The sequence below is a fragment of the Lytechinus variegatus genome, chromosome 17 (assembly GCF_018143015.1).
Source record: "Lytechinus variegatus isolate NC3 chromosome 17, Lvar_3.0, whole genome shotgun sequence".
Classification (NCBI taxonomy): domain Eukaryota; kingdom Metazoa; phylum Echinodermata; class Echinoidea; order Temnopleuroida; family Toxopneustidae; genus Lytechinus; species Lytechinus variegatus.
This window is the reverse complement of record NC_054756.1, coordinates 19,601,361-19,745,539: the sequence shown is the minus strand read 5'-3', so window position 1 is coordinate 19,745,539 and position 144,179 is coordinate 19,601,361. Positions and strand designations below refer to the sequence as shown.

The 144,179-nt window shown below is 36.5% G+C and overlaps 7 protein-coding genes across 11 annotated transcripts in view; 1 reads left to right on the top strand and 6 right to left on the bottom strand.

Moving 5' to 3' along the window:
- LOC121431302 (histone H4-like) overlaps window positions 1-8,068 on the bottom strand; it is an 11,236-nt gene extending 3,168 nt beyond the window's left edge. Inside the window, exon 1 of the mRNA XM_041628812.1 lies at window positions 7,886-8,068. Coding sequence (XP_041484746.1) covers window positions 7,886-8,068 — 183 coding nt within the window. The remainder of the gene's footprint in view (window positions 1-7,885) is intronic.
- A 1,992-nt stretch (window positions 8,069-10,060) lies between these two features.
- Window positions 10,061-24,107, bottom strand: LOC121431011 (5-hydroxytryptamine receptor 1D-like). 3 transcript variants are annotated; one of them, XM_041628468.1, is made up of 2 exons: window positions 23,751-24,107; window positions 10,061-13,005 (listed from the first exon to the last, which is right to left on the bottom strand). In XM_041628468.1, exon 2 carries the CDS (start codon window positions 12,651-12,653, stop codon window positions 11,196-11,198), a length of 1,458 nt encoding a protein of 485 aa, XP_041484402.1. In that variant the 5' UTR covers window positions 12,654-13,005; window positions 23,751-24,107; the 3' UTR covers window positions 10,061-11,195. The 3 variants fall into 3 exon arrangements, with proteins under 3 accessions (XP_041484402.1, XP_041484404.1, XP_041484403.1); XM_041628470.1 differs by lacking the exon at window positions 23,751-24,107 and adding an exon at window positions 22,701-23,716; XM_041628469.1 differs by lacking the exon at window positions 23,751-24,107 and adding an exon at window positions 19,967-20,533.
- Window positions 24,108-30,399: 6,292 nt separating this feature from the next.
- Window positions 30,400-39,627, top strand: LOC121431082 (laminin subunit alpha-2-like). Its single transcript, XM_041628563.1, has 6 exons — window positions 30,400-30,626; window positions 31,586-31,744; window positions 34,883-35,033; window positions 36,517-36,647; window positions 37,496-37,715; window positions 38,912-39,627. The coding sequence occupies exons 1-6, from the start codon at window positions 30,492-30,494 to the stop codon at window positions 39,037-39,039; spliced, it is 924 nt and encodes a 307-aa protein (XP_041484497.1). The 5' UTR covers window positions 30,400-30,491; the 3' UTR covers window positions 39,040-39,627.
- A 22,059-nt stretch (window positions 39,628-61,686) lies between these two features.
- LOC121430927 (retinol dehydrogenase 8-like) lies at window positions 61,687-74,513 on the bottom strand. Its single transcript, XM_041628358.1, has 4 exons — window positions 74,067-74,513; window positions 70,905-71,084; window positions 65,210-65,303; window positions 61,687-64,572 (listed from the first exon to the last, which is right to left on the bottom strand). The coding sequence occupies exons 1-4, from the start codon at window positions 74,329-74,331 to the stop codon at window positions 64,242-64,244; spliced, it is 870 nt and encodes a 289-aa protein (XP_041484292.1). The 5' UTR covers window positions 74,332-74,513; the 3' UTR covers window positions 61,687-64,241.
- Window positions 74,514-80,332: 5,819 nt separating this feature from the next.
- LOC121430928 (retinol dehydrogenase 8-like) lies at window positions 80,333-96,301 on the bottom strand. The gene is made up of 5 exons (XM_041628359.1): window positions 96,205-96,301; window positions 95,577-95,801; window positions 82,087-82,266; window positions 81,703-81,796; window positions 80,333-81,390 (listed from the first exon to the last, which is right to left on the bottom strand). The coding sequence occupies exons 1-5, from the start codon at window positions 96,299-96,301 to the stop codon at window positions 81,036-81,038; spliced, it is 951 nt and encodes a 316-aa protein (XP_041484293.1). The 3' UTR covers window positions 80,333-81,035.
- A 4,528-nt stretch (window positions 96,302-100,829) lies between these two features.
- Window positions 100,830-106,678, bottom strand: LOC121430797 (retinol dehydrogenase 8-like). Its single transcript, XM_041628205.1, has 5 exons — window positions 106,540-106,678; window positions 103,648-103,943; window positions 102,866-103,045; window positions 102,422-102,515; window positions 100,830-102,010 (listed from the first exon to the last, which is right to left on the bottom strand). Exons 2-5 carry the CDS (start codon window positions 103,910-103,912, stop codon window positions 101,683-101,685), a joined length of 867 nt encoding a protein of 288 aa, XP_041484139.1. The 5' UTR covers window positions 103,913-103,943; window positions 106,540-106,678; the 3' UTR covers window positions 100,830-101,682.
- Window positions 106,679-111,385: 4,707 nt separating this feature from the next.
- On the bottom strand, window positions 111,386-142,903 carry LOC121430717 (cell wall integrity and stress response component 4-like). 3 transcript variants are annotated; one of them, XM_041628082.1, is made up of 8 exons: window positions 142,698-142,903; window positions 131,179-131,535; window positions 129,817-130,203; window positions 126,831-126,959; window positions 121,468-121,725; window positions 120,182-120,266; window positions 116,300-116,586; window positions 111,386-114,719 (listed from the first exon to the last, which is right to left on the bottom strand). In XM_041628082.1, exons 1-8 carry the CDS (start codon window positions 142,768-142,770, stop codon window positions 114,703-114,705), a joined length of 1,593 nt encoding a protein of 530 aa, XP_041484016.1. In that variant the 5' UTR covers window positions 142,771-142,903; the 3' UTR covers window positions 111,386-114,702. The 3 variants fall into 3 exon arrangements, with proteins under 3 accessions (XP_041484016.1, XP_041484015.1, XP_041484017.1); XM_041628081.1 differs by lacking the exon at window positions 111,386-114,719 and having other exon boundaries at window positions 115,242-116,586; XM_041628083.1 differs by lacking the exons at window positions 111,386-114,719; window positions 126,831-126,959 and having other exon boundaries at window positions 115,242-116,586.
- Between the last annotated feature and the right edge of the window lie 1,276 nt (window positions 142,904-144,179).

Sequence of the window (144,179 nt, the reverse complement as noted above, 5' to 3'; positions counted from 1 at the left end):
TGATGACTGGATATACATGTCGTCAATACTCATATTGCTCTCATTTGTTGTTTGGAGAACATCTACCAACAGTACTGCAAAAAGAAATAAATGGTATATATTTTTTTCTTTTTGTAAATACTCTTATTTCTCCTTGTTTCTCTGTTATATTTGTATTCCATATCTCTCTACTCAAGCTCCTTTCAATATTTTATTTTACTACTTTCGATGTGGTCAAACTCTCCCAGTATTTAATAAATGTCCTATGTCATATTAGTGATCATAAAATCATGAAGAAATGGATATTGGATAGGCATGTGCTATCTACCCCAGATATGAAATGAGCATGTATATAACTAAAAGAATATTTTCTTTCATTTCATAGATATTTTCCATTTGTGGAAGCGTCGTGGTGTAGCGGTTCTGACTCTCGCCTTGTAATCAGAGGGTCGTGTGTTCAAATCCCACCATGGCCTAGCGTCCTTTGGCAAGGCGTTAATCCACACTTTGCCACTCTCCACCCAGGTGTTAAATGGGTACCCGGTAGGATGTGAAAGCCTAAATGTAGTATGCCTAGCAATTGAGTCTTGGAACTCTTGTTGGAATGCTCCCCAGGGAGTGGAGAAGGTGCATACATTGTATGCGGGCATGAAAGGATCCGATGACCGGGGTAATATGTCTGTAAAGCACTTAGAGACGTTGTTCCGACGTATTAAACGCTATATAAAGGCGGAATATTATTATTATTTGACAGATAATTATAATAGTATAGTCTATATAGTAGCACGACAACTTTGGGCTATTGGAGGTTATGTATTTTCTTGCTGCACCATACCCGGCTATGGCTGAACTGGTATATCAGTGCTATTGCACTGAGGAATGCATACTATTGGTTGCCTATTTACCTTGCCAAGGTTAGTGTGGCACAACATGATTTTCTTGATGAGAGAAATCAAGATCTTGTTTGAAAGAGTGTAGACCTCAGACACCCATGGAATCACTAGAGTCTGAATCACTACCCCAAGAGATTGGAGGGGGAGAGAAAGGGAAAGAAAGAAAAAGAATGAAAGATTCTGTCTTTTCTACTTTGTATTGAGAAGTTGTTTAACCACTGGTATGGGGAGAGAAAGTATGAGGGAGAGAGCTTGAGAGAAAGAGAGTTGTGTGTGACAGAGAGATAGAGAGGGTGTTTGTGTATGTGTGCGAGTGTAAAATATATAGAGAGAGTGTGTGTGTGAGAGAGAGATAGAGTGGGTGTGTGTGTGAGTGAGAAAGATAGAGAGAGAGAGTGTGTGTGTGAGAAAGAGATAGAGTGGGTGTGTGTGTTAGTGAGAAAGATAGAGAGAGAGTGTGTGTGTGAGAAAGATAGAGTGAGTATGTGTGTGTGAGTGAAAGAGATAGAGAGAGTGTGTGTGAAAGAGATAGAGTGTGTGTGTGTGTGAGTGAGAAAGAGAGACATACAGAGACAGACAGATGGAAAGAGAGTTAGAAAGTTGTCCCCTTTTTCTGTTTCAATTGTGAATGAGCTCTTTGCCAATATCAAGCATGTACTTGTAACCATTGTGGTGTTTCAAATTACAGTGTATGGCATCCATTCCTATACAGAACACAACTTTTGTCAAATGCCACCGTGTATATGAAATGTGTATATTTTGTCCCATCCCTTATTGAATTCCATAATCCCGTTTGTCCACTACTATATATAGATAACCATTTTCCTCGTTGATTGGTCAATACTACTACACATCACCTTTGTCTTTAATGTGGTCTGACCTAAAGAGACAAATGGTCACTTAAGATTCAAACAATAAGTGACCAGCAACTGTCCCTTTGCTTACCAGAGGTCAGTGAATTAATCTGATAATGGATACTGGGCTCTGTAATCAGATTTAAATCAGTGCAGAGTGCTTGCTGGACTCTCTGGTCACTGAGATTTCCTTTGAAAGATAATTGTATGTATTGTTGATAGATCAGTTTATGAATACCATTTTTAAAATGATATTGACATACCATTTGAGTTTTTAAAATCTAGTTAATCAGAGCTAAAGACTAAAATTTTAAATGGGGGGGGGGAGGATATGTAATGCAATATTTGAAAATACATATTTAATTAAATTTTGATTAAATTAGTTTTAATTTGTCTAGCTAAGTTCAACTAATATTTTGCTGCTTTTTTGTATAATTGAATATAAATTTGATTGTGATTTTGAAGAATTATATTTATTAATTTTAAGTGGTGCATCATGAAAATGATGTTATTAAAATATTATTGTTATCATTATCATTATTACTACTACTACTATCGTTATGCTTTATATCTTTTTATAATCTAATTATTTTTTTTTAGGTGGGAATAATTTTTCATTTTCAATTAATTAGAATCATTCTCTTTATTTTGGTATCTATTTCTTCTGTTTTGAGGGTTGATCCAATTGATAAAATAAGTATTAAAGAAAGTAATCTTGTATTAGGATTCATTATAATTTGGTAAATATTCTTAAAAAAATGAATAAATAACCTTTTGAAATTTAAAAATATGTTGATGTGTGGGTAGGGTGCTTACTCCGATTTGATACTGGAGTCTTGAAATGGTCTGTATATTTTCTAGTATTTATTTGTTTATTTATTTTTTTTTTTTTTTTTGGGGGGGTTCATTTTATGAAATTCTACTTATCTCTTTCTAAAAAATGACATGTTATATCGACATTTGAAAGGTTGGAGGAGTTACAACCCTTTTCTAAGTGTTGCATTTACCACTTTAAATGGTTTGAACCAACACTTGAAAATATTGGAGTTAGCTTTATGCAAAGTTGGAAAAAACATTTGGAAAATGTTGTTATTCCAAAGTTTAATTCTTGAGAGTGCTCCTGCTCTGGGAGTTCTGAAAATACTGAACCTTTACACATTATTTTTTCTCTATTGTGCAAGAATAATAAGTAAATCTGATAAAATGATAATGATGGAATAAAGTATTGTGATATTCCTATCAAAGTGATGTAATGAGATCACAAGAAGGCCCAGGTGAATCAAAATTTGTTTTGAGGTCAAGGAAATTGATTTAATCTTTCTAATCTGATTGATACATTTTGTTTTCAATTTGGAAGAATTGGAGATTATAACACTTTAAAGAATAAGATTGCATTTTTTTTATAAATGTTTCCTTTTGTATGAATAAATTTTCATTTTCCCCAATGTATTTAGGCTAAAATAGAAATGTAGTTGCTGTTAACCATGGAAAACAAACCAAAATACAAATTTCTCAATTTCTCTCTGAAAGAGTAAAGGGGGAGGAACTTAATATTTTATACAAATATGTCAAATTGAAATAATTTGACTGATCTTGGCAAACTTTAACAAGTTCATTTAGAATTCGCTTAAAGATTGCTCCAGGCTGAATATATTGGCTGAGCCATAAGTGGGGAGCTGACCATGCAAAAAATAGCAATCATATGGTCACTTTTACGTTTTTGTCTCGCCTGCGTAGTGGAGCAAGACATAGGCATCACTATTTCCGGCGTCGGCAGCATCGGCATCGTCGTCAACAATTGTTGTACACCCAATAACTTTCTATAGCTTTGAGATGGGATCACAAAATTCATATCTGAGGTCCATCTCCTGAAGGCACAGGTCAAGTTTGAATATGAGTCGAATTTGAATAAGGTCAAAGGTCAATGAACTTTCCATGACTGGCACTGTGCTGTGTTGTACACACGATAACTTTCTATAGCTTGGAAATGAGATTGCCAAATTCATAACAGAGGCCCATCTCTTGAAGGTGCAGGTCAAGTTCAAATGTGAGCCGAATTTGAATAAGGTCAAAGGTCAATGAACTTTCCATGACTGGCACTGTGCTGTGCTGTACACACAATAACTTTCTATTTTTTCGAGGTAGGATTGCCAAATTCGTACAAGAGGTCGATCTTTTGAAGGTGCAGGTCAAGTTCGAATGTGAGTTGAATTTGATTAAGGTCAAAGGTCAATGAACTTTCCATGACTGGCACTGTGCTGTGCTGTACACACAATAACTTTTTATATCTTCGAGGTAGGATTGCCAAATTCATACAAGAGGTCCATCTTTTGAAGGTGCAGGTCAAGTTCGAATAAGAGTTGAATTTGATTAAGGTCAAAGGTCAATGAACTTTCCATGACTGGCACTGTGCTGTGCTGTACACACAATAACTTTTTATATCTTCGAGGTAGGATTGCCAAATTCATACAAAAGGTGTGTCTCTTGAAGGTGCAGGTCAAGTTTATAATTTTATACTTTTTAACACGAACTCAGTACTCTCTATACCTGAACCAGACTTTGTATTTTACTTGTTTATTCTTTAAAAACTGTTATTTAATGAGCTATAGTTTTTGGCACCATTTATGATATTCACACAAATTTGCCAATGGTACAACAGAAAAGCTGTCAAAGTTTCTTAAATGTTACCCTTCAGATTTGCTGCATGCGCATGTTCTGGTAATACTGTAGACTGTACAAAACAAATTGAGAGAAGTTACCGTAAGTAACGGTGTATTAACCGCACCCGTGTATTAACCGCACCCCCGACTTTGGACTAAAAAAAAAAAAAAATCTTCTCACATTTACATGCATATTTGAGGTACGAAGAAACAATATCTAAGTTTTTTAAGATTTCAAAGTATCCAAAGAGATTACCGGTATGCAGATATATGCTGTTCTTGATCAATTCATCTACAAATGTTAGAAAGAAAGAACGGTCCCGACAATATTGGCAACTTACACACTCGCTCACCTCACAGTCACAGTGTACACACACAGCACTGCCATTACATTGCAAACTACGATACAGTACAAGTCATGCCAGTACATCTTATCAAATTATGATCTGTGTCTTTCCCAGGCCCAGCGTAGGAGGAAGAAACATTCACATTTCTTGCATCACAATCTCACAATCACTTTCAGAAATTTGATGTCTTAGCATGAATTTTGGATACGGGATTATAGGAAGGTTCAAGAAACAAAGAAATTGGCATTTTTTCCATTTGTTTTTTACGGCTTCTTGCCGTCTCTCTCGTGCGTGGTTTACCTGGTATCTTGTGACAATCAAACAGGAAGGAAAAAAAACAAGCTGGCGCGAAACGGGACTTTGAATAGCGCCAGCTTAAGTCGCACTATAACCACATTACAACGCAATCTCTAAGCTCACTCAACTCTCGCTCAGCGGTGACAAAATATTACCGAGTATGCTTGGCGTCTCTTTAAATTCGCCAGGGAACTTCACTACTTTGAACCGAGAATAAAGTCAAAATTAGTGTCATGAAGGTGGGTGCGTTTGTTATGGACAACATTTAATTAATATTGCAATAATCGCTTCCCATTACCCGCGGCTCATACCCCTCTAAACGACATTGCCTGGGCGGCTACGCCCGGCCACTCGATGTGTTGTGAACTGGCAGACATCGTACATGTACGGGAGGGGTTACGGCGGGCTGGCTGAGACCCGTCACCGTGTATAAACCGCACCCCCGACTTTTGCTTCCGCCCCGCCGAGAAAAAGGTGCGGTTAATACACCGTTACTTACGGTATGCCCCTACCATCATCCGACATAATGCTAAAGATTGGCATTTCATTACACCTGAATAATTAATTTAATTTTACAATTTTACTCACATTATTATCAATTACTTTCTTTTTCACTAACATTCATTTCCACTTGCATGGAAATAATTGTAGCTTCATAGTATTAACAGCATTCTTAGTTTTATCTGATTTTCTATGGATAAAGTAGGCTTATACCATTAATGCATATGTAAGCTGTGAGAACCACAATTCACCCCCTAAACTGCTGACAGCCTCAGAAGTCATATAGCATAGTTTTGACATGCAGTCTCTTCATGACTGCAATATACAGGCGAGACAACGCTTGGCGTTTGCCTTGTTGTATATAGTTTTGGGAAAAAAGTGGGGGGCTGACCTAGATTTATGACCTAGATTTATAATTTCCATTTAATATGTATCAGGATTATGTTTGACTTACCCTAATTATTAATTTCAAATGAATTTGTGTAAATGGGTTACTTGGTACAGTAGTATATTGTGCATCTGGAGGTGTCTTATTACATAATATACAGCCTTGTAATTAGGCAAGCATGTAATTTGAAGCTTCACTCCTGGTCCGTAGTCTAGCATTTGATTTACGAGTTTTAATTAACTTAATATGTGTCCAGTAGATGTTGCCAAGAGTGTAACCCTTGCTTATACAAGACATGATTCATTGATGATGGTGTTTGGTTAGTGGTCTATGGTTGGTTCGCTCTGTATGACTGTGTTCTGGAATGCTTGAATATGATGGTTATGTAATATGATTCGTCTGTTCTAAAGGCACTTGTCAGAGATGACTTTGGCCTTTCATAGTGATACAATCATGACAACCAGTGCACCGTCTCCATCATTACCTGTCTTTTGGCTATGATCACCTCTGACATTGAGAGCACTCCTCCAAGCACCCACTTTCCCATCGCTACCTTCACCTCCAAAACGGTTGCGACATAATGGCATCACCACAAATAACAGCATTACCTTGATTAACCTCCATAATGAACACACTGACATCTTAACACATCACCATTAAGAATATCACCGTTTCCAAGCATTGCCCCTATAGTAAGAACCGCTACCACTTGTACCACAGTGACTGTTGCAACACACCATCACTACCATCAAGCCACCAAGGCTAACAATACAGTAATCATATTCATTAAGTCACCACCACCACTACCTTCATTGCCACATCATCACTAAGTACATCATGACCTATATCCCAACAAACCCCACAACACCACCACCATCCTAACACACTGCCACCACCACCACCACCACTGCTAATGCACCAACTCTGCTATCACCATTGCATAGACATACTACCATCAAAAGTGCTTTTAAAATTATTGATTTTTTTTGTGTGTATAACCCACATTCCTGAGGGGTTCACATCTCCTTCAGATCGCATTGTATGCTTCATTGTTTCCTTGTTTTGCGCAGGAATTAACTACAGGTCATTTCAGAAATCTCTAAAAACTTACATCTTTTCTAAGTAGTCATTTTCTTTTGATCTATTTCTTATAATACACTGTCCCATCTGTGTTGGCGATCTTCAGTGTGATCGTATTTCAGCTTAGATTTTATGATTTCACAAAGTTCAGTTTATGTAACTGTACCAGATCTAGATCCACGATGATGTAGTCATACTTAACCTTGGTTTTACAGACTTTCTCAGGAAATTAGTGTTTTACTGCAACTACCATCATTTAGCTTGCAGACCTTTAAATTTTCAATTAATATATTCAAGGCAAGCTTTATACTCCCACTCATGAAATTCTTCATCTATTTTCCATGTTATAAACAAACCTTAAACTGGGGCAGTGACAAGGACAGCTAATTAAACAGCGGTTTCCGATGTAGCCTTAGACAAATCACTTGTAATAGTGCTACACAGCCAACTAATAAAACAACAAGAACAAAAACCACAACAACATTGTTATCTTTCTCCTTCCTCTGAAAAAATAAAGATGAAAAATAGATAGTGAAAATAGGTGGCAACCCCCTCCATATATGAAAAAGATAGATATACACATCTACAAAAATAAACAAAAAGTTAAAAGATAGAAATATAGAAGAAATAATAAAACAAAATAATAAAAAACTGGAAAATATAATCAAAACAATGAAAAAAAATAATGAGATGAAAGTATATAATGAGATAAAGTATAAATAAATGAAGAATAAATAAAAGAATTATAAATAAACACAAAAATAATGATAGAAAATAAATAGTTCGGTGAATAAGAAAAATAAACCCTGAGAAATCCCCCAGACCTATATAGATGAAAAAAAAAACTACACATGTATCGTTAAGTTGTAAGAAAGTGATTTCTTACAACTTTCAGTACACCGCGTGTCTCTTCGTAGATGAGACCAGAGATTCTTTTGACTCCACCTCTTCTTGCTAGACGGCGGATAGCAGGCTTCGTGATACCTTGGATGTTGTCTCGTAGAACCTTGCGATGACGCTTGGCACCACCCTTTCCAAGACCCTTTCCTCCTTTTCCGCGACCAGACATCTTGATGAATGAGAGCTAGTTGTTGTACGATACTGAAGACTGGATGTTACGCTGTATTCATCTTTTATGAAACAACAAAAAATTGAATGATGGAAATTGATATTCTCCAGCAAAATAGGGATAAGGAGGGGGAAAAGTTTGCTCTCTTGGTTCTACTGCTGCTCCTTCCTTTGTAATTCCAAAGTCCAGAAAACAGGCTGGTTTGAACTCTTTTCAATCTCTTGTCACCCCCCCCCCCCTTGTCTTTGGTTTTGGAACAAACTCCCTCCATCTTATTTCCTCTCTTCTCTTAACCTCTTCAAAAAACATCTCAAAACACGCTTATATAACCATTAACCTTAACTTGTCTTATGCAATCAACAGCGCTTCGTATCCTCTGGAAAAAGCGCTATATAAATCAAATTATTATTATTTAAAAATCTTTAGAAAACCAAGAAAAGAAATATTGCATAACATACATTTAAGACACATGTAAAGTTATTCAATTTTTTAGGTAATTACAATTTTATTAGAAAAGCAGGAAAGGTACAGATGTGCATAAACAATACCATGATTAATGTATACTAATTTTTATTAACAGTTTTATATACAAAAAATGTATTTACATCAATAATTTTTTTCATTTAATTATACTCTATTTTCTGCATTTACACTCAGACATTTCCTCTTATAATTTTAAGAAAATGATGTAGTACCTTTTTTCTTGAAATGATATTAACAATATCATTTCTTTTTGGTAGGTAATATGTACATTATCTCAAAACATTAAAAAAATTATCTGCTCTTAAATGCAATTAATTATCTCTCGATATTCATGGCAAGATTTGCAGATAGGCCTGTGGGGGATATGTCTGATTTCGATGCTTTGTGCAATATGCTCTGGTACTGCACAGGCAAAACACATGCAGAACAAACTATGTGTTATCAATAAAGAGCTGCTATGCTTTCCAGAGAATATGTACCATGTATCTACCAAGAAAAACAGATATTGCAGTGATTTAAAGAAAATTTGATTCCAAATCATCAATTGTGAGTTTGTACATGTATTAGAAGAATGCAGATGCTATTACCATGTGTATGTGTGGAAGCACAATTTGCAAATCATCGGCATAAGGGAAAACCAAATAACAGGAACACAAATTATGAAATCAAACCTGTGCAGTTGTTTGTTACTTTAATACCAGGAAACATTATTAAACATAATTTTAAAATGTTGGGCATTCATGCCTTATGTTTACCTGCTCTAAATGCAAATGAGACTTTCCAGTCCTAAATCACTCTCCTCTTGGATTGATAGAAGGGACCAATCCTTTTGGAGTGAACTGACATGTTCCTGACATGTTCACTCAAAAACGAGGTAAAATCCACTCTCAAAAGATGCAAATCTCACCCAAAAAAGGAGTGGGATGCTCTCACTCCGAGAAGAGTGTAATTGGGAATCAGAATACCTCTTTTGCATTTTTAGAGGAAGGTTCTCCCTTTGCAAAGCATTGGGGGGGGGGGGGGGTGGTTTGGTGTTAGTGCTGGTGTTGGTGTCATAAGTACATGTACACATTAGGTTGACTCATCTAGCTACATAACCTAATCTGAGTTAACCAAAAATGATCCAAATCGTCAACATTGAGTGAGATCCAATCCAGGCCCAACTTCACTTCAAACTTGGTGCTGAATCAAGTAAACAGCTGAACTCCATCACCAACACCAAGGGGTCAACACCAAACTTGATATCACTGAACATGACCTATCATAATTGTGAATTCATTGGGATAAGAATCACACTGGTTGATGTAAATGAAGGACCACAACCCTGGGTGATTCAATTACACCTTGGAGATAAAACATAAAGACAAATGGTGATAATGATAATACTGTACCTGTGTAAAAATTAACACCATGTATTTAAAGTAATTGATGTGATCATCATTAGACTAGTTGTGTAATTTCAAAACCTTTGTTTTTTTGTGGTGCAGTTTTCAAAACAGTATGATGTTGACTACATGTAAATATACTATCTTAAGTTGCTTAATTTGTTTACCAATTTAACCTGCCAGCTAACCTCCTCTGTGGCTGGGCCTGGTTCTTATCAATGTTCTATATGATCTTTATAAAACATGATATCATGGTAGGGTGCATCTTCTCATGTTAAATCGGATCTTGATATGAGGGCCATTATTTCTTTGTACAAGGATTAGAAAATATAAGATCAATTTTGTAACTAGGATTTTGAGTAGCCCATACCATTCAGCAAAAAATTGAAATAAGATAAAAAAGATAACACTGTTCTTTTTCTGTAGCATGGTAATAATAAAACTAATAAACATGTATTTCGTAAATGATTATAGGCAAGAAAGTGACATTGTGGAGCATTGTCGCCAAGTGGATTAGCCTCAGGACTTTGTAACAGAGGGTCATGGGTTCAAATCCCAACTATAGCATAATTTCCTTCAGCAAAAAAATTTATCCACATTTTGCTGCACTCAACCCAGGTGAGGTAGATAAGTACCTAGCAGAAATCAATTTGTACGTAGTGTGAATTGAATATTAAATGTTGCTAGGCTCTTCGAAGAATTCTGTCCCCTCCTATACTGAATATAGGGAGTATTTCATTGCATGTCTTTTGAGTGATTTGCACCGACTAAGCTGTCCTCACCTTGTCAGATGCTATAATCCAGAAGCATATATCACGTTTGTAAAAAAAAGTCTCTGACAATTGATATTGTGAAACACTCCCTTGCTCTCATTGGAGGAAACACATATGAGCCTTTAGATTCTTTCAAGGAATGCATGTAGGAATATATCATATAGAAGAGTATATAGCTTAATGATATTTTGGTCACAAGACCTGCTTGTGGAAATCGGTCCATGTTGCTGTTGTTTCAAAAGAGATTCATTCCATTGGCATATTTCCCAATGTCTTGTTCAGGATGTAGTTAATAAGTACGTGCATTGAACTCTCTCCTTTGTTATCTTTTCTGATGATAATGACTGAAAGAACTAACTGCTCATTAGAAAGATGATGAGCATTGTTGGCTAATCCAGAATTCATTCAAGTAATATGATTAAGCAGTACAACACTACAAGTCTTCAGGCAAGATTTGATAAAGAAGATTGGTGATTACCTAGCTGCTTAAGACTTTGATTTGTTCTCTTTACAGTGCAGAAGTTTCTTAAATGCTCTCTGAAAGTCTCTGTTAAACTTGGTGTATATGATAGGGTTAAGCATGGAATTGAAATAACCGAGCCATAGGAAGATGCTTTCCCATAAGCGAGGGAGGTAACACGCATCTTTACAGAGGGGCACGATTAAAGCATTTAAGAAAAACGGTAGCCAGCATGCCAGAAAAGCTCCAGTGACTATTCCAAGAGTCTTGCTGGCACGATGCTCTCTGGCAGTTGCCATGGCACGTCTCTTGCGTTCCCTCTCCTGTATTTGACCACAGAGGCCACCAGGAGATGAAAGGAGACTGCGTTGAGATGAAGGGCTGTCGTTGCCGTTGATCTCGCAGAGGGATACCGAGGTAGTGGTTGTGTTGTGCTGACCTGGTACAGTTAGTGATGTTAATGTAGCTTTCTTTTCTTCCTTGCCCTTGTTCTGTTGGTTTTGAAGGTTTGGGGCTGATGTTGCTAACACACTTGGGGTCATTGATCTATGAAAGTCTACACCTTTATGACCATCAGATGCTGGGTCACATTTGATTATAGGAGTTTCTTTCAGCTCATCTGAACCTCTTTGTGAGTGTGTTGCATCTTGATAGTTTGTTGTTTCACGAAAATTCACTGTACTGGTAAAAGGTTGGCTTCTGCCGTTCATTGCCCGACCGCGGATTCTTTTGCGTGCCTCACAGTATATCCTTGCATAGACGATCATCATAATTGTCATGGGGATGAAAAAGGCACCAAAGGTGGAGAAAATTGTGAAGGGGATATTTTGGCTGATCTGGCATGTGTTTGTGTCAATGCTCTGATTGCCCTGCCAGCCAAAGAACGGTGAGGTAGAAATGATAGTTGATAGGATCCAGACAAAAGCAATGAGTATCAGCATGGTTCTCGCTGTCCGGTACTTTGGATACTTAACGGGTTGTGTGATGGCCCAGAAGCGATCAAGGGATATCATGCAGAGGTTTAGGATGCTGGCAGTGCAGAGGATAACATCCAAGGAGATCCATACATCACAGAGAACGGGACCAAATATCCACACCACCACAATCTCCTTTGTCAAGCTCAGAGGCATGACCAGGATAGCCACCATCAGATCAGCAACGGCCAAAGAAGCTATCAAGTAGTTCTGTGGTGTCTGTAGGGGTCTATGTTTGGAGATTGCTGTGAGCGTCAATGCGTTTCCAAAGATTGTCCCTAAGATGATAATCCCTAGTCCAATACTGAGTAACACTGTGGCTACTGTGATTTCTATTGCCTCCCTCTCAGTTACATTGTTCATGCCAACCCAATCGTTGCTGGTGTTTAGTAAGTCTACATAGTCTACAGTTTCAGTGTATGTCACTGTCTCTTCTGAAGCAAAATTTGCCATGTTGAAGACTGTATTGATCTTTTGACCTTTTAGATGTCGATCACACCACCTGCACATGTACTATGGCAGTGCTCTTAAAATTGTTCAATTCAGTCAAAGTTCTTCAGGCTGATCATGAATGTTAATTTCATTGTACATTTACGCAAGTTTTGAAGACAAGTTATCTTTTCATTTTCCCTATCTCCTCAGAATACTAGTTCATTTTGTGCATTTATATTTAATGTCCTTCGTAAAAGCCAGATGTGGTCTTCTGCATCATCAATGAATATTGTGGACAGAGTCTGCTAGCTGCTAATAGCTGTATCCATAACCAGTGCTACTAGTGTCTCATCCAAGATTTGGTTATGGTTGCTTTCTCAAGAAGAATTAAGGATTGTTTTCTAGCTTGATGTATGTGTACCTCGTATACCTGTGAGTTGTAAGAAAGAACAATGGTGAATACAGAGTCAAAAATAAAATCAATTTGGGGATATTGATTATTGTGTGAAAATAAAAGCTGAGAGTAAAGAGCTTCTTTGTGGAGCAGGCAGAAGCTAATTGTTTAATTTCATTGGTGACCAATGGACAAGTGAACAAGTGAAGACGCTGGCATTACCACTCTCAATGCTTTGATTGACATTTCGAAATATGACATTAGAAAATGGCCAAAGAAGTCAAAACCATTTATTTTATTCATGGTGCACTGAATCTGAATCAAACAAAAACATTGATAACTATTTGAAAAATCCATGATCAGTGAATTATCATCAAACTCCTAGCATGCAGGGAGTTCAGCTTTACTTTGAGAGTCACAGAGCGTTGTGGCCCATTGGATTAGTCTTCAGACTTTAAAACAGAGGGTTGTGGGTTCAACTACCAGCCATGGCATGATTTCCTTCGGAAAATTTATCCTCTTTGTACTACATTTATCCGAAGTGAGGTAATGGGTTCCTTCGAATGCTTTTGCGCTGTAATGCCGCCAGGCCAAAGCCAAGGTATGAATTCCAAGTCCTTTGGAAGTGCATCTAGACATTATGTCATAATGTTATATGTGCGTTACAGGGATTGTTTAGTATTATTATTATTATTTTCATTATTGTTATTATTGTTATTATTATCATTATTAACAGTCAAAGAAATGGTTTTAACTCTAACCTTCAGGAATTAGTATTGTTACCTTTGGATTTTTTTTAGAAAATGAAATGCAGGAAAAAATGGTACAAGGAAATGAGTGAAATATTTTCAATGGAAATGACCCCCAGATAACTAAGAGTAAATATGGTGTCCAACTGCATGAATTCATATTAACAGTTCTGACTTATAAATATATTAGCCCTGTTTAGTACATTCTAGTTTTGATTTTGCAAGTATATCTGCTTTGAGCACAATTCTCCTGCTGTTGGTTTCCATGGTAACGATGGTGGAGTATATCCATAGGGTATAATTGCGTTCAGAAAATTACAGTTAGATTGTTCCATAGCTCAGCCTCCAGATTTCCATCACTGTCGTAGATTCCGTAAATCCTTTGTTTGTTAATGACAGTTCAATGAGTGAATATTTCTATTTATAAATTTTTTGATCACTGCTTCAAGATCGTTACATAATGTGAGTTTTCTGGAATAACCGATAGTCAGAGTTATGCAGATGTATGTTAATTAGTTATAAATATTTCATAATATTTTATAAATCAGGTTTGGGTTGCACAGGGCAGAGTTTCATGGGGATTATTATTCAATTTTCTCTCCGCCAATTAGATGCAAGGTTTTTTAATAGAATATGGTGAAAATCCTGACAAAAATCTAATAGTTTCTACATTATTGTGTGTACCATTCTGTCTGCAATATATCAGCGTCATAAAGACAAGATATTACTTTAGAATCAAAGGAAACTGTGGAGGGAAAATGTTCTATGGTGACCCTGGTATTGTCACCGTAGTGAATGACCATGCAAGGGGTCTAGAATTCAGAAAGAGGTGAAAAAAATGCCTCATTTTCATTTTTATGACTTAGTATTTTAGAAAGTAAGAACAACCACATATTTGAAAAAATAGACCCCATCCTCGTTACAAATTCTAAAACTAGTTTACTGGAAACCGGTTCAGGAAACCAGTTTGGAAGATCACTTTGGTAACGTTTCCATTTGATCACCCACAAGTGGTTTTCAAAATAACTTCACGTAAAGCAATTTGGTCGATATAGGAATGCTCTCATAGGGGTAAATTCGAAACTGCAGATTAGGCATTCTTCACACGATCTTTGCACCCTTCTCCCGGGGGAGGCACTTACATTGACGAGTGGATACCATGCGCGACCAAAAAAACACGTAAAAAGGATGTCTTCTAGATAGGGCATGTTACGTAAGTAACGTGATAAGGGTGTCAAAAACACAAAAATATTGAAAAAAGGGTATCTATTTTGCTCGGAAAAATATATTTGTTTAGGGTCAAATATGCGGGGATAATAAAACAAAATCAAAATGTTTTTATAAAGGATGTCCTTTTTGCCCCAACACTATGTGTTTAGAGTCCGATTTGCGCAAGGTGTGGAAAGGCGGGGCCATACTAAACCAAAATAATGGTGTTTAAGGTAAAACTGACCACCGACGGACGCGTGACATAACAATAAAATATCTCTGTACTTGTTTAGGGGTTCATTTCAGGGAGTAAGTGTATCGTTTTGTTTCCAATACTTGTTAAGGGGTGCATTATCAGAATATGGAAAATGCATCGCTGTACTTGTTTAGGGGCTCAGTTCTGGGAATACTTGCTAATAGTATTTGTTTGCAAAACTTGTTCAGGGTAAGGTTTCACACGCCAATACTTGTTAAGGGGTGCATTTTTAGAATATGGAAAATACCTGTTTAGGGTGCTTTTCAAGACCCCGTGGTCGCGCATGGTATCCACTCGTCAATGGAAGTGCCCCCCTTGGACCCTTCTTCACCCTTCCTCAGCGAGGTGGTTGTATGAACAGGTTTGGCAGATTGCTTCCAAGATCGCTTTGACCGTTCTCATTATACGTTAAACTAGTTTTCACTGAACTAGTTTCCAGTAAAGTAGTTTCAGGAAGTTTAATAGTGAGAACGGTGTCTTAGCTGCTCAGGTGGAGTTGAACAAGCATAATGATTATAGTAGACTATCATTTCCTTAATCAGGCAGACTTGTACTAATTACCACTTGTTAGCTGCTGATATCTGAAATAAACCATAACATGTTTACTAAGCACTCTAGTTCCCATATATTGTGAGGGATACCAGGTGTCCATCTATGAAGGTTTATTGTTAATTCCTTAAAATCATTAATATCGAAAAGAAAAACACATGCTTTCACCCATCTATTTTTAAATAATTAATCAGGCTATATTCTGTGCACTTTGAAGGGTGAACGCCAGGAAATTGCAAGTGTGGGAGATTTTCGCTGAAGACCAATATCCCTGATTGCTCTTCTTTCTTCTTGATTAAATTGTCTCTTGGTCACCAATGGTTTGCTTATCTAGACTCTTTGTGGTAAACGTGATAAATTTTCTCTGTTGGAATCACACCCTCAGATGGATTTAGTTCAGAGTTCAAAGTTTTCTAGTGCTGAGTTATAAACTTGTGAATGAATCATGAAAGAAAGCACCTGGAGGTAGGATATGACGAATGGTGTGTTATAAGCCTCCAATGCGAAGACAGAAGCATTTTCAAACGTTGTTTGAGAATGCCAATCGCAAACATGATTCTGGGAGTGCTGTTTATGCCTAATTTTTCAGGGGGGGGTAATATACAAAGTGTTTAAGAAATGCATAGACATATTGCTCCAATACTCGAGTCTTAAATGTAGCTGTTCCAATCATTGGGTGGAATCTAGAATGTGTATGCACTAAACACATAATGAGGTGGATGATTATGATATGAATAAATTATATTTGTTGAATTTACAATTTGTAAAAAAGAAATTGTTTTATTTGGTGCCCAAAATCCAAATACAATATCTGTTGTGGTTTACTTTTGTATATAAAAGCGCTATTCAAGCACGCCATGGGCCAAAGGCTTCTTGAAATTAGTATTTGTCTGTAGCTCTAAGAAGTGCTCAGAACATATTCTTTTAAAGATGAAACAAGCATTTCCAAAAGAGGATGCCAGACACCTTAATACAATTTCAAATTTTCATAAAGAATCAACCGTCTGATAAAAAGATGCAAAGGTCTCTACACTTATGCAAGAGCATGAGTCACATTATTGGCCCTTTGCCCGAGTTTTGCATAACCTGTATGAAAGGGATATGTATTGGTAGTGATAGCCAATGTGTACAGAAGGCTTAACTATCTTGTAATTACTGCCAAACCAAGTGCTATCGACATCAGTGTTTATGAATTTGGCATTGGCTGGCTATGCCGAAAGCCATGAATTTTATTTCCACCAAACATTGCTCATTACATCCAAGACATGCAAAGGACAGGCCATGATTGTCTGCCCTATGTACTTTCAGATCGAGGAAACAGTAAGCCTTGATCAGAATGAGTGGGAAGAGGGCATAAATCCCACTATGAGGTATAAACATACAACAGATTAAGGGAGGGGAAGGATGGAGGGGAGAAGAGAGAGAGAGGATGGGGAAGATGGGATCAATAGAAGGTACATGTCTTTAAGAGGATGGATGAAAGGATAGAGATAAAGAGGTAATAAGATTGTATGTGTGTGTGTGAGAGAGAGAGAGAAAGTTAGGGTGGGAAGTGATGGAGGGAGGGCTTGAGAATTGAAAGATGGAGAGAGAGAGAGGGAGAGAGAGAGAGAGGGGGGGGATGAGAGACAAAGACAGGTGGAGGGCAGAAGCTGGAAGATGGATGAAGTAAACGGGAGGGGGGTAGGGGGGGAGGTAGAGTTGAGGAGGGGTGTAAAGATGGATAGTTCTTCCTTGCCTTTACCGCCTCCTTGAAACTGCTCTCCATGCATGCAAGGATGATGTTGAAAGCTAATTAGTAGCACATTGAGCTTAAAAATTAAAAGCAATGATCTATGAAGGTAACAAGTGTTGCTCTGTGCATGCTTGCTCGATCATCTTTGATATTTTTTTTCTGTTGACTTCTTAAATTTGGATGTACTCATTTTACAATCATGGAGCTCCTTGGTACAATTAATCCTCTGGCGTTCGTACCCATTTACCGGTCTAACTGACCGGTAAATAAACATACACAAAGTGTTTATTTTTGTAATTTCATAAATAAGTGCACTCAAGATGAATATGCATGGATAATTTATGAAGCAAATCTAACAAATATTTGCAGAAGTAGGTGTAAAAAGGTGTAAAACAGGATTGAAATGTTGAGAATCTCACACAAATCTGAAATACATGATTATTTATAAATACGGGAAGTGTGCTCACGGTTCTATCTTTATAAGACAGCCATGGACGTATTCATCGTTTGTCAAATAGATCAATTGCATTGGCCTCATTAATTTTAGATTGCATACATTGCGTAGGTTCCATTCATTTCCTATTAGTGTATACCATATTTGAATATATCCCTACCCCCACGACTGCTAATATACACTGAGCAGGCACAAAGATAGGAAGCTTATAACAAAAAATAGAAATGCTTTTAGGCATTGAGCTGAATAGGTTGGACAGCTATGCACAGGAATTGTATGAATGTTCAATTGATGTAATAAACACTCATATTCATTCTGAAATTCTTGATGTAGATCACTTTTTTCACAAAACACAGTCATAATTAATCATCATTTCACTGCCGCAAAACTTTGATAAAAAAAATGCTAGTTTGAAGAGATTTGTGGGTTTTCTTAGAGCACAAGTTTCACAATCTGCCTTACGGAGGTTCCACATTTATGTTTGTGCGCATCATGATCTGCACATATTTTACACTCAGCACGCTTATATCACAATGGATTAATTAGCTGTTGGTATGAGCTGATTTTTGTCCTTAATTTGATGAAGCTATAATGGAAATTATTCCATTGACCATGTTTTAAAATTCCTCTACAATTTCAAAATACTTTACTCTGTAGTGCTGCAACGTATGACCCTAAGTTTGGATAAAGGGTAGAGTGGTTTGGAATTTTTCCTCACATAGATACACAGCTTTTGGCGTGTTTTGTTGTGATTTAAAAAGCACATTTGTTCAAATAAAGGTGCCGATAGTTTGAAAATAAGCACATGATCCCATATTTTTTTAATGTTTGCACCCGTTAGGTATACCTTCCTCTACAACTTTGCAATGTTTGGTGAAAACGACATGGGTTTTGAATAAAGTGCAGCATTTCTTGTACTTCTGAAGTTTGTTATTGACATTTTACATTTTTGAGGTTGAGATTTTATTATCTTTCGCGCAATTTCAAAGAACTGAGAGCGCTTTTAGACTTTAAAAAGCAAACAATTAATAGCAATATAGATAGATTAACCATCTTATCGATACAATTATAAATTATATTGCAAAAATTTGATGAGATGTTCATGAATTTTGACTGAGTAATAGAGGTTTAAACTCATTGTTGTGATCTTGTGAGGTCTAAAATGCCAATTTCTTTTGAATTCGCAATTCTTAAGAACATCCATTTGGGTGAACTTTGAAGCTCTATAGCAAAAAAAATCAAGCACATGGACCCATGTTAATTTTTGCATATTTTGACTTTTCAGGTTCTAAAGTATATATGTGTAAAGTATAATGGAAATGACTTTATTTTAATTTGTCAATGTTTTGGAGCAATCTACGGAACCATTCACATGTTAGATGGTTTTATCAGACTCTTGCTTGTTTTTTTTTGGCTGTTTAAAGCCAACTCGCAATACTTTAGACACTGATAATATGAAAACGAGCACATGGACTCCATATTTTTAAATGTTTTAATGTCTTCAGAATATATTCCTCGACAAATCTTGAGAGTTTAATAAAAATAACATGGATTTTTAGTGTTTGGGAGCAGAGCTATGGAACCATTTGCATTTTAGACGGTATCATTAGAATGTTTTTACCCATTTTAGGGGGTTTTCAAGCCAACTCGCAACACTTTGGACACTGATAGTTTAAAAAGAGCACATGGACCCCCTATTATTAAATTCCCTACACCTTTGCAATCCATTGATCTACAGTTTTGCCGAATGTGATGAAAATGACATGGATTTTGAATAAAGTGCATCTCAAACTAAACTTTTTAAATTTTCGAGTAGATTCATGTCTTTTGAAGATTTGTTTTTGAGAAGTTTATTCACCAACAATCTTCTCAAATGAGGATGCTGCTGACTCCAAATGTATATAGTTTTGCCAATAAAAAAGATATTCTTCTTTTTGGTATCTACTTAGTTGAATAAGAAGAAAATACTTCTATATCTGCAATTTATGCTCATAGATTAGGAGGAAAACAGTTCTAAAAATTAGTACGATGAAAATACATCTTACCTTAGATGATACTAAATTAGTCTGCTGGTAATTAGATGTTGATTTTATCAATTTTCACCTCAAAACTTTTATCCATGATCTTGAGTTCTCAGAGTTAAAGCAATCTATCCAAGATGTGCAGATATTTTTTGTTTCTTTTCTTTAAATCAGTATCAAAGAAACAATTCACAAGCCTAAGCCAAGGAGCGCCAATATCTCATAAAGATGTAGACACATTCACAACCTTTTCCTCCAAAACAGACGATATGAACAGAAGAAAATGCAGGAATGGTCGAGTTAAGAGACAAGAGACAAGCAAAGTGGCTTGAAGTGGCAGCAGACACTGTATCGGACGGGCTTTCTGACCACTTTCCCCTTTCCACTTCATTTATATTGATTGAAATCTGCACTGGTTTGGATGCCACCAATTAGTATGCAGTGGCCACAGCTGTACGTGGAGTGGGTGACTGACCGCTGCTCACTCATTGGTCATTTTAACTTGAATAAGTCCTAATGGTCAGTTTGCCTCTCATTGCATATGGCTTCACTCTGACGTTTGGATGGTGAATTACATGAATTTAATACATCTGTGTAACTTTAACTTCACAGGCTTGAAGATGCTTGCAAATCGAAAGACATAAATTTATATAAGTGGTTTAAAGCAGAGGGAGGTACAGCACCCGCTCCTAGATTTGTGTTCAGATAACCACAAATACGTGCACTATGATTATGTAATTCTTTCGATTTTTAAAAGTTAAGTCCTTTGCTAGACCACCTTTGATTAAGAAAATCAGCAGCTTTCTAGTATGGGTGTGAGGAGATCTTGGGTTAAGAGGAAAAGAGGGTGTACTTTCCCCCATAACAAAAAAAAAAAGAAAATTACATTAGCCAGAAAAAACAGAAGAGAAAGAACTCTCTTCACAAGGTCACCTTTTCCAACGCAACCGCATCGGAGGGGTGTGTGCGGTTGCCATGACGATGACGGGCGCTCGTAAAAAGAGTGCGGATTATTTTCGGAGTTTATGAACGCAATTTTTATTGAATTATCCGCATTACTCTTAGGCGGCTAATTGGAGGAATGGTTTATGAAAGGGGTATTAGATTGTGATATGCTTCATAAATTACTCAGTTTTGGTGAATCAATTATTAATCACTATGAAACTGGACAACGCTTTACGATAAGACTCTGTAAATGCAAAAGAGCTAATCTGATCCCTAATCATGCTCCTCTCAAAGTGAGATGAGGGACCACTCATGACGAAGTGAGATTTTGGTCTTTCAAGAGTGAGTTTCCACCTTTTTGAGGAGTAAAAAATTGTGCATTTGTTTTTCACTTTTACTCTTGAAAGATGGAAAGCTCACTCTATCAGCACTGGTACCTCATACTCTGAGAGGAGCTTGATTAGGGACCAGATTTGCTCCTTTGCATTTACATAGTACATTCCAACATATATCTTCTAACACCATATCATTATTACATTTTGAATTCTATCAAAAAGATAAGTCAATAACATTAATTGAAGTTAAACAAATAAATTTCCACAATAAATAGGACAATTAGCATTGAATGACCATAAAACACAAAAGAACAACTACAAACACAAACCTATTTCACTGCTAAGACTATAAAGCGATCACAGATTTGATAATGGCACTCAGCATGCAATCATGTTTTGAAGGCAAATCTGCTTCCTTTATTAAATGGAATATATTTTAAACTGCTCTACATGTATATGTTGTGTTGATGTGATGCATTTGATTACAAGTACTAATATTCCAAGGAAACTTCCGCTCTGTGACATACATGCAATATACATTGTAAGGTGGAATTTGGGGAAACGACAAGTTCATACTAAATAGCGACATTTTCCTATTTCATTAATATATATTTTTCTATTTGTAGACTAAGGTTAAGCTGACTACATCATTGGTAACCTCATGGAGATAATTTTAATGAACCCTCGTCACATTAATGATACAGTGTGTTTGGAGGACTGTATCCAAGGATACGGTTCCTGCCGTCAGTGAGAATCATCAGCGATGAGGGAGGGAGGGAGTGAGAGTTTTTTTTTGGGGGGGGATGAGAGAGCTGTATAATGACAGAGAAAGGAAAATAGTGGTTGCATTGGATGGGAGGGGCAGAGCCTTATGATTGCAATACTAGACATCATTTTCAGAAGTCTTCTGTAATCTTAATGAAAGTTACAAAACCTGAATTGGAAGTACAGTCTTGACCTCCCAGGGTCGACTGAAGCCAGCAATTTTTTTTGTTTTGGGGGGGGAGGGAGGAGAGAGGGGTGGGTCATGTTAATCCCCCTCCCCTTTTGGAGTCTCACAAAGTTGGTTGTTATCCATTTTATCTTTATTCAGCTTTGGATTGTTGTGAAGACCTTCAAAATGGTATAACGTCATTGAATGGTCATTTTGTCCAGAACTCTTTGAAAATTGTCAATCGTCATTTTGATGACGACACAGGAAGCAATTTTCAAACCATAGGGATTTTAATCCGCTTGCTGTCAACCTACCAAGCTCAATTACCTTAGTCAGTAAATATCTCCACTTACCTCAAACATGCGACAGAAAAGAGACAAGCTATGAAATATATTCTTCTTGTGGAAATTCCCAAGCAATCCCTGACTCTTTATTCGAGATAAATTCCTTTCCGTTTATCATGAATTCCTCTTCGTGATGCATTTTGTTACAAATAACTTGTAAAGCACAAAGATATCTCTGTACAAAAATGAATTAATATCACCTTTTCAATGAGTGTATACATATATTTCCTGCATTGGATTGCACGCGAAAGAAGACAAGATTGTTCTGCACAACGCACGACTTTCTGTAGCCTTGAGAATTCACATACATTGCATAAACGTACTATAAAAACAAAAGAACTCTTGTGCCTGTAATTATTTCGATCAAACAGCGAGAATGGCTATGAATATACCGTTGAATGTCTTATAGATTGTCTCTAGATGTAGAACTTGACCAAGGTTGCCGTGGCATTGCAGTGATTGACCTAGTATCACTAAGCAGTCGTGTAATAATTATTCCTTTGGCAGTGATCGTTATGCAATACAGGTTTAGCGGAACAAAGCAAAGTGATTAGATCTGAGCGCAACAGCCCCTAAAGATACAAGACATGCATAAGATGTGAAAAAGGGAGGGAGAGAGAGAGAGATCTTGTGCGATAGAGGATGATGTGTGAAGTCATGGTGAAGTCAGTCAATTATGAAAGTGAATAAAGTAAAGTGTTTGATAGACTGCAAACCTGTAAATGTGTCAGATCGTTATAGATTAAACGATTCACTCTTAGATCTTGCAGGCTTTATACCAGCTAGGCCCGCTTAATTCCATTCGCCAATACTGTCATCTATGAAGATATTCCTCTAGCCTTTCTGATGCAAGCAGGATGATATGACATTTTCAAAGCAAAGCTGATCTACATTCATATTGGCACGGAAGGCATGTGACACATCTTATCATATAAAGATTAAATGTGGTTATTTCTATGTATTCTTTATTTGAGGATTAGTATATAGAGAAAGTAAGGATGCATTTTATCTGATAAAAGTTCCCATTCCACCAAAGAAAAATTAGGCTGTCCCTACACCCCCATTCCATTCATTAATGTAGACCTATTTACATATCCTATAGAGTAATGTACAATGGAATTAGTAGAACAAATATCTTGCAAAGCTGCTCTATAGATCAAAAAGAATGCTCAACAATAATGTTCACTAATTGAAAGTAATGTGGTAAAAAACATTTCAGATTATCCTCCAAATTGTATCAGCCCTCTTACCTTGATACCATATAGCTGCTGCTGTCAACATAACAACCTATTGACATGATTTTATTGCCCCGAAGTCAGACACATGTTATAGTGTGCACACTCATCACACGGTTCTGCATATAACTGCTCTAATGTTAACAATGAATGATACTTTATGTAAGCACCAAGAAGGCACAGGGTTAGCCAAGCAAGACCTGTTGCCTTTGTCTCCTGATGTATCGCTTGGACTGAGCAAGAAAAGCTGATGATTAGATCAATGATTAAGTTTCAGTTAGATGCAGAAATCTAAAGATAGTTTAAATAAGGAAAGGTCAGGATCAATTAAATCTTTGTTGTGGTTTCTTTGGTTAGTTACAGCTTGATGAAAAGTCACTTTTGGTGCGTTCCAGCAACCCTTCTTTAGTCCAGTAACACCGTTTAGAAACGTTTGGTTCAGGAGCTTATATTTGGTTGTTTGGAAAAAAATTGACACTATTCTTGAATGCTCGAAAGAAAGAGGCATTTTGAACCGAGTGGTCTCAACCTAAATCACAATGCCCAGTAGTATACTAGCACTTTCAAGCAAAATAGATCCTTCAAAGTACTCCAGGAAAAAGAGATAGGACCTAATGTTATAGGAACTAATGCTAGTTTTTCTTGGCGTAAATACTCATGTGAACCCAGCACAAGATGGGAGAAGAAAAGAATTTATTCACATCGTTGAGTTCGAAGGATGTCATTTGTTAACATAAGTTAGCACCCTACCGACTGTAATTCTGATAATTGTTTACTTGCTTGTGTTGATATTGCAAACCTTGGGCTTAATTGGATTTATCACTGAACGATAATGACGACTTCAAAACTTGGTTTGTTGTGTTTGATCTCCGATCTACATTTTCTGTGAATTATAATTCAAGATCAATATCCATTGGGATTTTAAAGAGATAGTTGTCATCATGTCATGTAAAGATTTGTTGACATCATGTATTATTCCATGAAACTGGTAGTATTAAACCCTATTTAGATAGATGAATGTTTTTAGGTAAGAATCAGATATCATGGCAACCAAGCCAAATTGTGATGCAATTGACATCAATCAATACATTAAAGTTGAAACAAGAGTTCAAGCTCCATCCATCCCAACCACCAACCTGTTTGAACTGATTACCAGCCAAATGAGCATTGTATTGTACTAATCCCAATCTATTGATTGTATAGTTGTACGTTAGAACTAATGATACAGTGGGACAATTTTATTGATCTTTATTACGTATATATTCTGTCTGCCAACAAAACGAATTATATTATAATGACAGCCTAGACTAATACCATGATATTCTAGTCTTGGGGAAAAGGCCCAATGATATTGGAAATGCCTGATTGACTTCCATAGTGAATCAAATGTATTTTTTTTTAAGTCCACAATTTTTTCGTCTCATATTTGATAAACTTATGGTATATTGAAACATACAAAACTAAAGCCTTTTATGAAAAAAACACAAAAATGCGGCGTCAGTATGACTATTCAAAATGGTCTGAGCGATCAAGACTAGGAAAGAGAGAGAGGTGAGTTGCTACCCTTCTAATAGATATCGACTAATACTGTCACTAGTCATTTATTCTGTGAAAAACCTTTATCCAATTTTGTGACTGACTTTTAATGGAAAAAAAGAAGAAGTGATGTACATGTATAGGTGAAGGACCTGTGTAATACACCATTGTTTCAAATTTTACCAGCCTCCTTGATGTGATTTATGTAAAAATCTTGAAATTCTATACCTCTGGATTAAAAATCATATCTTAAACTTATTTAAATAGAATAAATGCATCAAACTAAATTAGTTTGGTTTGATGTTATTTTGTGTTCCTTTTTCCATTGAACTTCATAAAGTTAGCAACTGCATTTGAGTTGTCATATTGCTAATAGATCATCTATGAAAAGAGGCAAAGATATGAGACTGCTTGTTACATGCTTTGCACAATTTTGAGTTGAAGCAAAGAATGTTTAATTTTTCCCTTTTGTCGTAAAGCAGTCCATTCGGACTTGTTTTACATTGAATTTTTCTTTACATTTAGTTTTTCTTCTACTCTTTGTATTCAATTTGATATGTTAGTAATGTTGTGCCCTATTTCTCCCTTTTTGGAGGAGCCTGCCATTAGAGATGAGATGAAAAACTTGTTTTTTTTTGTGGGGAGGAGGCGAGGGTGGAAAAACAAGTACACATCTACTCTGGATTACCTTGTATCCCAATATCCCATGTCATAGAGCTGTTGTAAGCAAGAATGTAATACCTACCAGGGACATTAAAATCCTACAAAATTACTCATTAATGCCATCTCTGACTATATTGAAAACAAATATAATTTGAATGAAGAGCGTGATTGTGGTAGGGGTGCTGATAATTCTTATACAGTGCGTATCAAAAAAAAGTTTACACTTTGAAAAAATCCTGTAAAATTATACATTTGTAATATCCTGAAGATTTTTCCACATTTTAACATTGGTACAGATCCATTAAAGCAAATGACGATATAACTGTCGAAAAATATTTCCGCTTGAGTGAGCACCACTTACTTTTGAAAAGTTAGTGAAAAATGATTTGCGCAGAACTTTGAAATAGTTATGCGAATAAAAGTAGACCTTAATCATGAAGAACTCATGGAATTCAGCTAGTAAAATTGATTTGAAGATATCTTCTACCTTGTTTGACTTGTTTCCTTGCCCAAAACACTTCGAAGAGTGCATTTCGCCCCACCCCACTCCCCCACACACCGAGGCCATCGTGACGATATTTGCTTTACACTGAGCTGTGATTTACATGGAATGGCTTAAGCTTGATTTTCATTTTGTTAATCATTGCTAAGCTTGGGAAAAGTGTGGAGAAACAAGTATTAAATGAAAAATGAAATGTAAACCCACTTTAAATGATAAAAACTTAGTGAAAAAAATGCTGGAGATGTCTGATATAAACTTTTGTTCAGATTCAGTTATGTCCTCAGATCCTGCTGGCACAAATAGGGTAAAGGTTGTGCTTACTAAGTGTTGAAATTTCAATTTGGGTGGCAAAATCGTTACAAAATGCTTGAATGTATCCGTTTTATTTCAATTGACTAAAAGTGCAAGGGAAATGTATGATAAATCTTTCATAGGGTAAGTTTGATTTCGCCCTTTCCCCTTGACACAGCATGAAAACGAGCATTTCTGCGCAAACAGATTTCTGCGAGCTTTACAGAAATGGACAGTGCTCACTCAAGTGTAACATTCTGACAAAACTTTTACTTTCATTGGATAGGTGAGACCCAAACCCAAGATTATATGTGAAAAAATTACCCATATGTTGTATATTTTGTAATTCCCAGGGCTTTTTCAAAGTGTAAACTTTTTTTGATACGCACTGTAGTGATGACGATAATGAAGAAAATACATTAATGGGTAGGAGAAGACAAATAGAAGAGGAAGAGAAAGGAAGAGGATACTGGAATTGAAGAATATTGGGTAAGGATGAAAGCAATTAACAGAAAAGAAGAACAAATAAGAAAAAGAAAAGTAGAGAAAAGGGGAAAAGGGAAGACATGGAAGGAGGAAAAAGAGTGGAAATGAGGTTGAGAAAGGATGAGAAAGGGGAGAAGGATGATGAAGAAGAAGAGGAGGATGAGAAAGAGGAGAAGTAGAAGGATAAAGTAGAAGATGAAGGGAAGGAGGAGGGGAAGAAAGAAGGATGAGATAGAAGAGGAGGACAGGAGAAGCAGAAGGGGGAGAAAAAGGACAAAAAGGGAAGATGACAAAGATGAGAAGGAAGAATGATGAAGAAGAGAGGAAAAGGAATGAAAGAAAGAGGATAAGGAATAAGGGGAAGAGGAGAAGGGGGAGAAAATAAAGTGAAGGAGAGGGAGGGGAAGAATGAAGTAGAAGAAGGTAAGATTAAGAATGAGGAAGAGAGGGGAAAGAAGAAAGAAAGAGAATAAGGAATAAGAGGAAGATGAGAAGGATGAGGAAAAGATGGAGAGAAAAAGTATAGGGAATAAGAGGAAGAGGAGAAGATGGAGGAAAAGAATAAGAAATGCGGGAAGAGTAATGGCAGACGGAGAAGAAAGGAATGAGGACAGAAAGGGAAGAGGAGAAAATGCAATGTTAATATTTGTTATCTGTATACAGGATTCTCTATAGCATTCATAGGCATGATGTAGATCTACAGTATGTATTAATACCAAGCTACATTAGAAGGGATGATGGCCTTTGAAAACGGGTCATTTGTCGCTGACGATAATTAGAAGAGGCTTGAGCTTATTAATTAATCAATGTTAATTAACTGAAATAACATAGCACAGAAACATACAGACCTGGATTCTCATAATATGGAAATGTCCTTAGAGCTTCTAATAAGCATTGATTTTGTCTGTGTTCATACATGTTTGAGATAATTAACACATACATGATTATTTTTTTTTTGCATTTTGTTACACCATCACCAATACTAGGAAAGATCAATCCATCCAGCAAATTATCGACCCCTGCACCTACCATGTTTCTGAACAGGGCTGACATCAGTGGCGGACCGTGACCCGATGGAGACAAAGCATTGAAGGGGCACTGTATTGTAAGTGAACAATGCTGTGCCTCTCCAATGCTTTGTCTCCTCAGGCTCACAGTCCGCCACTGGCTGACATTAACCCAAGGCCTCCTAAGCAATGGCCTTGGCTGCCCCATTGCCTACTTGACCCCTTTGCCCCATGCATTATCCTTGGTTATCTGTTGCGCCCTTTCCAGATTTTTCCCATTTATACTGTAATATAGTTTAAACTTGCCCAAGAGATAGGTGCCCTTGCCCTAAAACCATTGAAATTTAACCCTTTTGTTACAAAAGGTGCTCGATTCATGGGAATTTGTGAGTGTTGTTCATATGTGTCATATAGTTATTCAATATTGGGGTCACAGCCTGCCCCCCCCCAAAAAAATACATATATCCAAATTACGCCTTTTTGAGCATTACATTCCAACTTATTGGTTTCTGGTTAATGTAATGCCCTTTGATATGTATTAAGGGTTCTTAAAGCAGAACATTTCATTATTCTGAATTCATTTGAATTTACAAGTTCACAAATCTGGCATAATCATGTGTGACTTTTTTCATGTTCAACTGTTTCTTTGTTTAAATGCAAACTTAGAAAGATCATTATTAGTACCTAGAATTTATGCCTAATTTGAATTCATATATACAAATACAATGGATCTTTGAGTGTGCTCTTGTGTGTGATGATTACGATGATAACGTTTCTGGGTGGGTGTATCTGTGTGTGTGTGTGTGCCTTTATCGCTTTTTCCCTCTTTTCCCTCTTCATCTGGTGTGTGTAATATTTTTGTTTCCCTCTTTTTTGTCTCACTTGCATAGCAGAGTGAGACTATAGGCGACGCTTTTCTGACGGCGGCGGCGGCGTCAACATCAAATCTTAACCCAAGGTTAAGTTTTTGAAATGACATCATAACTTAGAAAGACCTAGTTCATGAAACGTGGCCATAAGGTTGATCAGTTATTACTGAACATCCTACTTGAGTTTCATGTCACATGACCAAGGTCAAAGGTCATTTAGGGTCAATGAACTTAGACCATGTTGAGGGAATCAACATAAAAATCTTAACCTAAGGTTAAGTTTTTGAAATGTCATCATAACTTAGAAAATATATGGACCTAGTTCATGAAACTTGGACATAAGGTTAATCAAGTATCACTGAATATCCTGCATGAGTTTCTTTAGGGTTCGATTACATGTACACTTGAATAAACAATCTGAATGCGTCATACTTTGAGTTATATGGCCTCCAAAATTGATAAACCTCTTTTGAACACTAATTGAAAAACATGCAAAAAGGGATATACTGTAAGTTTGATTTGTATGAATTTTCATATCTGACTCGTGTGCTTTGTAACAAATAAAATATACCATACAAATGAGGCTATACACGGGGCGTCCAGTTTTAACGTCTTATTTTCATATATATACCTATAGATGATGCCTGAAGTCATCATTATTGCAGCAATTAATTGACAGATAAGCTTAAGAATCTTCCATTATTCCTGTATGAAATAAATATTTTCAATAATGATTGCAGCATAATATGCAAGAGAAAAAAACATTTTTTTTTCATCTTGAATGGAGTTAAACAAGTGTATTGGAAACCAAAAGTACTATACACTATTCGAAAGCTAAGCAGGAATATGGTACAACAATAATGTGATCATGAATTTTAATCTAATCCCACTGCAATTTTTTTTAATAAAAACACTCAATTTGTGAGCATCATTGCCTATATTGAAAATCTCCCCAGCTTGAAATATATATCATTGTTGTATATAAACACTTTTATATTTATTTGTACAGAAGATCAATTATATTTTTAGCCTAAATGTGCATAATGCGATGATCCTATTTTTTGCTATTTTCTTTCATACACGTAGATTTGAGGTTACCATAGGGTAAGAGCTTTATTGTGCTTTTCATCATCCAGAATTCTATTTGCATTGCCATGTGTCAACAGAGTTGTGATTATATGATTTTTCATTTAGAGAAGATAGAATATGACAATTTCAACCTATAGGGCCTAAATAAAAATCTGTAACTATCCCGATTTCTTTTGCACTTTCCATTCTTATAGATTTGAGGTCTCTGTATAGTTGACTTCATCCTTTTTTCTTCTTTTTAAAAAATTTCTGTTATAGATTTGAGATCACAATAGAATTAAAAACAACCAAGAAGGATAGCCTGATCTTTTACATGTCGGATCCTACTGAGAATTACTATGCTGCGTTACAGCTGATGGAAGGTTTCGTGTTTTTTAACTTCAAAATTGGTAGCTCGCCGGTGTTCATGGACTCGGACTTTGTGATCGATGATGGTTACTGGCATACGGTAAGAGATCATTTCCTGTTATCATTTACCTATAGCGGTGGCTTTCATGATGCTATTGATGACTTCTTATATTTTGTTAACTTCTGATGTGACCAGCCACCCCAAATCCAAGAATAAATCGCCATGGGAAGTTCTTTGTTAATAGCCAAAATAGCATTATAATTTGGTCTTCAAACAACCCCCCCCCCAAAAAAAAAAACAACAACAAAGCCTCTCTGAAAAAATAACTCCTGTTCTTTATTCTGTCAAGTTGTAACGTTGAATTTAACTCAAGATTCAAATTTTTCTTTGACACCACTTTTTAAAAGTTTAACTGAGAATATATAATGTGTACTTCTCATGCTTGAGTACACCTCCAACTTCAAACTTTGTTTTCTTCTTATTATTTTAAATGCTTGCATTCAATCAAGTACTTATTTAGGTTCATCAATTTTGACAAGTTATGTATCGTTTTAAAGCTTAGGATTCACTTTTCAAACTCAATAAAAATCCCAAACTTCATTATGGGAGACTAATTGTTGGTTTGGGGATGGCTGGTTGCTAACAGTATCAAATCACCAATTAGTCGGTCAGTCAGTCGGTAACATGTCTGCCCATCGAACCAAAGATCGTGGGTTCCAGTCCACCCCTGGCGGATGACTGAAACCAGTGCGTTGTTTGTAAACGTCTATCCCATGTTTCATAGATGCAGGCTATGTTACAGTGGAAAACATTCTGTCCCTCGGATAGGACGTTAAATGGTGTAGAGGAGAGTAACCACCTTTGCACGTTAAGAACCCATTGCACTATTCTTATAAGAGTAGGAGAAGTGGTCCACCTGTACTCCCTCCAGTCAGTTATATGGGGAGGAGAGACCTGCGAGTCACAGTGATCCAGTTCGCCTTTTGCCTCCCAGGCACAGGTGACGACAAACAAATAATAATAATTAAACAAGAGAGTCTTGATCATTTTATCCACAGATTGAGATCTCTCGGAACAGAAAGACAGGGTCTCTTCAAGTTGATGGTACCAAACGAAAGAGGGCAAAGTCAAATAATGGTAGGAAGAATCTCAACATCCAGTCACCGATCTATATAGGTGGTCTTCCTTTAAACCGACAGTCACCGAACATCTATGGGGTAAGCTCTGCTCTGTTTGTGTCTTTGAATTAATTTCATTTCTATGTATAATGCAGCCCTTCACCATGTACAGTCACAGATTGAAGCTGTATGTAGATGTGATGATGATGGTGGCGGTGATGTTGATGGTGATTAATGGTGATGGATGATTAAAGTGATGAAGATGCTGACAAATATGATGATGCTTATCATTATAGGTGATAACGTAATGATTATACCATTTTGACGGTAGCATTTTACATATATAACAAAGAAAAGAGGATATGGCATAGTTGTTATTTTATTAGGCAATGTAAGCAATCAATTTGACTTGGAAATGGATTCTAGATTAAGTCAAATCTTTAATCGCGGAAGCCTTGATATTGTAACATGTATCCTACATCCAGCATTAGTATTTAAAGAAACTAGACCTATACAAATACATTATCAATTCATGAGGAAGAAATTTGTCCCAACCCCTAGAGACTATCCTTGACCTGAACACAAAACAAAGTTAGCCGCTTTTAATAAAGGAGTATCTTGCTCCAACAACAGATTAATTGAAAACCCCCTAGCTTGCATAACAGCTGTAGAAGACCATGAGAAGAGCAAGTGAAAATTAATATATTTTTTTTATTACAACCTCAAATCAATACATATGTGTTTTGATACCCTCCCACCTTATTGAGTATTTATTTCCTCTTCAACTTTTGGTCTAGAATATTTTAGAGGAGGATATTGTAAGACCTTTTGAACATTTAACCGGCTTGATTTTAATCATAGTGAACACAATTGATATATTTTCTACTTAAATTGAAAAAGAAAAATCCTTGATTTGAGGATTATCATAATTTTCCTATTGTTAACTTTTTCATAATCACATGTATTTTTACTCTAAATGCAATATCCTCTTCCCATATTTTGTAGAATTGTGTGCAAGACCTGTGTGTTAAGTCCTCCTTGTTCTTAATTCTGTATTTGGAGGGGGAAATGTGTCCTGGAAGTATTCACTCTTTTATCTACTTTTAGTCAAATGGTTTATTAGTGTTTCTGTCAGTGAGTGATTCTTTTTAACTGTTATCCCAACTCCCTGGGGAAGATTTCAAGCAAGTCTCTGTATTCAAGCAAACTGTGTTCATTTTGGGGTAGGCTTATAGACCTATTTCTTGTTAGAATGTGGCAAAGATAGATTAATACATCACTAAGGGACATTGGCAAAATAAAAAAAAGGAAGAAAGCGGCAGTAGTAGTGAATTTTTCTAAATATTATTATTTATTGACATGATAATGATAATGAAAAAAATAATAATCATGGTGATAATAATAAAAAAAGTAAATATATTGATACATGATGATGATAATAGTAATATCAATAATATAATAATTATAGTTTTCATTTTTGTCTCACCTGCGAAGCAAAGTGAGACTATAGGCGCCGCTTTTCCGACGGCGACGGCGACGGCGGCGGCGGCGGCGTCAACATCAAATCTTAACCTGAGGTTAAGTTTTTGAAATGACATCATAACTTAGAAAGTATATGGACCTAGTTAATAAAACTTGGCCATAAGGTTAATCAAGTATTACTGAACATCCTATTAGAGTTTCATGTCACATGACCAAGGTCAAAGGTCATTTAGGGTCAATGAACTTAGACCATGTTGGAGGAATCAACATCGAAATCTTAACCTGAGGTTAAGTTTTTGAAATGTCATCATAACTTAGAAAATATATGGACCTAGTTCATGAAACTTGGACATAAGGTTAATCAAGTATCAATGAACATCCTGCATGAGTTTCACGTCACATGACCAAGGTCAAAGGTCATTTAGGGTCAATGAACTTTGGACAAATTGGGGATATCTGTTGAATTCCCATCATAACTTTGAAAGTTTATGGATCTGATTCATGAAACTTGGACATAATAGTAATCAAGCATCACTGAACATTTTGTGCAAGTTTCAGGTCACATGATCAAGGTCAAAGGTCATTTAGGGTCAATGAACTTTGGCCGATTTGGGGATATCTGTTGAATTCCCATCATAACTTTGAAAGTTTATGGATCTGATTCATGAAACTTGGACATAATAGTAATTAAGCATCACTGAACATTTTGTGCAAGTTTCAGGTCTCATGATTAAGGTCAAAGGTCATTTAGGGTCAATGAACTTTGGCCGAATCGGGGGTATCTGTTGAATTACCATCATAACTTTGAAAGTTTATTGGTCTAGTTCGTTAAACTTGGACATTAGAGTAATCAAGTATCACTGAACATCCTGTGCATGTTTCAGGTCACATGTCCAAGGTCAAAGGTCAATGAACTTTAGCCGAATTGGGTGTATCTGTTGAATTACCATCATAACTTTGAAAGTTTATGGATCTGATTCATGAAACTTGTACATAAGAGTAATCAAGTATCACTGAACATCCTGTTCCAGTTTCAGGTCACATGATCAAGGTCAAAGGTCATGTAAGGTCAATGAACTTTGGCCATGTTGGGGTTTTTTGTTGAATAACCATCATATGTCTGTAAGTTTATTGGTCTAGTTCATAAAAAGAGGACATAAGAGTAACCATGTATCACTGAACATCTTGTGCGAGTTAGAGTAGTATGCAAAGTCAGCACTGCTGCTATATTGAACCGCGTGATGCAGGTGAGACGGCCAGAGGCATTCCACTTGTTATGATAATGATTATTTTTGTAGTATTGTTATTGTTACTACTACTTCTACTACAACTACTTCTACAACAACAACTACTACTACAACAACTTCTACAACAACGACTACAACTACTACTACTACTCCTACTACTACTACTACTTCTACTACTACCCCTCCTACTACTACTACTACTACTACTACTACTACTACTACTACTACTACTACTACTACTTCTACTACTACTACTACTACTACTACAACTACTACTACTTCTACTACTACTACTACTACTACTACTACTGCAACTACTACTACTACTACCACCACCACCACCACCACTACTACTACTACTTCTACTACTACTACTTCTACTACTACTACTTCTTCTTCTTCAACTAGTACTAGTAGTACTACCGCTTATACTTCTATATATTGTAATCATCATTATTATTTTTTCAAATGTCTGAAAATATCTTTAACATCACTTTTGCCTTTGTAGGATGGTTTCGATGGCTGTATACGAAAGTTCCGTTTGAATGGCATTGACATCGACCTGAGAGGAACGGCCAACAATTCTTATGGAGTTGTAACCTGCTACACCAATACCGAACCAGGACATTATTTCCAGGGCATTGGCCATGCTCTTCTAGGTGAGCTTTCTCCCATTCATACAGGGAAGAATCCAAGAAAGAAGCAAATTTTTGTCACAAAATGGTTATCGACCATCCATCTCAAAACCCCAAATAAACCGTGATGCCATGTTCTCCTTAATAAGCCAAAATACTATTTTGGTCATCAAAAGTCAAGATTTAGAAAATTATTTTATCTGAGTTTTTTTTAGAAATGACAAAATTTTATGCTTGTAAAGTTCAATTAATACAATATCCAGAAGTGTTTTCAGATTTGACATTTCATTTTCCACCATATTGCACATACTATACTTGGATGATTCCCAAATTTCAAACATTGTTTTCTCCTTATTATTCTTTGAAGCTCTTTTAAACAGTTCTACATTCAATCTAGAACTTGTGTGGGTTATCATTAATCAGTTATAACAATTATATATCCGATGATCTTTGTAGGATTGCATAGTGGAGTTTATAAAGGGGATAAGGTCTACGGTTCACCATGTGTAATATGAAGAAGGGAAGGAAATACAGGTTTACAACCTTTTTCACGTTAACTTATATATCATTTTACAGATAAAGATAGTACGCAGTACAAAACACTTTTACCCAAGATAGTACACAGTGCAACACTCTTTTAGCAAATACAGTACACAGTGCACCACACTTTTATGACAGATAGTTCACAGTGCAACACACTTTTACCAAAGACAGTACACAGTGCAACACACTATTACCAAAGATAGTACACAGTGCAACACACTTTTATGACAGATAGTTCACAGTGCAACACACTTTTACCAAATACAGTACACATTGCTACATGTACACACTTTTGCCAAAGATAGTGCACAGTACAAAACACTTTACCAAAGATAGTTCACAGTTCAACACACTTTTTACCAAAGATAGTACACAGTGCAACACACTTTTATGACAGATAGTACACAGTGCAACACACTTTTACAAAAGATAGTACACAGTACAAAACACTTTTACCAAAGACAGTACACGTTGCAAAACACTTTACCAAAGTTAGTACACAGTGCAACAATCTTTGATCTGAGATGTACACACTTTTGCCAAAGATAGTACATAGTACAAAACACTTTACCAAAGATAGTACACAGTTCAACACACTTTTTACCAAAGATAGTGCACAGTGCAACACACTTTTATGACAGATAGTTCACAGTGCAACACACTTTTACCAAATACAGTACACATTGCTACATGTACACACTTTTGCCAAAGATAGTACACTGTACAAAACACTTTACCAAAGATAGTACACAGTTCAACACACTTTTACCAAAGATAGTACACAGTGCAACACACTTTTATGACAGATAGTACACAGTGCAACACACTTTTACAAAAGATAGTACACAGTACAAAACACTTTTACCAAAGACAGTACACATTGAAAAACATTTTTCAGTTATCATGCAGCAATATTCTCAGTAATGTGTTGTATTGAAAAAATATATGTCATCTCTTCCTACAGCAAACCAACAGCAAATCGGATCTGATTTTCAACTCCTAATTGAGTTTAGAACAGCGCAAAAAGATGGTCTTCTCTTTGCGGCAACAGATCTTGACGGTGTAGGAGTTACAGTCGTAATTTCTGATCATGATGTAAGTACATTTGACATGCAGATTTCATGAATACAATTCCTTCAACCAGTTTGCATATATTAACATGCAAATGTTCCTTTCATGTTTATTTGCATATAGGGATATCATGTTTTTTTTCTCTAAATTATTTTTCTTGGCTTTATTCGAACACAGATGTTATCCCCTAGAACCCAGTGTAAACTTTATGAATATAAAGTTTAAATTAATGGCTTCAATTTTGCAAAAACAACGAGTCTTACTCTTTGAAAAACAAGTTATATGACGTCTATATAGAAAAGTAGTATATGGAAGCCCTAAATTTTTTTTAACTTCGTCACCACATGTTTGTTTAAACAGTAGAAGAAACAAATAGCAGAAATTACAAAACATTTTTCTCTCCATAATCTACAACTTTAGGGTGAGGTGGGGAGGGGTGGGGGCTCTACAGAAAATGCAAGTTTATTTTTCTTGCCTGCAAAGCAGAACGAGACTATATGCGCTGCTTTTCTGACGGGGGCGTCGTCAACACTGAAATATTAACCAAGGTTAATTTTTTTTCTTAAATATAATGTAAGTATATATATATAGTATATATAAAGTATATGGGCCTACATGTTGTTCATGAAACCTGGACACAAGGGTAATGGGATATCATTGATCATATTAGTTTTGTATGTAATTCATATTTCAATAGCTGTATGTGATTTTTAAGAGATGTGGATTTAATTGGAAAAAAAAATATATTGAAAGACATTCAGTTGAAAAAAACAATAGCCTGCTCAATTACCTTTTTGTCACTTGGAACAAAGATGATAAAACTCACAAATCAAAAATAAAATAATAATCTGTCCTTACGCTTAATCCTATAGATTCTCCTAAAGTTGTACACTGGTCGGAGAATGGCCATGATCCCGTTCCAAGCACACAACAACTTCACGGTCTGTGACTACCAGTGGCATGTGGTTCAAGTGACAGAGATAGATGGTCTTTGGCAATTGTCTGTTGATGGTAACATGGCCAACAATCTTAGGGGTACTGTTCGACTTCCAGGAGATGAGCGTTACCAGTTCTATGCGGGTGGTAACCCATGTAAGTATTACAATCATTTCCCTCTGATAGGCTGTTAAATGTGACCAGCCACTACAAACCCAACAGTAAGTTGCCAGGGAAGGTTCTTTGCATATAAATAGCCAATTAGAAATTTGGTGTCCCACTGATAGGTTGCTAAATAAAATCTGTTCCTGGGGAAAGGCCGTCATTCATAAATATCTGCTGGCCCCAGTAAGAAGTGATGAGGGCCACCTGTTATATGGTGGTGGTGGTGTCACAGTGTGCCAAATTAACGCCTGTTACTATGCTAAATATGCTATTTTATTCATGAGCCCACCGTTTGAAGAATGGACTCATTCATTCAAAACAGTGGACTCATGGATAACCATGGTAACAGGTGTCAATTTGGTGCACTGTGACAAAAAGGCGCATCAGCATTGGACATTTTTTAATATACATGGTAAATAAGGGTAATTTACACAAATCTACATAAACCATGGGTTCACCCAATGCTTTTTAAAACCACCTTTGTGAATTCTGGAAAATTAGTTTACTTTATGATCTCCTTTTGTGCTGAATTAGCACATATGAAAGTGCAATTATCCATTATATTGAAAATGCAATTCATAGCTTTCACCCAGTAAATAAGAACGCATTGATCGATCTGATAAGTCAGAAAAAAAAATCTTGGAACCAGCGAGATTTGAGCCTCTCACGAATTGATTGTCTGTCAGCAAATCTTCCACCAGGCCGTCACTGGTCCATGCCACAGTCACGCTGAAATACATAGGAGCAAATACCTCGGTGTCCATGGTGGCCTTCGAATGCAGTCAGATTAAAGATTAGAGGTGATCGAAGCCCATAAGTTGTATTTTCAATGTAATGAAAGTTCTACAGCAAACCTTTAACATTCCCCGTACAATTGTTTCATTTTTCAATAAGGTGAAAATTGCATTGAATGGGTAGTGAATGTCTAAGATCATCATTGCTGTAACATTATTATTCACATACATTTCTGATAATGGAAAAGGGGGAGATGTCAGCCTTCTCGTAGCATATTTATTTTAATGTACACACAGCCATTTCACAAAATAATCCTGCCTTCATAAAACAGCAAATAGTTATGGAAACAATCATTGATTTTTTACAATACTGGTATATTACGATTGATTACATAATGGCTTTAAAGAAATCAGGCATTCTAATACACTGCTCTCCCACTTTTCCTTTGACAGTATCAAACCCAGATGCCGTCAAGTTCAAGGGCTGTATACGACGTCTGGAGGTCAACGGAGGGGTCGTCCCCGTCGAATCATCAGTTGAGATCGTGGGTGTGGTTCCTCTAGAATGTCCCATCGTATGACGACATTGATGCTTTGCTCATGTGCTGCTTTATTCTCAACATGTATTTCATTATGCAGGGGCTTTGTGCAAAATCTTTGTATGTAACAATTCGACAGCTGCATTCCAAAAAAAAAAATCTGGACCACCGAGAGAGAGGGGAGTGGTCTTCCACCTGTGTTTTTAAACTCTCGCATGAATCAGTATATTTTCTTAGATGAGGCTTGTGGTGATTGCCACTCTCCACCCATGTGTGGTAAATGGAAACCCGGTAGGAAGGAATTCCTTTGATGCTTGAGCGCCTGATCAGGGTAGTCATGCTAAAGCCAGGTTAATGGTATGCAGCGCTTCAAAATATTGTATTAAGCGCTATATAAGTGATGCATATCATTAGTATTATGACAAAAAAATATTGTTAAAACTGTTCAGTGGAAAATGGAAGAGTTTGCTCCGATACTGATACAGTCGTTAGAAAGGGTCACATGACACAATTCTAATGCAGAGTGTGTTAGCATGCTCCCAGTCAACAGATAAGTGGAACATTCGTGATGATGTTGATAATCATCATCATGGAGCGTGGGGAGCGTTGTGGCCCAGTGGATTAGTCTGTTTTTTCTGACTGAAACAGAGAGTGTGGGTTCGAATCCCAGCCATGGCGTAATTTTCTTCAGCAAGAAATTTATCCACATTGTGCTGTACTCAACCCAGGTGAGGTGAATGGGTACCTGGCAGGATTAAATCCTTGAATGCATGAGCGCTGAAAGGCAGCTCGAGTAAAGCCGGGTAATGATGATAACAACGCGCCTCGGAATAGAATTATTCTAGATAGATGGCGCTATATAAATGCCTATTACTATTATTATTATTTTGATATTAGAATATTGGGTCAATCAGGTTGTTATGAATACCTATTACAATTTCATCTATGCAAAGAGACTTCAATGTCTTTGGTTTTAGCACGGAAAATATGACAATCAGGCAGATTAGAAGAGTCAATTCTAAATAGTCTGCTCTTAACTCAGGAATTTAGTTGTTAAGCATTTGTTCATGATTTGTTTTACCCCATTCTGAACGAGATATTTACCTTAAGTTACATTTCTTTGAATTTTTTTTTTTAAATCAATGTACTATTGGGTTTTCATGTATTTTGGAAGTCGATGGCCGCTGTAAATTCTTTTTCTCATTTTAGCCTAAGAAAACATAATCATTATCCAATGCATGATTGGATATCATTGCATGAGAGATTAAATGTGCTTTTGTACTTACATTTTACAGAAGTATTGATTTCATTATGGTGTTTACATGTATCTACGGTAATTAGGCATCATGATTATGTCTAATTCTATGTTTTAATGTTACTTTATGATTTATTTCTCACAAAATATTAGTATTGAATATATTCAATTGGTAACAGGGCACATATTACTTCTTTCTAAATGAAGTCATGGTGATGCATCTATTGACCACTTGCCTCATATAGCAACCCATAGCAACATGGGTTCTACACAGATGATGTCATGGATATAATTATAGCTAAGTAATTCATCGAGTTGAATGTTTGAATTTACTTAAATGGTTTCCACCTTTAATTGAATTTCCTTTGGATGGTCATCGGAACATAATCTAAATATTAATAGCTGTTATACAGCCATTTTATGAGTGTTAATGTGTACTTTTCAGTGTAGTGCAATTTGTTCCTCTTTTTTGTCTCAGTTGCTGTAAGGATAAATGTATTATCGCAAAGGGGCTGACGTAACATGTAATGTTCATGTTTTGTGTTTTTCAAAATGCACTTCTCTAATATTTTTATGCATATTTGAATGTGTTATTTTTTCTCTGATCTTTTGAGGCAGATACATGCATGCTCAATATGAATATGTGTGTATTTTTTTAGTAAGTTTTTTAAGCGTGTAAATATACTAGCTAGGATTAATTTTCTTTGTTTTCTTGAAAAAAAAGCCTTTCCCTTTAAGTTCATAACACTGCCAAGTTTTACCAAGGTGTTATACTGTGTTTTTATCGGTAGTGTATATCAGTTTCAGTACAGGTAATTATTTACTTCATTTTTATAAGATTGTGACAGCGTTTATCATTTATCTTTTGCTAAAAATGCTGAATATGGTGTGCTTTCTGATTTTTCAATATATTGTGTAAATATAATCATTCTTCAATTCTTTTTAGCATTTACTTTCAAATGATATATGAATGTCATATTGATACTTGTACATGAAGTTCATGTTTTTGTTATAATCATGCAGTCCCTTTACAGAGACTATGGGAATTTATAATTGTGTGTCATGAGGCTACTGTGCATCTACCATCGAAATGATTGTAAGTTCTTTGGGTATATTAATAATTGCGACCTGGTCTAGCTACTCACCATTTGGTTGAATGTACTATTTTTGTCTGTTTTCTCTAATTCCCATTCGGGCTTTGCTCGTTTTGTTGAATAAACACCTCTGAATGAAGGTAAAGTGGAAATTTGACCATCTGAGCACTACACCAAATGAGAATTGGACTGGTGTTAGACTAATTGTAGTGTAGAGCAAAATGCAATCAGACTGAATCGGAAGTGAAAAAGTACATTTGTTGGAAAAATGATTTATACTCCTAAAATAAAATTATTGTGATGTAATATGGGTTTAAAGAAGAATTAGAAGGAAATTTGTTGTAACGGCTTTCAGTAGATTCAGTATTGATAATTGAAAATGAGAAAAGAGCAGCAAAAATGAGTGTCTAATATGAGAGTAACTTAAAGAAAGTAAGGGAAATAAAACGGAAGAAATCAAGAACAATTACCAATTATGCTAAATTAATGAAAAAGCTAAGATCACTTCTTCATTATTATCGTGATTTTACCGTAACTATTTTTGTAATTTCTTGATTCTTTTGTAACATCGCTTTTTGTTGATTTTATGTGTATTTTCATGTTCTTTTGTAAAACATATGCCAATTCAGCTGTAAGAAGCTGCGATCATTTGTTCTAATAAAATCTTGAATCTTGAATCTTGAATCTTGAAGTGGGCCGAACAGGCTCAGACATGTGGTATAAATCTATGTGGGAAGTAGTCCAACTGCCTATATGAAAAATGTATCTGGCTTCCTTTTTTTGTTAAGGCTTATGTATGAAACACATGTATCTGCATTACAATGCCCAACAGGTGCTGAAATTCTTTGAAAGCGTTTGCATTTATAAAGCAAAACAAGACAATCCAGTATTACATACTTCATTCTGTCAGCATCTATGTATATTTCATGAGGTTGAAAATCAGTATTTGTCTCCATTTTCTTATTTTTCATGAGGTGCTTTCAACACAGCCCAAAGTTATGTTGGTTTAGATGAAGAAGGGTGCTAATATCTACTTGCATTCAAGACATGAGCAATTTCATTGTTTCATCCGGAAATAGATTGAATTGTCATTGATAATTAGACAATCTTAATGTTAACTCCAGAAAAAAAATAGTTGTTCATGATTACATGTATATGTGTATTTATTATAATCATTTGTTTAATCCTATTTATTAAATTAATTTGAAGTTGACTTGGAAATGCAGTTGTGCTCAAAAGTTAGTGAACTCCATCACTAAATGCACTCTGTCATGCTGAGTGTTGAGACAACAACACTACAGTGTGCAGCAAGCCCAGAGGAACAAACTGTATTGAATGCAATATTTTATCACCTGACTTTACAATGTAAATATCTGAAAAAAGGGCAGAAGTTGAACACTTGGATTATGTCCATTTTCTGATGGGGATTCTTTTGAGCACCACTCGTTGGTGGGTAAATAAGTAACACAATCTGTGATGAGTGTTCTGAGGAGCATTTCATTAAACAAACACACCATGATTTTTACTGACTATTTGTTATAAGCTGCTGAAATCTTTGCATCTGATTGGTTCAGAGCAATTTTGTCAGTGAAAAACACTGCCAAGATGATTCTTGACACACCCCCAAAGATGAAATACCCACTTTTCACAAAGCTTATCAGCTTATGATTAATATGATTCTTCCATTACTTTTGAATGGAGATGAGAAATGTTTTCATGCAAAGTGAATGGTCGTTTGTTGTGAAAATTGAAACCAAGAATCATGAAGTAATGAAATTTAAATATGTTTAGCAAGGGCAAAGATTAACTAACTGAAGTCTACAAAAGTTGAAAATTGTGTTTTAATTCATTAATTCTTAGGCAAACAGCTTTGTGATGCATGTTAGTTTCACAAAGCCTGTGCAAGATTTTTTGTAAATAAAATGTGAGAAATGCCAATTTTGTGGTTATATGTTGAATGTACAATTAAAAGTTTCTGTAAAAAAAGTAGAAATACTTATGTAAAGATTTTCTGATGATTTGTTGGATTGATGAAATGATTTGTTTTAATAATGGTTAAAAATGAAATAATGGTTATACTGAAATTATTTTCTTTCTTGATTTGATAATTGTGTCTCCATAGATCATGATGTATATACATGTAGTTATTTAATTTATTGAAGTATTTAATGCTCATAGTATTCTCTTGTCAAGTCATACATGTAATTAGCACTGACTGAAATGTTTTTAGTCTATGGTTAGTATTTATGAATTCTTTAGTGTTTTGGGGTAGGAATTACTTTCATTGGAATGTTTATCCTTGCAGGCCACATTAGTGATTGTAGACTTTGCAAAACTACCTTCACCTTTTCTAGTACATGTATCGTAGTCCATTTAGGACTCCAATACGTGGAAACCTGCTCGCCAGCAGTCAGATACTATACTGACATGGAACGAATGTGAGCAAATCTGTTTCAATAGACTGGATTGAAGTGGATGAATGAATCCATTTTTATAGGAATAACACCCTGCATTGTAGATACAACGAACATTGTTCTCTTTCTGTGGAGCAAGGAGATATTTTGTTAGAAAAGATTCTAACAAACAAAATGATAGTTGGAAGATGAGAACTGATCGATAAACAACATTCCCAATGGTGTTTATGGTTGTGCTGGAGTGTAGTGGTTTCACGCTTCACTATATATCTTTCGGGGGTAACTATTGGTCCTGAAAACAACCACCCAAACTCGGCGTTTCGACAAGTATGTGGGTTCTTGTCTTCTTCTGGAGAGTGGTTGTGCTACTAAATGTTTTTTTTATGTGATTATTGAATCAGAAAACATTGTGGCATTGGTTATAATGAGACTCCATGTGGAAAGGTTTAGATTCAACTATAGAGGGCTTTGTATTTATTACCTTCAGTTGATCCTTTTATTACAAAATAAAGTCAACATGAGTTCGTACCTTCCTTTATATAATATAGAAAATTAAGAAAAACATTGGTTATGTACCCAGTTAGGTATTTGGCTATGTTAATGCCTCAATTTCTCTTTATAGGCATGGGCTCATTTCAACCCCCCCCCCTCCCCAGACATGACACTAACAAATAGCTGATGAAATAAAACTACCAGAGACAATCAAATAAAGTTTTCACAGTTGGTCACAGGATAGTGTATGCCATAAACAACCTTTGAGTAAGTGGGAGGGGGTATAATTTCTTGCTTGAAGCACCCAGTTTGAAATTACCACAATAAATTGGTCCCAAGCAAAATTGGTTTATATAGGCCTATATAGGTACGAATCAAGAGAGAAACTGTTAAGTGTGAGACAGCGCCCTCTTTACTCACAAACAATACAGTTTGATAGGTTCTCATTTTATTATTCTCAGGGACATTATACCCAGATTGTATTCACATAATCAAATATGCATGATCATTATGAATCCATCGTATTGTTCTGTTTCTCATAATTTTATTCAAGTTTATTTTATACTTTATGTCAATGATGTAGTCATTATTATAGTTCTTAATTGGTATTTATAAAGGTGATTCTGTACATAGACAAACATAATTTATTTTGATTACACCAATCTTTTTGTAAATTGTAGGCCTATGTAGATTGATTGAACAAATTTACAAAGTATGATAATGTGCTAATCTGTAATTAACTATAACAATGTGAAATTGATGAGTAATGGCAATAATGCCTATGATTGCTGCAAGGCAGTTGATAATATATTTACTGTTTTCAACAAAAAAATAGTTTTGTATGCTCTGTTTACTTTGAGAGAGAGAAAGGGGGAGAGAGAGAGGGGGATGGGTAATTAAAAGGAAGGGAAAAAAAAAGAAGTGATACATTACAATATTGATAGATACCAACCTGAGATTGCTTATGGTATAAGGCCACGACCACACCGAAGTATCATTAAAACTAGATGGCATCATCCCTAACAATGCTGTGAATAATTGATCATTCAATTTTATTCCATTCCAGGTCAGTTTCATTCATGGCCTGCCATGTTAATCCAAGCACATAAAAGTGTTTCCTGTCAGGTGGGATGTAAAGAGGGAAGCTGGGAAAAGGATCATCAAATAAATATTAGTTAAAAGGACTTATCTGTGTGCAATACTTGAATGACCAACAATGCATACTGCAATATGGTGCAATAAGAAAGAAAGAAATGCAGGACACACTCCTAAAGGCATGGTCACACTGCCCGAGCGTTGTTGGAGCGGTCGTGGAGCGGTAGGGAAAGAGGGCCGAATTTGGCTCACAAAATTGGGGAAAAAAACGAAAACATAAATCGAAAAAAAAAACCCAAAAACAATCGAAAATGGTGACCGGTAGCGAGTGGTGATGATTTTTTTCTCTCCGCTCCATGACCACTCTAACAACGCTCGGGCGGTGTGACCATGCCTTAAACATGTTAAAGAGGGAGATTATGTGAAGAACGGAAAGGCTGTCAATGAAATGTTGATATCATGAATTGAACGAGGATAGTATGCTTTATTTATTTATATATATATTTTTTTATTATTTTGAGATCACAGAACATGATAGGCTTATCTACAGTATCAGTAGGTGAGAAGTTTGCTTTTTACTTGACGTATGAAATTCGACCAAATATGAACTTTTACTTGAATCACTATTGAAAAAAAATTATTGAATAATAATTCATATTGAATAATCACTAGTGAATCATTCCTATTGAATTGAGGACAGTCATATTCTCACCGAGGATACTATGTTTACAAACAATGCTGATCAAAGTAAAATTTGAGTTCAATGTTTTTCAGTAGAATGGTACACCAATTACTGTTTAAGAAATTAAAAAAACGTGGTGATTGCGAAGAAAGAGAAAGATAGTTTGAACTGCAATTTTCTAGATCTTGTTTTTTTAAATATATTTTTAAGTCGTAAGTTTCCAGCAACAGTGGTGCTCAAATATTAGTGAACTCTACCAGTTCTGTCTTGTTTTAGATATTTAACTTTGCTGTCAGCATGGCCAGGTGATAAAATATTAAATTCAATAAAGTTTATTTTTCTGGGCTGGCAGAATATTGTAGTGCCTGTTTTCTACACTCAATAGGAAGGAGTGCATTTTGTGATAGGGTTCACCTATGTTTGAGCACAACCGCATGCATTGTAAAGTCATAATCAGCGGAATAATGCATCTCCAACAGGTACCCCGACATTTCCTCCGGCAAAAATTTCTCCTCTATTTACTCCATATTCAAATGGAATACTCACTTCAACTCTTTAACACTTTACAATATCTTAATCTTGACCCTAAACCTAGCATAAAACCCTTTATATTGCAACCCTAACCTTATATCTTAGACGAAGTAAATCCCGGAGCAATTGTCGCCGGAGCAAATATTGTTTCACCTCTCGTACACGCCTAATGAAATAAAAGTATCAGATGAATGATGGTGTCCACGATGCTGAGGTCACGAGGCCAATTTCCTCATACCGAATTTGAATATTTGAATAATAATAATAGCTGGATAAATACAGTGTAGCGTGTTTTGGCCTGAGGATACAACGCCCTTTTTCATTATTACCCCGGCTTTAGCTCGAGCTACCATCACAGTCGCTCAAACAGAGCATTCAAGGAATTAATCCTGATGGGTTGAGTGCAGCAGTGTGATGTTTTTTCTTGCTGAAAGAAAACCCTCTCATGGCTAGATACGAACCCATGATCTTTGTTTGAAAGGCGACCGTCAGAACCACTAGACCACATCGCGACGTGCCTTCAGGAATGCATCGAATGCATTAAAATATTAAATTACCTGGGGGGTGTTTCACAAAGATTTAAGTATGACTTAGGTCGCACTTAAATGCCGACGCGTATCTGAAATGCAACGCGTAATCTCATTGATCAATACCATAGAGTTAAATACGTATTGCGCGTCCTATTTTCATGATCTGACCAATGCGGTCAAGCCTATAATATACCTCGCGCAACTAGGCACTTAAGTGCGACTCTAAGTCATACTTAAATCTTTGTGAAACATCCCCCTGGTACGATACGAACACATGCGGATGTACATAGCATAGCATCTATTCATGGTAGGCTTAAATGTTTAATTGATTGATAAGCACATGAATGTTAATTATTTTTACACTATTGATAACAAACAAAACAAGTTATTTTCTCTCGATGATATAGTTATCACATAGAATGTTGAAAGTTAGTCATTGGCAGAAAAATTGTATTTATAGATTCCAATATGACAAATGATTAATACATCCATTTAAAAAATATTTACACAATATCATTTAATGAATAAATAAGAGTAACAAACTAGAAAAGTTATTTTTCTCTCCACGATCTTAGTTATCACATGGAATGTGGAAATTCATAGAAGTAATAATAACATCTTTTATTGGGGGAAAAGTAGATTCTAATATGATAATTGATTAATTAATCAATAGATACATTAATTCAGAAACATATTTACAAAATATATATAATGAATAAAAAAGAGTAACAAACAGAAAAAATATTTTTCTCTCCACGATCTTATATAGTTATTACATGGAATGTTAAAATTTACAGAAGTAGTAGTAACATGTGTTTTTCGGGGAAAAGTATTAATAGATTCCAACATGAAAAAAATATTTATTAATGAATAAATGCTTCAATTACAAAAATATTTGCACAACATTATTTAATGAATTAAAAAAAGTATAACAAACTAGAAAATTGATTGTCTCTCCATGATCACGTGGAATGTCGAAATTCATAGAAGTAGTAGTATCATATCTTTTGATTAATTAATCAATAAATACATCAATTTCGAAAATATTTACAAGATATTATTTAATGAATTAAAAACGAGTATGCCTATTTAACAAACAAGAAAAATAATTTTCTCTCCCGATCTTAGTTATTGAATGGAATGTCTGATATCATAGAATTAGTTTCCAAATATGTGTCTTTGAGGGGAAAAGTATATATTCCAAGAAAGACAAATGATTAATTAATGAATAAATACATCAGTTAAAAAAATATTTAAACAATAAATGAATAAAAAAGAGTAACAAACAAGATTTTTTTTTTCTTTACGTGATTTTAGTTATCACAACAAATGTCGAGATTCATAGAAGTCATAGGATGGTATTAAATAGATCCCTCTTATGAATATTCATGAGTATTCCAGATAAACGATAGGTCAATTCGCGGTCATGTGACAAAGTATAATTTCAATAGGAAAGCACACACGGTGCGTGCAAATCGGTACGTATAGCTCCGTAGAGTTTTCTTCTAGCTCCGTATATTTTTCGATATACAATCATTGGGAAAACCGTGCGTGTACATGATCCGCAAAAATAAATTAACAAAACAAAGTATACAAGCTATCGCTTAAATTTCTTACCGACAATCTGATTAAAAAACAGTGTAGATTCGGGTCTAGATTATCATGCAGAAAATTTAATTCCATGACGGTCTTTCATGCAGGATTATTCAAATTATACCCAACAAGTAACAAGGTGAGTCAAGATCCGTGCAAGTCCACCCCAGCGAAATATTGATTAGAAAAAAATTGACAAATCAAACTAGCATAATGCTGAAAATTTCATCAAAATCGGATGTAAAATAAGAAAATATGACATTTAAATTTTCGCTCATTATTTTTTTTCACAAAACAGTTATGCACAAGTCAGTGACACAGTCGATGATGTCCTTCACTTACGATTTCGTTTGTTTTTGTATACTGCTTGAATTATACAATATTTCATTTTTGACAGATTGACAAGGGCAAACTTCACTGAACCACATATCATTAAAAAATGCTAATTCCACATGTTTAGGGAGGAATTCATCTTTGTTTCACTTGACAATCAAGAGATAAATTAGAATATTTCATATTTCGCATAATGAAATATAAAAGAAATAATGAGCGGATGACGTCATCAGTCTCCTTATTTTCATAAAACAAATATATCAGGCGTTTCCTTCGAAAGCATAGTGGGACTGGCAATAATAACTACCGTATTTTTCATCGTGGCTTCGCCCCTTGGGGAAAACAGTGACTGCCAGTCCAACTTCGGATATTAATTTCCGCTATACTTTCTCAAAGCCTGATATATTTGTATAATTTAACGATTAAAAAAGAGTAACAAACAAGACAAGTTATTTTCTCGCCATTAGCTTAGTTATGACACATGAATGTCGAAATTCCAAGAAGAATTTTTTTTTGGGGGGGGGTAGTAGTTATATGGATTCCAATACGAAGATTGATTAATGAATTAAATACGTCAAAATTATTTATTTCAAAAATATTGACACTATAACACGATGTTAGTTACCCGGGGGGGGGGGGGCACTTCCATTCACGAGTGGATACCATGCGCGACCATGGGGTCTCGAAAAGAACCCTAAACACAATATTTTCCATATTCTGAAAATACACCCCTTAACAAGTATTGGCGTGTGAAACCCTACCCTTAACAAGTATTGGAAACAGAACGATACTCTTGGCAAATATTCCCTGAAATGAACCCCTAAACAAGTACAGGAATGTTTTATTGTTACGGGTCCTTCGGTCGTCGGCTTTACCTTATTTGGTTTAGTACGACCCCACCTTCTACACCTCGCGCAAATCGGACTCTAAACACGTAGTGTTGGGGCAAAAAGGACATCCTTTATAAAACATTTTAATTTTGTTTTATCATCCCCTCAAATTCGACCCTAAACACGTAATTTTCTTAGCAAAATAGATACCCTTTTTTCATTATTTTTGTGTTTTTGACACCCTTATCACGTTACGTACGTAACGTGCCCTATCGTGAAAAAGACATCCTTTTTACGTGTTTTTTGGTCGCGCATGGTATCCACTCGTCAATGTAAGTGGCCCCCCCCGGGTTAGTTCTTATTATTGGCGGCGGAGCAGAGGATTATCTTTTGTGTTTGGGGGACGGCTATTGTTGCGTCCCCATCCTCTGCTCCGCCGCCTATGGTTATTATATGGAATGTCAAAATTCATAGAAGTAGATTTCAATTAACTGACATTGACGGAATAGTTTAGAATGCAATATAAAAAAATGAATAATTAGTGAACAAATACATCAATTATAAAAACATTTACACAATAAAAGAATAACAAAGAGTAACAAACAAGACAATTCATTTTTCTTTCCATGATCTTAGTTATCACAAGGAATGTTGAAATTCATAGAAGTAGTATGCTATTGGGGAAAAGGGTATTAAATAAATTTCAATATGACAAATGATTAATTAATGAATGAATACTACAATTTCAAATATATTTACATTTAACGAATAAAAAAAAGAGTATCAACAAGAAAAAATATTTTTTCTCCATGATCTTAGTTATCACATGGAATGTCGAAGTTCAAAGAAGTAGAAGCCGGGAATGTCGGTAGGTCAAAATTGTGTTTCGCGAGTCCAATAGAGATGATGTTACGATTTAAACCACGGGTGTCGTTCCACTGTACGAGAGGTCGAGAATCGCCGAGGTGGCCCATCTTGTAAGACTGGTTCTTGAAATCGATCCAATATCGGTTTTCTCTGCTGCCATCACATTTCATCTTTTCATTCTCAACTAAGACATCTAAACGTTCTTCATTTTTTGTATACTTCCCAACGCCCAGGTACCGGTAATCTTTGCATACCACTGTGTAAAGATTGACGACAAAGCGGAGAAACATTCAGGCCAATAGGCGAGGGCCTCCATTTCGTAATGAAAATACACTGGATCCGTCCCAGCCTTTTTTTAAATGTCAAGTCCACCCCAGAAAATTGTTGAGTTGAATCGATAGAGAAAAATCAAACAAACATTTCGCTGCAAATTTCATCGAAATCGGATTTAAAATAAGAAGGTTATGACAGTTTTAAGTTTCGCTTATTTTTCACAAAACAGTTCAATGCACAACTCAGCGATATGCAAATGAAAGAGTTGATGATGTCCATCACTCCCTATTTCTTCTGTTTTTTTTAATTTGTTTAATAATGCAATATTTCCATTTTTACAGATTTGACAATAAGGACATACTTAACTTAAAGCATAAACTTTTAAAATAATGGTAATTTCACATGTTCAAGGAGAAAGAAAACTTTGTTTCACTTGACAAGGAGGAGAAAATTAGAATATTTCATACAACAAAAGAGACTCGACTTTCGGACAGGTTGACTGTCCGTCTTCAGGTCTTCCTGAAGACGGACAGTCAACCTGTCCGAAACGTCGAGTCTCTCTACTACTCATCATCTCTACTCGCCGACTCAAGCCAGCATCTCCTCATCAGCTCTACTACTCAAGCTGTTCTCACTCAACATTCCTTCTGGTTTACAGTCCTTTTCAGGACTATTTTCAAGAAAGAATACTCTACTCTCAAATCTCCACTTTCTCGCCTATCCACTTCTTCTCTTCTTCTATCCACTGTTTCTATAACACTCCACATGGTGTACCGTAAACCACATCAGCAATTGTACATGCCACAATGCAAACCTTCAAACAACAACTGTAAATTTGTATGTACTTTTGTTTATTAGAAGGTAGTCGTGTTATCATTTATTGAAATGAAGGGTTATCGATCTTAACAAAGTATTTGGATGCAGTCTACCTGCGTGATAAAATCGAGTCATCGAGCTATTGCGAATTAAGTGTCAAGCCTTTCATAACCATGTCGAAGCCCAGTTAGGATTTCATTTTTTTAATCGAAATTAACATGAAAGAACCAAATGTGTTGCAGAGGTTATATCAAGCATGCAAGGTAAACATTTTGGGATTTCGGTCCCTCGAGGAAAGATGAGATTATCCTCTACCTTTTGCCTCTGTGCAAATTTCATAACCATGTCGAAGCCTTAGGATTTCATTTTTTTAAATCGAAATTAACATGAAAGAACCAAATGTGTTGCAGAGGTTATAGCCGCGTGATAACATCGAGTCATCGAGCCATTGCGAATTAAGTGTCAAGCCTTTCATAACCATGTCGAAGCCTTAGGATTTCATTTTTTTAATCGAAATTAACATGAAAGAACCAAATGTGTTGCAGAGGTTATATCAAGCATGCAAGGTAAACATTTTGGGATCCTCGAGGAAAGATGAGATTATCCTCTACCTTTTGCCTCTGTGCAAATTTCGAAAATTAAGGGAGGGGGGATGGTCTATTGTTCCCAGAAATCGCTACCCATAGTGTTGCTGCACATTACGTCGTACTCACCGAATGACGCGACTTCCATCTGTTCATTTGCTAGAATGATGACGATGGCTTGACCAAAATGTGTAAATGCGATTCGAGTTCTAGAGCTATCAATCTTCTTAATTGGAAAAGTTTTAGTAAAACCTCGAAATACCTTGTTGCATTGATCTGTGCAGAATGATGAATAATGCAATGATTACATAAATTATTAGTACTATTCAGGGGCGGATCTAACTTTTTTTCCAAGGGGCGGGGGGGGGGGTTGAGCAGGATTAAGGACCATCTACCGCGGATTGCGAAGCGGCGAGCCAATTTTCTTTTTTTTCTATTCATAGGGACGGATCCAGCTTTCGCCAAGGGGGGGGGGGAGGTGTATCTTGAAATACAAGTGCAATCGATGCGATCTACGCCTATTACTACCCGATGACGCAACTAGTAGAAAGCGAGTGACACAGTTTACAATACGACGCAGTTACAGATTGAAGTGACGTCAAAATCTAGAATATAATAAAAATTAATGTGATCCCTGCAGCTCTGGTCACGTGGTGGCGTACTGATCTAACACTGATTCCGATCTACATAACCTATGTAATACATAACATGTATGGCCTGTCCTATCTTTTTGATGAATAGCATTCACCCCCCCCCCCCGCCCGAAGCTAAATTTTCCCACAGGAGTATAGTTTCCTCTGCCGGGGAAGTTATTCAAACTCTAGGTAGGCAATATCTGCATATTATTTTTCCACATTTAGCGCACTGAAATATACTTACATTCACAGTAACGAGTACTAAATCCGAAAGGACAATCACACGATGCAACGTATCCTTGTGTAATGTTTGGCTTCCCTCCGTTTTCACAAGGAACTGTAACCGTAATAAAACAGAACCCCGTCTTACAAGAGTTATGATTGATCCAGTCAACCACAACTATGGAAAACCAGCAATGGCAACATATAAAAATGCATGTTTATTCAAATGGTAGATCGAAAGAAAAAAAATGTTTGTTCAAATTGTTTCTGTTTATGATGTATACTCATACTTTCAAACATTTTCTGGACAATAATCAGTACGCTTCTCTTTGTCAATCAAAGGACATAGCGCAATTTCCTGCAGAAAAAACAAAATATTTATGACATTGATTGACAATCTGCGACATCTGCGTTGGTGCGACAATATCGGTTGTAACATGCCCTGTATTTTGTTTGATCTCTTGTATTGTATGCCTTTTATCACTGTAATTGTATGTATTGTCTTTTATGCAAATGTGAAAATCGAATTAAAAATTGAATTGGATCAACCCAACGGGGCCCATATCTACCTTGGTCGGTGCAAGCGATTGCTTCTGAATTGATAGGAATGTCATATCTATCAAGAAGCTTGCCCATCGTTGAGGATGGACTCACTTGGACATGGTGGACTCGATGTGCTTCACCTGATGAAGGGCAGGTCAGGCGCATTTTGGTCCCTTCTGATTGTAACAAACATGAAAGATGGGGGTAATAGCAATTAACAATCATTGAATCTCTTCACTTTTCAACAACAAAGGATACCAGAAAACTCCCTTGTTCCTACTGCATTTGCCCCGTTCGTACGCCATTCCTCGATCCAATAACAGGCTGGTATCAGTTTCAAAATCAAAATCCTTAACTTTATTTTAATCCCCAAATATATACATATTTCATTCCTAAAAGCTTCTTAAAATTCCCAAATTTTCAAAAATGTCAAATTTTTCAAAAATCTCCAGATGGCAACGCTGTTTGGCAAAATAGAGAATTAAAATGTAGGCCTATATTTACCATTCGAACCAATGGACAATAGCGCACATGCAGTGCGGGAAAGAATATATGACCGAAACAACATGATCAGAATATCCATATCCAGTGCTTAAATTGTTGTCGTAAGTGTCAGATGCTAGGTCTATTACCCAAAGTCTCTCCGATGAAAGTATTCATCATACTTCAAGAAGTCCTGCATATATCATATATTATCCTAAGCCAGGCACTCGTAAGGGCGCTGCACCCCCAATCGACGATCTTCTCATCGTTTACGAGCGCACTTGATTTGCATAATATGAACAAGAGTGTCTGAACAGTGTGAAATAGTAAGCAAATTTAGAAGCCCAACCATAGTGAAATATGAATATTTATGAGGGTTGTGTAGCTTGTGTCAACAACTAATAGGCAGCCTAGTCTCGTTTGAAAACATTCTAAAATCTTAAGTTAACCTCATGGAATTAAACATTCTTTTCACGTAAGAAGTTCATGAAAATGTTAGTTGATGTGGGAAATTTCAACCCATGAAATGCCGTCAAAGCGACGCAGTGAGAGGCGCAAGATATTGACCAGCACGGTTTCGATCGCCCTTGAAAGTCAGTTAGAAATTCAAATTAAAAGGGTCGTTAATGAGATGCAAATCCTAGTCTCGCCGCATCAATGTGTAATATCTTTGGCAAGTTGTACCAGAGCTAACGATTGCTCCACAGCGTATCTTCCCGTGTTCGTTCATTATGCCGTCTGCTTGGTAATTATCTCCAATAATACTACACTTTAATAATTGCACTCATAACTCCTTTTCTAGACAAAAAAGTATAAGCCTAAGTTCTTTTAATACAGTCGCCTCATTGTCGAAGTACTAAAATATAGTCCATTACTATCTTTATTACTGTTAATAAGTGAGTGATAATTTTTATTAATTTTCCTGTCTCGCAATTTTAAAGTGAAAATATATATCATTAAAATACGTAAGCCTACATAACATTTGATGTCGTTAAAATGATCCCACTGATGAACGCGTTTACTGACGCCTAACCATCAGGTTCACATCTTAACAAAATATCTTACTCGAAAGTTTATATTGTAATCAGGCGCGCCGGAACACTTTCAGTTTTTTGGGGGCCAAATCCCGAAGGGGGCACAATATTTTTGACAGTGTGAGATACCGAAGCGATCGAGCGGGAGAGGCTGTGGACCCCCCCCCCCCACGGTAAGGACTTTGTTTAAAAATGGAGTATAAAAGTTGGGTTTCTAAGAGCATTCAAAAATAAATTTCTTGAGAATTAAACAGTCTTGGAGTTCTTTTTGCTCTTTCTGTTTCCTCCCTTCTGACCCAGACTGGTGTTTCTTCATGATCAGGGTCGCAGTTCCAGCAAATTACGAGCCTTATTGAAAACGAAATTGTTTCAAACCAATGTAATATACGCCTTTTAAAGACTTTAAGATGACATGCTTTCGAGTGGGATTCACCATTTTCACAAATTATAACTTATAATCCTCTACATATGATTATTCTGCGTGTAATTTTCTGATAACATGTCTATATTGAGTTGAAATGAACTTAGTATTTTCTTTAGGGCACTGACTTGTTAGCACTGTATTAACTCAATTTTTATTTAGCTGAAAAAGAAATAATTGAAACAAGTTTCTCGAGATGTTATGGTTTCTGGGCTTGACAGCTATGACATAGATTCCATATGTTGCTCGAGTAGTGTTCACGCGCGTTTGTGATATCGGGTCCGGTCTGAGCGTTTCTGGGCGACCGCGCGTTTGTCAGACGACACAGCCAGCATCATAAAGTTATAAACCTAAAGCCCCTTTTACACCTTCACGGACGCAACACGGATCATCACGGATCTCAGTCCGTGATGATCCGGGGTGCCAAATTTGTATTTTCCTAGCATTCCCGGAGTGAGTACGGAGTTAACTGGTTATTAACACGGATATGTACGGAAAAGTACGGAGTCTACAAGGATAGGCAAGGTAGCAATAGGGATCCTGTTTGATATGCTCCCGGAGCCAACACGGAATACCCGGATCATCACGGATGTTACTGGGTCTTTACACGGACCTTCACGGTTGCTCACATTCTGTACTGGCTAGAATGAAGTTTCGTCCCTTTTTGCAGCATCTGGAGCATGCTCGTGCTTGGTTATGAATACGGACTATTGTTCATGTACGCAAACAATACAAACATTTGACCCCGGATAAAGCCGGTATCAACAAGAATCGCCCGGTTCTTACAAGGAGCCTCCCGGATGCATTCGGTAGCTACACGGATGTACAAGGAGGCTACAAGGATGAACACGGATGATTATCAGTCCGTGTACTCCGGGATGAAAAATTGAACATGTTCAATTTTTCTCCCGGACATGCCGGTACATCAAGGATGGCGCCGGATGAGTAGCCGGAGTGTACACGGTAGTCCCGGACTGTACACGGATGACCCCAGATTGACAATCCGGGATGATCCGTGTTGCTTGAAGGTGTAAAAGGGGCTTAATCATTGGTGGGCCACTATCAATTTGCCATTCGCTTTTAGTCTGAAATGTATTCAATGAAAGGTTAAACGTTATCACACTGTAATAAGATGGAAAAGGGGCTTATCAAAGGTATGTTTAACAGAGGAACTGTTCGTCGAAAGACGAGAGTCTTACTATGATAATGTATTTGCCCCGTCAGGGGCAAATTTTTTTCATTTTTGACAATGGAAATGACAATTTTCAGTCAGAAAAGTGCCTTCGTTTGCTTTTGTCCTTAAAGGACAAGTCCACCCCAACAAAAACTTGATTTGAATAAAAAGAGAAAAATCAACAAGCATAACACTAAAAATTTCATCAAAATCGGATGTAAAATAAGAAAGTTATGGCATTTTAAAGTTTCGCTTATTTTCAACAAAATAGTTATATGAACGAGCCAGTTACATCCAAATGAGAGAGTTGATTACATCACTCACTCACTATTTCTTTTGTATTTTATTATATGAAATATGAAATATTTTGATTTTCTCGTCATTGTCATGTGAAATGAAGTTTCATTCCTCCCTGAACACGTGGAATTCCATTATTTTAACATTTTGTGCTTCAGGCAATGAGGTCCTAATCATCAAATTCGTAAAAATTGAAATATTGTATAATTAAAACAATAAAAAACAAAAGAAATAGTGAGTGAGTGACGTCATCGACTCTCTCATTTTGATGTAACTGGCTCGTTCATATAACTATTTTGTTGAAAATAAGCGAAACTCTGAAATGTCATAACTTTCTTATTTTACATCCGATTTTGATGAAATATTCAGCATTGTGCTTGTCTGATTTTTCTCTATTGATTTAAATCAACATTTTTCTGAGGTGGACTTGACCTTTAATAATTTATAATTTTTCTAAATTCAGGGGGCCCAAATTTTTATTTGGGGGGGGGGCAAGTGCCCCCCTGCCCCCCGCTTCCGGCGCCCTTGATTGTAATGAAAGAAGTGCTTTATTGACTCACTGTAGACACATTATTCTTTGGATCATAATGGACTTAATTGAATTGATCGCATTAGGCCTCATTGATACATAACTGTAATGATAGTTATGCACGTAACAACGATCACTTTATGATAATGATACTAAACTTCAGTTTATAACAAAGAATATCATGATATTTTTTTTCGTCCTTGAAACGGGGGGGGGGGGGTGCACACAGCTCCCCCCTCACACTCGGAAAATAAAGGGATGCACCCCCACCCCAAGTCTGCACGTTGTGCCTAGTAGCCTATAGGCAAAATACGAAATAATAATAATAATGATAATAATAATAATAATACTATCTTCTTTTTGTCTCCCACAATTAGAAGATTACCATTTTCCTCCGGGGGGGGGGGATCACCTACTGACTAGGGGGGGGGGGGGGGTGTTGGCACTGTGTGTATATATTACGAGTCTTGACATCAGCAGCATCAAGATGCATTGATGTCGTAATTCCTTCCCTTCTTATCCCGTTTTCGTTCGTTTGAAAATTGTTCGGCTTTGTCTAAAACCGCCACCTTATTAACTCTAGCTGACAACCATTTCGTCAATGAAGACATTTCTTCATATTAGGATGTCCGGCCTCGCTTGTACAATTTGTGGGAACGACAATCTTTGAAACAAAGGGTCGTGGGGATAAATCCCAGCCATTACGTAATTTCCTTTAGCAAAAAAAAACATCCACATTGTGCTGCACTCGACCCAGGTGAGGTGAATGGGGTATCCGGCAGGATTATTTCATTGAATGCGCTGAGCGCTGACAGGCAGCTCGAAATAAAGCCGGGGGTAATAATGGTGATAACAACACACCTCGCAATATAATATTTGTAGATTTGTAGATAGCTTTATATAAATGGCTATAAGTATTGTTATCTATTGTTATCATTATTAGCATTATTGTTATTTTCATCCCCTAAGCGGATGGTGGATATCTCGTCCTTCCAAAGGAAATATAGGATGATGCATGCCGCGTTTGACGTAGCCTATGACGATTCAAAAGATAGAATCTTGCAGTTGACCTGTTTTAGAATAAACCACTGAGTCACTGACGGATCCGGGGGGGGGGGAACATGCGGATAGTGCCCCCATTTTGAGAGCCATGATAATTTAAAAAAAAATAAATATGCCGATATTACACAAATGTACCCCATCTGAAAGTCACAGCATCTATTCTAATGGGAATATGTCCTTTGTACACAGTTGAGGAACTTTTTGGCTTGTCAAATTTTAGGGGGGGGGGGGGGGAGAAATGGGGGACATGTTTTGAGAAAAAAATCTGTTTATTTCATTTTTTTCATTGTTTGTTAAAGTTTTATCGGGAAAAGGTGCCCCCCTTGGAAAATCCTGCATGGTTCCACCCCTGTCTACCAGTAACTTCAAGATAAACAGATGTGAGCTTTTATGGATGGGCGTGGCTTTGGAGTGGCTCTGAATACAACACCTGATGGGCGTGGCTATTATTATTATTTGTTTGACCTCACCTGTGCCTGGGAGGCGATAAGCGAACTGAATCACTATGACCCGCATGTCTCTCCTCCCAATAGAACTGTTTTATTTGGGGGAGTGCCGTTGGACCACTACACCGGGGTTTCCCCCTGCTCTACTGTTCTACGAATAGTGCAATGGGTTTTTAACGGTGGTGGCTCTCCTCTACGGGGACATCCCGATAGACCGCGGGTCCGAAGTGTGTGTACAATTATGATCAGGATATAGTGAGATCAATGTCATCGAGAGGTCCAGGGGTCAAATGAGACGAGACCATGTGGGTCTATCAGGTGCGGATCCATGGGGGCCGAGGGGGAACTGACTCACCCCCACCACCACCCCCAGCTCAAAAAAAAAAGGGGGGAAGGGGGTGAAAGGGAGAGAATAAAAAGAGAGAGGAAGATGGGAAAAGAAGAGAATAGCCAGAGTAAGAGGGAGAAAGGAAGGGAAGAAAAAAAAAGAGGGGAGAAAAGGGGGAAAGAAGAGAAAAAAAGAAAGGAGAAAGGAAAAGGAGGAAAAAGAAGAAGAAAAAGAGGAAGGAAGAGAAGAATATTCAAATAGAGATGAAGATGGGAAGAATGATAAGAAAAAGAGAGAGAGAGGAAGAGGGGAAAAGAAGAGAAGAAAAAGAGAGGGGGAAGGAGGAAGGAGAGAAGAAAAAAAATATTAAAAGAGAAAACAGGGGGAATGGAAAGAAAAAGAAAAAGGGAGAAGTAAAGGGGAAAGAGAAAAAAAAGAGGAAGAGGGAGAAGAAAGAAACGAAACGAGAAAGAAAATGGGGGAAAAGAAGAAGAAAAAAGTGGAAGAAGAGAATAATATCTAAAAATAGAGGAAGATGGGAAGAAAGACAAGAAAAGAGAGAAAAAGAAAAAACGGCAAAAAGAGAAGAAATTAGGGAAAGGAAGACAAGCAAAGTGAAGAAAAGGGGAAAATAAAGAGAAGAAAGAGAGAGAGAGAGAGGAGGAAGGAAAAGAAGAGAAGATAAGGGGAGAGGAAGAGGGGGAAAGAAAGAGAGAAAGAAAGAGAAAGGAAGGGGAATGAGGATAACAGAAAGAAAAAAAAGAAAGAAAAGGAGATGGGAAACAAAAGAGGGAGATGTTGACCCGACGTCGATTTGATGTTCGAACTAGGCGGCGCCAAAATGACGTGCGAACTATGGGGCGCCGAACTGATGTTTGAACTGGGGGGGGGGGGGCGCCAACTTGATGTTTGATCTATAGGGGGGGGGGGCACCAATTTGATGTTCGAACTAGGGGAGCGCTAATTTTGAATTTTGACCATAATGCGACAAATACATGTTTCAGAGAGGGGGAGGGGGGGGGGGCAAAGTTTATTTCACATAGGGGCGCCAAGTTTATATGTTCAACCGAGGGCGCCAAATTGACCTTGAACTTACGGGGCTTCATGCAAAATTTATTTTCAACCGGGGGTGCAACATTGCTCGTATTGCTTGTTTATAGTGAAACATAAGTCCTGCCCAAAAAGCTTAAATTAATGCGGCTGAATTAAAATATCTCGTTTTTACGATAATAGACAAAAACAATGTTTTCGAGTTTTAAGTCTGTATAGCGAGATAGATATCAAGTTTAGGGTCACAAAAAGGGTTATTATCAAATTCAGCTCGCGCTACGCGATCGCAATATTTGATTAATGAGGTATGCATCCTCTGCACCAATCCCACATGTAAGATCCCCCCATGGTGGCATAAAAGGGGTAAGAAACAGAAAAAAATAAGACAAAAGGACAAGCAATTAGAATAGGAATTATACCTTAAAAGAGTCCTTTTTAAATAAGAATATAAAAAACTGAGCTCACGCTTCGCGCTGGCATCAATAAATTGTTTAGTTATATACGTATCCCGACCTCACAGTTTTTTTATGCGAACGAGGAGCACAAGCTGAAAATATCAGGAGGAAGGAAGGGAAAGAAAAATTGAAAAAATGGAAAAGAATACGAGGAAAAAATGAAATAAAGAAAGGAAGAAAGAGAGGGAGGGAAGAACGAAGGGAGGAGAGAACGAAAAAATAGAAAAATAAATGAAGGAGAGAAAGAACGAAAAGAAACAGGAGAGGAATAAAGAAGTCAAGATAATTTTAAGGAAAAGAGAATGAAGGAAATAAAAAAAAGGAAATTTGATAGAAGGAAAGTAAGAGAAAGAAGTAAAAAAAATGTTCAGGAAAGAAAGATAGGAAATAAAGATAGATGGAACGAAAATGGGCACGCAGGAAGGATAGGGTAGAAAAGAAAGAAAAAGGAAAAAAGTTCAAACTTCAAGTAAACAAAAAATTGTAATCATCCAATAAAAATCATGTTATTTGGTGTTTTTCTTAATGTATTTTAAAAGTTTCAAAAAGTAAAATGTTAGTAGAAATGAATAAAATTTTAAAGTGAAACATATCGTCAAACTTAAAAATTAGATGAAACATCGCGGCATCGAACACACCAAGACTCAAAACAAAAGCTGAAAAAACTAGATCTATGAAAAGTCAATAACTTCTTGCACCGATTACATCTCTAAAACATTAATCTGAGAATAATTATAAAAATTTCCTGCCGACTTTGTGACTATTTTGGTGGAAAAACTGTTTATCATGTGAGATTGTTTGCATTTGCTCCGATCATACATGCCTAGCTACTAGCCTAACACACACACATAGGCAGGAGGCAAGTTCGTTTGCAATGTATTGGGTTACAGAAGCAAGAAAATCACCGCAAAACTTGCAAAAGTTTACAGTTATCGATTTAATTGTTATCTCTCCTTCGTCATCTGTTGTTTATTTATGATTTAATGAAAATTTGTCACTTTTAAATGTATTTTTGTTCAATATTCTGAAAAACGGGACAATTAGGCGTCCCGGGGAGGGTTTATCGGGACGCCGGGACAAAGGAGCAAAATACGGGACAATCCCGGGAAATACGGGACGTCTGGTCACCCTGTCCGTTCCTCACAACCGTATTGCATGTGTGCCTGTGCATAGTAATTGCTCCAGATAAAAGCCTCTATATCTATGGTAATGTCAATCTTCTAACCGTTTCCCCCAAACCAATGCGAAACTGACAAACAATGACGAGTTGTACTGTCTATGATTAAAATATATCATCGGGATATCAAGCTTTGTTCTTTAATTATGTTGAGGTCAGAATAGTAATAATAACAATAGTAACAGCAAGGAGCTTCTACAGTCATAACACGATGTTGCTTATATATATCGCATATCACTACCCGTGGGCGTCTCAATGCGCTTAATGCAAAAATAGAAATGAGTAACCACGAACAAAAAAAATTGTTTGAAATTTATTGACACAAAAATAATTCAGAAGTTCTGCTGTACTATTATTAAAACCACACAGAAATGATATAAATACCAATAGCCTACAACCCAAATGCTTTTATGTCAATTTTTTTTTAGCCTCCTGATCCGAGTACCAAACATATGACCTAAATTTCATGAGTCACCATGCCGGGTCAGTGAAGACTTTGGAAATATAATAATAGTTCATTTTAGCACATGAAATATTGAGTACGTGCTAATTATAAAAAAAAACAAAAAAAAACAAACAGAAAACTGTAAATAGACAAGTTCTATTTTGTTTTAATCATCACCTAAACTTTGGGAAGTATAATTTACAAGAAAAGTTTAGAAGAAGCCATATTGAAAAAGTATTCTGAAGTGCAAAATCAGAAGCTTCGAAAGGACGGGGGTGAAAATATTAGGAAGAATATGACTTCTTTACTTCAAGGAACAAATAGAGAATCCTAACAAAAATACTGAAATTAAATACAAACATACCCCTTAATACCCTTTCTGCTCGATATTTCACTATACTACAGCGTATTCCACGAGAAAATGGTAATGGCACTCTAGATTGGTATGATATTAAAATGATACCATTACATTCTTCATTTCTTTACATCCGGAAACTACAATTCATTTTCTACATCTGGAATAATTTTATGGCCCGTTGCAGAAAGAGTTGCAATCAAACGCAACTCTAAAAATCACGCGCAACTTGATTTTCAACCAATCAACAGCGCGCATTTCTGACTTGCGATTGATTTTCTGACTTGCGTTTAAACGCAACTCTTTCTGCAACAGGCCATATAATCACAAAGATATGAGCACTTTTTCTTTTGATTACATTCAAGTGGTACAAATCAAAGGCCTCTTTATTCACGTTCAGCCAGGGGCATAAGATCGGCACTGATAGCTTTTGTTCAAGTCCTGGGGATGACCTATTTATTCACCCTTCGGATGAATAGATGAGATTATGGATTACTAAAAAAGTTTTAAATCATTTCCTTGTAGTTATCCTTTAGTAGGCCTCCAATCCTTCAAAGGAAATAAATAAATGAATACATAAATAGTGAATAAGGAGGTGATTGGAATTTGTGCTTTATTTCAACGTCACACCGAAACATGGATTGAAAGGACTGTTTTCTGATCACTCCTGAAAGTAGGCCCGTATCTCATAAAATTCAGGTCAGTTGTATAAAACAAATGCTGTTTCACGATATTACAATTATATACAATATGATTTAGCAATTATCACAATCTACTCATTTTATCTTTGTGGGACACGCTGTACAGTAACCCCCTGCCCCTTGAGGAGAAACATCTGGTGATGGTTGTGGTGGAGGTAGTAGTAGTAGTGGTGGCAATGATGATGATGATGATAATGATGATATTGACAATGGTGATGATGATGGTGGAGGTGATGCATAATGGTTTGATGATGGTGGTGTTGGTGGTGTTGATTTGATGATAATCGATGCACTAAGTAGAATTATTTAGCACCAGCATAACTAACACTAGCTGTTAATGATTATCAAGGCATTTACTCTTATATTTTTTTTTTACATTCGGTTTTGATTAGTCATTCACCTAAATTATCAATGCACTCATATATGTCCGTTCGTATCAACATGTTCAAACATCGATGTTGAGATGTCTCGCAGGTTCTGCGAACGGAGCCTCCCATTTCACGATGAATACCCCAGTCGCTTTAGGTTTCCAGCTATAGAGCGTTCCCCAGTAACATCACTACAATACTTCGCTATCTCCTCGCAGCCAACCTTATCTTTTAAGAGGTGTCTAAGAGCAGGTTTCTCCTCCTCCAAGCACCGTTCCACGATGGCCTCGGCGACCTTCTCCGCGCTTGACGACTTCGATACCTTCATCATCCGATGCATGTGTTCTAGATGACGGCGGTCTATTTCGTCGATTTCGTCGTCGTTCAGTATCTCCCTCACGCAGGCACATACATGATCATCCATCCTGGTAGTAACACGAGCAGGCTCCACCAGACAAACCCTGAGTGAAATCGAATATTGGTGAAATTAGAAGCGTCAAAATGTGGAAATGCACGACATCCCATTTTGGTTCATCCCTCCCTTCCCGTGCAGTAACTGCAAAAAAAGGTAACTTACCTTCTCGGACCCTACCACCTTGCTTCATCTTTCTATGCAAGCCCTGTGACCATTGCTTATCTTGGAAAGGGATAAGCGAAAAAGAGCTTTCCCACCTCCAACAGCCATGAAACGGTGTGTTGGCTCAGATGGTGGAGCGTCCGTCTCACAACCGGGAGTCCCGGCCGTCGATCTGGCGCCGCACAGTGGTTGCCGGGCCCACGATCTATTCAGCAAAAATTATTTTTGGAGTATTTCTATTTCAGATTTTCATTTCGAACAATGAAATATGGATTTTCTTTGTTCTTTTTTTAAAATATTTTTTAGGTCCCTGGCCTTCCCCTAATTTAAAGAAATGACGAAGTCTGGTTATCTACTGATGTCAGGAGCGAAAATTGCCAAGTCTCTCCTTAGTTCTCAATAACATTCTAAATAAATCAAATATAAAATTATACAGACTTTTTATGTATTTTCAGGAAGAGACCTAGCTTGCCAATATTGGCAAGAAGTATATTTCTATCATTTGTAATAGGCCTACCCACCGAATATTGAATAGCCTCAAGCCAGCAGCCAGAGATTCGAAAAACCCTTCGATTGCAAACTTGGTCGCACAATAAAATTCGTAGTAAGGTCGACCTGGAGAGAGAGAGAGAGAGAGAGAGAGGGGGATAGGAATGATTATGAGATATTTGTCTTGTTCAGTTCATGACGTTGGAAATTAGCTAATGATAAATCTTGTATTTTCTGTGATGTAGAATAAACTTTTGTTCATGTTATGTTAGAATGTAATCCTGTTGCAAATTTTTTGATAAAGATAAAATAGAATTCTTTGCAATTGATGTTTAAAATGACAATTCTTATTAACGAAACGACGTTGTCCATTGGATACAAAATACACGATGGCAAGTTTACGTTGGTTAATTTGTTTAGGATATTTGCACAGTATGCAATATGCAAATCGTATGTCATTTAGGGACTTATCCACAGAGGATTAGTTTATTGCTACCATGGTTACTGGGAGTGCTGAGCATTGTCACAGCCACCCAGTAACAAAAGATAATCCTCCGTGGCCAGGTCCATGACGTCATGAATAAGAATCAAGGAAGAGCTTTTAATATATATTAAATTTGGTATGAGTTCAAGAAAGAGCTACTTTTTATGTAAAATGTTGATTTAATTCAAATGATCAGAGTTTTGACACAATAGAGAAATTTCATCTATATTACATTATATATTAAATAGTGGATGTTTACTGCATGTTTTATAACTCTACATGCTACATGCACGTGTTTTGTAACTCCACACGCACTGTATCTCGAAAGAAATTGTTAAAAGGAGAAAGAGTAAAAGAACCTCTGAATGAGGAAAAGTAAAAGAAAATCATTATTATTTTGTCCATTCTTCAAGATTTCGGAATGGGGGTGGGTCCAGGCGCGGATTTTTGACATCACTTACAAATGCCCTTCAGGCGGCCATGCAGTCTGCCTACAAACAGCGCCACGGTATCAAGACAGCTCTTCTTGAGAGCGGTTGACAACATGAAATCAGTCATACTCGTTTTAGATCTATCAGCAGCATCTGACACGCAGATCATAAAGTCCTTCTTCAGAGATTGCATGTAGACTTGAAGGTTCATACCACTGCCTTAGCATAGTTCCGGTCGTATCTCCGGTGCAGACGGAAAATGGTAAATATCAATAGGCTTTGTCAGAGGAGGCTCTCTTGAAGTACGGTGTTCCGCAAGGTTTCGTCCGCAGTCCGCTACTCTTCACTCTGCACACTGCACCTCTTGAGGGAAATTGCGCGTCATCATGGATTGCGAGTTCATTTCTATACGGATGATACGCAATTGTGACCCTCGACTCAAGAGTGAGAGATGAGGATTATGCTATTTCACGTATTACTACCTGCCTGACAGAAGTTCGACATTGAATGGTAATAATTTTTGTACAGTTGAATGATGAGAAAACTGAATAGTTTTTTTCTTTACCACGTATGCGAAACAAGATTGTTCCACAAAATCTTCAAATTGGCAGTGTGTCTGTCCCACAATCAGACAATGCTCGTAATCTGGGTGTCTCCTCCTAACAGTGCTTCAAGATTGACAAGCATATTTCCATTAAGCTATGCCAAGCGACTTACCACGAGCTATGAAATATATCGGCTATAGGATCGCTACTTACTCATTCTACAGCAGAAATCCTAATTCATCATTCCTTAATCATTCCTTAATTACTTCTAGGATTGACTTCTGTGACAGTCTGCATGCTGGTCTTTCTTCCACTGTGCTGAACAGACTCCAGGGTATACATAATGCTGCTGCCACCCCGCTGCCGCTGCGGAGAAATATAACAACGTCACCCCTGTTGTCACAGAGTTCCACTGGCTACCAATTAGGTACAGGATCGAATTCAAAATCCTTCTCCTGACTTTCCAGACTTTTCATAGTTTAGTTCCAGGTTTTGTGTCTTCCCTGATAGAATAACACCGCCTAAGTCCTGGTTTGCGTTCATTTGGTACTGGTGTCACTCTTCATGTACCCATCACACACCTAAAGGGATATGGAGATATTTTCATCTAATGCTCCACGTCTCTGGAACTACCTTCCTTCTCCACTACGTGAAATTAACAACATTGAACTGGCGCAATACAAATGCTATGGATCATCATCACCATCATCAGCATTTTTATCATTATCATCATCATTTTAATCATCATCAGCAGCAGCATCACCGCCACCACCATCATCATCATTTGACCACCCCGCCAAAAAAGACAGGCAAATACAAGGGGGAAAAATCAACAGAAAGGTCATCAATCCCAATGATGGCAATTTGGGGCTCTCCTCCTGTGTATCTATTTTTTGTTTGAAGTTTACTTGGTGCTCCCGCACCTTCCTCGGATCCGCGCATCGGTTTTTTTTTTGGTTTGGCATAATAGTCGGGTAGATATGATCAGAATTATTGCATGACCGTCAAGTTGGGTATATATGCAATTTTTTGGGTGAAAGTTGTAGTGTAGAGTGTCTACTTCAAGAATCCGACAGGTGCCACTTGGGTACCCTTGGGCTTTTTTTTTAATTGACGTCATAGGCCACGCCCACTTTTTTTACATACCTCTTAAATATGACTTTCATATTTTACGTTAAAAACATGTCATGCTTGGTATCAAATGGAAGCTAATGACAAATCAAATGCAAATATATATATGGATCTCTGGGCATTTAGATCACACCAATGTCAGTTAAAGGTCATTTAAGGTCGTAAAAGGTCAAATTGCATTACAAATGTAAGTAATACACATAAGACGAAAAATATAATGTTTTAAATACAAATAAGTTAGGTATAATATGCATTTTGTACAGAAAGTTAAGTTGAGGGTGCGCATATTAAGAATCCAATGGATGCGACCTTGGCATCTTGAGGAATTTTACTTTTCTGACGTCATAAACTACACAAACTTTCTTACATTCCTCGAAATTACTACTTTTCCATTGATCGGACTAAACATATCATGTGTGATATCAAATTATAGCAAATGCAAAACCGAATCCACAAATATGAATCACAGGGCATTTATATTGCGTTCAGATCAATTAAAGGTCATTTAAGGTCATGAAAGGTCAAGTGAGGTCACAAATGTAAGCAATGCAACATATAAAGCATTATGGAATACAAACAAGTTGGGTATCATATGTATTTTGGGCTTTAGGTTATGTTGAGGATCTGTATTTTCTGAATCTGACAGGGGCTACTTTGGTAGCGTTGGGGCAACGTCATTTTCTGCCGTCATAAACCACACCATCCTTTTCACATAGGACAACCTCTTAATTATGACTTATCTCTGATCTAGTGGATGGAATGAACACATCATGTTTGGTATCACATGAAAGTTTGTGGAAAATGGAATGTACATTTATACAGAAATAAAACACACTGTGTCATAAACAAGTGCGGGGAAGGCCTAATGTCCTGTTCCACGTAATATCAGTTATCTTTTGAAGATGTCATGGGAGTAGAAGCATACATGATTTTTCTCTGACGACACTGATTTTTCTGTTCTACCAGACTGTTCTGCTTTTAGGATTTACAAGCGTTTTGCATTCTGATGGAAAGGTAATCGATATGTATGGTATTGAATCTAGGAAAAAAAGCTGGCTGTGCACAATTCCTTTCATTAGGGTGGGATACAATGTTGTGTTAATTTGGAAAGGGAAATACTTTCACTCTGAACTTACTGCTTACTCTACAGAGCCTGATGTAGAAGAAGTGGACAGGAATCAGGATCAATTAAAGCTGTAGTATTCAAACTTTAGCTCTTTCTTGACTAATAATAAATGTAAAGATTAAGAGCCTACCCCGACTGAAAAGTCAGCAAAAGAGCGTGTCAAATGTGCTCTTCTCCAGGATCTTCAGCCGGAGAAAATCTTTTCTGCAACTAACCTTTCATGTATGCTGGGAAGTATATTAAGTTAGGAGGGCATTCCTGTACCTGTTCATAGCACAGTGGATACTCTCATCATGGAATTGTCAGAACTTATTCCATGTGTATTAATATCGGGGCCACCATGCATATTCTAGGGCTTGCGTTTGTCACTTTGGTGTATCGTATTGTGCCATTCTAAACACAATTATAGATTAACATGCAATCGAGATTGAAGAGGGGCAAATCAGTCTTGAAGAGGATTAAGCAAGTTCAGGGTGGAAGTATTTTCCTTGCCAGATTGACACAATATGTTATCCCAACCTAAAATATTGTCTGTGCACAGCCAGATTTTTTTTCTCTCTTAGTTATAACTTTAATATCGATCACTTGTTCTTCAGTATGCTTGTAAACCTTAAATGAGAAGATTCTCGTAGAACACAAATGTCAGTGTTGTCAGAGAAAATTATTTAAACTATGCTCACGCCCATGACATCTTCGGAAGATAACTGATACAACGTGGAACAGGACATTAGACCTACCCGAGTACGTGGAACAGGACATTAGACCTACCCGTACTTGTTAATGATACAGTGGTTGGTACCTTTGCAGATGCAAGTCAGTGTCACCATGTTCTATGAGACTTAATGCAGTTGCTGCCCAGCCGTCGAATCATGTATTCATAATTCATACTGCAAGTGTGAAACGAACATGACAAAGTATACAGCTAAGGCACAGACATGCAGTCGAGGTTGTTGAGGAATTTTCACTTTTTAAGTACTGATAAACTCCCGCCTTCATTAGAGCTTTCATCGGCTAAAATGACCTAAAGGTGACCTTGGCATGTGATTTATTTATTTTTTTTTTATAAATTTACACTCCATTTTCCATAAGCTTTAATTTGATACAAAGTATGATATGTTTATTCCGTTCACCAGAGAAGAGATACTGTAAATCATAATTAAGAGTTTGACCTATATGAAAAGGATGGTGTGGTCTATGACGTCAGAAAATGACGTTGCCCCAGGGTACCAAAGTAGCCCCTGTCAGATTATAGATATACACATCCTCAGCATAACTATCAGCCAAAAATATATTCAATGCTCAATTTGTTTGTATTCCAAACTTCAGTGCTTTATATGTTGCATTGCTTGCATTTGTGACCTAACTTGACCTTTCATGACCTTCAATTGATCTGAACGCAATATAAATGCCTTGTGATTCATATTTGTGGATTCGATTTTGCATTTGCTATAATTTGATATAAAACATGATATTTTTATTCCTCTCAAGAGAAAAATAACAATGAAGAGGAATGCAAGAAAGTATGTGTGGTTTATGACGTCACGTTCTTAATATGCCCACCCTCAACTTAACTTTCAGCAAAAAATGCATATGATACCTAACTTAGAACATGTTTTTTCGGCTTATATGTATTACATACATTTGTATGCAATTTGACCTTTTATGACCTTAAATGATATTTAACTGATATTGGTGTGATTTAAATGCCCAGTGATCCATATATTTCCATTTGATTTGTCATTAGCTTTAATTTGATACCAAACATGACATGTTTATTCCGTAAAATATGAAAGTCATATTTGAGAGGTATATAAAAAAAGCAGGCGTGGCCTATGACGTCAGTTTTAAAAAAATGCCCAAGGGTGCCCAAGTGGCACCCGTCGGATTCTTGAAGTAGACACCCTATACTACAACTTCCATAAAAAAATGCATATTTACCCAACTTGACGGTCATGTTGTGGTTCTACTTGACTATAATGGCATTCGTCTTAATCGAAAGAGGAACTTTACCTTGCCTGGCGAGACTGCTTGTAACAGCAATAATCTTCCCTGCTCTTCTTTCTTTCATGTGCGGCAGGACAGCTTGTGTGAGTCTCATAGCCCCCATCACATTAACACTGAACATAAGGTCAATCTTTTCCCTCGGCATCTGCTCAGGAATTCCGAGGAAGACCACTCCAGCGATGTTTACTATTGATATGATAAAAAAATGCATATAGAAATAATAATAAATAATATTTGCCATGAAGAATTGAAATCACCATGATATGAAATTATAATTGGTATAGTGTCGAAAATCTGTTTATCTGACCGTCTATCGGATCGGGGTCGCACTTGCCAATAACCCGTCTTTGTGGTCTAGTGGTTAAGGCACAAGCGTCCCAAGCTGGTGGGCTAGGTTCTATTCCCGACAGAGACATTTTTTCGGCATTACCCATTTTTCCAAAGGGCAGACAGCTCTTGGGAAACGTGATTTAAAGGTAAATGCTAGTTTTGGTAACGATATTAAAATGAGTTCGTACAGAATCCAATGAAATTATCACCAAAGTGTATAAATAAAACGCATGTGCCAAAGGATTCTCGAAGAAATTGTATAATTGCTGAGAAATCAGCAAATAAGCACATCACGATTCGGGTAGAGCCGTCGGGCCCCACGCTCTAAGTAATAATTATACATTGTCCCACGTGCGCTTATCTGTGTTGGGATCTTCGGTGTGAAAATTTTTTAGCGTAGATTTCAAGATTTCACAACGTTCAGTTAATGTAACTGTACCAGATCTAGATCCTCGATGATATACTGACAATTAAGCCTTGTTTTACAGACTTTCTCATGAAATCAGTGTTTACTGCAATTACTGGAATTTTTCTTTAAAGGACAAGTCCACCCCAACAAAATCTTAATTTGAATAAAAAGATAAAAATTTAACAAGCATAACATTGAAAATTTCATCAAAATCGGATGTAAGATAAGAAAGTTATGGCATTTTAAAGTTTCGCTTATTTTTAACGAAATAATTATATGAACGAGCCAGTTTTATCCAAATGAGAGAGTTGATGACATCACTCACTCACTATTTCTTTTCTATTTTATTATTATGAAATATGAAATATTTTTTTGATTTTCTCGTCATTGTCATGTGAAATGAAGTTTCATTCTTCCCTGAACACGTGGCAATCCATTATTTTACATTTTGTGTTTCAGGCAAGGAGGTCCTAATCATCAAATTCGTAAAAATTGAAATATTGTATAATTCAAACGATAAAAAACAAAAGAAATATTGAGTGACATCATCGACTCTCTCATGCATTTGGATGTAACTGGCTCGTTCATATAAATATTTTGTTGAAAATAAGCGAAACTTTGAAATGTCATAACTTTCTTATTTTACATCCGATTTTGATGAAATTTTCAGCATTGTGCTTGTCTGATTTTTCTCTATTGATTCAAATCAACATTTTTCTGAGGTGGACTTGACCTTTAAGCTACTTACGCCTACTTTCATCAACTTCTTTCACAAAATATGTAAAAGAGTTGTCAAAGCTGTTGTACACATATATTTTCTCTCTCTCTCATACACACACACACGCACACCCTCAAAAACACACCCTCAACCACACACACACACAGGCATATGTATATATATATGAGTTGACCCTGATCTCAAAATGTTACATACTCTCATCTGAAGATCGTTTGGTAAATGAAAGATTGGCATCACTAGATATTTTTATAGCATGTATAGCCTACATAGTTATTGATTTTACGATAATTTCCATGGGTCAATGCAATAAATCGTTAAATATTGTAATCAACTGCTCATCTTCCTACTTTGGATCCACGTCCCCATTTAACCGCTCTCAGTTATTGATTCCTATGAACCAGCTAACTCGAAAGCAAATTGTATTCATATCAATAAATGATATTGCATGCATATGATCATTTTAGTCTAGGAAAACGACCTTTCCAAGCTTCTAACACACAAACTACAAATTGTTTGTTTAAAATGTTTGTATATGTCCGTAACTCTAACAACTATTTCTTTTAAAAACTATTCTGAAAGTATTACAATTTTTTCTAAAAGTTAAAAGAAGTTGTCATAAAGTTTACCATGGTCACATTTGTTCTACGGCGGCCGTACGGCGAGTCGAAAACAGCCGTTTTATCAATTTTGATTCAAACCACCTATATGTAGTTGGACTCGCCGTACGGCCGCCGTAGAACAAATGTGACCATGGTACCTAACAGTTGTTAGAGTGATAGGCCCAAACAATATTCTTAAAATGCTATTGTTTTCCCAGTGTATAATTTAATCATTCAAAAGTTTCATTCACCCATGTCTAGAATTGAATTGAATTTCGAAAACTTATGGATTTGCCCAACGAACCGACTGTTTTCAATATGAATAGATTAAAAAAAGATAATGAAAAACACCCTTTTTGTGCTTTCCCGTGTCTCGGCCCTGAACCCATTCAGTTTTGGTCTATTAAAAATGTTCAGACAACTGTGAAAAATGAGTCACAACCCATGCAAGGGACGTACAAAAAAACAGGAAGCACTTTTTAAAGGAATGCATGTTCTAGCCTGAAAAATAATATGGCTTGAACAGATTTAGGAAAATCAGGTTAAGGAAACAATGAACATTTGTAAAAATCGGACAAGGAACAACATGATATTTTAAGAATTTGTACATAATTTCGGTGAAAATGTTTTATGGGTTTTATGCATGTCTTCATGAAAATTCAATGAGCAAATTTGATGTCATATCCCCATTTTTTCTTTTTTTTATTTTATTATAATCATGAAATTATTTCCATTCAAATCAATATATGTCATCGTCAACTGATTCATTGCCGCAACTTTATCATATATCATACACTCATCACGACTTCCATAACTACATGTACTGTTCCACAAGATATTGCTAATCTTACAAGTCCGTTAACTTTGGTATTTGTTTTCAGATTTTGATATTTTCAGCATTTTATTCGATGAATTTTACTAATTATTCAAGTATAATTATTTTCAACCCTAAGTTGACGTCAAAGACACACTTTCTCATATATCTGCGGTACAACATGGACCTAGGTCCATTCGTACAATAACAATTCTGAACAATTCCTAATTATAATATGAAGCAAAAAACAAACAAACAATACAATTAAAGAACTCACTCAAAACATCGATCCGCTCATGAGTATTAATGACATTGTCAACCACAGAAGATATATTCTCGTCATTCGTTACGTCCAAAACTTTGATGAAAACTGTTTTATCCAGGGCGTCGCCCAGGGCAGTCATCAGCTCCGCCCTTTCCGACATCGAAATTACCGTTGCGATGACGATGTATCGCTGATCGTTGTCGAGAGCGAGACGAGTGGCAGTGGCGAGCCCGATACCTGAAGAGCAGCCAGTTATGAGAACGATTTGAGGCTCCATGTTTGGGGCTAATACTAAAGCATTTCATATAAATTCAGATTTAAAAAATGGAATGAGTAAGCCTTTAGATGGGTAAGGTCCACGGTACTGCCACCGCTACATCGCGATTAACCCGTCTACTGATCAACCAAGCCCAGGGACCTATCCACGGATGATCAGTTTATTGTTACTGTGGGTCCATGACCAAACCTCTTTTATACTAACCAATGATACAATATCAAGCGGTTTACAGTGGTTTCATTGACGCAAGCCCCATGGGTATGGCGGGCCAAGTGTCCGCTAGTAAATTCCGTCCACTATGCATGGGTGACTCAACACTGCCTCAATGAAAGCTTTTCACAAACTTTCACCAACTAACTATGCGTCCCCAAAAACTATACACTTTTGACATGACTGCCAAAAAAAAACATATCACGGGGGGGGGGGCTTTATATATATGGGAAGCCAATAGAGTCAATTTTTAAATAACACCAAAAAGTTGGGGAAAAAAAGTTGATGCCCAAATTCAGAATTTATCATTAAATCAGCATTCTGCTCTGGACTCCATGCGTACATGACAACCAGTCTCTCAACAGGAGGGGATGGCGGGAGAGAGAGAGAGAGGGGGGGGGGGGGGGTTCTATTGACCCTTATTCCATCAACCTACCTTTCCCACTTAAAGTCCTATCTCACCCCCTATTCTCCCGACTCCCATGAACACAGTTCAATCAAACAATTTATGAAATTTGCTTAAACAACCAAAACTAGTCACGATTGATCATTAATCTATCACAACTCCCTTAACTTTGCAATTTCCGAATGATTTGCCTCTCAAAAACTGACATAAATTGGAAGGCTAATTCCGGCCCAGCCTAATTTTCATACTCTTTGTTTCAGTGGACAGTGCTCGCTCAAGCATGAATAGTTTTCCAACTTTTTGGTATTATTTGAAAGTTGACTTTATTCGCTTCCATATACATGTATTACTGTATGTGTTTTCACCGAAGTGCTATATTTTTAATATGGCAGCCATTTCAAAAGTGTATAGCTTTTTTTTTTTTTTTGGGGGGGGGCGCACTGTAAAGTCAACGTTTCACCAGGAATGGAACGGATCACTCGAACCTTTCATTTGACTGCAAATGATTCTTCTATCTAGTAGTATTTTGAAAATCCCTTCCCCTTTCCTACTTTTTGTAATCAAAGATTTATGTGACCACGGACCTATGAAGAGATGGACATTCATCACGTAAGGCATGGTCACACCGGCCGAGCGTAATTTTTTGTTGGAGCGGTCGTGGAGCAGAGAGAAAAAAATCATCATCGCTCGCTACCGTTTACCATTTTCGATTTCGATTGTTGTTGTTTTTTTGTTTTCGATTTTTCCCCAATTTTGAGAGCGAAATTCGACCCTCTTTCCCTACCGCTCCATAACGCCGGCCGGTGTGACCATGCCTTTACATAATGAATTCACTAACAGGGGACTGACCCCTGTTACATCAAGAAAATCGGTATACTTGCCTACTTTGGTCTTATGATCGTTACCATGAGAAGGGCTTGAAGCAGTTCATGATTAGAACTTTATATTATATACGCAGATTGTATGCGCAGTTAATAACAAATGACTTAAATCATGGAAAATCGATGTGCAGTTCCTGTTTGCCTTTGGCAATCTTAGTTCCATGTGTTTTATATTGGAAAATGTCTGCATATTTTGATTTAGAGGCAAATTTGTCATTGATTGTTAACCATTTAAAATTCCATTTTCCCAAGGTTCTCCATGATATTCCAGATATACGTGGAACATACGACCGGAAGCTAGTGTCCGGATCGAATGATATCATCACAAAAATCGTCTGCTTCTCAAGTTTGCTGCTCCAAATATGAAGCATGTTGATTGAAAGGCACATGCTGAAACAAGGTATCAGCCAACAAAACTTCAAGGCTGGCGAAACTGACTGAATGTTTTTATTAAAGATGTACATAACTATCACTGGATCAAAAAGCTCGCGTTAATCATCAGTCTCTTAATATGATGTGACAAACACACAGCATAGATAATACCTTTGTCACGCAATTATTGACAGCAGACAATATACCTAGCCAGACATGCAAAGGTCAACAGGAATGAATGGGAATGTAGAATGCTCATTGAACCTGATCTTTCTGGTATCTCTTCATTATCATTATTATTTTTTTTATTTCCCCCTATTCCTACATACAAAGTAAGGTTCAACTGGCCCGCTCTCATGATTACCTGCCAAATAGCCCTTTCACACGGTAAAGCAAATCTTAATCTCAATGATGATTCTAGTGAAAAATAAGCCTAATGAAGAATTGTATGCACGTGTGAAATTGAAACCCCTACATGATTATAATCACGAACACCTCTCATCATCGTTACATTGATGATTCAAGATTCACGTGTGAAAAGCCCCAAAGACAGACCAACAAGTGCGGATACACCATGTACACCATTGTCCAGTAGGAGACTGGAAACATCCTGAAACATCAATATACAATAATGAAACCCGAAATGTGAGGAGAAATATTATATATTTTGTTTTCATGCACCTTAACATTGACATTAATATGGACATCTGTGAGATTACATGATTTGAGTCGTGGTTTGAAACACCCATGCATGTTTGTTTGTTTGTTATGCGTTTGCTTGTGCAGAGGTGTGTTTATGAGGTATATTAATGTCGATGTCAACGTGAATGTAAACAAAAGAAACCGCTGAGAAACTCAATATCCTTGTGGTCGATTTTTTTTTCATTGGGGGCGTGTCAAAGTTTTCCTCCGAAAAATTAGTTTTCCTCCGAAAAATTTACCCCACCCCCCTTTCGGAAATCCTCGATCCGACCCTGCTCATCACCACGGAAAAAACAAATACTGTGACTTTTAATATTGTGTAATTTTGCAACTTCTGAATTTGAAAACTTGCCTCACATTTCAGTGCCCTGCTCTTCCATGTGAAACATACTAATATCATGTAGGTATCGTTAAAAATATTAAATGATCTTTTGAATGATATCAAATATGCATTGCGTGCATGAAATTGGGAGTTGGGATAAATTAATGGCCAAACTCTTTTCCTAACTTTTTTGAGGAGTTATAAAGAGGAGTATAAAAGCTGATAATGTCATGCCCCCACTATAAATTCGTAATTACATCATAATTTCATACACGTGTGTGAAAATATGCCTCCTAAACAAAATATCGTTTCAGCAATGATTATATTGCATTAAGATAAGTAGTATATTCTTTTTTTCGTTCTAGGTTGACAATATCTGTATTAAAAAGAAAAAAAAACATTTGCTCACGCATCGTATATTGACAGTGACATGTAGGAAACTGTTTTCATCGGAAATGTTAAACTTTGAATAACCATGGCGTTTTCATCGAATTTGTATTTTAAAAAGTTGGTATCTCATTATTTTATTTGGTTTTATTTTTGATATATTTTCTTTTTTTTTTATGATTCCTTGTTAATCTTAACGTGCTGATTCCAAATATGCTGTACAGGGGACTATGGAGGCTATTTTGAATACCAAGAAGAAGTGTTTTGTAAAAGAAAAAAAATCATGTTTTTGTAATAGAAAAAAAATAATGTTTTCAGATAACTTTTCACTCCTGTGCCACAATTGAAGGAAAAGGTAATTAATTTGTGTGCAATGTTATGTTTTCAATGGATAATTTGATTTGATTTTATTTCATTTTATTTCTGCACTCAGCATAAATATTCAACATAACATCTAGGTGATACAATTAAGTTTTACAAAACAATTTAAGCAATAGTCATAACAAAGCAATGAAAAATTAATATAAAAAAGTAGCAATATTCAATGAAAAGAAATAACAGTTTAAACGAATGCAGGAGACCGCCATCGTGAGCGGTTAAGCCTGAAAATGATGGCCGCCTCGTAAAATGGTAATCGGTGAGAGCACCCTCGAATTAACAACAAACCATTAAAAAAAAAGTAGGGTCCATTTTATAAGGGCATTGCCTGGAATACACACCTTTAATTTATAAATGGCATAGGACAAAGCAAATCTACAGACAGAAATACAAACAAAAAAAGAAGAAAGAAATGCAAAAACAATTGCATTTATTCGTGGTCATTCGATACATACAGTTCATTGTTCAGGATTTTATTGTTCAAGATTGCATTGAATAGGATTGCATTGGATAGCATTACAGTCAAAAGGTTAATGTTGAGATGCATTATTTTTCCAAATATCTACAAAAAGGAACGGCGGAACTGGGGAGGGGGCAGGGGAATACTTGCCCCACCCCCTCAAAAAAATCCTCGTAGGAAAAACTTTTTTTTTTACATTAGTGAGCGCCATAATTTACTAAAAAGTGAGTTTTTACAACTTCAGATTTGATTTTTTTCCCAAACCGCTCGCTCGCTATACATACATGTATAAACACATCTTATAATTGAGGAATCACTTCAAAAAGGCATTGCTCAACTTAATTACTACAAATCACACATCTAAGGCAGATGATATTCCCAATAAACATGATTAATATAAATATATAAATGAAAATATCGGTTTACACCAAATGCACATTTCGACATAAAATATATGATATCAAATATATAATACATAATGTTAGAAGATTGTTTTGAAATCATTAAAATTCACAGATACATGATGACATATCTTATAGACCACCTTTTCAATGCCAGAAAAAATAAAAATGATAATTGTAATACATTAGGTAAATTACATGTATTTTACATATTTCCCTATTTCATGAGTATCGATTTAGATTCATCTACGGTATACTTTGTTGCATATAACTAGATATAAGTAAATTTCAACACTGTATTTTTATATTGTATTGTATTATTGGTTAAAAACTAAACTTTAAAAATTCGGCTTTGCCGCAAAGAAAGCATCGTAAACTATTCTTGATTCAATCTAAAACACAAAGTACCTTCGTATTACCAAATTGCGATACATGTATATATAATAATGGTAGCAAGATTGCTTCGGAATGACTAAACCTGACCACTGAAGTAAGCTAAAAAAAAAAACTTTATTCGTGGTCATTCGGTACTTACAATATGAAATTTCTCCTAAATCACCTTTTCAATCTAAAACAAATACAGTATAGGCCCACCTCCACATTACCAAATTAAAAAGGGTATTGATTTACAATATCAAATATACTAACACTTAAAGGTCAAGTCCATCCCAGAAAAATGTGGATTTAAATAAAAAGGTAAAAAAAAAAAATTAAAACAAACTAGCATAACACTGAAAATTTCTTCAAAATCGGACGTAAAATAAAAAAAAAGGTATGACATTTAAAGTTTCGCTTAGTTTTCACAAAAAAGTGTAATGCACAACTGAGTAACATGCAAATAATAATGATAATATGTGATATTTGTATAGCGCACTTTCCATCTTGATTCGATGTTCAAGGCGCTTCAGAGCAGAGCAAAAACAAAAGCTAATCATAATATGTCTGAACAATAAGTCAATGTCTCATTTGCCCTGTCAAATGAAAGACAGTCGATGATGTCCCTCACTCACTATTCTTTTTTTAAATTTAAATTATACATTATTTCATTTTTTTGTAGATTTGACAATAAAGGACAACTTGACTGAAGCATAGTATAATATCAAGCAATGCTAATTCCATATGTTCATGGAAGAATTAATTGTTGTATCACTTGATAATGTTATGTTATACCGAGGATATTTACCTGACTGCTACGAAAGCACGAATGCATGTGAGCAAGCAACCAGGGGACCAACGGTTTAAGATCCTCTCCGAGGGACCTGGTTATGAGGATATATGCCTTAACAAAGGGCACTAGCGCACCCTTTGGGAATCGAACCCGGGTCAGCGGAATCCGAAACCCCTGCTCTACCGACTGAGCTATTGCGCCTCCCCTGAGGAGAAAATGAGGAGAAAATTAGAATATTTCATATAATAAAATGCTAAAGAAATAGTGAGTGGATGACGTCATCAGTCTCCACATCTGCGGATGTATCAATTCAGGATTATTCGAGGGGTGCTGTGAATACAACATAGGCAGAACCCCCTGGTCACCTGGGGTTGGTTTCATAGTGCTTTTCGTGTGTTAGGAGTGACTTTAAGAACGACCGGTGATCCTTCTTGTGGTAAATGATATTCACCATTCAAGGTTCATTGGTGATTATCTGGCTTGTAAGAAAGATTCATCAGTCGTTCTTAAAGTCGATTTTAATTTACGAATAGCTTTATGAAACACCCACCAGTTTGGTATGCCTAAAAGGTATAAATTTGACCCAAATTACCTTTATTTTGGAGCGAGCCCCCCTTTTCTTGCTTGTCAGGTTTTTCTTTTTACCAATATCACCTCATTTTGTAGTGGAAATATTCCTTTGGGCTTGTTAACATTTGTTTTCAAATCCAGCAGCCCCTCTTCAAATCTCGTTAACAGGCCCTTAACTCCAGACCACATAAAAACTGAATATATAATTTCCCTCGTATTTTGATATCATATAATCTTAAAGAAAATTTTCAAAATATAAAATGCATTTATTGTGCAGTTGCATGACGTTTTGTCTCCTTTTAAACAATCTCTGTTCTTTCCATTTTTTCTCCTTTACTTGTCTGACTCAGTTTGGCTGCGATTGCCCCTATCTCGGAGCACAACCTTTGGAATGTAGGAGCCAGTTAATTCTATTTATTGATATCTATTGTGATAATATAACAATTATCAATGCAATGACATAAGAATGTCAGAAGATGAATATCCTATACGCTCTAGGTTTCCTGCGATGGAACGTTCTCCGGTCGTATCACTTAAATCCTTTATCATGGTTTGCCGCACTTGCTCATCCTTCAGGAAATGTCGAAGTACGGGCTTCTCCTTGTCTATGCACCGGTCCTGGATCTCCTTGGCTATCTTCTCAGCGTCGGTCGCCTTTGATATCCGGATGGACCGTTGAATATGACCTAGATGCTTGCGGTCCAAGTCATCGATCTCGTCGTCGCCTAACAATGCATCAACGCTGGCACAAACTCTGTCATCCAGTCCTGTACCAACTCGACCAAACTCTACTAGACAGACTCTAGAGAGTGAGTGGTAGAGAGAGAGAGAGGGGGGGGGGGGACAATCGTATAAATGATGAATATTATTAAAATAGATGGGGTGAACTCAAAATTATCTTGCAAAACACGCAAAATTTGTTCTCATTGTCAATGTATGATATTCAGGATCTAGAGATTGTATTCCTAAAGTTTCCCGACACACACGTTAGCAAGGATATTTTCTGATATCATTACCACCCGATCCCTATACTTTTGATGTTCCCACAAAATGCTGACCAATCAGACACAACTTCTGGTGACGTACTAGTCATGTTAATTATAGATCTACATACCGAATGTTGTATGGCCTCAAGCCGGCAGCCAAGGATTCGTAAAAGCCTTCAACTGCGAACTTTGTTGAACAATAAAAATCATAATATGGTCGACCTGGAGGGATAGAGATGAAGAAATAATGATAAGAGAGAGGGGGAGAGTAGAGACGAAGGAAGGGGGGGGGGGGCAACTCGGTAAGAGGGAGAGAGAAGTGAGAAGAGCCTAAGCGCACTTCATTCATGTTAGAGTGATTTATTTATTTAATTTTATTTATTTATTTATTTATTTTTTTTTTTTTTTTGGGGGGGGGGCTTATCTAATATTTGGGACAAAATTTACCCCCTTCAGAAAAATCCTGGATCCACGCCTAGTATCATGGGTATCATTGGTATTGATGATATTACCTTGCCTTCCTAAACCACTTGACATCGAAACAATCTTCCCAGCTCTCCTCTCTTTCATGTGAGGCAGGACAGCTTGCGTAAGTCTCATATTCCCGATCACGTTCACACTGAACAGATTGTCGATCTTCTCCCGCCTGATCTGCTCGGGAATCCCGACGGCTATGACCCCTGCATTGTTAACTGCCAATGTATATAAGAACAATAAGACGGTTACTAGTGTATTATGTACTGTTTTGCTATATTGAAATTCATTGGCATATCATCTTAACCCTGTTGTAAAGAACACATGTCACATAGTGTAATCACAATGTATTCACATTGAGGAAGGACTGTGTGTAATTTTTTATTCATACTGTTAAAATGCTCAAATTCAACAGTGTGGAGATATTTCCACACTGTGGACACCTCAAGAGTGTGACTCTTCACAGTGTGTTTACCTAGACGACTATGCGGAGGTATGATTCACACTGTTGAAATGCCAAGAATCAACCCCGGGGGGCCACTTCCATTTACGAGTGGATACCATGCGCGACCACGGGGTCTCGAAAAGCACCCTAAACACGTATTTTCCATACTCTGAAAATGCACCCATTAACAAGTATTGGGAAGAAAATGATCCTCTTACCAAGTATTCCCTAAAATGCACCCCTAAACAAGTACAGGAATATGTTAATTATGTCACGGGTCCTTCGGTCGTGGGTTTTACACATGACGACCTCACCTTCCACGCCTCGTGCAAATCGGACTCTAAACACTTAGTGTTGGTGCAAAAAGGACATCCTTTATAAAACATTTTAATTTTGTTTTTATCTTCCCCGCGAATTTGACCCTAAACACGTAACTTTCCTAGCGAAATAGATACCCTTAAGTTTCAACATTGTTGTGTTTTTGACACCCTTATCACGTTGCGTACGTAACGTGCCCTATCGTGAAAAAGACATCCTTTTTACGTTTTTTTTTTGGTCGCGCATTGTATCCACTCGTCAATGTAAGTGCCCCCCCGGATTCAACAGTGTGCAGGTGATTTCACACTGTGAATACACTGTGTTCCACACTGTGAACACGAAATGGTACACACTGTTTGAGGCACTTTGTTCTTTCTAGTCGGGTTATTCTATTGGTCTCTCGATGAAAACTTTTTGCCCGAAAATGCCCGATGCGCTCAATTTATAACGTTTACAAGTATTTAGATATTTATCACCCTCTCGGCATGTTGCCCTTGCGGTGCCCCAATATTCGTGATATCATGCAATTGTAGATTTGAGATTACACATATCTGTTTTATGGCGCAAAAAACGCTTCCCTTCTAACAAACCATGATTGAAAAACACTTCTTATTTATTTTGTAGGGAGAAACGGACATTCACTGACACTGTCAAACAAGATTGATCAATTATTTTGTTGTGCCATCTCGCATGATACAATTCTGAAAAAAAGGTAAGTCGTTACAACGAGAGCTTTCATACGGACAAAAGACTTCTGTCTTATGCCTCCAAAAAAAGAGAAATGTAATACAAAACAAACAAACTTGTTTGTCGTAACTAAACCGACCCTATTCTTTAGACTGTCATTTCTGAAAAAAATAAATTTAACTTTAAAAATGTGCCGAACGACTAAAATTTTTTAGTTTGTCGCTCTTTCCTTACAAAAACGGAAACTTATGAATAGCGTATTGGAACATCGACAATAGACCTGTTGCATATAACTTTTGTTTTTAAAAAAACTCTGGCAATTTTGTTTCCCCAGAAATTTTTCAGTGTGAAATTTTGAATGGCATATTTTTTTTTTCCAAAGTTTTTTTTTGGAGGGGGGGGGGGTCGGGGGACAAAAGTTTTATGCAACGGGTCTTATCGTTAGAAAAGGACCCGCGTCCGCCCTAAAAGGTAAAATAGAATATCCGACCGACCGGCCGACCCTTCCCGCCCTCTGATGCGACAACTAAATTATTTTGGCCTCACTACAGACTATTAAGGTCATTTTCAAAGGAATTGTATGCTTAATGACAATGACTTTTTGCTTAGTAGGGGAAGGCGGGGTAAGTTGTGACACTTTGACATTTTGCATGTTAGAATTGATATGACTAGTAATATTGTAGAAATAAGTACCTTGCCTTTGAATTTGATTCTTGGGAAATGTTTTTCACCTATATATAACTTTCTACCCCCACACTGAAAGTCATCCTGACCTTTGAAAAAACAATGTCAAATGGCTCAACTTGCCCCATATATGGGGTAATTTGTGCCATCATCTGTGGTAAGTTGATGAGATACAAAAACTATGTACAAAATGTATGCGGGAAGAACCAGGATGTCAATTTTTCATTTAAAGGGGAATCCAGCCGTGGCCATAAAAAGTTGTGTTGGGAAGGAGAAAAATAAATCAAACAGAATGGTGAAAGTTTGAAAGAAATCGGACAAGCAATAAGAAAATTATAGCTGCTTTAAAATTGAGATCACTAATACTATGTAGATTTCATATTGGCAACTAAGTAAGTAAATTATGACAAGGGGCAAGGACAACGTTCCCATAGGCAATGTACTTTATTATCAGGGATTTGTGTTTTTTCCTAAGTACCCATTCTCCTGGGGCAGTAATCTAAATATAATCCAGGTAGTATTTTGTCTTATGTCCTCATGAAAGAAAAATAAAATTTGAAATAAAACTTTTGGGAAAAATGACATTTTTTAGCCATATGTATTGGAGTACATGAAAGGGTAGTCCTTGCCTTACATCACTATGACATCCCATATGCGGCCAATTTGAAGTCTCCATGGGTATAGTGATTACCAATATTTACAACTTCTAAAAATTCATAACTTTCTTGTTGTTTGTCCAATCTTGTTCAAACTTTCACCTATCAACTTGTCTGATTTTTCTTTTCCAAATAAAAAAAGTCTTTATTTGGGTTGGATTCCCCTTTAAAGTCTTTTCACTTGCTAATTCTCAATAAATACCAACATCTTCTGAAAGCAAAAGAGCTGTCATGTGAATTTGCTCCTTTCTGCCTGCATACCAATGGCTTTTTACGTTATTATACATCACCATAATAGTCAGGTCCAGATTTGAGAAAAGTAGACTGCCTTAGGCAAATCGTGTTAATGCTGAATTGAGAAGTGCTTTAACATAATTTGAGGGCGCTGAGTCCAAATTTGATGTTTGCCAACCTTGATTTTGATGTTAAAATCCTCAAATTGGCAAAAACAAAATGGCCGCCACTCTACACCCATTTTTACTCTATTCTGACCCCCAAAACTTGTAACGAAAATGTTTGTCAACGGTTTTTGGTACTATTTGATCTAAAAAATAACATACTTAAAATCCACCAAAATCCGTATCCGGAAAAGTGGTTATTTTCAAGATGGCATCTAAGATGGCCGCCATTAACTGAAAATTAAAATAACCGGTACTTTATATACCCTAGACACCCTTTTCGGTGCATATATGTATTCAATGGTGGAGGGCGAAAAAGGAAAGAGTGAACATAAGCACTCCAGGGTACCTGAAAATCCAAGATTGCGTAAAAATGGCTGCCATGGCCTAAAAATTCATAATAAAAAACATTCATCTTTTACGTATTTTAGTGTCTTTTATTTGGGTTGTATTCATTGGTGATTTCAAGGGTCAAGAAGTAAACCGGGACAAGTTACAAGGACAGTCAACAGTCCACTATGTCCAAAAATCCAAGATGGCTTGCAAAATTGGAGTCTAAAATAGCTGTTGTTATCGAAATACCACCAAACCGGACATAGTTTGTTTAATACCTGCCTTGGGCAAATGATGTTGGTGTCTAACCCATGGTTTAATGGGTCAAGAAATACGTTGGGACAAGTAAAAAAAAACATGGTCCTCCCTGTCCAAAATCCAGGATGGTTTGCAAAACTGGAGTATAAAATGTCTGTCGTTAATTACAAACCGACACAGTTTGTTTAATAACCGCCTGGAGAATATGATTTTTTAGTATAACACATGGTTTAAAGGGTCAAGTATTAGATTGGGACAAGATACAAGGACAGGTAGTGGTTCCATTATGTCCAAAAATCCATAATGGCTTCCAAAAATGGAGTCTACATAGGCCGTTCTCACCGAAAAACTCACATAGTTTGTTTAGTATCAGCCCGGGGTATATGATTTTGGTGTTTAACCCATGGTTAAAAGGGTCAAGTAATAAATAAGGACAAGTTACAAGGACAGTCAGAGGTCCAGCATGTCCAAGAATCCAAAAGGCTTCCAAAATTTGAGTCTAAAATGGCTATTGTTAGTTGTCATAGTTTGTTTATTATCCGCCTGGGGTATCTTGTCTAACCCTTGGTTTAAATGGTCAAGTAATACGTTGGGACAAGTAAAAAAAAAAGTCTATGGTCCTCCATGTCCAAAATCCAGGATGGTTTGCAAAAATGGAGTATAAAATGTCTGTCGTTAATTACAAGCCGACACAGTTTGTTTAATAACCGCCTGGAGAATATATGTTTTAGTATAACGCATGGTTTAAAGGGTCAAGTATTAGATTGGGACAAGTTACAAGGACAGTTAGTGGTTCCATTATTTACAAAAATCCATAATGGCTTCCAAAAATGGAGTCTATATAGGCCGTTCTCACAAAAAACTCACATAGTTTGTTTAGTATCAGCCCGGGGTATATGATTTTGGTGTTTAACCCATGGTTTAAAGGGTCAAGTAATAAATAAGGACAAGTTACAAGGACAGTCAGAGGTTCAGCATGTCCAAGAATCCAAAAAGGCTTCCAAAATTGGAGTCTAAAATGGCTATTGTTAACTAAAAACTGTCATAGTTTTTTTAATATCCGCCTGGGGTATATGATTATCTTGTCTAACCCTTGGTTTAAATGGTCAAGTAATACATTAGGATAAGTTACAAGGGCAATCAATGGTCCTGTATGTCTAAAAATCCAAGATGGCTTCCAATTAAGGAGTCTAAAATGGCTACTGATACTAAAAAATTGACATAATCTATTTAAAATCCACTTGGGAAATATGATGTTGATGTCTACACTATGGTTTCAAGGGCTGAATAATACTTTTGGATTAGTTACAATGGTATGAAGCGGTCCATTTTGCCTTTTATTTAAAGTTGGCTTTCAAAGTGAGTCTTAAAATACCTCCATCAGCTAAACATAGTCATAATTAGGTGAACAAAAGCTTCACTACATGTAATGTGGTTTGAAGGCTGAAATAATAAATCGGAACAAATAAAAAAGATGGTCAGTTTCCTTTTCGTCGTAAAAAGTCCAAAGCGACTTCTAAAATTGCGTGAAAATGACTGCAATCCCCTAATCATAAAACCATAGGATAGTCCTGAGCACAAAAATAACGTGTTCTTGAAATACTTATCAGTGAATTATGGAAATTTTTTGGTGAAAGTGTACCTTATTTCTTAAAGTTTGTTTTCGGATGTTTACTTATTGTTGCACCACCACCTAATTATGTCACTAATTCTTGTCAAACATAATTTCATGAATCTTAGAAACCGAGACACCAAAATAGTGGCACTAGATGAGATATAAAGCATTGTCATTTTTGTAACAATGGTGGCCAATTTGAATGTAATTTTTGGAGCGTTCTTCAATTTTTTGACAAAATGGACAATAGTGTTTCCCTGTAATCTGTCTTCACCTATATCATATGACCCTTGAAATCATGAGAAAGGCACAAAAATGTTCTTACATTGTAGGTAGATATTATATGAACTTTGCAGCCAGATTTTTAAGAAATAGCAACTATTTTTAAGCCATCATTATTATTATTATTATTTTTTTTTTTTTTGGGGGGGGGGCAAAACTACACCACTGATAAACCTTGAAATTTTTCCAATGTAATTTTTCCCTTTGGAATCATGATTTTTGTTTTATTCTCGGTAGACTCCAAAGTTATTTCTATCAGGTGGATATTATATGAATTTGGACCATTTCAAAGTTACAACGTCCATTATAGACGCCATTTTGGAAGTTAATCTTGAATTCTCTGACACACTCACTATCTTGTAAACATGTCCTGATTCATTATTTGCCTTGAAAGCTTTTTGATGATTTTGATTTTGAGGATTTACTTTATTTTTGGAGTTGATAGTACAACGACTGCCGTTGTGGACGCTATGTTGAATTTACCGGTAACCTTGACAAAGTTGTGTAGCTATAACCTGTGTCAATAGACTTTGTTTAATCCTAACATGCCTAAGTTTCATGAAATGGACATCTAAACCCTAAAAATTATGAAATTTCAAAAACTTAACCGCGGTTAAGATTTGTTGTTGACTTCGCCGCCGCCGTCGGAAAAGCGACGTCCATGTCTTGCTTCTGCTATGCAGGCGAGGAAAAAATGGCGGGCACGTTAAAGATATCCAATGTGAATATGCCAGCATTGCCCCCAAATTATCAAACATTTTGCCATATTATTTATCAAGTCAGCAGCAGTGAATCATGGCAGCTATCTTGGAATTAAAGATGGCTGACGAATCAATCGGACACATTGTGTTTGCAACCCTGGGTATCAAAAATAACGCATAGATCCCAAATTTTTAAATACAATCACCCATAAAAAATCGTTTAATATGGGAAACTGCATTAAAAATGCCGCCTTTTTGTTTTTTGCCGATTTGAGGGTGAAAACGTCGGAATCAAGTTTGGTAAACAGCATTTTTGGGTTCAGCACCCCTGAATTACCTTAACACAATTGATAAATCAGCATTAACACAAAATGCCTAAAGCACTTTTTCTGAGCACATTTTTTAAAATCTGGACCTGACTATAAGAATTAACGTGGCTCAACTTGCCCCATGTTGATTTGGCTTACATTACCCCAGTCCGAACTTATTGCGATATTTTCACATCCACATATTTCTTATGCATTCATCATGTAAAAAACTATGACAAGATTGAGAATCCATACCTGGACTAACAATATTGTTCGTATTTCTATAATATGTTTAAAGATGTCTATTGGCCAAAAGCACTTATCTATTTCACACCCTTTTTTACTTTTTTGGCTGAAATTTGTATTTTTAACTCTAAAAAAGTACTTTTTGTTCAAAGTTGGAAATAAAGTGGTTGGGTTAAGGGTTATGCAATGGGTCATCAATACATGACACCACCACAATGTATGACTCATCAATTATTAGCCTGGGATGGTGGCTCAACTTGCCCCTATGCATGATATGCTCAACTTACCCCGCCTTCCCCTACTGGTTTTAAGATTTATGACCATTACACGAGGCTTATTTAAGGACACTGCTTGGCACAGTCAGGATATGACTTTTTATTTCATTATGCAGCTAACCCAAGGACATACATTAGGTATTATATATAAAAAGTGAAATATGCAGAACGTTCAGCTGTTGAACAAATATTTCGAGACGTTCCCATGAAATTCTTAACAGTAAACCAAACACCAAAGCCAATATAAATGAAAAAAATCCTTTGTGCTTCGATACAAAGTGGTCGATGGCTGAACGAATCATTTCAGATTGAGACTCTGGCTATTCATAGTTGTTCAGCCTGTATTGTCCTTTATTGAGTAGGAGAATGGTACAATATTTGTTTGCCACGGTGCCGTGAATTTCGACAGACCATCAAATGTTAAAGAAAATAAAGTGAAGGGATTGGCTTCAAAGGTATGATTTTTATGATTCAATTTTTCGATATCCCGCTTTGCACGGGGGGGGGGGGGGGGGGCTTTGCATTAGTTCTTGTGAGGAGGACAGTATTCTCGGGGGGGGGGGGGCGAAGCAGAAAAGGGGCTCTGATATGTCAAAATCGGTGTTTTAGCGCAAACGGGTATTATTACCATGAGATTGTCATCTGTGTGAAGTAGTTGCATTTAGTAGTAGTTTAGTTGAGCACAGCCATTTGAAAAGATTTTTTATTGATAAGATATACATTAAGGCTTTAATTATTTGGAAAAATGTTCAAACAACTGTTGTATAACTCACCTTTTGGTCAATTACGGCGCTAATTACTGTTAAAGGGCATCTTTTTGAGATGTCGCCAACGCGAATCGCGAACTTTTGAACATTCAATGTATTAAGAGATGAAAAATAAACATTCGGAGCATTTATTTAAAATCAGAAATAAGATGTAACGCGATCCGAAATTTTTAATACGCTGACCAGAAAAGGAACCTGTTAATATCTACATTTAGTGACTAATAATACGATACATATCTCATCAATTGAACAATAAAAGCGCGAAGCGCAAACTGAAAACTTTGTAATATTCCAACCAGGAAACTGGAAATTCTAAGCATTTTTGGTAACCAATAAGAGAATGAGTACTTTAATAGAAAAAAAGATTGATGCGAGAGAGAAACACAAGTAAAAAATGTGTGATATTTCAACCTGAAAACTGGATATTCTAAACATTTTGTAACCATGAATAGGATGACTACCTTACTAAACAATAATCGATTCGAGCGTGAAGGGCGAGTCAAAAATTGTGTGATTGTCTAACCTTCATTGTATTAGAGTTTACTTCAAAAATTCTATTTCAATTGGAAAAAGGCATTTTCTTCCTACGGGGATTTTTTTTTTGGAAGGGGCAAGTGCCCCACCTGCTCCCTTGTTCCATCGCTCCTGAATCAGTTGTTCGCGTTTTCATTTCCATTCTAGCTTTCACCAAAATCTCTTTTTATATATCTATTAATTTACCCACTTTTGTATTTAATTACTTACTTATTTATATATTTAAATATTCATTCATATACTTAGTATGTCTATTCATACTTTGTTTATTTATCGGCTATTCCTTTATTTAGAAAAATTTATTCACAAAAAACAATTTTTATCAAGATAAGAGGAGTTGTAAAACAGAAATTGGAAGTACCGAGACCTTGCAATTACACAACAGCGCATGAAACATCAAAAGATTCTATTTCATTCCAATACTTATTTTAATAAACATAAAATACAGGGATTGTATGGTGCATGAAACTGGGTCACGCGTTCTTAATTTAGTTGGAGCATACCAAGATCAATCGTATTTTGCTTCCAAACTATTTATCAAACTCAACGATTTTGTATACCTTAATTGCCCAAGAGCACGGATCATACCTTTATTTGTCATGTTTATCAATGCAAATTTGTTACTTGTAGTGTACGTGACATTCTGGTTCTCAAGCTCGCTGTCATTGCTTTCCTTTTCCTCAATAAAGTTAAAATAATTATAAGGTCTTGCTCTAAGTAGGTCTTAGTCGGGTAAAGGCATAATGCCGAATGCATTTACATGACGGTTAATCCAAGAGACCAGAAAAAGATAAAAATTGTATTTTATCTCTCCAATTGTCCTTCCCTCACTCAAGACGAGTAATGTTAAATTTTCGAGAGAGATTCGAGTGAAAGCATAGCTTAAAAAGAAGTTCAAACATGGGCCTAATTTCTAATTGGTTAAAAGTTAAGCTGTGTTTGATTTTTGGAGGTGCTGTTGATTACGACTATTTCTGCAATATTGAGGAATCACAATTTCTGTTTTATTCTGTGTTTAAAATTTTCGTTTATATGAAAATAAATGTTCGGACTAACGATAACGATGTGAATTCTATCAGAAAGGAATTCTAGCAATTCAAAAGATTAATAAATCTAAATGGTCACAAAGATTCGTAAGAATGACGTATTCGTATGAGTTTGTATGGGGTCTTCTTAAGAACAACTTAAGACCGTCTTAAAATATCAAATGTTTTTTTATAAAATGGCTCTAGTATAACTCGTATAGTCGTTCTGCGTAACAAAAATGCATTGCGGTATTTTTCGTCATATTTACGGCCATTGCATGATTTTTTATCGCACATGCAACTCATTACATCCTGAACATGCTGAAGTCATTCGTAAGAAGATTTTACTCAACAGTTGCAAAAATTGTGCACCTAATATACCATGTATACATTACAAGTTCCCTACAAACGCCTTATTAACACCAAGAGTCGTTCGTAAGAACGGCGTTCGAATCTTCGTTCGTAAGGCCTTCTTATAAAAATACTGTCGCAGCCGTCTAATTAACAACTTTAAACGCTTATGTGATGATCATAGCATTGTCTCCTCAACTTACAAATGTCATGCGGAATTCTTACGATGTACTTAAGATGACTGTGCGGCCTCCTGCGAAGAGAGAGTTTCGTACGACGTTGACAAAATATTAAGACAAGACCATCCGCCAAGCGAACTTTTGGTCTAGTTACGAGTCGTACGAAACCGTTAGCCTGCCAACGGTTTCGTATGACGTTCGAGAGAACATCTTACGAAATTATTAAGGTCGTTCGTATAAGGCGTTCGTAGAGTTCTTAATGGGATTTGTTACCGATACATAAGCAGTGACCACTGAAATCAGTGCACCTATGATTTGACCCACTGACGGATCTAGGGGGGGCACAGCCGGCCAGTACACCCTCTTTGAGAGGCACAATGAAAAAATTGTGCAAAACTGCCGTTAAAACTCAAGTATACCCCCTCTTGAAAGTGAAGATCCCCCCCAATTTTTTTGCTTCTCAATTTTCTTCGTGGACGAAATGTCCCCCTTTTTTTTTGAAAATCCTGCATCCGCCCCTGATTGGACCTTTAGAAAGAGCATAGCGACTGTATATCTGACTCTGAATGGAGTAATCCATGCTTATATTTTTTTCACAGTTGCTGTTTTTTAATTTTGTGCAATGTATGTATGTTTTAATTTTGATACGGCAAATTAACTTAAACCACACTAAACCAAGTTGGATAGGAGAGCCTTTCAACATGTTCAAGAGCATATCAAGGTGGATATGAGCGCAATGGAGATAAATAGCATGCACTATTGCCATCACTATTTTAAATGCGGGGTTTTGATACCGATCAGTGATACCAGCTGATTGGTTGCTAGTGTGATATTACTCGCATTCACCCGGATGACCCAGTAAAGTACTCCACTAGTCATATAATCATATTTGGACTCCAAGGTCACGTAACCAATTTTTTCTTTTAATTTGATTCCTCTTTCATGAATACGCGTAAGAATGAAAATAATGATAATACTTCATGAATGCTTAAGTCCTGACCGTGTAGGAGCTCAAAAGCTCAAAGAAGCATAGAAAATAAACACTGGGGATACCTGGGAGCTTTTGAAATAATAATGAAAAGGAAGGGCATTCTTGAGTTAAAAGCAGTCTGTATACCTGCTAGACTTGGTCCCTGAGTAAATACATGTATAATGAATGAGTAAATGACAAAAAAATGAAATGAGGAAAGGGGACTATAGGTCTGGAAAAGAGTCCGTGTGCGCATTATTATATTTTTTCCTGAAACTTCCATCCTCACTGTCTCCCTTGTCGATTTCTTTTTAAAACTTTCCAAAGACGCCCTTTCACCCAAAATTCACGATTTAAGGTCTCCTATGATGAAATTAAAAAAAGTACTTTGTATGTCACGCATATTTTTTTGTTTGTCAGAATTCTAAGCAATAGTAGCCTTCTATTGAAATTTTCTTGCTTCTTTTTGAATAAATTTTGAATTTGCTATTCTGAAGGTATCTTTTCACATTCTGTACCAAATACTTAAAAATATTAGCTCTATTAGATTTAACCAAATCCAATGAGACTCTATACTTTTCAGATGAAAATAAAATATTCGGATTTATTGGAAAAAACAATTGTGCTCTCAATTGTATTTTCATTATAGTAAGAAAAACTGTGTATGATTGTAAAATAAACAATACATTTCCTCTTTTCAGTATCATTAAATCCTCAATAATCAATTATTACCAAAATGAAAAATACATTGCCCAACTTAATTTCAACCAACACAGATTTTACAAAAGATGGTTTCGATTGAAAAATCTCTTTATTGTTTGACTTCCACATGTAAAATTATTTTGTCAGTTCATTGTTTCTATCAGTGATTGTATTATTCATTGTACTCTGTATCTATTGATTTTTGATTGCCAATAAAATCCCTGTGGAGGGGAAACAGATTTAAAAAATCCAATAGTTTTTCAGTACTTTTATGCATATTATCTTTTAAACAATTAAATTTAGGCAGCTGAGGCATAAACTATTCACTTTGAGCTACAAATTTACTTTTTCACTTATCGGGGGTAATCGATTATCCATGAATAAGTTCAACCAATTTCAATAATATCATAAAATTGTTGTTTGGTGAATGCATTCAGCTCATTTTAAAACAATGCATAATGAATCGGTAAAATATCATTTGTAAGAATGAGAGAAATACACGTTGGCCTAACTTTGTTATTTGTAATAAGATTTTGATGATATTTTCAGCGTCTTACTAGGTAAATTTTACTGTTTAGTACTTAGACAAATCTATCCCCTTCAACATTAATGATCAAGTTTTCCCGACTTCATTTAACCATTTACGATTGGGGATTGAATCAATGAAATACCTGTGAAATTGTGTTAACTCACTGCATTATTTTTTTGAGCAACGGTAACAAAAAGCCATCAATGGTCTCTCACCCTCATACCTGTGTAATCTCATTCATGTAAAGCAATCTAACTATAATCTAAGATCTAATGCCAGTAGAGTTATCCAGATTCCAAGATGTCGAACCAATGCTGGCAAGCGGGCGTTCCTAGCTACTGCTCCAAGAACATGGAACGATCTCCCCAACTTTGTAAAGAATTCCGTTTCACTCAATGTATTCAAGAAAAATCTAAAAACACAACTTTTCCGCTAACTCCCGCTTGCCAGCACTGGTCTTTTGTTTATATTTTCATTTGCATTTATCTGTTTATATGTGTTTCTATGTTTTATTTCTCCTCTCAATATAATGCGCTTTGTATCTTGTATTAGAAAAGGCGCTATAAAAATGTATTATTATCATTATTAAAAAAGTTTGTATGATGCCGTAAAACTTCTCAAGATTCTGTAAAAGATATCTCCCGATGAAACGAAGCGACCAAGCTCAAAAGAATTAAAAATCATATCTATATAATGCCGTTTACTTTGAGTGTAGTAGGGATTAGGATTTTACTACAGTTCCTCCTTTCCCGTGTTTCACTTTCGCGCTTTCTGTGCTATTTAATTTCTCCCCTCTTTAATTACAGTGACCTATGACATTCGAATTTTAGTCTTCTTCAAGACATGAATAAAATTGATGAAGCAAAGAGGGCAAACTTTATGATACCCATGCAATTTTCTTTATTTTTTTTCCATTCCTTCTTTTTTTTTTGTGTGTGTGTGACATCCAATGGCGTAACGTGGGTCGTGGCATAGGGGGGGGGGGGGGGAGGGCACCTGCAAAAAATTGAGTCACCTCGCTCAGTTGCCAGGTATACTGACCTAATAGAGACATTTAAGGACAGTGGCATTAAACGGATATGTCTCTCACTGATCGAATAATGCGAGCCTGAATTGCGAGTCGAACAGGCCTACCCTACAGTATGAAATTAATAAAACCAATAGATAAATAAATAAATGATAAATAGATATAAATTCTATTTTTTCATGAAAATATTTGATTTCTGAATTGGAAATAAATTGTGAATTCAAATAAATCAACTTACTCAAAACATCGATCCGCCCATGAGTATTAATGACATTGTCCACCACGTAAGATATGTTCTCATCATCCGTTACGTCTAAAACTTTGATGAAAACTGTTTTATCAAGGGCGTCGCCCACGGAAATCATCAGCTCCGCCCTTTCCGACATCGAAATGACCGTTGCGATGACGATGTATCGCTTATCGTTGTCGAGAGCGAGACGAGTGGCAGTGGCAAGTCCGATGCCTGTTGAGCAACCGGTAATTAGAACGATTTGAGGCGCCATGGTGATATGTGTTTAATGTGATATTTTCACATTCAAATATTAAGAATGTGTCCGCTTAGGCTCAATGATAGAAAATAGTTATAAAGATCTGTTACGAATAGGTACTTCTTTTATACCATATACTGTCCATATTACATAGTTGACGGGGCAGATATAAAACAAATTTGTATTGCATACCATATTTCAAAAGTCTTTTTTGTTGACGATTCAGAACAGTAAGCACGCATGGGGAGGCCCTGGGAGAAAGCTTTCGGGGTGTAGACCCGTCAAAATCAGGGAGATGCGAAATTTGAAGATTTGGAGATAAACGAAATGAAAGGAAGAGCGGAAAGACGATTTGTAAAACAAGATGACGAAACCCACCTTCAACCTCGAGTCTAGCATCCCTACAAATAGGACAGGCACGATATCCTGACGCCCCGTAAGTAGCAAGTCTAGTAGTAGAGTCCGTGATATACATGATCTATGCAAACTATGTAACCATTGACCCTACTAAATGATGTAACCCTCGACCCAAATGACCAGGATGATGGCGAATATAATATCCATCCGTGGTGATTTCTTGATATTTCCATTTTCGCCACTGCCGGATGGGGGGGGGGGGGACTCCCTCTCTCACATGCATTTGTGCATCATTTCCCCCTCAGGTGGGGAAGGGGGGCACGTCCCCTATCCCCTGGTATAGCCACACACACCTGCATCAACCGTACGGGTGCAAATAATCTACTCGGTTGGATAACTTCATGGGTTCATGCACATGTGGGTTGCATCACAGGTGAGGCTAGGCCTATATATTTACCTTGTACCTTGCAGTTCCATTCCCTGAAGTCCTCCACCAGGAAGGGTAACCTAGGGCTGACAAGAGTGGGAGTATTATTACTCTGTTTTGCTTTGTTGCAGGTTTTGCATGTTTAGTTTTGCTATTGAATATACTTTTAAAAGCATTGGTGTGCAGGTTTTTTTTCTGACACTGAGTAGCCACCCATTATTGTTGAAATCATGTGACGTCATCACATTTTGATTTTGTCTTTACTAATCGGAAATAAAGTTGTTTTACTTAAATACTCTTTTATATTGCATGACTATCGTCATTCCAAAATATATCCTGGCTTTTAATCATACTGTCATGGATAAAAATGCAAAGAAAAATAATAAGGAATGAATGAATGATAATTATGTAGAAATAAAACATTGAACAAGTTTTTTTTTGTTTTTAACAATACGATTTATCGATATGATTCTAGCATAATAACCTCTTACAGTGATGTATTTTTTCTATAGTACAGTGAGAAGATTAAGGTATATTAGGCTACCAAAAGCATGATATGGGGACATGGTTTCTTATTCGAAAATAAATATATGAAATGATGAAGGCATGCTGGGGACATCATTATAACGCGTGAACTCGATGAAAGACGTCATTGAGGTCTTTGGTGTTGCTGTTGTTGTTTCACTGATCGATAGCAATGAACCCTCAAAACCCTGGTGACCGTCGGATGTACCACCGCACAGTGGGCCAGAATGAGTTGAAAGTGCGCACAAAATTATTTTCCGTGTTATATGTTTACTTTATATGTTTACTTTAACATGTTGAACAAGGGCAATTTTGGGCGTAGAATCGACTGAACATAATTTAAAGCCCATGTGACGTCACTTTGATACCACATTTTGATTGCCTACTTAAAACATATCTGTGAAAAGAAAAATTACGCTAAACAATATGCAGTGTATAAACTTTGTGTTATGTGTTACTTTAAGATTGACCAGAGTGAATGTTGGTTTATGCTTCTCACATGCCTAAAAAGTGTGTATGAGAAGCCGAAAATAATTTCATGGCATCAAAATGATCATTGGATTTAAGAAATACTTAAAAATCTGAAAAATATTAACCGTGCTTTATCAAGCTGGGTAGACTTGGGTAAAACGCAGATTAATAACACCACGAATGTTTTACTTGCATGATGACGATTAAAAAAGAATTGCTGGACTGTTAAAATAGTTCGATAAGCAGGGGGAGATCAAAGGATTTGACAAGCACAAAAAATGGAATTTTCCTCGGAAGCGAAGATGATTTTATGGAGAAACAATTAACAAGCAAAAACTGGCATTTCGCTTAACCCTATCTAGGCCGGGGTATTTTGGGAGTTCATATGGCCGGGGGGGGGGGCTGAAAGGCCCCCCCCCTATGATCTCGGTCGTCGACCACGCGATCGCGCCGAAAATTGGCACGCGGGTTGCCTGGGACATAATCTGCAAGAATTTATTTCATGTGAATTGCTATTAAGTGAATATGCTAATTTATGCGTAATTAGTATGCGAAATCTTACTCTCCTCCAACTCCCTAAACAAAGCTCCAAATGTACTAATTCATGGTATAGAAACTCTTTGTGGTGTTTTTAGCAAGTGTACAAGAAAAAAATTGCGATATCAAATCATTTTCTTATGTATTATATTGTTTTGTTTTCAATTTCTTATGTATTTCCTTCTCAGTTTTTTGGGACCTTTTGTTTTTCATTGTTTTTTTCAATGAAATTTGTTAGGGACTCTTCTGTGATCATAAAAATTCTAAAATAAATACATTTAGACCAGCAAAACTAAAAATAATATTACATTTATGAATTTTAGTTGAAAACACAATTTGCATTGACTTTGTACACGAATCACGTTTTTTGAGCAATTTGTGGTCTGACATGCACTAACATAATGTTGCGTAATATTGGAACCACGTACCCGGGTGACGCAAAATTGGTCTCAAAATTTCGCGCGATTTGTTGAGGGGGGGGGGGGGGGGGCTCCGAGGCCCCCCGGCCTAGATAGGGTTAAAAAGGGTGATATGAGGGGGAGAATGTATACATTACAACAATTCAACCTAATTTCCAGAAAATCTTTGGGGTGCCGAAGCTGACCCGCTTCCAAGGGGCATGCGGTAGAACAAGAAAAAAAAAAACAATGAATTTTTGGATTGTTATGTAACCTAGGTGGGACCATACTATGAGTCTTTTGTACCTTTGGCATTTAAATAAGAATAAAACGAACTACTCCCAACTCCTACATCAACAGATTGCTTAGTAAATATAAGGGGGCGGAGCGTGCATGAATACTGAGTCATAATGTCTTTAATGTGGATTTAGTTTCAGTGCGGTTTATTTTTCATAATAAAAAAAAGGTACAAAACAACGATTCTATAATGCCAGATTGCAAGTAGAAGGATGAAAATATGAAGGGAAATCTATTCAAAAGCAGAGATTCGACTGAGAAAAGGGAATAATAGAGGGGGGGGGGATAAATATGAATAGAAGGGAGAGAGAGAGAGAGAGAGGGAGAGAGATGGAGAGAGATAGGGGAGACGTGGTATTTTCCATTTTCTTTACAAAGTTTTTGAAGAAGACACAGAACGATCCATTCTATTTTTATTGTGTTCATTTTATTTTATCTAGAATCAATAATGAACTTTTTTCAATTTATTTCATCCATTTCAGTTTAAACAAACACTACGCACAACCAACATACCAACTCGAATACACGTATGCAGGTGTTGTTCTAAATTAAAGGGTGGAACAGAGGGGAACGTTAGAAAGCTGATATTCAATAAAGAGAAGATCCAATTTTGATGAAATATGCAATGTTATGCTTGTTGGGTTTTTTCCTTTTCATTCAAATCAATTCTTTAATTGGTTCGAACTTGTCCTTTACACAAGTCTTGTTTTAGTTACAGTCAAAGTCACGGTTCAAATGTAGACATTAAACCTAGCTGTACAAACGGGACGTGATAATAAAGTTTAGATCACGTATCTTCTCTTGGTGGAAACATAAGTATTCGTGCGATAAATCAGGTTTGGGTTCCCCCATGGGTCAGAATCTGCTGGTTTGTTGAGGCAAGTAAAAAGGCTTTTTGTTCCGAAAGGATAAATTAAATTTAATTCATGTCCTATTGTGGGTACTACTAGTAGTTTCTTCAATCATGGACCTACCACTCTGAGGTAGGTCCATGCTTCAATAAACGGTACATAAATGGTCGAGTGACCTTGAATTTTTGATTCATGGATGTTTATTGTCATGACTTTGCAGTGAACTGGAATTTTTGGTCAGTTTGTCGCAAATTTGAGGACCCTTATTGTTCATATTTCTTTTCTGCTGACCTATAGTTGTACATAATCTGACGGGTTAAAGTGTATTATATATAATTCTTTACTCTTAACGATATGCATGCCCCAGGGGCGTTGATAGAATAGAAAAAAATAACAGACGAGAGATTTTTTTGTTTGCTGCCTGCTTTCCAGGACCCTGGGAACATTTTGAAGGGGACGGTACTAAAGTTATAATGAAAAGAAAAAAAAGTTTTCATTCCAATTTGAAGGTCGTTTTGGTCCTAAGACAGCAAATAAAGGTTTCAACACAAAATGTCTTTTAAAATACATTTCTCAAATTTAGGCTCCCAGAATTCCAGGGGTGCTGCCAATTGATAATAATACACGCAACAACCCCTGGGAAAATCTTTGGGCCATGATACTTTCTGGTTTTCCGTCGGCGGTGACAAATTTGACCGACGATTTGAAGAAAAAAACGCTTACCAGCGTTCGCTCATTCCACTCGCTCGCCAAAATACCCTTCTTTTTCATCTCTCTTTTTCTTTTTCTCCTGTTTTATTTTTGAAACTCAATATTCAACTTCGTTATTTATAACGACCATGATTCGATGAATGTAAATATATTTAATCAATTGTATTTAAGTGTTATTTGAATCATTGACAATGCCCTGTAAAAAATATTGGGTAGAATTTCTACCAACACGAGGGTAATTACACAACAAAACTGTGGTGTTAACCAGTGTACATAGAGGACTACACCAGCTATTTTACACCGGTGTCGAATTGGTGGTGTTAGTTTTACACCTATAGGTGTCATTACAACACCTATGGTTGTTACATTTTCACTCTCTGGTGTTATGTTCAATCTCAAGGGTGTAATTTTAACACCTCAGGTTGTGGTCCTCTATTAACACCAATTGGTGTCAGTTTTAACACCACAGTTTTTACAGTGTATGTGTCTAACCAATCTGGGCAGTATTTGACCTAATGAGGGAAGCATGATGTCCAGTAAGGTTGAAAAATAAGCAGCAATTACTTTCGAATGGGCAAAATTTTCATCACACTGGGTAAGAATAAAAACGCCCAATGTTGGTTGGACACATAATTATCCCCATGGGGCACTTTTACCCAATACTTTTCAGAGTGCATGTTATTCAGCCCTTTGGGCTGCTTTATGTAATTCACTGAAAGTAAAATAAAATTTTACTACTACTCCAGGCCTATATTTTCGTAAATAATGATTATGTAATCTTTTGGCAAAGTTCACAAAAGAGTGGTTCTATCATGAATAGGGGACCGTTTCATGAAAGTTGTCGACACTGACAACTTGTCTTTCTCCGACAGTTACCGTAGCAAAAGTCAGAGGCCAGTGTCTTTCAGCCAATCAAAATAAAAGGATTTCACTGACATTGTCAGCACTACAATTTATTCAGCGCTGACAACTTTCATGAAACACCGCCAGGTCTCATAAAAAAGTACTTAATTTGATTCGTGCTGTATTTAAAAAGGTTCCCAGGAAGAAAAGAAAATGCCAACGTAAGACTACGTACATACGTAAAACTGACGTCATTCCCAAATTTTGCGATATATTTGTCAACATCGATTATGCGCAGAGGAACAATACGAGTACGCAGGGCGCTCCCATAATTCGCGTACTCGGTCTCAAATTTATGTAACCCTGCGCAGGTTCGTATGAAGCCCTGATTTTCCGCATCTTGATCACTGCTTGGAGTGAGAACATTCTCATGCATCGTTCAATGTCCAAGTTGTTTGCGCATGAATGCAACCGTACTCTCTCCTGTAAGGTCCGCCAACGCTTCTCGGGTAGCACTCATGAATTTATCATCAAGAAGTAGATGTCGAAGTACTGGTTCGTCGACGTCTAAACATCGCGTGGTCAAGTCCACTGCGACATCTTCCGCGCTGCGGGTTCTCTCCATGTCAGACAAGTCTCGATTCAGGCCAAGAAGCTGGCGGAGTTCGATGTCATCTACCGTTTTGTCGTTTATCAGTTTCTGCAAGTCATTTTGTAGACTATCCAAAAGCCCGGTAGTGATCGGGCCTGGCTCCACTAGACACACCCTATAAATAAAAAAGGAAATTGGATAACGTATGATAGCATCATGAACACACAATTTCGTACAATTTAAATCGTTTTTCTGTTGAACACTAGCTGATGCCTAAAAAATGTCAAGTCAAAAACTACGTCAATCCTTTAAATGCGTTTCTTGAAACACGTTACTCTTCCATTATGCGCATTTAGATCTAGTGGAAAGTCCAGGGTTCAAACAGGACTCTACGATCGGGGTTTCCCAGACCTAACTCTTTACACCATGAACTATAGCAACTGGTTCTGAAGTCTGAATTGTTTTAAAGAAGAAATTTCGCTTAACCATTCTACACAAGTCCCCTGCTCCAACCTACATGTCCGGTAGAAATATTTTCTAGTGGGTAATATATAATCATGTAATAGCGCTATGATATAATCCTCACCTAATGTTAAAAGCTCTCACGCTGGATGCCAGAGCTTCGAAAAACCCCTCAACACCGAACTTTGTTGCGCAGTAAAGATCGAAGTATGGCCAAGCTGCAAATGGAAAAGGAAATAAAAGAACCGAATGCCATTTGAATTAAATAGATGGGAGGGAGAAAATTAGAGAAAGCGAAATAGTAAATGGATGCGATACTACAAGTTAAAGAGTTTGTAGAGTAAAGAACAAGTTGAATAATACATATACGTAAAAAAAACAACAGCAATACTGGTAGACAAGCGGTAATGTGTGCGCGTCGAATAATTGGTACGCGCATACAAATATAAATCATAAGGAACACTAGTGCGAGCTACCACCCGTCTGTCAGCAGCAAGTGAATGAAAATGGACGCTGGAAAGAAGGGGTGGAGAAGGGGGGGGGGGGGGGGTGGAAGAACATATCTTACCTTGCCTAGACATGTCACTCGATACAATGACAATTCTACCCGCTCTTCTCTTTTTCATGTGAGGCAAGACCGCCTGAGCTAGCCTTATTGGTCCAATAGTATTAACGCTGAAAATTTTGTCGATCTGCTCCCGCGTGACCCTTTCGGGAATTTCAACGAATCCGACTCCAGCAACACTAACTGTAAAGCGGGAGAAAGAGGAAACGAATTCAAATAAGGTATGCACAAAATGTTAAATCAAATCTAACAAAAAGTAAAGATGGATGAGAAATGGCGCATTGGCTAATTACTCGAAATATGAACGTTCTTCTTCCCAGGTCAACATGCAGGAAACTATTGGACAACAGCTATTGCTGAAAATGTCTGGTGTTGAAATAAATAGATGAAATGGAATGGAAACAGGGGAGAATCCTTCGCATATTATCACTATTATCATTATGAACTACTACACCTCCTCGTGGGAGTCAGCGCGGAGGATTGTCTTTTTTTTGGGGGGGGGGATAAAAGATAATCCTTAGCGCTGACGCCGAAATACCTCCTCATTTCACCACCATTACTTCTGCTACTACTACTACTACTACTACTACTACTACTACTACTACTACTACTACTACTATACTACTACTATGACTATTTCTACTCGTTGCTGCTGTTGTTTCCGACTACTTTACTTTTGACTGGAATGCCTTGATAAAATTTAGCATTCCCTTCTTGTAATAAATCGTTTGGACATTAACCGCACGAGGCATGAGGTCTTAGTATCGTTGAGCTAGGCCACTTACTTAATATATCAATCCTGCCGTGTTCTCTGATGACGTCACGAACTACGTCGGAAATGTTGGTATCGTTTGTAACATCCAACTCCCTGATAAAAATTGTTTTATTCAGGGAGCCCCCTACGGCGGCCACGAGATTCGCCTTTTCCGACATGGCGATGACGGAGGCTATGACGATGTAACGCTGATCTATGTCCAGAGCAAGACGTTTGGCTGTCGCCAGACCGATGCCTGCTGAACACCCGGTCATAAGAACGATTTGAGGAGCCATTGGGATGCAGTGAGTCGGTCAAACGTATATTCTTTAGGTATAAATAAGAACAAAGAGATAATATAGGCACAGAAGACATGTTGAAGTGGGGGGGGGGGGGGGGGGGTGGTGAAGAGCGAAGAGAGTGACAGGAAGAGAGAAATGGATGCAGGTATGTGTGTGCGTTGGTGTGAGTGTTTGTGTGTGTGTGTGGGGGGGGGGCAGGGTGTATGTTCTTCCGAGGCTCCAGTCAGTTGATAATTTTTTTTGCTATAACTCTACCTTTTCTCCATGATGTATATTCTGTTATTTAAGGTACAATAATGTCATGAAACAATAGAAAAGCATTTCTAACCTATTTACGGTTGGTTTTCTATTTTATTGAAATGCATTTCATTTTTTAATTATCTTTTCAACCCTATAGTTTTACACAACAATTGGGCAAATAAAGCTATATCTATAGATTCAAGGACTTTTAAAACCACTAATTTTGATGACGATGACTAATTAACGCACCGGCCCCGAGTCTGATTGTTACACAATAGTGAACATGACTGTATACGGATTCTTTATTCATTGCTTTTAGCCTTCACCTCTTGCACTTGCACGCACCGAGTACTCTTTTTGTTATTTCTTTAATTTGCCATAATACCAAAAATTGTTCTTTCATGCGTGATTCAACAGATTTACTGAATGCAGAAATCTTTTCACCCCAACGTATACAGCTAACTAATTCAATAATGCTTTCAACAAAATAGTTGATGTGTGAGTGTATGTGTATGGGAGGGTGTGTGTGTTTGGGGGAGGGGATTGATGTTTGATGGCAAGAGTCCGGGCGTATTTTTTTGATGTCAGCATTCCTTCCATGGCTCCATCGACATAAGAGGGCGCATTATCACCAACAGGTCTTGTACGAGATGGGGGGGGGGGGGGGTAACCAACTTTATTTAGGATTTGGAAAATACCATTGAATTGGTCTATGTAACACTAAAAAAAAACTATATCTGAATTTATTAATCAATACCGACAATAATGTTTGAATAAAGACCCATTCACGCAAAGGTTATCACTTCACAACCGGATGACATTCCTCATTAAACGAAACACACAATACAGATTTTGGCATGGATTCGTGCCTGAGCATATAATGGTATTGATATAATGAAATTGATATTAACTCACTCCAACCCCAACAACCGTTTGATGATCCGACCAAGTTGTACAGTTTCATTTTAATAACATAATATAACTTTTGGCAAATCAAGGTATAGTAAAATAAATTCCTCCTAACCCCCTTTAGTAAAGACTTTGTAAAGTTTTCTTGTCAGTCGCCTATTTATGACGTAATAATCGATGTGATGCGATACGAACAGGGGTGACATAAACCTAAAGGTGAGAGGGACTGAAGACCACCTTATAAGGATGATAATCATTTTTAAATAAATAATTGGTACGATAGAATCACACTACCCACGCGTTCCAAGTTCTCCCTTTTTCCCCCTTCGTCTTATTTTTTAATGTTTATTCCCCTACTTCAGGGGGGGGGGGGTAGGAGGGCCAATACAGCCCACTGCCATGTTTCGTTCAACCCAAAAGTATGTACGACTGCATATACGAATCCAGGAGATAACAAGGAATAAAGTCCAGTTACTAACCGACAAAGAGACAGACATTCATCGGATTTCCTATATTACTGCCATTGTTATCTGAATAATCATTCTCTTCATGTTTACTATGATGACCCCCGTGAATTATGTTATGATTTGAAAGAAGCGGTCCGTGTTGTTACCGAAGGTGAAACAAACAAAGCAATTAAATCCTGAAAAATCAATGTGCATTTCTGAATCACAATTGGTAAATGTAGTTCTGTGTGTCCCATTGGGAAAAAATATACCTTATTGTAAGAAAGAGACAATGTTTTGTAAGATTTCTGATCATTTATACTCCCATTTCCCCAAGTTCTCTGCTAATATTTCACAGAGACATAGCGTGTAGAAGAGTTTGTGTACCTTTCAGTATTGTTATTGCTAATCATTATTTGTGAGTATTCAAGGAATGAAAAGAAAAATCGTCTACTTCTCACTTTTGCTGCTCCAAATTTTGAGCATGTTGATGGAAAGACATATTCCTAAACAGGACATCAACAATAAAAAAAAGACTAGGAAAACTATTTCTTTGTAAATGATCAATACGCCTTCGGTGTTCGCTATTGTCGAAACACGTGCATGTCCTCATTAAAATGCACGTATAATGTTAATCTTTGAGAGTGTCCATTTATTTTAAGATCCATTGGCAGTGTAAAGAGTGTCTAAAATCTCCATGCGTACAAATTATGAATGGGGCAATGTCTACATAATATTGTTGTTTCCCTTATATTGTCGTATCACTACAATGGTTTAGAAACCATTGCGAGTCGGGTCCATAATGTTGGGCACTGTACAGTAACGTATAGTCTTTCAGCAACAATATGCTGTACACTCGGCGTGCTATACGCCTCTTTGACCTCAATTCCGTCTACCAGTATTCCGTGCCCATGATCAATTGGGTAAAGCAAATTTTCTGAGTATTTCATTTCATGTCTATTTTTTTAATAATAAAATGAGGATTACATGCATGATAAACAATCATAATTATTATTGTAAGCTTACCAGTCTTGAGTCAGATCGACAAATCGTACGTATGGCAACACGATTTATACATGCATTCATGTATGGACGTCCCTCAATATAACTGCACACGATGCGCCGGACATAATGCTTTGGCCCGGTGAGGCTTTGGGTTATGGTTATTCCCGGGTGCAACCAGGCCCCTGGGAACGGTCCTGGGAAACGAGAAAACTTGTTAAGGGGTCATATTTTGGCAACAACTTATTTGGGATTCAAAATGTGTAAATGCAGCCCGCGAAAAACGTGTTTAGGGGGCATTTTGCACAGAGAGAAAAACTCGTTTAGGGGCGTTTGGAAACAATTTGTTCACGCATGTGTACAATATTACATTTTACTGCCCCCCCCCCGGGAACGTCGCACCGGCGGGGCTCCATGAAGAGGGCCAAAGGGGCCTTGCCCCCCCCGCTCATAAGAAGGGAAGAGGAGGGGGAAAGGAAGAGAAGCAAAGAGAGAGGAAAAGAAGGAATTTAGAAAAGAACAGAAAAAAGAAAAGAGGGGAAGGAAAGAAGAAGAAAAGAAAAAATAAGAGAGGAAAATGGGGAAAAGAGAAGTAAAAAGAAAGAGGAAGCGGAGGGAAGGAAGAAAAAAAAGAGAGGAAAGGGGAAGAAAGAAAAAAAAAGAGAAAAAGGGAGAAAGAAAGAGAAGAAAAAAAGGGAGAGGAAGAAGGGAAAGAAGAGAAAAAAGTGAGAAAGAGGGGGGGGGGGGGGGGAAGTAAGAGAAGAAATAGGGGAGAGAGGGAAAGGAAAAGAAAAAAATTATATAGAACGCGGGGGAAATAAAGAAGGAAGGGGCAAAAATGTTGTTGACCGGGGCACCGATTTGATGTTTGAACTAGGGGGGGGGGGTCACCGATTCGATGTTCGAACTAGGGGCGCCATGCAAGTTGATGTTCAAACTAAGAGGGCGCCAAATTGATGTTTGAAGTGGGGGAGGGCAAATTGATATTCGAGCTAGAGGCCTGGGGCCCATAAGTGATGTTCGAACTAGGGGGGGGGGGGGGGGTGGTTGTGGTTGATGTTCGAAGTATGGGGGGGGGAGGGGTGCAGAATTGATGTTCGAAATTGGGGGCTCCAAATTGATGTTCGAACTGGGGGGGGGGTGCCAAATTGATGTTTGAAGTATGGGGGCGCCGAATCGACTATTTTCAAACAAAGGGGGCACGAAATTGATGTTCGAAGTGCGAAGTAGGGGGGGGGGGGTGATGTTTGAGCAAGAGGAACCCCAAATTTGATCTTCAAACAAGGGGGTGGGGCGGGGCATAATTGGTGTCCGAATTATATGGGGAGCAAAATTAATGTACAGGCTGGGGAGGGGGTGTCTAATTGATGTTCAAGATTGGGGCGCCTAATTGATCTTCAACCAAGGGAGGGGGGGGGGACTTGATGTTCAACATAGGGGGTGTCGAATTTATGTTCAACATAGGGGAGTAAAAATGATGTTCACACTAGGGGGAACACCAAATCTATGTTCAAACGGGGGGGGGGGCAAATTAATCTTCGATATAGATAGGGGGAGGGTATTGCTTAACTAGGGTGCCAAATCGATATTCACACTAGGGGGCGCCGACATAGGGGGTGTCGAATTTATGTTCAACATAGGGGAGTAAAAATGATGTTCACACTAGGGGGAACACCAAATCTATGTTCAAACGGGGGGGGGGGGGGGCAAATCAATCTTCGATATAGATAGGGGGAGGGTATTGCTTAACTAGGGTGCCAAATCGATATTCACACTAGGGGGCGCCGACTTGATGTTATACCTAGGGACACCGAATTGAAGTTCGATATAGGGGTCCCGAATTGATGTTCGACTTAGAGGTGCCGAATTTATGTTCAACCGAGGGGAGGGGGGGGGGGGGGCACAGAATTGATGTTTGGCAAAGGTGTGCAGAATTTATGTTAATCCTCGGGGGGGGGGGGGGGCGCCGAATCGATGTTCACGCAGAAACCGTGCTCGATATTGGGGCGCCAATTGAATATTTTGTCCGGGGCGCATGATTCATGTTCAACCAAAAAAGATAATATTTTAAAAAAGTGATATTACACATATCCATGGATTTTTCTTTGAATGAACACATCACAAAAATAACAGGTCTTCAGTTGCCCTTTTTCATGTGATTACGAAATAATGAAATTCAACATGCCAGTAAGGTGCTTATGTTTGACGGGCGGGAGGTGAGGGGCGGTCTTATTTTAAAGGTACACAGGGACTTCAAAATCAGTTCAAACTTGCGCCCCCTCCCTGCGAAATCCCAGATCCTCGCCTGACGGCACCCGTCCAGTTGAGATTCAACTGTCATCCCTAACTTGGGGGGTCAATAGGGCGCCCCTTATTTACTGTCAATTTTGTCCCCTAAAATTAAACACATATTTGACATCCCTTTGGACCTCCCGCATGTTCCTATTTTTTGCTTCCCCTCTTACTCTCCCCGTTTCCCCTCATATCCGCATCTTTCTTCCCCCTCCCCTATTCCATTTTCTTCTTCACTTCTCTTTTTTTTAAATTCCCCTCACTCTTCTTCTCCCTTTCTTTCTACCTCAGTTTCTTCTCTCTATTTCTTTCCATTTTTTGGTTGGGGGGGGGGTCCCACTTTCCCCCCCAAAATGTCAACTAATCTTAAATTTAAAATGGTTAATATACAGCTTGTGCATGTATGTGTAGCTGTTTTTTTTCTTACGAGTAAATCGCGCAAAGCAAAGGCAAAAGGCATTGATATCAACATAAACACCAAGGTGAAAGCACACATTTTTATACCAAATGCCATATTAGTTTATCTCACGAACACGATGTGTGGCAGAAAGGGAGACATTGAGACAATGATTCGAGTGGAAAGGCATTTTTATAGTGACAATTTATTTCATATACTTTTTAGGCACTTACAATTATTTGATCACTGTACACATAAACTTTTCATTTTTCTTATCCCGTTAAGAGTAACAGAACTACATAACATAATTTCATTTCACATTGCGTGACCCTTCCCGAACTTTGCTAGCATCACCATGGACTTATGGTGTCACACAGTCAACTATTAACAAACTATTGAGATGTTTGCCATTTACTTTATAATTTAAACCATTACATTCAAATTAAATATGTCAGGAGTTGATGACAGTGAATTCCACAAGAACAGTAGGTGTTGTGTTTGCTGCCATCTACAGTTCACAATCATCGCAATGTGTCGACTTACCGGTGATGTGTGTGTATTTGAGTTTTGTCAGGCGTGTATCAATCGGATATGATTATTTAAGTCTGGGACCGACCTTTAACGTCACCATCCGAAAGACTTGACCAGGGCTCGAACCTCTGCATCAATTTGTAACGTCTCCACAGCTTGGATTACAGGCGCACGCCTCAACGCCCAGGTGAGGTGAAGGGCGTCTTTTTATACAGTGCGTATCAAAAAAAGTTTACACTTTGAAAAAATCCTGTAAAATCATACATTTGTAATATTCTGAAGATTTTTCCATATTTTAACATTAGTACAGATCCATTAAAGCAAATGACGATATAACTGTCGAAAAATATTTCCGCTTGAGTGAGCACCACTTACTTTTGAAAAGTTAGTGAAAAATGATTTGCGCAGAACTTTGAAATAGTTATGCGAATAAAAGTAGAACTTAAACATGAAGAAAAAGTGGAATTTAGCTAGCAAAATTGATTTAAAGATATCTTTTAGCCTTTTTGACTTGTTTCCTTGCCCACAAACACTTCAAAGTGTGCGTTGCGCCCCACCCCACTCCCCCACACACCGAGGCCATCGTGACGATATTTGCTTTACACTGAACTGTGATTTACATGGAATGGCTTAGGCTTTATTTTCATTTTGTTAATCAGTATCGAGCTTGGAAAATGTGTGGAGAAATAAGCATTAAAAAAACATAAAACGTAAACCCACTTTCAATGATAAAAACTTCGTGAAAAAAGGCCGGAGATGTCTGATATAAACTTTTGTTCAGATTCAGTTATGTCCTCAAATCCAGCTGGCACTAAAATGGTAAAGGTTGTGCTTAGTAAGTGTCGAAATTTCTATTTGTGTGGCAAAATTGTTACAGAAGTGTCCGTTTTATTTCAATTGACTAAAATTGCAAGGGTAATTTATGAGAAATGTTTCGCAGGGCGAGTTTGATTTCGCCCTTCCCCTTGACACAGCGTGAAAATGAGCATTTCTGCGCAAACAGATTTCTGCGAGTTTTACAAAAATGGACAGTGCTCACTCAAGTGTAACATTCTGACAAAACTTTTACTTTCATTGGATAGATGAGACCCAAACCCAAATTATATGTGAAAAATTTACCCACATGTTGTATATTTTTTCATTCCCAGGGCTTTTTCAAAGTGTAAACTTTTTTTGATACGCACTGTAGTGATACAATATGTTTTCATCCAATCAAATGCAGGGATATAGGTAATTTTTCTCACGAAATGGTTGCATGAAACGCTCCTTTGGGGATTATAATGTATTGGCCACGAATTCAGATTAAATCGTAAAGAAAATGCAGTGGAGAAAAATAGCACACCACTTTGATTTAAATTTAGATAATTCAATTTAATAGCAGTCTAACCAGGAAAGAACATTTGTAAAAAACGCATGCCATAAAGGACAAAGCCTCAGAAAAAAATATGACCAACCAATTGTAGCGCTGACATTGCACAAGGCGGTGCAATTCCGTGAGTGAATGCTTGCAGTATTAAAGGTATTATGTAGACATGTACTATACGTTATGCACATAGCAAGGTGATGGTTAATAGCATTTGAAAGAACGAAAGCAATAATTTAGTTCGACACAATGAACCACAAAACAAAACAGTTTTAGACTTAATCCTGAACACAGATAAGTGATTGTTAAACTAAGCAAACTATTTTGTTTCAATATTTATAAATCTTTGCCACTTGTCAATTGCTCTAAATATACACCTCTTAAAATACCTCATGTGATGCATGAAAATATAATGCCAAAATATAAAATCAACTATATTATTCATTTTTGTTACATGAACGTTTTGAAGAGAACGATACAATGCGCAGCTTTGTGTCTTTTCTTACAAAATTATTACAATTCAATTTAAATTTTTTACCTAATCACATGAATCTCTTCAAATGAAAGGGAAATCATCATTACCATGATTGTCTGCCACTAAAGTAATTTACTTTGGAGAAACAACACTCCCAAAATAAATACAGAATGGATATTTTATTCTCCACCGATGCAATTCCTGGTGAAATGTAACGAAGGAAATAAAATACATTTCTTCTGATTTCAAATCTTCGATGATACACAAGTTTGAAAGGAATGTAATTTGAATAGAAATTCAAAATATCATGATTAAAAAAGTAGATTGTAAGTCATAATAAAGTGTAAGGTGACTACCTTCAATCTAGGCAACAAAAATGTTAGAATTTTTTTTTAGAATATAAATTCGGGCAATCACCTCATCTAGCCAACCGTTTACAATATTCTAACAATTATATAATACATCTATGTACAATTTCGAATATTTGTTTCATAAATACATCAATATCTGTTTAAAAAATATTTTCTTTCTTAACATAATTATCGATACAGCATTCATGTCATTTGGACCTGATTTGGTTTCATAAACAATGTCCCCATTATACTTTTAAACATACATACATATATATAGTATACACAGAAAGCAAATCATTAGGTAATCGCAGTATTTCCTGCCGCAACTTCTTCTTGACATGAACAAAACGAAACTGTTAAAACGTTTGTTCCCTTTTTTCAGTCCAGCTGAAAACTTTAACCAATCACCCTTATAATGTTATAAAATGTTACCGTTCTATGTACATGCGTGTTAATATATATATGACATATGAAAGCAAATAATTGTATCCACATGGCAAAATATCACGTTCCCTTAGGGAGTAAAATAAAATGATTTATAAACACGTTAAATATAAGCCTGATATCGTGAATAATGAGTTGGTGTGTGTGGTAATACGTTACCGTCAACGACTGCATTTACATAAATCCCCAATGCCCATCAATTTAAACCTTTAGACCATTCAATAATCCAAATTATGCATTTTACCCAAAGGCGGCCGCACAAGAGGGGTGGGGGGGGGGGGGAACCGCACTGATTTTTATGAAGTTTCGAAAAGAAAGCGAAACAATCGGAAAATGTGGATGAGAAAAGGGACAAATGAGTTAACTGCGATATAAAAACTGAAGTCGCCTTGCACCTTTCAAAATAGCAATTAACATTTTGTCGGACTGCATCATTAGGGTGTTTTCGCTCATCGGCGTAATTCAAGAACAGAGGAAATGGACCAATACCCGTCATGACAAAGAACAGCAATCATTTTTTTCTCGATAATGTTGGTAAATCAAAACAGCGGTTAATTCCTTGATTCTGGAAATAAAATACGATATTGCATTTCAGATCTTAGACTTGGTACAAATCTGCATGCTTTTCCGGTTCACAAAATTTTCGACAACTTTTCTAGCTCGGCCTTGTCATTTTGACGGGGAATTTTCAGTATATTTACTCTGTTCTTGATTCCTCCGTAACTTCATAATCAAGCACGCCATCTACGACGAAGGCCTGATGAAACTTGTATGCCTCGTCGAAAACACGGAAATAAAAGTGAAGACCCCCAAATATGTACTGAAGTTTTAATAAGATGCCAGTGCTTGCTTTTCATAATTTTAGGCAATTTTTCTATTACCAAAGATTACAATGTGCATGATAAAGTCACATAGGCCCTAAGCAGAATCTTTCAAATAAAAATAATTATTAACAAAGAAAAATTATCATGTTCAGTAGGGCTAAACAGGGCCTGCTTGCAAAACAGATTTCGGAACCCTGGGTTGGTAAAATTGCAATTACAATAATTGGACTGCTGTTTCAACGAACCATTGCCCAATACATTCCGGGATACATTCTCAAAGACCGCCACCATAATACGCTTGTTCAGTATCCAACAGGATAAACCCTAGGATCATATTTTTGTCGGTATGCACACATAGCTTGGTATACAATGTAAAACCCAATTCAAACCTTTATTTATCTATGATAAAATGCATTTGCAGTGGTATATCTCTAACATATTTTCAGGTGGGTGTTTCATAAAGCTGTTCATAAGATAAGACCACCTTTAAGAACGACTGGTGATCCTTTCTTTTGGTAAATGCTATACACCATTGGAGATGGTTTAGCCCGGAAGAAAGGTTCACCGGTCGTTCTTAAAGTCGCTCTTAACTTACGAACAGCTTTATGAAACGGCCCCAGATCGCTTAGAATGCAACGTATATGCAATATATAATTTTGTAATCGTCTTCAATACTGATTTAGAATTTTAATAAAATATAATGAAAAATAATATAAAAATGGATAAGATAGATCTTGAAACATCACAAAAAGTCACACATTATTAATACGAGAATGGGAAGGAGGAGGATGTCAAATGGTTAGGCGAAGATGGCCAAATGAAGTCAAGGAGAGAACAGGATGTCCCCGGGCGAGAAGCCAGCAGGAAAGCTGCACTGAGAGATAGATAGGGATACAATGCAAAGCAAAGGGGATGGGTAGGAACATGCTAGGGTTAAATTCGGAAAATGGAAGTTGCTCTCTAAAGAGATAATGGTCGAGCAAGGTAAGGACAGCAGGGAGGGAAAGAGATGGAATGAGGGAGAAAAAGAAAGAGAGACAGGGAGAGAAACATACATAGAGGGAGGGGATAGGTGGGTAGAAAAAAAATACATTGATAGATAGACAGAGAGGGAGAGAGAGGGTTGGGGTAGATGGATAGAGACTGGAATAGGTAGATACAATAGATAGATAGGTAGGTAGGTAGATAGATAGAATTGAATGGATAAATACATGCTTCGATATACGGAAAGATAGATATATAAATGAATAAATAGCTAGAGAGAATGAGCTGAGGGCTGAAAAAACGAAACAAACATGATTTATAGTTAGGATGATCATTATTTGAAATGCTGAAGTTAATAATTCTATATTTGCTCTCCCTGAATATTTATGATGGGCACGTTGTCTTAATGTTAGAGAATAATAAGGACATAATTATTAGACGCAGGGCTGAGCCCCCAGGAGTTTCATGAAAAGTATTTGCATACTAGCTTTTTTTTTTACCGTTTGGTGGACTTTCAGACTATTCTACGGTTCCACTGCGTCTGAAAGAAAACAAAAGACAAATTTTAGTGTGTCTTTTTTTCATTCTTCTAAAATATTTTGAATATTTACTAGTTTTTTTTCATTATTTTGATAATTTCCCGTTCTTAAGCATTCTCTTTATAATCATGAATTAGCTATATATTCATTATTTGTTTGTTTATTCGCGTATTTATTTATTGAATTTCATATTTTTCATTTAATTCTATCAATTCATTATCATCATCATTATTTCTTTAATTATCGTTATTGCTATATTCAGGGGTCATTGTATTGTACGTAGAGCAACACTTTTACTATGAACTGAATTCAGGTACTCAATGAACTACTTCACAATTATAATAAGACTAATTCTAAACATGGTACCTATTCTTTTTAACCTAGCTCCTTAATAGCCATTCGGATTCTGAGAAGAGTAGTAATGGTGTCGCTTGTTCTACACGCCACCATCCCCCTCCGCCTGGGAAAAGAACAGAGAGGCAGAGACAGAAAGAGGGAAAGGGAGAGGGAGAAAGAAAGAGAGAGAGAGAGAGAAAGAGAGAGTAGCTACACTATCTAAATGAATAGAACGTTGATTACAATATCAATAAATATCATTACTTGATTTCTAAGGCGGCTTCTGAAAAAAGGCAATTGGGCATTTTCACGGCAACTGACGTTACACGGCACAATTTTACACACCTTTCATTGTGTGTAACAAACATGACAACTTTTACTGAAATCACCTGAATCGATCCTGACATACTATTTCAAAGTTGAATCCATTCTTTATGGACTCAACTACCCAGAGAGATCAAATGTACGACATGAACTACAAGAAATAAATCGCGTTTGCGTCATCTTAATTTCTCATTAGCGCATTATGTGCAATATCCAACGATAGGGATGCGTGTTACCTTACGTACTCTGACTACCCAAAAGAGGATATGCATTACACCCGTTAAAACAAATATTAGGTAACACTTAAATCACGTTCGATTGTATAAATACTGCTCTAAATAGGGCATACCAGTCGGTTTATTAATAGAAAATACACATAGTATAAAAAATATGACAATCTTCAGCTCTCTTGTTGGTCATGTTGGTGATACCGATTTTCATCCCATATCATTTATCAATGCATATGGGCGAACGAAAAATCAGCAACACGTTAGGCAAATACAATGTCTATAACATCATGACAAGTAATAAAGAAACATGTTCGTCATATTAGAGGAACATATTTTTATTTTAATTATCAAACAATTTTGGCAATACAATGCAATATCATTTCTAAAAAAACACATATAAAAATAATTTCGCAGGAGGAACCCTGTTTTAAAAATCAATTCAATCCATCTTTATTTCAGAAATGTAAGATGATTTTTTCCCCACAAATATAGGCCTATATCTCGACTTCCCCTATAATTAGGCACCATTTGGTTATCAATTAATGTCCTCTGTGACGTCATCGTTTACAAAGGCGTTGCTACTTGGTTGTTAGGGTCTGTGTAATAGGCATCGCTAACTCCATTGCTTTGATTCTGCGGTAAAGTAGCCCATGAAACCCTATGGTCGTCCGGCTTAAAACTTGTTACGCTACCTTGTCTGTTTTTGTTCACCACCGCGTAGGTCACGTCCTCCGTTCCGTTGTCAGGGAGGAAGACCGATGAATCCTTCCCATCCGGTGGAGCCCTGTCGACCTCGTCGTTCGCCATGGCATAGTCGGATACACCGATGTCGTATGTCTGCCTGTCACCGTAGTCGTTCTCCTGCACGAAACCACGTCGCGCCGTCTCGGCCTCCTCGTCTTCTTCGAATGCGGGGTTTCCAAAACTGGCTCCCAGGGCTGGGTCAAAGGGTATCTTCTTCGTCTTTTGCCTTCCTTTCCTGTGTTTATAATGGGAGCAAACGTTAAATGACCTTATTTTGTTTATATACCATGTATACATTGAACACCGTGAATTATTACTTATATTTTTTAGACTACAAATAGCCACACGGAAATTAACAAAGAAATATTACAAATGATATCAGTCTAACAAAAATTAGTATTTGTTATTCCTTCTTTACTCTATATTTTTTTAAAAGCAATTACATTTTAGTTTTTAATCCAAAGAAATGCCGTTATTACATGTAATCTTCAATGCCCGATTGAAAGTGAACTGCAATCACGAAATTCAAATTGGTTTTCTCTCAAAGGGGCAACCATGCAGAAACAAGAAATATTACCTAGGCCTATATTCATCAGTAAATATATCGGTTATAGTCGTACTTCTTATTAGAGTTGATAAAAACCAAATAGTGCAAATACAGATTTCATTGATAAAACGGAAATAACGCTGCCTAGAAAAAAAGAGATTTTGATAATCAAAAACATGCAAACGGGGCACTACTGAAGAGGGTTAAAAATACGACTTACCGGAAAGTGAAGGGCATTGATTAAAATACAGGAATTATGGTCATACAAAATAAGCAAAAAATGGGCACTGTGCTTATGTGTAACCATGAAAACCTCCATAAAATCTTAATAAAATGCTGGTGACGAAAATGCAATTAAGAAACATGCAATAAACATGATTACGGACATGTCAACATAAAAGAAAGCTATAAAAGTATGAAATCTGAAAACGCATATACTGTGGTCCAAAGGCTTCAAGGGATTGGGATACAATCATCCCTTGAATGTATTTCTATGAATACATCTTGTTTCAAAATGAATCATGTCTGGACTAAGATGCAACAAACCCACTCACGAGCTGATTCGTTAACGCCTAAAACAAAATTGTTAGATGTTAAAATGGTATTGAAATTTGGTCCCGGGCTATAGTGTTATTCGTGACATTACTATCCTCTCTCTATGAATTATCTTCATTAATGTAATATGAGGGACAAACACATAAAACATTATTTAAAATTATAATATGTTTGAATGTTGATGGCGAAAATTAGGGAAATAAAAGTAAGATAGACTAAAAAAAAAATTCATAATACATACGCATAATGATTATTGATATACGTGTAATGTTGTGCATTCCCAAGATCGCAATATCATAATCATTATTATCACTTTAAGTAGAAAATAGTGAAATCGTTTTAAAGCTAGTAATTATGTAATAGTTTATGGAAATTGAAAATTATATTAAAGAAGTTATCATCTGGTGATTGATTGGTGTGCAAACATTCTAAATCTTTGAGTCACATTTGACCAAGTCGCCAAGATGCACTTATCAAAGCAGGACACAATATATAATTATTAGGACAACACGAACAATTTCGCAGAGTTCTGTTTTGGAAATTTATGAAGCAAAGTGAACATGAATACTTTTACAGCTGGAAACTCTATTCTATTTGCAAACACAGAAGTATAAGCATGCAGAACATTAATTGCAATGAAGTAGTGTCACAACTTTCAAACTAAGAACAACGTTTGGAGTGGCAGGATTTAAAAAGAATAACTTCTGGCAAATAAGCCAAATGAGAAAAATAAAGATAAACGTCTAAATGTGGTGCTTTACATTCACGTTATTATTCCCTGCGTACTTTTTCTCCCTCGTTGGTTTTCCTCTCCTTGAGATTCGATAAAATACAAGCGAGAAAAAGAAAATAAAGTAATTCCACAATCAGTTCATAATATATTATATACACTGCTACGTAGATAACATTTCGTTCCTCGTAAAGTTGCGAGTGCCCGTAACATCTTATTCATCATCTTATCATTCTTCACCGAATGGCCATAATAATTTCGTGATTACTAAGCTGTTAACGAGTATACAAGAATTATAAAATACGATGAAATAAAAAAGGGGGAAAAGGGGAGAGGAAAAGAATCCTGTACCAAGAACCACTTTGGTAACAACATGCATCCATTAGGTTGTCATATTGCACCTGCACCATCACCATCCCCCTACACTGTTAGAAAATTTATCCTTACAATAAAAGAAGTTCATGCAGCAGAGTCTCGAGATCATCTGTAATCTTACCGAATTGCGTAATCTTACAGGAATTTGGTATTTGGTGTATGGAATCTTACAAATTTCCTTGAATGAAACACCCTTTTCCCCTTTTTAGACAGACCTGTTATGTTAAATTGCAGAAAAATTCCTGTTTTATGAATTTACAGAATGATTCTGTTATTGCTTTCTGCAAAATCTTCTGTTTATTTTCTGTAAAATCACAGGTTTTTTAACAGTGTAGAACCAACATTACTAACCATGCAGTTGTGTTTCCACCAAAGCACCGATAACTTGAACATATTCTTATCCATAAAATAATCGGCTGGTTGCGCCATGATCATGAATGATTGAATATGTACCTCTTCCCCTATCAAAATGGGTTCCCAAAGTACCATTAAAAACATGACGCATGCCCCTTCTATTCAGGTAGCGGGTTTACCATTACACCATTAAAGTGTTAGTCTTGGGTATACTCCCGCTACTTACATCATCACTTTATGCCGGACCTACTCTTAACGATGGTTTGCTATCAAGGTGAAATGATATGATATATGGTAAAATGGTATATTTAAGATAGAGTAAGATGAGAATACGAGTTAAGATCACTTGAAGTGAGATGAAAAGATAAAAAAGGTTAGTTTTAAAACTAAGATGAGATTGATTACATGAGATAAGATAAGATCTAATATGAATACACTCTAAAGAAGGTTTACCCAATATTGGGTAAAATGGGAACATGCAAGTTGGTTGGGTAAAAAGATACCAAATATGTTGTAAATTTTACACAATGTTGCGTTGAAATAGCCCAATTTTGGGTTAAAAAATAGCCAGCAAACATGCATGTTCCCTTTCTACCCAATTTGAGTAAAATTTTACTCAGTGTTTTTAGAGTGTAGAGGACGAGATTAAATGAATTGAAGTAAAATGAGGTAAAATAGTATAAGATCAAAGTAAGAACGGAACTAAGTGACCAGATGAAATTAGATGAATTGAGATCAAATAAGATGAGGCAATATATCTAAGGTCAATTAAAAATAGTATAAACACTTCCTAAACTTCTGGTTAGTAAACCTGTTGTTAAACTAAATTCAAGTGACTCAAACGTCATAATAGCTTGATGAAGTGTACTACCATGACTACTGTAATGTGTGTGTTATTTATATTCAGTTATCATGTCGACATACTGAATTAATTTCAGTACCTAATATCAAAGCCATCTAGTAAAAACAAAGCAACCCAACCAAAAAGACTATTCGCTGAATCAAAATTTGATTGATTTTTTTATCGTGATCTGATTCTGAACAAATTTTTAACCTTAATCGAGAGTAATATTCAAATAAATGAACGTTATAGTTATATTAGATGTCACAAATATATTTCGATAGAAACTAGTTAACGAAGTGTACCTTTTTATTTTCTATTAGGAGATCTGTATGGCCTATTAGTTCAGTTTAAAGTGAAATATTAGAATGAAGTGGGTAGAATTAATGAAAATAGGTAATGTAATTCTAAGAAGTCTTTTGTATTACCTTGAGCAATAAACGGATACGACAATGATAATGAGGATGATCACGAGGAAAGCAGCTGCTACTCCAACGATGATTGGTACGAGATCTGAGGTACGGTAGAGGGAAAACAAAATACGAAAATACTATTCTCATGCCACTTGAATGAACGTGTATCCTAAAACCATTCTATCTTTGCCGACTCATTACAATGATTACATGCGACCCCAACATATCGACTTAAAGATAATGAGGTTTCCTATTTATCGTGTTTTTTAACCATTGTTGCGGAGTAAGGCCTATTAAAAATGATTCCATTTTGATAAGACAATGATATTATAAAAGTCACGAACACGAGAACAGACATGCAAATCTAAGAAATAAGTTATTCATTCAGTCATTCATGTTCAACATTGTTCATATTACGTGCCGAGGACGGTTCGTGTTACAGAATTAAAAAAAAAATTATAATAATCAGAGCTATATGAAGATAGAGATTAAATTTGAAATATGAAAGGATTCATGCGTTTTTTTCTTTATATACTGGGGTCGGTTTCTTTATATACGCTCGGTTCATTAATTCGAAAACACACAAATTGTCTACCACTAACAAGATGGCAATTAGTCCGAACCTTTATGACATTATTCCCAAGGCTTTATACGCCAACAATTAAATAAGGTTAACAAGTTCCGAAGGCTTGTTGGTCCGAAAAATAGAATAAGGTTTACGAAATTAGGGAGTTTTCGCGCTGGAATAGGGAACACTTTCAAGAATATAGAAAATGCATTGTCAAATGTTGTTCATGACAAAGAGCAACCAATAATCCTTGGTTAAAAATTGGTGAATCAATCTGGAAAAACGACTTTGCAATTTTTCATCAGCTCCGAAACTTTGGAAGAAACTGCTGTTCCGGTTCACCAATTTTCAAGACCTCCCACTTGTTCATTGGAATTTGATGGGCATTTTCAACACCAATATTTTTTTTAATGTTTTTGAAGCGTTTCGCGTCCCCGGTGCGAATACTCGCTGTTATCAATGATGAACCACAAGAACCTTGTCTCAGCCTGAGCTTCGGACAAGCGATCCTTCGGGCTCATGGAAATAAAAGTTAACCTTATTTCTAGAAAAAAATCAACCTTGGTAAGATTTAACTTTTATTTTCGGATAAACAAATCTTCGGAATAATGAATCTCCAGACTAATGAACCTTCGAAATGTCGACATTTCGGATTATTCGGAACAACGGACTGTAACCGATTTCCTGGCATTCAGTGTATGGGGACATAAAGCCCAAAACAAAAATGTCATACTCATATCATCTCCTGTTAATATATCTCTGTTGACAGTTGTTGATCCACCACCGCCATCTGTAACAACGGGTGTGGATGGGTCTTGCCCGCCTGGTGATGACGTCATCGTGATCGGCTGTCGGGTTGTGCTGTCGTCAGTCATTGATGGTGACGGGCTCGATGGTGAGGCACTTGGTGAGGACGATGTCGAGGTGGTTTGGTCTGTCGACGTGGGTGCTGTTGAGACGGACATTGTGGTCGAGTCTGTTGTTGGGGGCCCTGAGCAAGATAGAAATATGTCAAATGGCTTGATTTTGTCAGGTAAAATGATAAATTAAAGTATGTTAGGTGACTACTATAAATTAAAGAAAAGAAAGAAATTAATCGAGAGAGAAAGAGAGACAGTCCTACAGTCCGTCCACATGCAATAACACATGTGGTGATATCTTCATTACATTCCGTTGAGAGAACACATTGTGAATACTGTCTCATGACTATAGAGGTGTCCACAGTGTGGGATTTCATTTTTTTTCTATTTCATTTATTCATTGATTCAGTCCATGAATGAATTACTGAATCTTTATTTCATTTCTATTCCGACAATAGCAACAGTAAATCATTGCATTACAAGTAAATAGCAAAGAACAAAAAGAGAAAAAATACAGAGTAATATATATACATGTATTTATTATGGAATATTCCAACATAGGTGAGATAAGATGGAAAAGAAACGTGGTGACCTTCTAAGATGCTTAGCTTGTGGGCCATAGGCCACCAGAAGATCATAAACTTACATAATCATAATCAATCGTTAAAATAAAGCATATAGAAACGATAGCAAAAAACACAAACAGTTGAAAAGAGGAAGATACAATTTAAGATTCAAGTAAGATAAAAAAAAGCTCAGAGGCAAATAAAATGGAGAACAGAGTAAAAAAAAGAAACCAAGTTTCGAAAAAGGGAGTAGATTAAAAAGAGAGAAAAAAAAGAAAAACAGTTTTGCAATATACTATTTCTGAAATGACGTCAAAGCAACAGGCAAACATAAAAATTACATTTCCTTTGTCCAAGTACATAATATCCCAGTACAATCCAGGAAGCGAAAGAAACGGTAAAATATCAAGGGGGAAAAAGCGGGACAAATGTAAGAAATTATATGCAAGCCAATTATGCGTGCAGGGTAGCGTTATCAACAGCAATGGATGTTGAATACATTCGTAAAGAGGGATAAATCCTGGCTTCGTGTTCATGCTGCAAATTCTTAGGTGCAGTATATTGTTCACACGCCTTCTCAACAAAACAACCTCGAATAATAACTTCTTATGAACCCTTTTACAATATAAGCCATTGTACCCTGTTCATGGCACACTGGAAAATATATTGTATTTCTAGAGCGCTTCAATATTGTGATCGTTTCGCAATGATATAATCAAACTAAAAAGTAATATAAAGCAAACATTACACTGGAAATCTAACTAAAATGAGAGTAGGCGTGGGAGCGTTTCATGTAAGGACTCGTCGGACACTTTATCTGACAGTTACTATTGTAACCAGTGGCGTAACTACGGGGGGGCATGGGGGGGCACGTGCCCCCCCAATCGGCTGGCAAAAAAAAAAAGGGAGAAAAGGGAGAAAAAGAGGGAGAAGAAAGAAACGTAATGGGAAAGAAGAATATATAATGTTATATTATATATGTTGTGTTATATTACATGAGAATTATTTTCTTTCATAACTTTATGAAACATAATGTGCTCAGGGCCTATTTGTTCATTATTCCTGGTACTAGCATTGTCTGTTTATTGTACCAAAACGTACATATACCTGTACAATCATGTTGTACCAAAACGTGCTTACGTTTTCAAGTCAATATGCACCAAATATGTATCATCGCACTTCGAGTTATTCTTTTATGTAGTGACATATGCTTCTTTTCATGACTTCTTAAAGTGATAGCCCCATTTTAAGGTCTGCATATAAAAAAATTCCTGTTCGTGCTTACGTTCGAATTAGTGGATTGATGAAATATGTCTGCTCTTCATGAATTCCTGAAATCGGTCCTTAAAATGTCTCTTTTTTTAATGAAAATATCAAAAATTTTCAGCTCGCGCTTCGCGCTCGCATCATTTGTTTAGTGAAATACGTATGGACATAGTAGATTTCTACAAACAAGCCTTAGAATATCCCTCTTCAGATCTGAATTTCCTATATTTTCAACTCGGACTTTGCGCTACTGAGATGCGTATGATAACCATGATTACTATGACTACAAAAAGCTCGATCTTCATGTGTTTGAATGTGATTCTAACAAAATCAGCAATCGCTTGGCACTCGCATTGGATGACTATGGTGAGATATGTATACTCTTAATGGATTAAAAAAAAGAAATAGTCCTTAAAATGTCCCTGTTTGGGGTAAATATATACAAAATTTTCAGCTCGCGCTTCGCGCTCGCATCATTTTGTATGTGAAATACGTATGGTCTTCGTAAATTCCTACAAACAAGCCTTAAAATGCTTCTCTTCAGGACTGAATTTCCTAATTTTTTAGCTCGCGCTTCGCGCTCGCAATATTTGATCAGTGAGATGCGTATTTTAATCATGATTACAATGACTACAAAAGGTGTTTCGTGTTTTCTAACAAAATCAGCAAGCGCTTGGCACCCAAATTCTATGAGTATGGTGAGAATAACGATATGTATTCTCTTATTTGATTTCTAAAAATAGTCCTCAAACTGTCTCTGTTTGGGGTCAATAAATACAACAATTTTAGCTCGCGCTTCGCGCTCGCATTGCTTGTTTAGCGAGACAGATACGTATTTTTTAATTTTTATTTAATAGCTTATTTTGACCCTTATTTGGGAATGAATTTCAAAAATTTTCAGCTCGCGCTTCGCGCTCGCATCATTTGATCAGTGAGATAAAATACATATCCGTTTAATGGCACAGTCCTTAAAATGTCTCTATATAAGGTCAATAGGCCTATACCTGGTAATTGAGCGCGCTTTGCGCGCTCACTGTGCTACTCAAAATTTTTGCTGGTGCCCCCCCAATGCCGTGACCCACGGTACGCCACTGATTGTAACGCCAGAATTCAACCAATCAAAATTAAGGAAAGTTGTCAGATCTGAAAACTTGTCAGACAACTAATATTGATGAAATGTTCTCCTACTGTGAGGCATTTTCAATTTGGCTCATCTTACAAAATATATGATAGTTTAGATCATTGATGGTATTCATGATGATGTCTCACACACAAACACATATTCTGCATTTAATTCTATAAAATTTATCAAAGGTTTTCATTCTTTTCTTCAGATGATGTAATACTTTATTTTTTTATGAAACATGTCATCACTTTTGTTGATCAGTGGGTATCGTCCTTGTTTCCAAGTGTAAGAAGATTGAAAATACAAGAAATGTCATATAAAACCAATAGCATGAAGACAATGATGTGTCAAAAGTGGTGTCTATTTTCAAGCTTAAATAACGGCTACGATAAAAACAATTCGGAGGGTAGGAGAGAAATGATAAAATGGGGAAAAAGAAGAGAAAAAAGGGAAGAAAGACAAAATTGAAAATACTAGAAATGTCATATAAAACCAATAGCATAAAGACAAGGATATGTCAAAAGTGGTGTTCATTTTCAAGAATAAATAACGGCTACGATAAATCAATTCGGAGGGTAGGAGAGAAATGATAAGGGGGGAGAGAAAAGAGGGAAGAAAGACAAAAAGAAAGAAAGAATGAAAGAGAGAAAGAAAAAGAGACAGAGCACAATACAAAAATAAAGAATAAAAGAAAGAACAGCATAAAAGTGAAATTTTAAATCAACATTCGTAATTTTGGAGGAGTGACATTTTCCAAAATGATATATCCAACCGTGCACAAAGCTGATTCAGACATTTTAAGTGTTCGATCGAACAATTTAAAGTGGTAAATGGCACTGTTTGGAAAAGGTTATCACTCATCCAACTTTTTGAATGTATATTTAATTTTTCATTTTGTGAAAGTGAAAGCAAGAAAGAAAAAGAATTATAATAATGGTTAGAGTGGCCTGAGAGAGAACGAGAGAAAGAGAGAGAGGGAGAAGGGAATGGAAGGGGAATGGGGAATTTTTGGTGAAAAATATGATTTTTTCAAAATCATTAGAAGTTATCACGCCACTACATTGGCAATATAATTCAACCTCTTCAGGCATATTGATACAGTATAAAGATAGACAAACGCGACGATTACTGCGATTGCTGCAAGTAATTTGATCATGATATTCACAAACTCACTCGCTGAACATCGAAAAGCTGAGACCGAGAATAATACATGGCTTAATAATAAAAAAAATAAAAGACTGAATGCATATCATAATTATAAAGGGCAGGAAACTTTGCAGAAAAATATTTCTGGATGGCGAGCATCTGGGGAGAAATGCTCCGCGGCAAGGGAAGATTTGAAATTCATATGAGACTTTCTTGTCGCCATGGCAACGAGGTGAGCTGATGCGGATGCTGACCCAAGTGAAGAGCTTATTAAGCAATCGGGCATATATGAGATGGATATTGACACGTTATAATACTGCAGTAGGATTGGGAATATCAGCGAGGGTGTGAGGTTCTTGATATCATTACACTCACGAAGGAAAAAAAGTAGTTGAAAGAGGAGAATAAGGAAAAAACAGGAGAAAATGGAAAGGGTAAATGAAAAGAGGTAGAAAATACAATTTTGGAACTGCTTTATGGTGATGGAGAGAGGGAGAGAGAGCGAGTAAGGGCAGATATCAAGATGGTAAGGAGGAGAAAGAAAGAGAAAAGGGAGAAAGATAGTAGAAGGGGAGAGATCAGCTATTTGCAATTGATTTAGCTTAAAGGGTATAACGGCAACAAGGGAGCGGGGGGGGGGGGCAGCAATTGTATTTTACTAACACGCAATGTGTATTTGTATTTTGGCAAAGAAGGGGTGCATAATATAAATGTGAAGATAGAAAGGATACGCATTAAATTGGAATACGCATTTGACTTTATTATATAAGCGAAAAATTTCATCATTCAGCTAATTGGGAAACTGATGGGTTATGAAACAACAACGAAGACAATATCATTAGCATAGAAGGTTAAGTTAGGTTGAAAAGATTTCCAGCATTAAAAGAACAAAAAATGTTTTGCGAAAGTTAAAAAAGTTAGGTAAAAAGTAAACTGCCTCCAAAGCGAACTGAAGAACACTAGAGATTATTTTATCATTACAAGACTTGTAATGAAAAGCGTTGACATAAATTTATTCAACAACATTTTGAACAATCATGTTATTTGTTGCCAACAAAGTTCAGTGCTGCTTTGAGAGGGTGCAAGCAAGCCAGAGCCTCTTTGACAAGAACCGCAAAGTTCATCATAATACCTCCTAAAGTTGTTGTTTCATTTGTTGTAGAAGATGTTGAATCATTTACAGATGCTGTTGATGAAACAGTTGTTGGAGTTGTAGCTGTAACATTAGTGGTTGTAGATCCATCAGTCGTTGGCGGGGTTTCTGGATGAGCCGTCGAATGAATACATTGTTACCAAAACATATACGTTATTGAAATGTGTTGGCTGATGATAATCATAAAAAATGAAATTGTAAGATGACAGTAATGGCAATTAACAAGGATTATGACATATCATACTAGTAAAGGATGCTATCATCATTACCACTATCAGTGTTACATGTACATGTACAATGCAAAAATACACTTTTAAAATCATTAAAAAATATGTTAATGTGCTACATCTAAGCTAATCAAGACAGTTAGTAGAGAATATTTTGATTGGGAAAGAAAAGTTGACAATCACTGGCTTTATATGATTATGATATAATGATAATTACAGCACTATAATATGATCATGATCTAATATTAAAAAAATAATATATATTGGTGTCAGGTTAGCTTGTTAAGTACTTGGAACAGGACACACTGAAGCTTTTCGAGATGCACTCATTTGACTCTGATGAATGTATATCGAAATAAAAGTATATCAGGTTAGATGGTTTGAATTGACATGACAAGCAACTATCTAACAGCTTTATTTATATCATTCATGAGGATGTACACATTTCTTTTCTTTAAGATCAGAAAAGGAAAGCCCCAACCCCGTGTTCATTCCAATATGAACACAACTGCAGTGATCCATTTCCCACGTTCCCTTTTAAGTGTGCCAGAAAGAAGAATGCCAAATCATTTTCCTTATTCTAAATCTATGGTTCATGCTATTAATCATACACGATTTCTCAGCTTTTGATCGTGTATAACAGGATCCATTTTATTTGTAAGTATATATTTCATCAGAACATTATGTATTTGTCTTAAATCATTAATACATTCAGTAATGCTATCAACCAACATGGAGCAATGTCTTGACTCTACATCTTAATATGCACTAGCAACTAGTAATTTCGAAACACATCCAATATACTTCCTCATACATGCCATACGCAAATTCTTCTAAATCATTTACAGAAGGGATATGTTCAGGATGATAATAAATGTTAGTATATACCTGTCACTATAGTTTGACGAGTACTACTACCATCATCTCCATTTGTAGATGAATACATTGGCGTGGTTGAGGGCGACATCGTTGTGGAAATCGAGGTGGTGGTTGATGGTGGTGTTGTTGAAACCGTTGTTGACGGTGCTTATTAGTTGAAGGGTTAGTAGATAATGTACACATAAATGTAAATGGATTAATTTAGTTTGATTAATTGCGATGGTTATTGATGACTAGATGATAATGAACAGCTATATGAATTTTGTTAAACTAGATAATAAAATGAATGTGGTAAAACTAATTGAACTATCATGGCTACGATTAAATTACGTTCAGTTTGTGCCTAAAATCACAGAGGGAATCCGAGTTTATTTGCTCGAATATGACCCACCCACCCACGCCCCTCGAAAAGAATCTCATGTCTTGGAAATCCGGAAGATTCAGAATACAAATAAATGTATTAAATCATTAATACATTCAGTAATGCTATCAACCAACATGGAGCAATGTCTTGACTCTACATCTTAATATGCACTAGCAACTAGTAATTAAATACATGCCATACGCAAATTCTTCTAAATCATTTACAGAAAGGATATGTTCAGGATGATAGTAAATGTTAGTATATACCTGTCACTATAGTTTGACGAGTACTACTACCATCATCTCCATTTGTAGATGAATACATTGGCGTGGTTGAGGGCGACATCGTTGTGGAAATCGAGGTGGTGGTTGATGGTGGTGTTGTTGAAACCGTTGTTGACGGTGCTTATTAGTTGAAGGGTTAGTAGATAATGTACACATAAATGTAAATGGATTAATTTAGTTTGATTAATTGCGATGGTTATTGATGACTAGATGATAATGAACAGCTATATGAATTTTGTTAAACTAGATAATAAAATGAATGTGGTAAAACTAATTGAACTATCATGGCTACGATTAAATTATGTTCAGTTTGTGCCTAAAATCACAGAGGGAATCCGAGTTTATTTGCTCGAATATGACCCACCCACCCACGCCCCTCGATAAGAATCTCATGTCTTGGAAATCCGAAAGATTCAGAATACAAATAAATGTATTGCATTAAAAAAAAAAGACTTAAACTATCTTTTCATCCTTAAATAGAAAACTTTTTTGTCGTTTATCAATATTTTTCTTCTTACATGTACATCCCCCTTTCAATCCTTGGCTACCACGAAAGTTTTATGATTTTTATCGAAAATAACCAATGCCCTTTCTTTTAGTATTGTGGCCGAACAGTTTCATTTGGATTATGAAAACGAAGCATATGTGACCGATATTGAGTGCAAATGTTAGATCAGTCCCACATTAAAAAAATCTTACAATCGTGGAAACATTGTTATTAACCATGGAAACATGGCTTAGTAGCCAATGGAAACATGGCTTAGTAGCCAATCGAAATTAAAGCTTCCATTTATAATTGCAAATTTATCACATTCGTTAATTTTTATGATTCAGGCTACATAACTTGTTAACTGCGAACCTTTTTTTTCTAACTAGAATATTAGGATAAAAGAAAGCAATAATGTTCGATTATGGATGTCGTAAAAAGGGGAGTCGATGACATTTGAACGACACTTTGACTCCATTACAAAGTAATTGTCTTAATGGGATTACTATCATTGTGTTATAGACAAGCAAATTTACAGTCTGGATAACTCTTTTAATGTATGAGTCTGATTGCCAAATAATTATATTTAGTTGAAGATTTATCCCGATTTATAAACTTTGTTTGACTAGAATGTTAAAGTCGGTCAAACTATCAGATAGTGTGAAATCCTGGATATTGGGTGGTTAGCATTTAGTCAGGTTGTAGAGGTGTGAAATAAACTTACCAGGACAATCCAGGTCCATCATTGGCAAGGGTTCCCAGTCGCCATAGTAACCACAAGTCAATGTTTGATTCGTCCTCGAAGGATCCATATCACAATCAAAGAAGACTTCATCATCGACTGCGTAGTTGTCATTCAATGTCTGCCATGAGCTGAAATTAGCATACATGGGTGCAGTGGGCGTGACACACCTGACCGTACAGGTAGGAGGAGGGTTTGTCCAGTTCCCGGATGCAGTACACGTGATAGATGTGGCGCCATCCTTGATACTCGGTGGTGGACAGACGGTGGCGAAATCGATGACGTCACTTGCGTTGTAAAAGGAACTATCCTGCTGTGATTGGTCACCGTTTAAAACATATCCTGGATTAAAACAGTCTGATGGTGATTCTATTGACATAAAAGAACACATGCAAGATCATATTGCTGCGAGTCACATTTTCTTCTTCAGGATAGGCTTTCGCAGATGATGATGCCACCACAATGGAGAGATGGAAAATAATAACACCCTTTTCACTTTTCCTATCCACAATCCACAAGAAGAAGTCATAAATATCTACTTCAACTGGTTTCTTGTTGTAAAAATATGCAGGAAACGATTTATTTGAAGGGCTCTCCTTGTAATTATTTCGCCTTTAAATATTATGCCATGAAAATTCACAAACAAATGCAACCGCAATGTATGTTTTACCAGTAATGACGGCATTACAACATCATAGACATAGTATTATTTAAATAAAATGAAATTAGAAAAGTAGGAATAACGCATTGTTTCTCAAATTGGTCGCTATTGAATTTCGTTCATAATAGCCATTATTAATTAAACGGCTAATGTTAAAAACAATTTTATGATATTACACAAAATTTTGGGTAAAAGTGCTCCATGAGGGAAACTATGTTTCCAACCAACAATGAATATATATATAAATATAAATATATATGTATATATATATATATATATGTATATATATATATATATATATGTATATATATATATATATATATGTATTATATATATATATATATATATATATATATATATATATATATATATATATATATATATATATATATATTTTTTTTTTTTTTTTTTTTTGGGGGGGGGCATTTTCATTTATCCAGTGTTATAAAAATTTAGCCCATTCTGAAGTAATTGCTGCTTATTTTCAACCTTACTGGACAATATGCTTTCCGCATTGGGTAAAATACAGCACCAAATTGGTTGGACACACAATTACCCACATGGTGGTAAAAATTTTAACCAATATCTTTACACTGTATGTTATCATGCTATCTCCATTAATTTTAATCTTTAATCTGCTCCCTTTCACAATCAAATTGCGTATGTAAACATCATTGTATTACCATTTATTTGATAGACGCTAGCTTGAAAATCTGATCCACACATTTGACTTGAATTTCCTGAACATGGTCTGTTACATGTATCATTCCCTTCTGGTTGGCCCCGAACATTATAAGATGCAAAGAATCCACCACAAAGGCACTGTGTGCCTGTTTGAAGTCCGAAGTATCTCATGTTCTGATCAGCACAAATATCTCTGCATAGTTCAATTGTCATCTCTTGAGATTGACAGTACTGAGCTTGTGGTCCACATGTATTCTGACATGAATCGTAAGGGTATGTATCTCTTTCACAGTAAATCAGATCAGGAAGGGGTTCTCTTCTGTTATTGTCATAGAAACATCCAAGATAGGTGTAATCTGGAAAATGACAGAATAAAAAAGGAAAATCGACATAACATTGTGATTCAACAGCAAGAACCAATAACGAATTAAACTTACTATTAAGATGAAAAAGATAGATAGAGAATGAGAGAGAGCATACATATTATTATTATTATCATCATCATTATATTATTGAAATTATTATTTATGCCATACGACTACCTTTACCAGTTTGATAGCCTTTTTTTTACTTGATTTAAACTAGCCACTTGAGTTTGTTTTTATTAATTTTTACACAGGAGAAAATATTTAGGATATAAGAGCGCACTCTGCAATAAGATTGCTAAACACCCGCAGAATGAGGACATCTTCGAATATGTTTACATGTACTGTACATGCAGATAGAGTAAAGCGCGCAGGTCTCAAATGCCACATATAACATAAAATGCTGCATGAACAATTTTCAGATAATTTCGTAATGAGTTCTTACTAAAACGTTTGGAGAAAAAAATTGTACGGTGGTCTTGTCTAAATTTGTCAACAAAGTTCATTTTTGTGCAAATCACATTCGACATTATCGTAAGACGATCGTACGAATATCATGAGAACCTCGCAAGAACCATGCAAGATCGTGGAAAACTCCCTTGACATTTCTTGAAGCATCAAAGGTTAACGTTGCTCGTAAAGAACACGAAATCTTGCTTTTAGACCGTATTGCGCATTTTACGGCGTTCCTATCACTTGCCCCTACTACTTACTAATGGGGCATTGCAAGAAACTTTCGATCAGTTGCAAGTCTATTTTTGTTCCCGAAATCAAGCATTTGCTGTTCCCGAAATCAAGCATTTGCCATGCAAATAATTGTAAATTTGTGATTGATTGAAAATCTGCTTCTTGAAAAAATAACTGTAATCTGATTTGCTACAGTTAAAAGTGATCAATCAATTGTGACATTGCAACAGAATATTTGCGATTGATTGCAAATATTTTCTTGCAACATCCACGAAGTATCAGTATAGGTTTCAAGGACTTGCACACTTTAACATAGAACCAATATTTGCCTCGGACTATCAAATATCACCTTTTAAACCGCTTTTAGTTGTCATGGGAACTTGAGATTCCGAACTGCTGAATGTCAAACAGATATTCAGTGAGAGTAGAGTACACGTATAACACCTTCATTGGCGCGAAAGTAATTTTTATATTTCGCGAATATCCATATTGTGATATCGAACTCTTTTTGCGAGCTAACTCATATAATTCGCAAAAAACCAAACCACCATCCCTCACTTTATATGATTTTCTTACTAGGTCGCATCTAAAAATCAAGTTTAACACCGAATATCTATCAATGCTGAGCTCCATTAGGTAAACCATCATGAAACGTTACGTTGAGTGATATTGCAGGACAGATGTGTTCTTCACTCCTTTTTTCTAATATTCTTTTTGTCATTATTAACAACTATTAGAAAAAACACTAGAATCAATTACTGCAAGGGACCATTAATATTTTGTATACTCCTCTGACATCACTGTATAGGTCCTTGATATTCAATGTGAAAATTCTCATATTATTAGTGTTGTTATATTACGTCATTTACAAACCCAACTCCCCCCCAAAAATAAATAAAAATAGAAAAAAAATAAAAACATAATTATTTAGCGTGAAAATGAGATTATCGGGTTTGAAAATATATACCATCTAAAGAAATTAGAGATCAATGAATACATCAAATGAGCAAAGATCTTTTAGTTACATTTGTAAGATAATAAAGCAGGTAAATTAAAAAAAAACCAAGTTCACACCTAGTTACCATTAATGCATTAATGCATGTTAGCATTTCCATTTATTTGCTCACGGGCATAGGTGCCGCGGCCGGGGATCGAACCCCGGACTTATTATGTATAGCCAGGCGCCTTTAAACCACTCGGCCAAGGCACCGCCACAAAGCTTGGAGGCTCGATAATAGAGTCATTAATTAATGACTCTGAAATTAATGATTCATATAGTACTGTGAAATTAATGTTGGCAGCTGAGTAGTTCGTAACTATAATTTATATATCATAAGGCGCAAAATGCACTCGTATATGACTTGTGTAGGTCTGCATGTTACCTGTTCGTGGAGGAATTGAAATGATTTATTGACAAGACGATCCACGAGAGTATGTATTAAGAAACACGTCTACATCAGATGAATACTCCATAAACGATAAAATATATAAAAAACATGAAGAAATACAAAATCCCAACAGTTAGGTTTAACTCCAACAGATTTTTCTTTAGGCGACCGCACACCTTACGATTGGTCTGCGACCCTATTACAGAATAAAATGTGGTAGAATTTGATGCTAACATTGAGACTTGGAATATTTTACTGTGTAATGTTTTGAGTCATCGTACGAATACCTATGTCCAAATCAGAGACTATGCAATCATCCTTCTTAGAATAAAAGCGAATTTAATATCTAGTCGTAATACGTCATAGCAGTCGTACGATTGTCTACGATTTGAAACTAATTTGACATTTACTCCAAAATAAAGGCTTACAATCTTTCAAAATGGTTATATAAGTATTCTCTCAACTAATTTTAACCTCAAATAAAATGATATGTTATATTCACATTTTCAGAAAATTAGCAAAATGCGATTTGTTCCGAAATCGGATCGCGAACAGTCGTAAGGTGTGCGGTGGCCTTCATTAGCTGGTGATGTGATGATTTAGGTGCAATTTGCATTAGTAACAATATCGTGTAAATGGTATAACACTCAATATAAATTCAATAGGCATTATATTGTTGATATTAACACTTCTTCCACTCCACTATACGACCATCAGCATTGAAAGCAAATATCGTATCCATTTAGAATAAAATTAAAAGAAGTAAGTTAGGCCTAATCCAGTAGCGCAAGGTTAGTCAAATTCGCGCATTTGCGAACAGGACCAAGGTAGGTAAATATATCAATGTTTGAATAAGGAACTTGTGTTAAATTTGATTTACGCGGTCAAAAGAGAGCAAACGAAGTTTCAAAATTATGTTTGTTTTCTTGACGGAAAAAATGGGGGAAACCAGAGCAGAAATAAGTTTGTTTAGTGGAATGAACTACCAATTCCATTTCATGAATTGTGTGTCATAGCGGAGCAAATGGTAGATGTCGAGAAAGTATTTATTCGCAGTTTTCCAAACAATTACGTATTCTGTCTCATGATTAAGTACAAAGTATTTTGAAAATATTCTACTCTTGAAGATAACATGAATACATCGAGATTAACGAATTGTAATTACATAAAAAAGAAGTGAAATACGTTCCCTGAAAGAGAGTTACTATCACTTGAAAAAAATGAAATTGCTATCTGCAGCAAGTTGTATCATAATTATATGTATTATGTCACATAAGCAATGGCGTGATAAAACAAAATCATATTTATATTGTAACTTATGAGGGCCCCATATTCACTATGAGTGCCAATTGTCATTATCTTTATCTTTACTTAAGTGTTAGTAGCAATCAATCCTATCCACAAGCGTTTTCCAGAATTGAACACCCCTTTTCATTTGCTACACCTGGGTCGAATGCATCACAACAGGGCTAAATTTCTTGCTAAAGGCATTGATGGGTTCGAGTCAGAACAACGAGGTGATGACAGCCCTAATCGAATCTATATCTTCAGGTCATTGCCGTTAATCATTAGTCCCATCCGCTGTGAAATATGCATGGAATCAATCGAAATAATATCTATTTATGATATCGTGCTTCAAATCCTTGAACTTTCTGTCGAAATAAAATAATAGTATACCTCCATTGATCGACTCGGTGTTGTCGCGTCTCTCGGATCATTGGAGGAATATAATAATTGAATATGAATTCCATCTTATTTCAATTTAAGGGTGCGTCGCAAGCATTTGTACTGAAATATTCAATGATTGCCTTGGTCACAGACGGGCCCCTAAAGCTATTGAAAAAATATAGGACAATTTACTGCTTGTAGAAAAGGGATAATTAAAACCAGATAAAAGCAAATTCAAATAAAAAATAAAATTGCAATTGGAACAATTTACACTTACAAAATTGCCGGATTAAAAAATATAGAGTTGGTGGAACCCAAAGCTAATGAATGTAGTAGCCGTAAGTGTGTGTGTGTGTGGGGAGGGGGGGGGGCTCATAATGATAGGCCTACATGTACATGTCGTTAAACTTAGAAAATCCCGCATAGACGATGACTGTACATAATAATTGATTATATTCCAAATTTATACATTTATCATAATATGACTTCAAACAAATATTTGAATTAGGAATTCCTTTGGAGAGAAAAGGAAATTAATACGAATGATAATGTTATCAGAACTCTTCATTGAAAAAAAAAGTATTAAACTTACATCATGTTGTTATGCAGAGGTAAACTAATACCCTTTCTTCCCAATCTACAGGTTGACCTGTATATAATACTTAACTAGGACCTAAATTGATTCAATTAACAGAATCTCGTAAATAACCTTAGCTAATTAATGGGGGTATGTGTGAATTGTTTCTTGATACAGCTGGTAATCACGTGACATAAGTAATTGCTCCCTTTCCCATCGTTGTCTACAACCGATCGTGCAGAATTACGCTCTTAATTTCTATAATGCTTCCCATGGGATGGTTTTTCGCCTTTGAGAAAATTAATTGCAGTATTGTCTCTCATTAATTAGTTTTCCCTCTTTATCAAACCGGTGAATTAATCGGAATATTTACCACATGGTTAATGACTGCCCCGCCTATACTTAGAAATTCAATGACATATTGAAAATCATTAGACAAATCATTAATGTATGAAGCAAGTGGGTTTGATATGCTTCCATTACTACTGCAAAAGAGTGAAGTAAACGGCAGTAAAAATGCGAACCTCCTCATGTAAATAGAAAAAACACACACTTTTTTTATCATTATAAAAGCTTGAATTACAATAATTAATTGCTGTTTAATAGCCGTTTCCACAGTCTGTCTTGCTATGGTATCTTTGAATCATATGTGATCATTGAAGTAATGTAGCCTACATGGAAATAAAACACTCTCAGACCGCAGAATGTAAAATGTGAAAATAAAATTACAATTGACACGAGCATCTAAACTATTGATGTTGATATTATCTATTCTGGAAACGGGCATTTTTTTATTTCAGAAGTGTTGTGGTGTGGTGGTTCTGTCTCGTTTTTTTCCTAAACAGTATCCCATACATTGCACATCATGCTGAAGCTGGAGTAAGGACTGGATGTGTAGCTCGAGCTATCAAAAGCCGCTGTAATAGCTGTGCTTTGCTTTGTATCCAAATGTTAAGCTCTCATTAACATCATTTTACAAAGCTGCATGGTTATGCAGGAAGGTGTGGTGTTGACATGCTGATGCATGTATGAACTTGGCCGATGACGATTTTAGGGGCGATTGTGTGTGTGTGTGTGTGTGTGTGTGGGGGGGGGGGGGGGGGTATTACCAGGTCATGAGCAAGTCGCGGAAAGAATAGGGAAGAGGATCAGAAAATGATTTATCCATCTTCCTCCAACAAGCATTCGTACATTCCTGTTATATCAGAACAAATAATGATCACAGTTAAAATGAGAATCCGCTCTCAACATGTCACGACCTCTAATGTGGAATCATATTTTTGTTGCCTATTTTTTCATTTGCTGTCTGTCCTTATGTATATGTACTCACAGCTTGTATACTATGTATATTGTGTTTTATGTGTTTGTAATGCTGGTGGAAAGCAAATTTCCATACAAATGGACTGTAATAAATGAACTTATGAACTTATAAACTTTACATGTAGTATTACTTAGTACCTCAACACAACCATTCGTTAAATTGGTTCCAGAGTTCGATGGAGCAAAAGGTCTCGTGAGAAAATATTTTATTCTTGCCTACTTTGACTACGAAAATACACCCATAATTTAAGAATACATTACAATGAAACTATTGTCATTATATTTAACAGAAAAGTCAATACGTACATGGCTGTGAAAAGGACTCTCGCACACATACCCACACACCCATGCACACCCTCACACACGCAACCTCACGCACAAATGCGCGTACTTATCTTTAATATTTTGATCCCCCAACAAACTTCTAAATATGCATTGGTTGCAAGGGTGTCAAAGCGAACATCCACTGCTATAAGCGCTTTTGGGGATATTTGTATAAGTTTGTGCGGAACGGTGTGCGTGTACCCACACGTGTATTTCCCCCAAATTCAGCAAATATACAGAAAAAAGGAATGAGAAAATTGACGCCAAAGATCAGAAAATACACATATTGCTAGACAGGAAAAAGGTAACTTGAGGAAGGGAAGGTGAGAGAGAATGAGAGAGGATTGGGGCAGAGAGTGCGTGTGTGTGTGTGTGAGAGAGAGAGGGGGGGGGGGGGGTGGGGAGGGGGGAGTTAAATCACCAATCATCATTAACGCTGCGGTCTAATACTATTGACTGATACAAATATGACAGAGGGGAATTATATCAAAATTAATCTAAATTGTTTAAATAATGCTATTAAAATTGCTAGTATTATTATTGTCACCCTTATCCTCATTTTGATCGTGCGTTTTTTTTAAGATACGGCACTGGCCTCTTACCACCACCACCATCATCATCATCATCCTCATCATCATCCTTAACATCGTCATCATCATCATGATCATCACTATTATCATCATCAGCAGCAGCAGCAGCACCACCACCACCATCATCATCATCATCATCGTCAGCATCATCACCATGATCAACTTCATAATAATCCATTATTTAAAAGAATATTAGATTTTTACCACCGTCTTTACTTACATCACGAACACATTTTCTGCGATCTAACAGTGAAAAAAAAGAGATGAAAATAACTGTTGCAGTCCTCAGTCTCTGTTTGACTGAGCAATTAAAGCAGTCATGCTAAACGAGGTAGGTAAGATCGTTCAGTCAAAGTGATCATTTTCTGCAATTACGGAAATTGTCCCTATCAAACCAAGTGGTAAAGCAGATCATTAGTGTTAATATCAAACATACATCATAAGAAAGGCCATCGGATGTCAACGCATATCATGCGGTTATTCTCGAAATTAAGGCACCTCGTTGCTATGACAACGGCAAATATATAGCGGAGTAGTCGCACATTTACCATTTCAAGTGATTGGAATGACAATTTGAAGTGTATGTAGTGAACGCATATTTCAAATTGGAATTTTTGCTATTTAAAAAAAAAATCTTTAAAAATTTTCATTTAGAAATATATGAAATGCCTTTAAGTATTTGGAATGCTGAGCTAGATACAATTAAATTAAGAGATATTCATATTCCCCTTTTTCATTTTTGTAGGGTTGCCGTCGTAAAAATTATGCTTTTTTCCTTTCAAAAAGTTGAAGAACAAAATAAACTAATGTGTTTCGATTGCAATGTATGAAACTGATATCTAATGATCAAAGATCATAATTAACCGAACCGTGTTTATCTAAATATTGTCTCACCTTGTGCAAAGCCTAGAGCCTAGTTTCGGTATGTTCAAAATTCATTAAAAATATCATAATTCATCCTCCACAACATCCTTGTATACATACGATTGCTCTGATTACCAAACCATAAGGCGATTATTTAACAATCATTGAAGTAAACATTGAATGATTGTTCATAACATGTAATTGAAACCTTTACGATGCCACACCCAAAGTATATATATTCGTTCATCTAACATTATCAGTCAACACTGAGTATTGTATTTACTGATATAGGAAAGAAAAAATGTTTATGATCAATAACACAAAAAAATATCTAACGCCACTAATTCATGTGGTGTCACGAAAGTGCTACATTTCATAATTTAATGTGTATAAAAGTCTGTATGCCAAACGAAAAAGCGAATGATATTAATGTATATATGATCTTGTATGACCTTAATTACAATACACTCGGCATGCTCGGCAAAACCATTAAAATCATGTGATAAATTGTAATTTAACTCGATGTGGTTCTACTGTTTTGGCGATCTCTCGCTTTGTATCCATATCGCATGTCATATCGCTTTCAAACGATCAAGGGGGGGGGGGGGGGCGGAGGGGGAGTAAGAAGAAGAAAGAGAAAGCATAGGAACATAAATTGCATGGCCGTGGATGAAACTCTATTATTTCAAGAAGGAACAAAAGACGTCACCTCTTTTGTTGTCTTGACACTGTCATAATAAACTGCCCCATTTATTTACACTGTTGTAATCGGATGCACAATATTCATGCAAATTCAACCGTTTCTCGTCTTCACCTCGGACAGATAAAGTTGTATCGAGATCGCCTCGGAAATCATAATTAGCTCCATCACCTGAAACCCTCCACCTTTAAGGTGTCCTGCTTATTATTAGACAAAGTATACTATTCGTTTCATGGTATAGTTACACATTAAGCCACAAGTGCATCTCGTCTTCTAAAAATATGTGTGATCATACCATCCCAGGACGGATAATGTAGTGTTCATTTCTGTCAATGCTACAAAATGATGACAATGAAATGAACTTCCTGGTAAGCATCAGCATAAATGTATTTTCTATAAAGGGAAGTACATGTCTCACTTTTTTCAGTTTATGAAAAGGAGTGTACTGAGATGGCATCATCCAAGGATATTTCATCGTTGAACTTGCCGCTGTGTACGTTTGCAATGTATTATATATATATATATATATATATATATCTAATATATATATAAACAATGGATCATGTGCATATGCAGTACTGCATCATCTTGCTACCTTTTTTACATTAACCAAGGACGTTATTTTTACAATATGATAGCCATCACTATTACAACGTGCACTAGTAATGTGCACATTAGGACAAAATTATTTTCTTCATAGTGGAAGGCTGCAGAGGCGTTTTCAACAAATGAATAAGGAAGATTGTGATCATGGAAATGAACAATGTTCATCCAAATAAAGTAGACTATGAATCAAAATAATCGTTGACTCTCGTATTGTATGTTTTATCAAGTTAAGAGTATTATCATATCGAAAATACATTATCACAACATTATGATACGTCCACGTGATTAAATCTTGCATAAAAATATTTGCAAAAAAACATTGGGATTCATATACATCTGTGACAAATATTTTTATCATCTTGTTAGTAATTTACATATGAATGGGAATGCACAATCTGGAAGTATTCGTAAGTGTATATTATTCAATTACTTAAAACGCTGTATTATATATAACATCGCGTTTAATTGTTAGTGAAAGCATTCCATCATTCGACTCGATTTGGTTTGATTTATTCACATACATGTACCACATTTACAAATACGTTGCTATTTACAAGTATAAACACAGCAAGACAGATGATAGACATTGCATAGACTAGTGACGAAAAAAAATAGGCGGAGGATATACTGATAGGTATGTGTAATGAACGGGTGATGACTATGGATATCAATGGGAACGAGATCAATTGAAATGTAATAAAACATCGAAGCATCAATATCACAGATTCTGTGGATGATAATTTCAAACAATCAACAGTATAGTCCTACCACGGTGTTGCTATTTTAGGGCCGGTTATAGTTTACATTGTGGGATAGCTTAAATTAACTTAATGAAAAGCGTGTGATATTTGTACTATTACCCTGTGACGTTAGTGGCATATTGTGTTGTAGAATTCAAGGACGTGCCTTACGATTCGGACCACTATTGTTAGGCCTTGTTATACGGATGGATTGTTTTACATCTAAATTGATATTAGATTTCGGCATTATGTGAGATGTCATAATTTCACAATTAGCAAGTGGGCCCTTGGCAAACAATTTGAATATTGAATGTTGCTCTATTTTCGAAATTGAAAAAAAAATGAAACTGTAAAAAATATCAGTAGAATGGGAAGAGTGGACAAAATAATAATGACTGCTAAGGCATGGATGGCTGCATTCTTTTATAGACAAAAATGTTAAATGTTAATGTTATGTATTTTTTAATATCAATTGCTTTAACACGCTTTATCTTTGTAAGTCATTCCTTCTATCATATTAGCTATTTCTAAACGTCTCTTCCGAATAATTTCAGTGCAATATATTTCTTTGTTAACGTAACCACATCCATTCTAATCTAATGCGTTCATTGACATGATTGATGAGTTACAATAATGAATACGTATTTCACAATGTGTTTGTTCTTTGTATTGAAATGAAAAGACATAACAAACGTTGACCTCTATAAATCATAACAAATGTCTTTCTGTGCATTTCCTTACAATGTATTGAAATGTACATCGATTATTTAATTAAAACAGAAAAAGATAAACAGTTGAGAGTAACGCATTGGGTCCAAGTACATATACTCACAGTTACAAAAAAAAATGATATACATAAAGTCTTCCGGCTAAAGGAAGATAATGTAAAATTTATTATTGGATGCAAGAAATATGTAACTTTATACACACACAATCACACAAACACAACACACACACACACACACACACACATATATATATATATATATATATATACATATATATATATATATATATATATATATAGATACTTCTGACTTTCATGTATTTTTTAGGTCCCAAGACATTTGTTCCGGCGACAATTGCTCCAAATGAAAATCGTCACGTTTTGCAAAGCTTAAAACCTAGACTAGAAACGTAAATACATCCTGATCGTTATCGTTACATTATTCTGAGCCAAAAATGAAATTTCAGTCATATATCCAACCTTATGCCCTCCGAGTTATTATGACTGGAACAAATGACGCAGGAGCAAATTCTGTGTCACCGTTATGCCCTGGACACAGTTTATAATGTTACTGGTACGATTTTGTTATTCATGATATTATATACACTTACTTTTATCACAAATATTGAAATAGGCTATGTATATGATTTGGTATGTGTCTGTATATACCCCCCCAAAAAAATATATAAAAAGTGTATGCATTTTAATTTCATCGAAGATTTTTCATTCTAATTAACATCTTCGATAGAACGGTAATGTTTTATTTTCTATCCTTTTTTTCTTATGGGCCAGAACGGCATATATATCTCTAGAATGGCATCAAGCCTATATGGAACGCAAAAAAAACATATATACGATCAATATCATGAACATATAGCATAAGTAACAATAGGCGTGTACGCTTCATTCATTGTGGGTTGTTTTGGATTGAAGTACATTAACCGCAAACTGAATTATCTTACCTTGGCCAACAACAAATCTCAGTCTCAGGTTAAGACACATGTAAAGTAGAATATGGATGATATACGAAGCCATCTTGCCTTGAGTCGGAATAGTTTAAGCAACGTATCATTGAGCTTCTGTAATTGAGTAATGATGACCTCAACTTCCCCGTTGCGAAGGTTTTACATCGCTTATGAATCCGACAGTCAATATCATATGTACCCCTTTTCAACCGAGAGTAGTAAGCTATTGTATTTGAAGAAACCTGTTCCCTTCTTCATCGTATTCGTCCCCCTGAGTCATAGTGCATTTTCGAACCCACCCGCTATGCAATTCGCTCCCTTTAATCCCTATAATCGCTTTTCAAATACGAGACGTTATTCTTTTCCTCTCATCCGTGCAACTGAAAAGAAGTTGAATAGCGATTCTTTTTGGATGACGTATGGATCCATATTGTGGCGCACACAATAACACGCCATGATGATGATGTCGCACTGATAGCCAACTCCCAGATGAGCTTCAGCTGATGCTTGATGCCACATTCAGCTATGCGGAGTTCTGGCATTACAAAATCAATCCTTCAAAAGTGCAGTGATTGTCTTCAACAATGCTAAGCATCCCAAAAATCTTCCTGGACAGTCAACGGAAGTATTGTTGATGCAAAAACCAGTCATCCTCACCTTGGAATTTCAAAATCCGGTTCTCGGTCTGATCCTACTGACGGCATCATCGGAACTGGCCTTCGTGCATTCTATTCCCTGTCTGGCTCTGGTGCATATACTGGCGGTCTCTCCCCCTTGCTGATTGCACACCTTTGGCGAACTTTCTGTATTCCTAGGATGTTGCATGGCGCTCCTATTATTAAACTCACTAAATCCATGCTACAGAAACTCGACAAAGCCCAATTGCATCTATTTAAGAGGGTTCTTGGAGTCCCAATAACAGCGGCGGACGAGATTGTATATCTTCTCACCAACCTCTTGCCTCTCTCCATCCAGATAGATCTCGATAGATTGCTCCTTTTCGGCCAACTCTCCAATCTGGACCACAACCGCTTCGAATACCGGACATTTCTGGCAGCCCTCGGAGCATGGACTCCAACTATCCAAGTCATCCAGGATACATTGAGAAAGTATGACCTCCCTGATCTTCACAGTACTATCTTGAAACCACTTCCTTACTCCACCTTTAAGAAATTGATTAAGTACAAGATCTACACTGCCGTCAAGGATCTCGTTGCCCAGGGCATCCGTGTGAAGTCAACTCTCAAGTTCTGGATTGATCACATACCACCCTCAGTTAATCTCCTTTATCCGAAGTCCTCACATTCTCCTGTAATCCGTTTCGCACTCATTGTGAGAGCCCAGCTACTCTCATCCACATATCTCACTCACTGTCGCCTCCACACATTGGGAAAGTCCTCCACTCGTATCTGCCCCTTTGCGACTCATATGATGAGACAGTTGAACATTTTGTTGGATCTTGCTCCGCTCTTGACCACC

Bases quoted from the DNA above. Each gene is read 5' to 3' on its own strand.
- LOC121430717 (XM_041628081.1), bottom strand. From the start codon at position 142,770: ATGGCTTCGTATATCATCCATATTCTACTTTACATGTGTCTTAACCTG. The intron at 130,204-131,178 runs GTAATACAATGA...TTATGTCAATAG, and splicing joins TAGCGTCTATCAAATAAATG to AATCACCATCAGACTGTTTT. The intron at 126,960-129,816 runs GTAAGTTTATTT...CGGCTCATCCAG, and splicing joins GATGGACCTGGATTGTCCTG to AAACCCCGCCAACGACTGAT.
- LOC121431082 (XM_041628563.1), top strand. From the start codon at position 30,492: ATGTCGGATCCTACTGAGAATTACTATGCTGCGTTACAGCTGATGGAA. The intron at 35,034-36,516 runs GTGAGCTTTCTC...CTCTTCCTACAG, and splicing joins CATTGGCCATGCTCTTCTAG to CAAACCAACAGCAAATCGGA. The intron at 36,648-37,495 runs GTAAGTACATTT...TTAATCCTATAG, and splicing joins TCGTAATTTCTGATCATGAT to ATTCTCCTAAAGTTGTACAC.
- LOC121430928 (XM_041628359.1), bottom strand. From the start codon at position 96,301: ATGTATATCACGGACTCTACTACTAGACTTGCTACTTACGGGGCGTCA. The intron at 95,802-96,204 runs GTGGGTTTCGTC...GTTGCTCAACAG, and splicing joins TGCTAGACTCGAGGTTGAAG to GCATCGGACTTGCCACTGCC. The intron at 81,797-82,086 runs GTAATATCATCA...CTATCCCTCCAG, and splicing joins AAGTGGTTTAGGAAGGCAAG to GTCGACCATATTATGATTTT.
- LOC121430927 (XM_041628358.1), bottom strand. From the start codon at position 74,331: ATGGAGCCTCAAATCGTTCTCATAACTGGCTGCTCTTCAGGTATCGGG. The intron at 71,085-74,066 runs GTGAGTTCTTTA...TCATATCAATAG, and splicing joins TGAGCGGATCGATGTTTTGA to TAAACATCGCTGGAGTGGTC. The intron at 64,573-65,209 runs GTGGGTAGGCCT...GATTTCACTCAG, and splicing joins TTGAGGCTATTCAATATTCG to GGTTTGTCTGGTGGAGCCTG.
- LOC121430797 (XM_041628205.1), bottom strand. From the start codon at position 103,912: ATGGCTCCTCAAATCGTTCTTATGACCGGGTGTTCAGCAGGCATCGGT. The intron at 103,046-103,647 runs GTAAGTGGCCTA...CCCGCTTTACAG, and splicing joins CGGCAGGATTGATATATTAA to TTAGTGTTGCTGGAGTCGGA. The intron at 102,516-102,865 runs GTAAGATATGTT...TTCCATTTGCAG, and splicing joins GAGTGACATGTCTAGGCAAG to CTTGGCCATACTTCGATCTT.
- LOC121431011 (XM_041628468.1), bottom strand. From the start codon at position 12,653: ATGTGCAGGTGGTGTGATCGACATCTAAAAGGTCAAAAGATCAATACA.